We start from the raw sequence: 144179 nt of genomic DNA on the forward strand, positions 1-144179 counted from the left end.
TACTAAATTGGGATCTCTGTTTCCTGCTTTGAAAGCTGCCAGACATATTTAGTTATTCATAAGTAGTTCCATTTTAGTCCTGAATCACATGAAAAGTTCATGCTGTAGCAAAACTCAAATGGAAAATAATAGAGAAGTTGTTCTATTGGAATGCTGAAGTTAAACAAGGAATTAATACTTTAAATCAGTTGATTTTTAATGGTTGTTTTAAAGCTTTTGAGAGACTGCATTTTCAGTTTGACTTATTTCTAATATACAACTGAAAAAGTTGCAACATATACAACTGAAACATGTATTAACTAAACATTATGGCCTGAATGTTTTAGCAGCTTCTGAGGTATCTCAAATTCTAGCTTCTTTAAGAAGTGCTGTGCTTGAATGGAAACCAATTTTATAGGGATTGAAAGGTGAAATGAAAGTTAGCACAGTTATATATTTGATCTGTGGAAGGAAGAATTGGAATATCCAATTCTGGAAAATCAATGGGCCCAGGTATTATAAAATGTGAAGTATCTTTCCTATGATTTTAAAATGAAATTCATCAGAAGATATTATTTTGGGTCTACTGGACTCCTCAAGGGATATTTAAAAATGGATGTACCTTCACTTTCTTAGGCTGGCAATGTAAGACCAAACTTACATGATTTTGTTTTGTTCTGTTATGTATGATTCTGAAACCAGAACAAAGCTATATGTTAATATAATTTGGGGAATAAACGTTATATTTAAGGATCTCAGTGTGATGCCGAATTATATTTCTAAAATATGGAAGTCTTTGTGTGCTAAAAATGAAATGGTGACAGAATGTTGCTGTATGGTCTAGACCAGTGTTTCTCAACCTTGGCAACTTGAAGATGTGTGGATTTCAACTCCCACAGTTTCCCAGCCAGCCATGGAGAATTGAAGTCCACATATCTTAAAGTTGCTAAGGTTGAAAAACATTGCTTTAAGCCTTCCCATGCACACTCTTGGCCACTCCACTCCCAATTCTTCCCAGTTTCACCCTTCTGATGCTCCTCCGCTGTAGATGAGGGACTTCATCTACATCACTACATCACCCTCTCTCCTTCTCTTCTTCATCCTAGAGCCGGGTTTCTCAACCAGGGTTCTGTGGAATCCCCATGCTGTCTGGAGAATTCTGGGAGTTGAAGTCCACACATCTTCAGGCAGCCAAGGTTGAGAAACACTGGTCTAGACTTAATGTTAAAGGTAATTATCATCAAGTTAATGATTCCTTTTAGGCATTTATACTTAATATATTTGTATTAATTGGATTGTTTGGGGGTTTTATATTTAGTTCATTTAATCACTATATTTAGTACTTTTTTCACTGTATAAGCATTATTTAAGGTTTCTTTTGTATTTCACAATTTTACTAAATTTACTTCTGCCTCTCGGATCAAAGAGGTTGAGCTAGCTCTCTGAACAGCAGCCTAAGAGTGTAAAACAATCAGCTCCTCGCAGTCGAATTAAAAGCACTGAGATAGAAACCATCTGATCCCTCCCTTGACACTTCGCTCTTGCAGTATTTAGCTGGTACTGAATATCCCTTTGCCCTTGACAGAAACAAAGAACTGCTCTGCTCCTAACTTGCCCGCCGGCTTTCTCAGTTCAGCGCCGGAATGGAATCTGCTTAATGGAATCTTAGCTCCCCCACCCCATCTCAGCTAACTTTCGGCCAATCGGAGCGGAGCTTTTCCGCGGGGTGGCAGAAGCCCCTGCCCAGCTGCACCGCCCTTACTTTCCAGAAGGCGGGGGCGGCGGCGGGGGGGTTCTAGCAAGAAGCGCTCCCTCATGGTTTCTTGGTTTCCTCCCTTTCCCCCCTTGCCTTTTCAATTACAATGCCTCTCGATTAGCCCACAAGTTTACAGCGGGAGGAGGTTACTACAATCCCTTCTCCCTTCCAGGTAGGGCAGAATGCTGGGCATGTACGTGCCGGACAGGTTCGCCCTGAAGTCATCTAAAATTCAAGACGGGATGGGGCTCTTTACGGCCCGGAGAGTGAAAAAGGTGGGTGATCCTTGTTATTGCCCCATTAAGGTGAGGAACACGCAGGGGAGGTAAGGCGCAAGCGAGGCTGGGGGGTGGACGGCGGGCAAACTTTTGTTTTTGAAATCTTTTTCAAGCGTCCCCCCCACCCCCACCCCGGTTAGTTCCCTGTATTGTGGGAACGCCTGCCACGTATTACAGACTGCCTCCCTGGCTCTGCCTGCAGTTCTAAGTTCAAAGTTTAGTCCCAACCCCTTCGTTTTTTGTCATTACTCATCCCACTTCCGTCTGCTTCTCAGTAATAAGTGCTGGTATTTCGCCCCCTGAAACTGAAACAGAACTGTTTCTTGCCTTTTTCTTTTTCTTACTTTTTAAAAAAGGAATCTTTTTGATGGACAAAAGTTAGGAGGGCCAGGGAGAAGCAACAGCTTAAAAGAATAACTCAATAGTTTTGAACCAATGTCCAGGAAGTTTAGATTTAGCTTGGAGCAGGAATGTTATTTGCATCATGCAAAGAAATTTCAAAGATGGATTGGGGCATTCAGCTGTTGACTCCCATTGCAAAGCGATCTGTTGTTCTATGTATTCTGAACCAATGGAAATTGGAAGCCAAAGCATCCTCTTTATGGAAAATATTCGGAATGATACTTGTGGAACTTGCTTCTTTGTTTCTCTTTCCCTTACTGCCTTGCATTCCTTGACCAAATTACCTTTTGATTCCCAGTTCATCTTTCTGCAAATCAAGATGTTCATACACTTGCATATACTAAGAACAGTACATCCTAGTTTGAGAGGAAACTATGCTGCTGCTGTTGCTGCATCTCCTCTCCTCCTCCTCTTGTATGTAACAGCCTGTACATTTTGTTAATCTAGTTGGACATAGACATCTTATTGGGAATAATACAGGAGTCTATGTACTGGTGGCACCAGTACCTATATTGGTGCTTCTGGCAGTCCAGAAGTATTGGCACTTTAGTTTCCAGAATTCCTAGTTGGCATAACTTTCAGGTGGGAATTTTGGAAGTTGCATTTGGCACATTTGGAAGCCAAGACTTAGAGTCAGTTGGTGGCAGTCAGTCTTGATCCAATATGAGCCAATTGTTTATTACAGACCTATTGGGCTGTTCACAGTATCATTAAAACTATACAGTAATTGTTAACAAATCATTCCCAAATGAGATTTATAATATTGATTGTAAGAGAGGCCTTAGTAATTCTGCTTGTGTAGGCTTCTACCATACTTCAAAGGTGCTATTTGGTCTGATTGGGAAAACAAAATTTTAAAAAGTTCACCAAACCCCAAACAAAGCATTAGATACTCTGCAGTATATCTTTTAATATTAGCTCAGGTGGAAGTTTTGTAGCAAGTGATTTAATTTGATATGGATGCTTAGAGAATGGGGGAGTGGGGTTATTCCCTCTTGCTTTGCACTGCGGTCCTGATATGAATTCACCTTTCCTTCCATAGCTGATAATTGAGCAAAAGAAGAAAGAGATTTTTGTTTTTGCCCATGTTACTTGTATTGTAAATTTAACATATATTTGACTTGAGGAATTAGCAGTACTTTTTCAGAGACGAACAAAAGATGCCAATTTTGTTTTGCCCATATTACTGTTGTTAGGGAGAAAAGTTTGGACCATTTGCAGGAGAAAAGCGAATGCCTCAGGAACTAGATGAAAACACAGACTGCAGGCTGATGTGGGAGGTAAGAATTCCTGCACTGTGTCTAGGAAATTATCTAAAGCATTATTTTGTAAGACTAGAGTGGCAGTTGCTTTGGGTCTTGAAATTATGAACATTGGGATATCTGCTGCTTCATCTTTCTCCTAATATTGTCATGATAGTGTATATTTTTTCAACACCAGCAAGGACAGATAAATATGAGACAGTACATAAACTTGGGTTATTTTAAAGTGCAGTAAGCCGGTTTAACAAACCCTAGTTTATACCATATTTAAACCATGGCTTAGCATGGTTTATTTACCCATTTAATGTATATTGTGCTAAAGTAGATTTTATGATGCAGAAGATGAGGACTTACAGTAGTGGCAGATGTTTAGCTCTCAGATGTCTATGCTGAAGAGGTAGCTAAGCAGCTACAAAGATGCTGGCGTACTCACCAAGACTAACCAGTTGTAAATATAATACAATTTATGTGTTTGTTTATTTAGTATATATTCATTCATTCATTCATAAAAAGAGATGAAAATCCATAAAAATGTAGAGCTATGATAATTAAGCATAATGAGGTGCTTGCTCAAGTAGTTGTTTTAAGATTAAGGCTGTGATTTCCTAAAGTGCCTGAGAGACTCCCAGAAGGTCATGAGCATATAAATTCCACCCACACCAATCCTTGTCTTCTCTGTTCCAGTGTTAATCATAGTGTTAAAGCTTCATCAACACTTTTACAACATATTTTTACCTGAAAATAATGAAAAGAATTAAATGTCATCAACATACTGATGACACATATTTCCAATTTCCTAAATAAATGCAGTCACCAGTTCCATAAAGGATGAAAGGAAAAAAAGTTTGGCACATCACAACATACCAGCCATCGGATAGACCAAATGTCCATAGCATTGTCTTCTTGAACTAGTAGAAGAAGATTCAAAGAAAAACCTTGCAAAGAATGCAACAAACCTATTGGGAAAATTTGCATTAGTTTGTAAAGGAAAGATGAGGTCATGGATTTGCCAGACAACCCTGTGTATTACACATAAAGGAATAAAGAGAAAGTGTTATGTTGGTTGACAAAATTATTTGTTGTCTTGAGTAAATAGACTTGAACCAGCCAGTGGTATCTAAAAAATTGCTTGCATTGACTTAATATAGACAGGATACCTAGCACTCATACATGAAATGTGTTTCAACATATTTCAGCTCACATATTTTACCTATTATCTGATTCCTTTCCAAATTTTACACTGTGATATTATTATGAATCACTATGAACATTTCTTGTATGTTGAAAACAGGCTATTGAAATCTATAATATCTAAGTAGCTGACAAGTCACAGTTGGATCTCTTTGTCACTGGCTGTAATTTACTTATTTAAAAAGTAATAATTGAAAACATTTATATTCTGTACATCCCTATAATTAGGATTATGGGACTGCTGTAATTCTGCAGTTGTAGGAACTTTCTGTTTACATTTGCAGAGACTGCTTGAAAGGATGCAAGAATGCATCTTGAAAACTTCAACTCTCATCTTTAAATACCCCAATGTTTTCTTAATAACATCTCAAAAGCTGGGAAAGGGTAATGCAGTCTTTCAGCAGTCAGAGGACCTAGTGTTCTCCCAGAATCATTAGATCCTTCTTTTAATATCCTTGTAACATGTTCTTGAAATAGAGAAAATCAAGCACAACCTGATAAGGATGATGTTAATTAACCATTTTGATTTTTCAGCCTCATAAGTGTATCACTGCTCATATTTCACTGCTCTTTGTTATCTAAATACTTTCATTTTGCTGAAAACTATGGGGTGTAATGAGAGCTAGAAGCAGAATAATTTTTTGCATGCTATAAATTGCTTATTGTCTGTTAAAGATGTGTAGTGCATTTATCTATGATACCTATTCAACAAATCATACACTTGGATTTTATCAGCCCTTTGATACAATTTCTTAACTTTTCTTTTCCCTGACCTAGTTTTGGGATCTAGCAGAGATTGCTGCATGCCACATTTTATGACTTTTTGAATGTTTGAACCTAAGCAGTTTATGTTTAGAGATGATGATCTGAATGTAAGAGTTGTAATATATTATAAGTCATGTTGTGAGCTCCAGGATTATCGCTAGGAGTATGTAAAGAAGAAATCAGGTGTCCAGGTTTATATAGATAGTCCCTCCAGAACTATGAAGACAACTTATATGTGTTTGCCAAGTTGGCATTTGCTACCTGGACAACAAATATTTGTTATTAATAAATTATTATAAGTACTATTATTATTTAGCCACATTGAGAGCATATTTCTATATTTGATTAGATATGTGCAAATACAGAAATAAAAGTATAGTTTTTTTTGAAATTATACCTTGCCAGGTAAACATTTAGGTAAGTAAACTTGAACTTAAGTTAAAAAAATAAGACCTAGATTTCAAAGTAGATTTGAATAGCAATAACAAACCCCATATCTGGTACTAGGGATATGTTGATCTGCAGCACAGACACTCTAAAGACTGATTATCACACTAGTTCTGTCTTAGTGTGATGAAGGAATAGCATAACCATTGTATAAATGTGATAGTATGTAATGATTTTACCATATTCACTTGAAAAGAGAGACTATTTCTTTATGACGTAAGTATCTGAGAACCATGTCTTACATTAGTTAAGAAGCTGCTGAAAATAAATGACTATCCAAAAGACATACATAATGAAAGCAAGAAGCTGAAACAGGGGCAAGAAGTGCTGCTACATGCTTGATGTGGACCAGGTTAAGCATACTGGACCGGTTTTCTCTTGTTGCCTTCTAGATGTAAAAGATGCTTCCCCTGTCCAGGGAGGTTTCCCATAAGAACTCTGCAAAATTAGGATTTTCAGTTTCTGAAAATTTCCATGGATAGAGAGGCTCTCTGTTGCAGACACTTACTGGTGTCCCTGTGTCTACCCAACTGGGCATCCTGGAGGGGTGCTGGTGGCCAAGGATAGCAGGTGCAGTGTCACTAACCATGTTCCACCCTCTTTATATGCGCATACTAAAGGTTGGGTCTTGGATTGCAAGAGCATGCCTTCCATCTTTCAGATGCTGACGCCTGTCTCCCACGCCTGTGCTGCCTGAGAAGAAAATCTGAAGTTTGTAAGACTTACTGCAGAGAAAGTATATGTAGGGTTCTTTGTACTTGCAGGTCAGCAAAAAGGTCTTGATTGGCCTATTTCCTTTGGCAGACAGAAAGAAAAACAAGCTTAGTATCTCAAGGATTTCTGTTATTTACAGTTAGAAAAGCAATTAAAAGATTTTGTTGATGGGGTATTTGTATGGAATCAGAAATAAAGTTCTTCATTACTTTACAGCATTATATTGCTATACCATGGGATAAGGCTATTATGTTGTAATATTTGGCCAATTGGCAAAATATTTCTTAAAGTTGATACTTGATTCTAAATACATAAGGTTTGATTTATGTCAGCAAGAGCCATTTGGGATTAGACAGCCAACTAACTATTACCACCATGTTTAATAGATTTTATGGAAACCAGCTTTACTATGAGAGCACTTTCTCAGTATTATGATGCATGAATTGTGCCTTAATAACACTCATGGAATAAGATGCCTCCTTAGTATCTGCCACATAATTGTGAACTCCATCTTTTTTAAAACTTGAACTGACCCTTTTGTGAAAGTATTGTGATGCTTTCACATTTGGCATGGCATTTTATAGTTGTAGAATAACTATATAAATATAGAAATATTATAATTTTTTTCCAAGTGCTACCCTAACAATTATTGCCTGTTTTAGAAAGTAGAAGGTACATTCAGGTTTTTTTTTTTTTCCTTGCTGCTTTTCCAGTGACAAAGAGGTTATGGTAATTTATTTATTTATTTTATTTATTATTCAAATTTTGTTACCGCCCATCTCCCCCAAAAGAGGGACTCTGGGCAGTAATGTAAGCTCTGAAGAGCTGATCAAGGATAGTGTTCTTGTAATATCAGTAAAGCTATTCATCAGCATAGAAATGCATATTTATGCAAGACCAAATGTTTTGGTCTTTTGGCAATAGGTTTTCCTTTAATTACCATCTTTTTATATATCTATGTTATTCGAAGTTGGTAAAATGAGTAACCAGCTTGCTGGGGAAAGTGATGACTGGGGAAGGCAATGGCAAACCACCCCGTTATAGTCTGCCAAGAAAACATCGCAAAAGTGGCATCCTCCCAAAGGGTCAGACGTGATTTGGTGCTTGCACAGGGGACCTTTCATCTTTTTTTATGTTATGCCAAGTCAAGAACTTTCATATGTGGGCAGCTGCGGTTAAAACAAAAATCTTGTACAAATTCAAACACCATAAGTTTTCAGACTCTTTTAAATGCTGGTATTCAAATGTCTGAATTTCTAGTACACATGTTGTTTTGTAAGAGACACATTGAATCATGTTTACCATTGGTAAATTATAAGACTTCTGTTTCTCTCCCATTCCAATTGATGTATTTAGCTGATTCAGTTGACCTAATTTGCACTCAAAGCATCCAGTATGTTCAATAGTAATCAGAGGTACAGGTTTTCTAGACAACAGTGAGATTCACCTCTAGTACCTAGAGAAAGAAGCAGCAATCTGGGGTTTTGACCATTCAAATGGAAACTACTTTCTGGCAAAGTTCTTTTGTAATATTCATTTGACATCAATTTGGGAGCCTTTAAGACAAGTGTTTTGTTCTAGAGAAAATTTAAGTTAGTTTCCTATTATTCTGTGATGATAACTAGAGCAGGCTATTTTATGCTGAATTTAAGCATATATATTTAGGATTAATCGAAGAGAATATTTGTAGTTCAGGGTTGAACTGTGGAGTCCTTGGTGCTACTGAAGATGTTGCCTAGTCTGGCAATGAAATGTCTGCAAGAAAACAATAAGGCTCAGAGACCACCAAGGACTCCATATTTAGGATTCTTGGAGTGAAAATTAGTTTCAGGTGCAGCTGCTCTCAGATGTTACAGACATGTGCTATGTTCAGACTCCCACACCCCATGAACCACCTTTCAGATACCAGATCTGAAGTTCTGTGCTGTCTAATGGGGTTTATGTTCTTATGGAAAAAATGACATCCAGATAGATTAATCCAAGATATGACTCTTAGCATTTGATATTGATTATATGTTTGGGAAATAGTGATCACATTAATAAGCATAGTATATAAATAAAGAAGTTGCATCCCTGTTACAATGATAAGTTTGGTCAGTGTTCATGGAAGAGCTCCTTCATGAATGAATGAAACAAGCAGTGAATTTAGCCTTCACTGGGATTTCAGCAGAATAAAAACCTTTTAAAATAATTTATCTTCACATGGAGTGAAGTTTAACTTTGAAATCATGATCCTTAAATCACTTCATTTGCTAAACTTTGTTGAAGTGAATACAGTTTTCTATCCCATCAGTTTCAAGATCAATGCAAGGCTAACGTTTAGCAGTACAAGGCTTCATATGTTATGCTTCAAAATTAAATTACAGTCTAGTCACGGAATATTTTTTCCTTGCTGTTTATATGGTAATGTAGTTTCTTGCAGTTCTTATTTAATAACCATCTACCAAATGGTCTTCAGAATTGCAAGCAATGTGTTTACTGAGTGCAGGAGAGGAGGGCATCTGTTTATCCTCATTGTTGTGCTGACATTTTTCCTGACTGGCTGCAAAGTATTTGACTTCAGTTCACATCCCTGTGTCAAGTAGTACAACAAAATACATTCCACTGTGTAATAGTTTTGGCCAAACTCAAATGCAATTTTATTTTACAGCCATAAGAAAGAGGAGAGTCATCAAGCAAGGTACCAACATGGCAATGAGCCATGTTGGGAAACACGCTCTCAAAAATCTTTGGTTTTTTCCCACCACTACAGTTAATTTTTATGCTACCCAAAACTTGGGGGGGGGGGGAGTTCCATTTTGCAACAAATAACTTCAAAGATCATGTATATTTTGGTTGGTAGATACAACTTCTTCAGAAGAATTTTGAACCTGACCATTAATATCATATATATGCCAGTTCTTAAAAATTTAACAGTTGGCATACTGAAGACAGTCTGAAGGAAAGTAGTCCAAATAGATGGAGCTAGATACCATAACAAATCAAATGGAGGAATGTTTATTTTTTAGATATCTAATTGCAAAGCAGAGATTGAAGTTAAAGAAATGAGGAACAAAGTAACATCAGTCTAACTTAATACTTTTTAGTTATTTTTGTATTATATTATCCTTATTTCTTAATAACACACTGGTGTTTCAGCACTTCCATCATTGAGGGTGACTTTGGTCCAATAGCAACAGCAAAAGAAGATTTGTCTTGTTTCATCCCAAAAAACCCCTCTACAACTAACATATGTGGGGAAAAAAGTACGTTAGTGATAATATTCTGCAAACAACAGTAGCGTTATATTTATTAGGCTGCTTACGTTTGAGAAATATAGAGGAAAATTTATATGTCAAAGAATAAATCAGATTGATTTGCATTTAAAAAAAGGTAGTCATGCAATTTATATATAACAATAACATAAAGAGAAAATGCATACAAGTTCTAGTTTTGTGAGGTTGTAAACAAAAATGGTAATGATTTTGTTTTATATTTTTTGCTTAATAATATATCTGCATAAATAGAATATTAATGGGCTACCAACAAAGCTAAGAAAATGTAAAATCCTAAATGGAGAAATTAACAATCATACCAGCTTCAGAAGTAATGAAACTGAATTAAAAATCATGAAGACATCCTATATTCTACTAAGTTCCATAGTGTTTTAAGCAACCTTGTTTTGTATTGGATTGTGGTCATAGTATTTTCCAAAAGAAGGTTCCAATTTCAATGATTTCATTACTTGTCTGCTTAGTATAATGTTCAATTTTGTGTACTCAGGCAGTCCCTTCAGGCTTTCAAACCTTTCATGTTGAAAAAACAGCATAACCTATGCTTTTGTGGAAATGTCAGCGTTTTTGAAACATGATCGTTTTAATTTCATCCATATTCACTGGCCTTGTTTGTCCACCCAAAGTCAAATATATCTAAAATAAAATGTATGGGGCATTTCCCCCCACAGTCCTATATAGATCCTATAAGTTGCTTTTCTATAGTTATCTCTTTAGTGAATAAATTCTTTGTAAAAAAATTCATAAGGTGTGGAGACTTAGTGCTTGCTAAACTTCCGAAGTTGCTCTTTTTCTCCCCCATAAAAAAAATATCATTTTAGGCTCTTTATTTTAGACATCATCATTGAAATAGCATCCTCAAATCTATAGTGTTTACCATTCCACAATCCCAGACAACTCAGCATTCTAACTGATACTGATGATAGTTGCAGCTGAAAACATTTGAAGTATACCAGGATTCCAGGTTGGGTAGGGCTACCAAATCTGGGGTACAAAAATCTGCATGACCGCTAGATGACAGCAAAGAGTTAGTCTTTCTTGTACCTCTTTGTTGGCATTTAGAGGTCATCTGGATTTTTTGAGCCCTGATCTAGTAGCCTAAAGTTAGAAATCAGCATAGTTAACATATTTACCTATACCTGAGAATTAAATATCTACCCACTATGACAATTACTGATGATTTTGATCCTACCAGATTTTTAAGAGTCTTTCAATTAAAAAAAATCTTACTAATAATATAGAAGTTAGCCTCATGTTTATTTTCAAATGTGCCTTTGGATCTCATCTATGTTGGAGGTCCCAGCAAATTTATCTATCTATCTATCTATCTATCTATCTATCTATCTATCTATCTATCTATCTATCTATCTAATTTATCCCTGCCCATCTCCTCCCATCGAGGGACTCTGGGCGGTTTACAACAATCGATTAAAAACCATGACCATAAATCAGCATGCCTCATTAGCATGTGGATAAGTTCACTCTAGGATGCAAATTCTTTATATGCTTCTGGAGGAAGCTATTTGTTGCCCCTCCCACATTCCTTATTTCACTTCCTCCTTCTTCACCATCTGAAAAGCAGCATGTGGCTGTAGCCCTTTCCATCTCTGGGAGCCATGCTTGGCCCTAGAGTGAGGAGGTTCCTCCTTTCTCCATGCAGCCTTCAGCAGCAATGCAGGCTGAGGGTCAACTAAGTTTAGGGACAGAAGAAGAACAAGAATCATCTTTTCCTGAATGACCAAATGAACCAACTGGACCAAATAAATGAGTAAGATATTCTTTTACTTACTTTTGAACCTACTTTGTCTACATGTGTAATTCTTTATGTTTGGGTGGGCTAAGTGTGTAAGATCAATAACCTATATTTCTCTAACATGCTCATTAATGCTATTTTAGATAATATTCTTTTTCTGTGCACATCTTTCGCTGTGTTAAGCTCTGCTCGATTTAGTGGCCCTAGCTGTCCACTAATGGCTTCAATCTAAACTACAGAGAAAGAAACTAAGTAAGATCATTAGAGCTGCACTGTGATTAAAATTAATTTACAAAAAGGGCTTTGGGAACATGAGAAGCAAATGTGGCATGTGTCCAACTTTAAAGCAGCACATATTTTTCTGGGACCACATGACAACCACAGCCACGGAATTCCTAGAAAAGATTCAGCTGCTTTAAAAAGTTGGAAACTGGTGCTCTGTTTCTGCTCTGCATGTCCCAAAGCATCTTTTCCAAATTATTTCCAAAGTTATACAGAACCCTAGAGAGTATTAGCTAAGGGAGTGGCCAGTTTCCCTGTTGATACTTCATGACTTTAAATGACAATCATGAAAGTCTACTAATTAATGCTGAAAGAGAGTGCTAAAAGATTCTGGGAAAATAAACTCTTATAGTGCAATCCTAAAAATATTTCCTCAGCTGTAATGAGATGTCAATGACATTTACTCCTAAGTACGAAAATGTAGGATTCCACAGCTTTTAAATGCTTCTTTTGATACAGTGTGGAGGATGAACCTGGACGTGGTATTAGGAAAAAACATGCAGAACTTCTAAGTTAGGATCTAACAAGTCAGATATAACAGGTTAAAAGAAATTCTCTACTTACCCCTTAACAACTCATGATGTGATTGTCATATGAACAGCTATGTGAAAATACATTCAATATGTTGATAAACAGCAGTGCTATCCTAAAAGTCTGTCTGATTCTGTACTTGGAATTGGGCAAAGAATGTGTGGTGAATATAATAGTCATCATTGCTTTTGTTGCTGTTAATTTTTAAACCGCCCAGAGTCCCTCCAGTGGGAGGAGATGGGCAGTGACAAATTTGATAAATAAAATAAAATTAAATTAAAAAATAAACAGTTATATCTTTTGCACATGGGTGATATTTTATCTCAGGTATTCTTTTCATTACAGAATTTGCGAAGGTATCATTCTACAAGTAGTCCTTTAATTATCAAATAAAGTTTATGAAATTTTCCCTTCCTATTAGAAATAGTTTTCTTTCTGCACATAGAAGGTGACTTAATGTATTCTGGGACTTCAGCCATATTTTTAACTGTGGCTAAGCAAATCATGGCTTAGTGGGTTATGTCTCTTCAGCTGATGTTTTCCTGAATGTCCCTATCTTACATTGCTATGTTACATTGCACAGCTACTTCTTGTAGGCCAGACTGTTCATGAGTTCACATGATCTATTGAATCTTAAAAAGGTATAAAAACACCCTGTATTTTTCCTAACATTTGCTCATTCCCATTGTAAGAAAATGCCATATATTTCAAAATGTGGCTTTAATGGATTGAGTTCTCTTTGTTCCTGAACAATTTGAATATTCATGATAAAGAGGGATAATATTTCAGAAATTACAGTCAAATGCATCACATTTCATTGCCACAGTTCATATTTGGTTTTTTGCTTTCCCAAGAGAAATGTAGGTAAAAGATATAAAATGAAAATACATAAAATATAATGTATTAATAGTCCATGCCATGTAATATTATTAAATCATGAATTTTCCTCTTTAGAGGCCCTTAAAAGAGGCTCAATTTTTACTTTGTAATATAAAATCATGAAGGTGTAAATTTTCAACCAGCAGCTGGAAAAATGAGGTAGTCACATGCTGTGAAGAACAATAAGATGTTGGTTTTGAAAGGCAAATGAAGGGGAATATGAGGAGCTGTAAGTGCTAATAGGAGCCCAGATGTGTTTACCTTTTTCTCAACTTATATTTGAAGTTGGGCAAACTGCCATTACTGCCAAGTTTCCTCATTTTCCTAAGCACAGAGCACTCCACGGTCATTCTCTGCAGTAAATCTAGCTCTGACAGTTGCTAATCCTTACTTTGGATTTTGGGACAGCCTGTTGTGTGAATTCAGCTTTGCGGTTTGTTAACCATTGTTTATGGCTTAGCATGATATTTGAACTCAGTTATTGTGACCTATGTAATAAATCATATTTTCAAATGATATGTGAATCCAGCCAGAGATTTACTTCTACTATCAAAGAGAACGATAAAATGAGAACTTTACGGTCTTAATTTTTGTAGTGTTATGTTTATATCTTCCTCTGCTTTTCAAAGCTTTAGCTTTGCTCAAATTTTATTGCCTTTTCAGGTTCGTGGAAACAAAGGTGAAGTGCTTTATGTTCTGGATGCTAGCAATCCAAGGCATTCTAACTGGTTGCGTTTTGTACATGAAGCACCATCTCAAGAACAAAAGAATCTGGCTGCTATCCAGGTAAATTTAGAGTCATTTTCGAGATGGGCAGTGGAAAAATATGATAGATAGATAGATAGATAGATAGATAGATAGATAGATAGATAGATAAATAACTGTACGAACGAATAAATAAATAAATAAATTTATTAAGTTCTTATTAGATTTCCAGTTCAGTCTTCCATGGCTACTCATTATTTGGTATAGCTTATCTTCGATAATTGAGCATAGGATGGTGGCCATAATCTGCTGAAGTCTTAGCACAGTGGTAGGCAACTAATGGTGGATGAACTGATTGTGTAGGACCACAGCTTGCATCATTTGTGGTGATTCCTGAATTCTGAGTGAGAATAATAATGCTTGGAATTGAATACCATTTTTAGGACCAGATTTTGAGAAATGGAATCCAATACCATTGTTCAGGCTATAAGTTTTCTGTCCCAGCCATATAGGATTTGATTTATTCTAGCAAATTGTTGTTTATTCGTTTAGTCGCTTCCGACTCTTCGTGACTTCATGGACCAGCCCACGCCAGAGCTTCCTGTCGGTCGTCAACACCCCCAGCTCCCCCAGGGACGAGTCCGTCACCTCTAGAATATCATCCATCCACCTTGCCCTTGGTCGGCCCCTCTTCCTTTTGCCCTCCACTCTCCCTAGCATCAGCATCTTCTCCAGGGTGTCCTGTCTTCTCATTATGTGGCCAAAGTATTTCAGTTTTGCCTTTAGTATCATTCCCTCAAGTGAGCAGTCTGGCTTTATCTCCTGGAGGATGGACTGGTTGGATCTTCTTGCAGTCCAAGGCACTCTCAGAATTTTCCTCCAACACCACAGTTCAAAAGCATCGATCTTCCTTCGCTCAGCCTTCCTTATGGTCCAGCTCTCGCAGCCATATGTTACTACAGGGAACACCATTGCTTTAACTATGCGGGCCTTTGTTGTCAGTGTGATGTCTCTGCTCTTAACTATTTTATCGAGATTTGTCATTGCTCTTCTCCCAAGGATTAAGCGTCTTCTGATTTCCTGACTGCAGTCAGCATCTGCAGTAATCTTTGCACCTAGAAATACAAAGTCTTTCACTGCTTCTACATTTTCTCCCTCTATTTGCCAGTTATCAATCAAGCTGGTTGCCATAATCTTGGTTTTTTTGAGGTTTAGCTGCAAACCAGCTTTTGCACTTTCTTCTTTCACCTTCATCATAAGGCTCCTCAGTTCCTCTTCACTTTCAGCCATCAAAGTGGTATCATCTGCATATCTGAGATTGTTAATGTTTCTTCCAGAGATTTTAACTCCAGCCTTGGATTCCTCAAGCCCAGCTTGTCGCATGATGTGTTCTGCGTACAAGTTGAATAGGTAGGGTGAGAGGATACAGCCCTGCCGTACTCCTTTCCCAATCTTAAACCAGTCCGTTGTTCCGTGGTCTGTTCTTACTGTTGCTACTTGGTCGTTATACAGATTCTTCAGGAGGCAGACAAGATGACTTGGTATCCCCATACCACTAAGAACTTGCCACAATTTGTTATGGTCCACACAGTCAAAGGCTTTAGAATAGTCAATAAAACAGAAATAGATGTTTTTCTGAAACTCCCTGGCTTTTTCCATTATCCAGCGGATATTGGCAATTTGGTCTCTAGTTCCTCTGCCTTTTCTAAACCCAGCTTGTACATCTGGCAATTCTCGCTCCATGAACTGCTGAAGTCTACCTTGCAGGATCTTGAGCATTACCTTACTGGCATGTGAAATGAGTGCCACTGTTCGATAGTTTGAACATTCTTTAGTGTTCCCCTTTTTTGGTATGGGGATATAAGTTGATTTTTTCCAGTCTGATGGCCATTCTTGTGTTTTCCAAATTTGCTGGCATATAGCATGCATTACCTTGACAGCATCATCTTGCAAGATTTTGAACAGTTCAGCTGGGATGCCGTCGTCTCCTGTTGCCTTGTTATTAGCAATGCTTCTTAAGGCCCACTCAACCTCACTCTTCAGGATGTCTGGCTCTAGCTCACCGACCACACCGTCAAAGCTATCCCCGATATTGTTATCCTTCCTATACAGGTTTTCTGTATATTCTTGCCACCTTTTCTTGATCTCTTCTTCTTCTGTTAGGTCCTTGCCATCTTTGTTTTTGATCATACCCATTTTTGCCTGGAATTTACCTCCAATGTTTCTAATTTTCTGGAAGAGGTCTCTTGTCCTTCCTATTCTATTGTCTTCTTCCACTTCCGCGCATTGCTTGTTTAAAAATAATTCCTTATCTCTTCTGGCTAACCTCTGGAATTTTGCATTTAATTGGGCATATCTCCCCCTATCACTGTTGCCTTTTGCTTTCCTTCTTTCTTGGGCTACTTCTAGTGTCTCAGCAGACAGCCATTTTGCCTTCTTGGTTTTCTCTTTCTTTGGGATGTATTTTGTTGCCGCCTCCTGAACAATGCTGCCAACTTCTGTCCAGAGTTCTTCCGGGACCCTATCTACTAAGTCCAGTCCCTTAAATCGATTCTTCACCTCCACTGCATATTCCTTAGGAATATTAGTGAGCTCATATCTAGCTGATCTGTGGGTCTTCCCTAATCTCTTTAGTCTGATCCTAAATTGTGCAAGAAGAAGTTCGTGATCTGAACTACAGTCAGCTCCAGGCCTTGTTTTTACCGACTGTACAGATGTCCGCCACCTTTGGCTGCAAAGGATGTAGTCAATCTGATTTCGGTGTTGTCCATCTGGTGAAGTCCATGTATAAAGCCGTCTCTTAGGTTGTTGGAAGAGAGTGTTTGTTATGCAGAGTGAATTGTCTTGGCAAAATTCTATCAGCCTGTGTCCTGCTTCGTTTTGTTCTCCCAGGCCATACTTACCTGTAATTCGAGGTGTCATTTGACTGCCCACCTTAGCATTCCAGTCTCCTGTGATGAAAATAACATCTCTTTTAGGCGTGTTGTCCAGTAGGTGCTGCAGATCCTCATAGAACTGCTCTACTTCAGCTTCTTCAGCATTTGTGGTTGGGGCGTATATTTGGATCACTGTGATGTTAGATGGCTTGCCCTGAATTCGAATTGAGATCATTCTGTCGTTTTTTGGGTTGTATCCAAGCACTGCTTTAGCCACTTTACTATTAATTATGAAGGCTACTCCATTTCTTCTGTGGTCCTCTTGTCCGCAGTAGTAGATCTGGTGGTCATTTGATGTGAAGTGGCCCATTCCAGTCCATTTCAGTTCACTGACGCCCAGAATGTCTATCTTTAATCTTGACATCTCACCAATAACCACATCCAATTTGCCCTGGCTCATAGATCTTACATTCCAGGTTCCAATGGTGTGTTGATCCTTAGAACATCGGATTCGCCGTTCACCACCAGCACCGTCGGCCGCTAGCCGTCCTTTCGGCTTTGAGCTAGCTGCGTCATCACGTCTGGGGCTAGTTGAGCTCATCCTCTGTTCCTCCCCAGTAGCATTTTGACCATCTTCCGACCTGGGGGTCTCATCTTCCGATGGTATACCGACATATCTCTGGTTGTACTGATCCATTTAGTTTTCACGGCAAGAATACTGAGGTGGGTTGCCATTACCTTCCCCAGGGATCGCATTTAGTCTGACCTCTCTGTCATGACCTTCCCGTCTTGGGTGGCCCTTCACGGTTTAGCTCATGGCATCATTGAGGTGCTCAAGCTCCAGCACCACGACAAGGTAACGATCCTTTGCTGAAGATTCTAGCAAATAGGGATAAATTAAACACAGAAATGTTATATGTTATATGAGGCTCCTGAACAAAGAATCCTTGTAGCTCCTTGGTAGTAGGAAAAAGTTCAGAAGCCATGAGTAGGACAATACTTTTATTATGAGCAAGTACATGTCACAAATGTTCAAATGCAGGACGTGATGTGCTAAACAGATTTTATTTGTGCATGAGGCTCCCCTTCCAAAACCTAATACAGGAGAAGTTCCATGCATCTTTCACTACTGTGGTTTCCTTAAGGTGTCTTTTTGTTACTGTAAATGCTATTCTGTTATTGTAAGTGTAAATAGAGCCACTGAAACAGAGACAGAAGACATCAAAATAAATAATTGGAAAATTATTTTGCAAGCAAAGACCAGTAATGCTGTATTATGGGCAAAGAGAGGTTTTATTCCAAACTGTTTTCGTAATGCTAATAGAGCGTTTGCAACTTTGTTTGACCAGTGAGCAAATTTAACAGCTTGAGAACATGTCATGAGCGCCCAAAGAAGATGGCTGTCATGGGCTGGGATTTATCCATTCACGAAATGGTAGTCACACCAAGTGTGTCCAGCCACAAAACAATACTCTTATCAAAAGATTCCCCCAGCTTACCTTGGTCTTTTTTTATGGCAGTTGAGTAAATTTGGAACAATATTTTTGCTGTACTTTTCTAAGAATAGTCTAAGTAAGAACTTGCTTTGTAATTTTAGCTAAATTATAATTGCTTTTTTAGATTGGAAGTAGAATTGGATGGGGGGATGGGGTGGCAGCAAGGTAAATGGCCACAGAGGCCACATAAGGAATTCTAAAATGTTCAATTTCAAAGATATTTATTTAGAGTTTATATAGGCAAAACTGTGATATGTTCAAATCTCACTCTGTACAGTAATAAAGCTCATTTATTTGGTGACTTTTGGTAAGTTTCTTATTGATATGTGGAAATGTAGAATATAATTAAACATAAACCCAAATAGAAGCAGATTATCCTTTCAAATGTCCTATGACATTATAAAACAGAAATATAAAACTGTATTTCTAAAGTAAACTTTCTGAATATTAAGTTTTATTATTATAATATTTGTTTATTAATACATTTATTTATTATATTACAATCAAAATACTGGAATTCACATTGAAGTTGCAATTCTGCTATCATGTTTGTTCTTTCATTGATTTATGATATATGTATTACCTCCAAGGTAGGAAAATGTTAATCAAAGTGACTGTGATTGTGCCAAATTCAAACAGTACATATAACCATGAAGCTATTTTCCATTGTTTTCAGTTTTCACCAGTATAACAGCAGCAATTCAATCTTTTCTCCTCAAACCACCAATCAGTGAACTTTTAAAATCCACAGTGCTTCTTCATTAGCAGTGTTTTTTTATTTTTTTTATTGAGCTTTCTAACAGATTATATTTTGAATTGTCTATATTCCTTTGTTTCCTTTTGTGTTTTCAAAAACTCTTGTATTCTGACAGCTACTGTATCAGAAAGGGTCCTTAGCTGTTAAAGTCAACCCTCTTTAAACAGAATCATACCAAGCTCTCATATTCAAACACTCTGTTCATTAACCACCAGACATATTGGTGGTCTGGACAAACTCAGCAAACTGGAATAGTGAAATGGCAAAGGTTAATGGGAAAAGAGGTATTTACTGTGATGCAGTAGAGTGGTTTAAAGTCATACTTAACAAATACTTAACAAATGTAACAATGGAAGATTAGTATCTGAGAATCAATCAACACTGCAATAAATCTGGTATAACTGGTCTATCTCTCAGCTTAAAAGACAGGAAGTAATTGGGTTGGAGAAGAGAAAAATCACAAAGGAAGCACAAATGCTTTGTGTTAATGTACTTTTATATATTTACAGATCCATAAGACAAGTTTGAGAAGGTGTCTTTAGCATCAGTTCTTAAATTAACACATTGGTAAAGACCTAACAATTAGGCTGTGTTAAGCATTCAAAAGAGGTGTTTGCAATTCTGAGAAGTGTGAATAAAGCACCCAATTTTGGAATTGTTAGATGCAGTTCTATGTTTTGAAAAGATTGAGTGACTACTTAGGAAATTGTCTGGCTATTTCCATGGTTATTCTTCTGTGAGTGAGTGCAAAGCACTCCTTTTAAATCTACTGTACTACACCCTGGAAAAACATAGGATCTGTTCAGTTTTTGGATCCTTTAAAAGAATGCAGGACTGACTCTAAATTGAGATGAATTTAGGAGAGTAATCTCTCTGCATTTCCTTGTGCTTGTCACCTCAAGGGAGCAAAACAGTAACACCAGTAACAGCAATACTGTTCCAGTAATACAGGTGCCAAGCAGTGGGGTCTGACCTACCATTTTCATTTTTGCAGTGTCCCAAATAAGCATTTTTCTGGGGCACTATGAGAATTTCAGTGACGTTGATGAAATGACTTCTGAATAGTGATGTGTAGGACAATGATTATGTTTGCTGGCCATGCTGCAAGCTTCATATCACCAATAAACAGCAGCTGTGAAAATCTCTATTATGATATATAAACGGTTGCCCAGAGTGGGTAATCTAGAGCAGATACTAGCAGTACTATAGGCTTTGCTGGAGCATTAAGACTAGGTGACACATGTTAATACTGAAAGTGACAGAATGAAGAATCCAGTGGTTCAGGATGCTCTCAGACCCTGCATACTATATTCCACAGGAATCTGGTAGAATCACTGATTTCAAGAAACTATCGTAAAGCCTATTACTAACTGCAGATATATGGCTTGTGTACTAGACAGATAACTGAATTTGATTTGATGATATTGGGAACAGTGTGATTGACATGAAGCAGTAATAGCTAGAATTACTTGTTCAAATTACTTGTTATTCATTCAGGACCAAGAAAACTAATAATTAAGGGGTATGAAGATGTCAAAACTGCTTCTCCCATAGAATTTGTCATAATACACCCAATTCAAGTTGAGCATCAAGCTAATTGCTCTGGACTGAACAATAAAAGGCACACACTACCCCAGGTACTAGTAAACTGAATGAATTCTGTGCCTAGACTGAAAATATTCTGAAACAAGAAAATGTCCCTTTTTACATTAGAATAAAAGTCAGTACTCTTTAACTTGACATTTAATTTTATTGATGCCATTAAAGGATGACAAGTTACGACGTAGTACACACCTTAAAAAAAATTCAGTTAATTTCCTTTTCCTGTTCCATTAGTGATCTAACAACAAGAATGTGTTTGATCCTTGATTACAGTTGCTCACATAAAGTTCATACAATTTTATAGGGTTTTTAATGGCACAGACATCTCAAAGCATTAGAAGAATGAGATCCCAGTTAGTGATTTTAGTGAATCTTTAACAATAAAATGTCTTTGAAGTTGAGCCCAACCCCTGAGCTCAAGACACATGTATGGAAGTGCTTTGCCATGACCTTCTTTTGGCTCCTTAATCTAGCCAGTTTTCAGATTTCCTAGAGTTCTGCCATGCAAGTATTAATCAGGTCCAACCTTGCTTAATCTTCATGATAAAATAAGTATCATTATGTCACCCTATCATAAAGTTTGCCAAAAAATCAAAGTTTGGTAGGAAACTGCACTTATTATTACTGGATCTTCATTAAATTGATATGATTTTTGAGCATTCAGCAGCCTTTAGTTTTGTCTGTTTACTATTTAGCTTAATATAACATTGTTTTCTAAAGTTACATTACTGTGTCAATGTTTATTTAATCCTGTAAAACAATTCTTGGACAAAGGCAGAAACAAAAGTTGTAATAATTTCAATGAAGTTCTAATTGTTTATTGATTTCAAAAAGCTGTTTTCGAAATGGATTTATAATATGCATTTCTAAAATCATTTTTTCTCCAACAGGAAGGAGAAAACATTTTCTACCTAGCTGTTGAGGATATTGAAACAGATACCGAGCTCTTGATTGGTTACCTTGATAGTGACATGGAAGAAGTGGAGGAAGAAGAGGAAGAAGAAGTCATTATTAACCAGGAAGAAGAGGATAGCAACAACAGTAATGGCAGTCATAAGGAATTGCAACAAACAAATGAAAAAGGTACGGATGAATAATTTTAAAAATCCATTTCTATTTAAAAATATCATAACCTTTTCTTAATTTAAACAAAATAAATCTCCCCTCTAAATAGACAGAAATTCTGGTAATTTCTAGGGGACAACAAAATTAAGTAATTGCAATAGTACCCAAGTAATCATTAGTCATAGTCATTCTTGACACAATCTCTGATGCATAATGTTTATCAGGCTGAGGGCCACAATTAATCTTTGACCAGAGTGCAACTGAATCTAAGATGAAATGCAATTAAAATTGAGTTAATCAAATGCTGCTTATTCCCCATATTTAATTATTCTTATTATTAATAATAATACACATCACATTGTATTATTTAATACAATATTAAATAATACTATTTAATGATATTACAGAAAAGGTTATTATAAATATTATACTCCTCTATCCAAAAATAATACTTCTAGAACCTGGAAACCCAAACTATCTGTGTACTCAAAATTGTCATCCATTTGTAATTCTTAATAAAACATAATGGGAAATTATGAAAGACATAGGAAGCGATCATACTAACTGAATTAAATTTAATGACATTTAGATTTGTCCTGTTCTCACATTTTTTTGCACTCTGGCCTCTGGCACTCTACTCAGAGGTGAGGTGTGGCTCTCAGTATGATAAATGTTGGACAGCCTTCTTTTAGAACAGAACCTATTGCAGTGTTTTCACAGAGAAATAAATTCTTTCTGACGTCTTTTCTCTACCATGTAGATTCTTTTACCTGTAAAGAGGACCATGCTTGTCCAAACTGTGAATCCAGTTTTGCAAGCCAGGAAATATTAGCTGAACACCTTCAGACATTGCATCAAAAGCCCAGTGAAGAAAAAGAATTCAAATGCAGGAATTGTGGAAAGAAATTCCCAGTAAAGCAAGCTTTACAGAGGCAGTAAGTCTGTAGCATTTGAAACCATAAAGTCAGTAAGACCATACAGTAGTATTTTTGCAAATGAATAGTTTACAGAGTTCAGCAAATTTAGTTTTTTACATTGTTAGGTGTTTCATGAACACATATAAACATGTAATGTGAATGGGGCAAAATTCAAACAGGGCATCATGAAGGCATGCAACAAGCTTGATGAGCATCAGTTCATTGTAAGCCTATGGCTCCTGTGTTGAAGGCATCTGGGCCAATGTCATATTATCCAGTATTGTGAATGCTGTGATGTTAGATGTGCACAGACATAAATACAGTGAGCAAGATATTTTCATAACATAACAAGCACCAGTATATATTCTTATAAACGATAAGCCTAAAAAAATTGATAGCAACATTTTGTAAGCATTCAAGTTTTAAAACAGCATAAGTAGTTTGGGAATATATTGGAAGCATGGGATTTTTTTTTAAAAAAACCCTTAAGTAAATAACCTAACATAAATGATGTGCATTGATCCCAGAAAATTATGCAAGCCATACAACAGTCACCCTTACTTTTTGCAGAAAAAAAAATCCTTTGATTTTCAGTCTGAGATGATATATTTGTGAAAGATGAGTTGTTCTGTATCATAGGAGTAAAAGTGTTTATTGTTTTAGTATTTTATTTTCAACAGTTTTTAATTGAACTATTTTCATTTAAAGTATTACTACTATATTGTTTTAAAATTGTTATTTGGATTTTCTGTTAATGATGAAAAAACAGTTACATTTTGTATAAGTAAGCAAGTAAATAATTAAATACTGTGCCCATTTTGGAATGTATTTTATATCTCAGTTATTACTGCCAACATGTCTGTATGAGTATAATTTGGAATAGATATTTCCAAGTATGTTTCTTCATATATGTGGAAAACCTGCCAGATCTCAAAAACAGTTGAAGTATGATATGTTTGACCTGAGATTTTTTTTTCTCTTTCCCAACAGTGTTCTTCAGTGCACAGAAAATGTGAATCCAGGAAATTGTTCAAGAAGTTTTCAGTGTTCTGTTTGCAACACATCCTTCAGCTCAGAACTGAGGTTCCCTGTCTTAATTACTGGACTACTCTCACCTTGCTGCTGACTCCTCTTTGCATGTTTGCTTGCTTTCAGATTTTGTAGTTGCTTTGTGAACACTTAATTCTGTGAGATGGAAAATGCTTTTGTTCCAACATGTAAGTTATGCATGAAGTGGGCTGGAAGTCTGCTGCACAGCATGTGCATTCAAATGCCTGGCAAGACTACTTTTTCAGGAGTAGCTTTTCTTGATGCATTATTTTTCTTTTCTTCAATCACCTGACATCAGTTTTGAACAACACAAAGAAGCCTGCCGAGGTGATACTAGGTTCGTATGCAAGGCTGACAGCTGTGGGAAGCGGTTCAAGAGTAAGGATGCCCTGAAAAAGCACAAGGAAAATGTTCACACTGGTAAATAACATATTGGAATTGTCATTACTAAGGAGTGATTTTAGCAGGTTTAGAATTTATTAATACACAGTTAAGGAAGGATTGGGGGCCTTTAACAAATTGCAGGAACTATATTTCTGAACACTTGTTTTTGTAAAGAGCCATGACAGCCGTGATAGGCGATTGTCACCATCACCTTCAAGGGTACCCTTGGGATGGTTGAGCAATTGCTGATCCTGAAGCAGCATGCTCAGGCTCACCAGCACCTGTATCAATGCCTCTTCATCCTTCTACATGTGGTCAGTTGGTCAGCACAGACTATAAAATGTGTGATTTCCCAGGATCAGCTTCTGGGAAGTTAAACCTGTGGCAAGAAGGTTACTGATCAGAATGATGGGCATGTTAATTGGTGACTGAATATACAAAACAGATTACTTTAGTGTTTGTGTTCACATTTTGAAATTGTTTTTAGAGAACCTGACAAAACATATACAATGCCTTTATCAATTAGTCACATGCAAGTTTCACATGGGGATATTTTCCCCAATTCATATGTTTCATCCATGGATGCAATGTCACAGTGTAAGACCTACTTCTTTTCTGTGTGTGTTGTGACACTGCACACATGCCCCAAAGGAGCAAAGCTTGCATTAGTTAGGCCGATAAAAGAAGCAAAAAACCTATGGATGCTACTGCTGAGAGCTTCTGATTATCCATTATAAGTGATTGAGTGACTGCTTCCTGCTGAATAAACAGAAATTGTAAGGAATATAAGGCAGCCTGGCTTCAGGGAACAAGCTCATGGAATGAATAGGCAGGGAGAGTTAATAGGAGTTTGCCTGTGAATATGCACATTTGTTTTCTTGCTAGAAAACAATCTGGAATATATGTAAATGTATAGCAGTCTTTGAACAAAACATCAAGGATAGGAACAAGTGGCAACATTTCAGTTCATGAGAAAGGATAAGTCTAAACAAAGGGCTCCAAAACAAAAAATGGACAGTGAAATGATCCATCCATATGGAAGACACACAAATACAGGAGCAAGCCCAGTGTATGAAAGTAACAGCTAGAAGCAGATAGCATGGATGATATAGGCTCTGAGTACTCAGGGAAGGAAAAGACTGCAGGATGGGAGACAGTGGATCCCTAAAGCATGCGGAAGATAGACAAGTCATGGTGGTTGATGATTTTCTACTATGCAATTGAATTAAATGTATATCAAGTGAACCTATCTGCACATGAACTGTGCTATCTGCAAGAGCAAGGATCAAGAACATGACAGAAGAATGTCCATGATTTATCAAGTCCAATGACAATTGTCCTTTCCTGTGTATAAGACCATGGATGCTCAGATGGTCATGTTATCTGTTCCTACAATCCAAGGAGGAAGACCAGAAGGGAAACAATATTGCAAGTCAGTAACTAGCTATACAAATGATATTGACAGGAGATATTTAGTTTCTGGGACTATAGTCTCTGTAAGCAAACTTCTCAGAGTTTTCTAGAGTCTGGAAAAAAAGGTAGAGGTTTGCAAAATATTACAACCAAGAAAACTAGATTGTCAGTCTTATTAAGCAGTTTTATTGAAAGGGAAAACAAGGCATCTTGGCAACTAGATATATTTATATGAGCACTTTATATATCCTTTAAGTTTGTAGGAATGGGGATTCCCTAATCTTCTTATTAACTGACTGTTGATGTAGTGGGGAGTTGCCTCCTGTTTTCTTGATGAGAAAAATATGCAGATGTTCTGAACGTGTAACATTTTGCAAACCTCTACCCTTTTTTCCAGACTCTAGAAAACTCTGAGAAGTCATGTTTCATCAGAAATATCTATAAATGATATATTTATAGCACAAAATATGTTTATATGTTTATATATATTTATGGCACAAAATATGTAGCCGTGCTAGGTAGAACAGATCAGGGAATCAACACAAGAAGGCTAAAACTACTTTTATTGACATTGGCTATATCATGCAAGTCTGGGACTTCCGGAGAAGAAATGGCAAACTGAAGACAGCTCTGCTAAAACTGGAGCTGACAACTGTAGTGGAATGAAGAGCTGCTGAGTAGACCGGCTCTTCGTAATTCCTCTCTGGACAAGGAGAGGGCTTGAGATCACCCACAGGTCCTCCAGATAGTTGTTCCTCATGAGGAAACCACAAGAGAGCAGTCTCTGGTGGGTTTAGAACTCTGGGAGATGAAGGAAAGCCATCTTGCTCAAACCATGGCGCCTCTAAAAGGACACTGGATTCACATACTTCCTTTTCTAATCATGTTTGTAAATTGCTTGTAAACTGCTTTTCAGCTATTAGGAACCTTTGGATTGTCAAGGTTCCTTCCTTAGTGAAAGAAGTTTTAAATACAAGTTTAGGGATTAAAAAAACATTTTTTTTTAATAAACAGCAAAAGGGTGATTAGAACTTTACTTTTGGGAAGTTACAAATGAACTAAGGGTCAAGATGGATTTGAAGTAAGATTTTGGAGTTAATTATAAGGATTCTTCCCATGGGAAAATGCTTTTGTTTTGAATTCTTTGAAAAAATACATGATAGGATGGGACTTTGAAGGTTGGACACTAAAGAGAATTAGAAGGAACTAAAGATTACAATTAAAGGAGAAGAACACTTAAATTTGACTTACAATTACAGAATGAAGCAAATTTTAACATTGGCATATTGAAGGATATTTTTGAACAATGGACCCAGAAGTTAATTTTAAGACTGTCTGCCTCTATAGACAGACTATGTTTGAAAGATGTTATGGAAGAGGAACCAGTTTTACCTGACAAGATTGAGATTAATTTGAAAGTGGATTTTAAAATGACAGGCTACAAGAATGATATGGAAAAAATGCTACACTGCATGTATAAAAGAAGCCAGCTGATGTCTTAATAATTAAAAGGGATATACAAATAACAAACCAAGAGAGTGACCTGGATAATTTTCCTATATTGGATTTACAAAAGAGGCTTGTTAAAGCTTTGAAAAATTTTGTGAGAAGGGACAAAGAAAAAATGAAAAGAAATCAAGTTCTAGGACATTATTTGAAGGGACTAAAGACCAAGATTGTTAAAAGTAAAAGGAAGTAATTTAAAGTTGGTTTATTTGATAAAGGTTAAAATAGATATGTTATCTCTGGTAACCCTTAATGGACTTTTGCTGATGTCAGGACTAAAATAATGAGGTTATAAGGATTTGTTTATAGATAAGAGATGGGAAATGGGAAGAAGTGATCATTTGTTGTATTTTAAGAGAAGGTAATAAGTTACAAAAATTGTTTATACTTGTGATGAAGCGGGAAGTCATTTATATATTTTCTTTTTCTTTACTGCATTCTTATTTTTTCTTTCTTTTCTATTTTTTTCTGCACCTTCTATTTTTTCTTTTAATTCTTCTATTTTTTTTAGTTTGTATTAGTTTTTTATCATTGTAATTGCAATTTTTAATAAAAATACTATTAAAAAAAAGAATCTTGCAAGTCTTACTGTGCTGCACTTCCTCCTCCTCTTCCTTATACCTCAGTGAACTAAGGAGGTGTTTGAGCTGGTTCCCAATGTTATCTCATCATTCTGGACTTAAAAATGTTTCAGCCCCTTTTGCCTAGGTGACAGTTCCTGCATATTTTCATCAAGGTCACCTTCCTTACTCTCTACATATTGTACCTCACAAGGACTAGTAAAATGTGTTTAGCCAAAGCATGGCAAGGTTGAGTAGAAGGGTTTTAATTTGAACTCTGCTGAATTTGTAAATGAAAACCCTCAAACAGAGACTTGTACCCTATAGAAAGAGGGAGTGCTGCTGAAGTGAAGCCTCTGAAACAACCCAAAGAAGAAAATCAGAAAGAATGCTGCTCATAAAGTTCATGACTTTTGTTTTCTATACATTAATTTTCAGAATATTGTATAGAAATAAGCAAAATGAACATGAAGTCAGAAAGGATTTCATAAGTATTATGGAGACCTGATAGGATGATTCTCATGACTGGATGATAGCAGTTGAGGATTACTGTTTGTTCAGATGGAACAGAAGTAACTAAATGGAGGAAAGAGTTGCACTGTATACGAAGAGTATCAACTCCTGCTCAGAAATCCAAATGAATGAACTTGGCAATGCTATATAATGTATTTGGATTAAATAAGTAGAAGAGTGAATAAAATGAGTACTGTTGTTGGTGCTTCATATTATCCCCCTTAATAGGAGATGTGAATGATACCTTCCAAAATCAAACTGCATATATTGCAAAGAGGCGTGAAGGAGTAGTGATGGAGACTTTAATTACGCCGTCATCTTTAGGTGACATACTCTGCCAAGCTACATCCTAGGGAATTCCTGACTTCTCTTGCCAACAGCTTTCTTCTTAAGAAGGTAGAAGAGTGATTGACATTAATCAATAGCTGATTAAATCTATTAAATTATAGCTGATTAAATCCTTAGTTGAGTAAGAGGAATATCAGGGGAAAAATGGTTATGTAATGCTGGAGTTATTCATTTTAGGGGAAACTAAAACTAAGCACAGTCAAATGTATCACAGACTTCAGAAAATTGGATATAATAAACTCAGCCATGGTTTTATTTATTTATAAATGGATAAGTCTCACTCAAGAAGCTTACAGGTAGACAACATAACAAAGTTAAAAACCCATTAAAAACACCTTCTTAAACCCCTAACATAAAATAACAATAAACATAGAAATGGTGCAATGCATTATATCAAGATAGTTTAATTTTCAGTAATTTCCTGAAAACCAACAGAGAGGGGCTGAGTCTTATCTACAAAGAGGTGGCACCGGCACAGAATAGCAGAAGTGCTACTTTGCCTCCCAGAAGTGGAGAACCACCAGCAGCTGTTCCCCACAATATTTAACTGATTGGGCCAATTCTGTGATATATACCTGTCAGGCCCAGCCCAAGAACAATGAAGAGTCAGTCCATTCAAACTTCAGTTCTTTATTTGCTCACACCATATAGACAGAATCTTGTTAGACTAAAGCTACTCCACCTAACCTAAGGGAAGTAACCTGGGAGAACTCTAGGGTGGGGCTATTCTGAACCTCTCTGTTTTCCCACCATTGCCTCCTGGACTGTGCCTCCTCTTATCTCCTCCACTTCCTTGGAATGTGCTCCCTCCATCCTGAGAGCCAGTGGCACTACCAAAATCTACCACATCACCCTTCCCTGCTTCAGAGACACATTCTATAACATCACCACTCACTAGTGATATCAACTAACAGAGTCATTATCTGAGTCTGGTAATATACAAATGGAATAAAATACTGTAAATTCAATAAATGACATGAGAAGCTGATGGGAAAAGGAGGTCAAGATGGGTGGGGGTTTGCAGAGAAGGAGATATTAAAAGCACAAATTGCAACAATTGTAGTGAGAATTAAAAAATGGAGCCCCACAAAAGAAGATAATGTGGATACATAGCAAAGATCTGAAAATGAAGAGGAACACATAAAGAAAATGGAAAGAAGGCCTTGTCAAAAAGGAGGTGTATGTCCATGTAGCCCAGACCTGAAGAATTGATATCCAAGAAAGTGAAAGTTTAGAATTTGCTGAGGTTAGCAAAGAATGTGGGGAAAGGGGCTTTTTCAGTTAAGCTGAGGATAGCTGAATAGCATAGATCAGTGTTTCTCAACCTTGGCAACTTCAAGCTGTGGACTTCAACTCCCAGAATTCCTCACCCAGCATGAAATTGCCAAAGTTGGGAAACACTGGCATAGATACTCAGTTCCTATTTTATTCAGTCTTCGCTAACAAAAGAAACAACTGTTCCATCAACAAATGTTGAGGGGTACAGTGAAGAGGCAAGATTAAAATTTCAAGCTGATAGAAGGTCCAAATGAATTTAACTATACAAGACTACATATGTTGCCTTATAGGACTAGATAGGTTGTCTGAAGCTGATGGTCTGGCCCAGTGTTTCTCAGCCTCAGCAATTTTAATATGTGTGGAGTTCAGCTCCCAGAATTCCTTAGCCAGCAGAATGGAAGTCTTAAAGTTGATGAGGTTGGGAAACACTGGGCTAGCCAGTCCCTTATCTCTTATGTTTGAGAAATCCTTGAGAACTAGAGGATTTGAGAAATCCCAGATAACTGGAAGAGAGAAAGTATTCTTCCTATCTTCAAAAAGGGATAAAGGGAAGATTGAACAATCTATAAACTACTCATCTGATATTGACACCTAGGAATTTTCTAATGTAAATAATAAAGAGATTGATCTGTAAGCTCACTGAAAATACTGTATTTGCTAATAGCCAGCATGGCTTGGATTATATACTCAAGAGTGCTCATTCATGGTTCTTCATCAAATTGGGGAAAGATAAGTTGGGTACCAAAGTTATGTCTTTTCATTAACATTTTGAATGAAGAGGTGGAGGGAGTGCTTGTCAAATATGCAAATGATACAAATCTGGATAGGATAGGAATAAAATTCAAAATTATATTGATAGGAGAAGTGAATTAAAAATAACAGTATGAAGTTTAACAGAGATAAGTACCAAATTCACTTAGGAAATAAAAAATAAAGTACACAGGTATCAGATGAGGATACTTACTTGAAAAAAAGATCTTGGATGATAGTTGATTACAAACTGATTCTGAGCCAGCAGTGTGATGTTGCTGAAAGAGGGTAAATGCAACTTTAGATTTCATTAAAATTATGCATTAAAAGCATTATTATTGTTATTATTCTTTTCATTATTATATTTTTAGCTCTTCTTTTTTTAAAAAAAAATTAGAAGTCTGGGCTGTAGTAGTTCCATCCATTCTACTTTGGTCAGACCCTACCTCAAATTTTAAAGGTTTTAAGAAGGGTTCAGCAAAATTACATGAGATCCAGAAAAGGGTAATAAAGATTATTGAGAGATTAGAATGTATGAAAAGATCTTAAAGAACTGTATATATTAAGAACTTGAGAAAATTACTAAGACAAGATAAGGAAGCACCTAAAAGGTTGTCACAAAGAAGACAACCTGTTGTCTCTTCTTTCAGAATGCAGGATGTGGAATATGATTCTTTGATTAATTAGTAATAATTTGTTCTCTTGAAGAGTTAGTTAATGCATAGAAGTACTTCATAACATGTGTCAGTATGAAGGAAGCACCCTTCAGTGTAGCATTAAAGAAATGGCATCCATTGAAGAGTCATATGATTGCTCTGGACATTTGCCTAAGTTTCATGTGCATGCTTGTAGATCCACAGACAACACTTCTGCAGGGACCACCAGTGAACCCAAGTGTCTGGTGATGAACACACACATGCAGGCAGCTAGGGATACCCTCTGAAGTGACTGTGTGAGCTTTTCAAAGGACACAGCTACTTTAACCCTTCGAGAAGAGGTACTTTGTTCATTCTAACATACTTTGCAGAGCACCTGTTCTGAATGCTTCGCCTAGCCCTATTCTCTTGGTTTTGGAGAAAGTATCATTTTCACCAGCTTTACCTGTGATGAAAGTTGCTTTATGCCACACAAATTATTTAGGTTATCAAAGAAAGGGCTGAATTAGCACATTTCCAAGCTGTGAACTTGTTTATTCAGTGAAAGTATAACTCTGTCTATAATAATGCTGAACACACTTTCTGAGTCAGATATCTGGAATTAGCTTCAGAATATTGATGTTTATCTTGCCTATTCCTGATTCAGATATTATACTAGTTCTAATGCTATTATATTATACTATTAATGCATCTTACCAGCATGCATTAATACTGAAATCTGTAAGACTAGATCAGGATAACTTTTGAACTCTCAATTAATTCCTTCCTTTATGCAAATATTTTATGATGTTCCTAGAAAACAATAACTAATATATGTAATCTTGTGTAGCATTACTTTAGGGTACATGGAAAAATTTATTGTTATATAGAGATACTATGCTAGGTTACTTTGTTTAGAGAAATGAAACCCTTCTTGGCCAACATATCATAGGCAAAATCTTTGGAGGACACCTACAGAGTCTGTCTTGTAACTTAATATGTTAGAGATGGAGTAAGAGTGTAAAATTCTTGTATCCATCAAATGGCCTGTGAAAAATGGCACAGGCAGTGAAAACATTTGGTTCTGTCCTTTGTACTTCTTTATTAAAGCTGTCGGTGGTATTTTTGTTTCTGTTTTAGGAAACTCTAGGAAAAGGCTGATGTGCTCAGTATGCAATAAGAGATGTTCTTCAGCAACAAATCTCCAAGAGCATCGAAAGGTCAGTCAAGTGAGGGCTGACCCCCAGTAGGTTTCAACTTTGCTAGGGTATAGGCCATAGACTTCAGTCCCTTGAGAGCTGCTCAAACACAAATTATCCAGGTTTTCTTTCCAGCTGACAAACACAGTAGTCTAGTATTTATTTTCATTATCATGTTAAATCAAAGTTAAAGCAAAACACTATTTTGTATTTCTTTCCTATCCTAGAGATAGCAATTTAGCCTTAGGTATATATTACATTTTTACTGTACAGTCATAATGCTCAAAATTATGAATAGATGCTGAATCCATAAGTATGTCATAAGAATAATTTAATAATCACTTAAATCAAATGAAATATTTTTTTCTTTTAACAAAAGTCTTTCTTGTTCTATTTGTTCAACTAAATATTTTTAGCACTGATAGTCAAAACAGCATTTATCATGTACTAAAATATTTACATTTAATTGTCTATGAGCATTATTTGAAAGAAGAAGACTAATTATAGATGTTAGGCAAAAAAAGTATCTGTTTCACCTCTGTCAATGATAGAGAGAGATAAAGTTATGCAGGATAAAATATGTCATCGTGGCTGACATTTCATTAGGTGTTGCTACACCAACCTACTGCTCTTAAGAGTTGGAAGCATGTTTATTTTCAGAACAAAGTGTGACACTGAAGTTTCTAAGTTCAGTAGTACCTCCAAATTCTGAAGCTGATATACTCCCAATCTGTTTTGATTGTTGCAGCTGCATATACCAATACATTTTGGAAGTTGCTTTATATGTAGAGAAATTGCACTTACTGCCTATGTTAAAAAGTTGTTGGGTATCAAAAATGTGTTGGATAACATAATTGTATGAATAAACTTTATTTTGGCAACTGTCTCAAGCTCACTTTATCATTTTGATTATGAGTTTTGTGTGCTATTCTCCCCCCCCCCGTTTTTTTTTTTTTTTTTTGCTTTTATTATAATGGTCAGGCTTTGCAGGTTGTCCTAAGTATCCTAGCAGCTACATAAGCAGTTAGTCTCAAGCAAAGCAGTACTATTTTTCAGTGTTTACTCCAAGGCACTGAATTCTGGTGCTATAAAACTAAGGAGCTTTCATGTGTTAGGTGTTTTGCTTTCTGCACTTTTTCAGTGGGTGATAGAGAACAAGTTAGCCATATGACAAATAAGGTAGATATAATAAAATATACGATTATTGAGTTGTTTTATTCTAATAATGAATTGCAAAGGGAGATGTCTATGTTCTATTCTGTGTGTGTGTGTGTGTGTGTGTGTACAGGTAGTACTTGTTTAGCAACCACAATTGGGACTGGCAACTTGGTCATTAAACAAAGCAGTTGCTAAGTGAAACTGTGACTGTGCTTACAATCTTACTTCAGCTTTCCTTTGCCTTACAGACCTGCAAGGATCATAAATGGGAGGATTGGTTGCAAAGTTACTTTTTCATAACCATCGTAACTGCAAACAGTCACTAAATGAGACAGTAGCTAAACAGGGACTATCTGTATGTATACAAACATACATACAGTGTTTGAATATTTATATTTGTTCAGTCACCTTTCAGGATTATATTGGTATATTCATTTATTCTGTATAATCTTCCTCAAGATTAAAGATTATACCATATAATCTTCTACAAGAACTATAACATTTTATTTTTAAAGAAACAGATTTTTTTATCATGTTAGGTTTAAGGGAGAAAAAAAGAAGGAACACTCTTACAAACACTTATATATCAAATTATATCAAATTACTTCAATAGTTGATGCTTAATTTTGTATATATGCTATTTCCTCTGGACTATCAGAAAAATTGTAGTAATTGTATTATTTAAAACAAATAATACTTTGTTCTTTCTTGATAGTAATAACTACCAGAAAGATTGGTTTAACCCTGCCTGTCCCCCACCATTCTGCTCATGGGAGGGCAGGCCCTGTTTAAATGCTAAGCTTGTGTTTAGCTTATGTTAAGAATTTCATTGTGTTGCTTCTGACAAATGAACAATGAAAGTGCTTTACATTGTATCATAAGACTAGACTATCTAGTCAATACTTTCTCTTCTGACTGGCAATACTTTTTTCATGCTTTCACACATTTTGTGTCAGTCTTGCTCTGAACTTTTGAACTAGATATATCATAGACTGGATCTATGATCTCAGATATACAAAACGATGTTCTAGCTCAGAATTACATGCTTTTCCTATAATGTGTCTGCAAATGGTAATGAAGTACTTTCATAGAATACAGACTCATGATGAGTAATGCATAAATACTAGCAGGATGAAATTTACATTCTTATTTATTTATTTATTTATTTATTTATTTATTTTATTAATCAAATTTATCACCACCCATCTCCCAAAAGGGACTCTGGGTGGATTCTTATACATAAATTTATCGGTGGACTACTTTATTTATGTCATGAACTGTCCAATGAAAGTAATATTTCATAATTTCATCTAAGAAACTTTTTAGGAGTTTCATTTCAGGGCAAGGAATTAGCCCAAGTTCCAAAATAGTTTTTAGAAATTAACTGTAAGAAGCAAAAAAAATTTTTTTCACAGACATTGAAGTATAAAGCCAATTCCTTCATAAACTCCAAGACTAGCCAAGTATTTAGAATTGTCTTTAAAGGTCAGATCACACTGCTTGGATTAGAGAATCTTTTTAGAGGTTTATAGTATTAAGGAAAAATTATAAGCAAGTTTATGGAGTATACATCAGAAACCACCAGGAAGGAGCCAGACTGAGAAACAAAATTTCTATGGTTCATTTACTCATCTCTTGCCCTTTAAAATATTATTTTCTACTGATTTTTTTTTTCAGATTAGCAAGTGGCTTTTTGGCTGAGTTTCACACATGCAGCTATATCAAGCTATGTATGCACCTCAGCAGTTGGCAGCACTTGAGCAGGGTTATGGGAGAGCTCAGGGGTGTAGTAGGAAAAAAATCCCAAAAGGTGTCAGGGATATACCAAAAAACGTCATGGATATGTCCATGAGGACACCAAGACTCAAGCTCACCTCTTGACTTTGTATGGATAAGGAATCCCTTTGTGTTTATCTGATTATTTGGATAGGACAAAATCAGATGGCTTTGGCAAATATAAGTTTATGCCCTGTTGAAGGCAAGGAAAAAAGTATATGGGAAAGAGGGATCTGACATATTTTGTGTCTGATTATTTCAGGCACCTTACTTCATTCTATACAACTTTCAGAACTGAAATTAGGAAGAAAGAAAAGCAGGTATAGTGAAAAAGCACTTAACTAACCTTCTCTTAAAGTAAAACTAGTGTTGCTATTTTATGTGTAAATAGGGTATACATAGGAATGATATAGGCGTATCTGTTTTGATCCTTCCAGATAGATCAGTTATGATACTGGGTAGCAGATCACATTCAGTTTTGAAACAGGAGTTTGGGTGGTGATTCAGTAGGATGTTCAAACAAGGTATAGGAACTCAACTGTTTTCATTATTAGAATGAATGCTGGGCCGATTAGCTAAATCTGAGAGGACAAATGATTTCATTTTTTCATAGGCCCTGCAACACTTGTACCAGTTGACCAGGTTCTCCAGTTAATTTATTGTAAATTGCATTTATTTGTTGCTCACACTGGGATTTTTTTTATAACTTTGAAAAGCAGGTTATTTTTTTTTAATAAAAATAAGGTAACTACATATGTGCAATATGCTAAATTAATACTAAACATTCATATTGCAGGTTCATGAAATAGTTGAGTGTCAAGAATGTGACAAGAAATTTATTTCAGCCAATCAGCTAAAACGCCATATGATAACTCACTCAGGTAAAAGATAAACCTTTTTTTCATTGTCAAATAAAACTCCTTATATTACTTTAAATTGTTTTGGTTCATGCTTACATTAGAGTTTTCAAAAATTGTATGGTATTAAATGCTAATAAACAAATGGTCATTGTGCCCTTACAGCTTTTCCTGACCTAACACATTTCAGATATATTATGCTACAACTCTTGGCCGTACTATTTGATAATTCTATGAAATGTCATCAAATGCATCTGGAATGTGTAGATTGACAAAAGTAGACCTATTAGATAATGAATTCATAGCCTAGACAACTTTTTTCTTTTTTTTTGGATGCAGTTCTTTTGATATGGATAAGATAGCCTTGTATTTCTAAACAGTGCATTTTCACACACTCCTTTGGATAAATATGCTTTGAGTGGGTAGCTGCCTAAATGATTTAGATCAAGTAACAAGTTTCAATGGCTTTATGAGTTTAAGTCTACATGTATAATTCTAATGCTGTACCATTAATTGGCTGTGCATATCCTTCTAGAAAGCTCAGCACTTGTAATATAGCCTATGCTTCACCAGCATACCATCCCACCTACAGCTTGGACACCTTTACCAACATGAACAATTTTCTTAAAATTTTATCAAACTGTTTTTAACAAATTGATTGTTACCCTACTAGTATCATTGCATGCAAGTGAGGCAGAGATGAACCTTTAGCGATAGCTGTTTTTGTGGACTGACACTGACAAGAGAAGAAGACATTCATATCTATTGGTCTCTAGTCATTAGCAAAATGCTTCTGTTATCTTTAAAGCAGGGCATATTCTCCATAGGTAGCAGAAATTCAATTATGTTCTGCTTCCCTCAATTCTTTTAAAACAATTTTCAACTTTGCAAAGCAATTTTATTGTTATCTGCTATCCGCATTTCACAGCACGCTCCAAGTGCATTTGTTTAAACAAGGAAGCAAATTGGATTTCAGAGAGTTTTAGATGTTTATTGAGGTTATGGATTAGAAAGGTATAGTAGTTAGAGTTCAGCTAGCAACTGAAAGCTGAAAACTTAAACATAACAACCGAATTTAATAGAAATGAATATGCTATGTGTATTACTAATTAAGTCTTAAAATGTTTAAACTGTCATGCCCTCTTTCTCATTGTTAGCCTGACAACAAGCTTTGCCTCTTTGAAGTCATTCTCTTTTGATTTAAGCTAATTAATCAGAGTTTAGTTTTTGCTGTGATAGTTGCAAAGAACGTGCCAATTTCTCAAGATGCGCCATGGCTTATATTTGGGGTAGCGACTTAACTGTATAACGTAAAGGGCATAAGATGTCTTTCTAATTGGTTTAATCTTAATTGGGTTGACTTCATTGCAAAAATCTCTGAGGAGATGAATGTTTCTGCCTTTCATCTTCTAGCCCAATATAAACAAGAGCTTAAATGTCCCCCCACTCATTTTCTGCAGAAAAACGCCCCTACACCTGCGAGGTTTGCAATAAGTCCTTCAAACGACTTGATCAAGTGACTGCACACAAAATAATACACAGTGAAGATAAACCCTATAAATGCAAGCTTTGTGGAAAGGGATTTGCCCACAGAAATGTTTACAAGAATCACAAGAAGGTAAAAACAAAAAACCCAAAAACGCTCTGCTGTTGTTGTTTACAGCTCTGCCAAGCTTAGATTTGCAGCTGTTGCTCATTTCAGTGGTGGATCAGTACGCTCTGGCATGCTTAGGAACATGAGTTTCAAATCTTGCAAAATATTAATGTTACGTATGATAGCCTGGAGATCAAGATAATAAGCAGGTTCCTGGTTATTGTTTGGTGTTTCTTTAATTGACCCAAACTATTTCAGTTGGGTTTCTTCCTCTAGGAATATTTTTATTCTTTTTTTTAAAAAGGAACTGGAAAGCTCTAGTGAGGTTGTAGTCATTTTTTATCATTGTGACTACTGGGAGAAACATTACAATTTGTACTGTGTTCCGGTTAAATATAATTCAGCAAGAGAAAGAACTCTGCCCTAAAACTATAGAGGAACTTTACTTTTCAGCCTACACAGAGAGCCCTGGCTGTGTGATTTAAGCTGCAATCTGCCTGCCCTAATTTAGATAATGCCTGTCATTACTTTTGACCCTGGGTCACATTTTCAGTGGCATGGCTACACCCTTGACTGCTGCTGCTGCTTCAGAATGGTAAGACTGTTCAGAGATGCGGGTGGGGGGAGGATGGAGAGAGAGAGATTTCCTGCTTAACATTTAGGATCCTTTGCTCTTTCCCTACCCCCCACCAATGCTTTGATGAAACAGATACACCAAAACTTAGACATACTTTTCACAGTTTGGCTCACGTTATATGCCATCTGGGAATTTGGCACTGAATCTTTGCACCATCGTTTGTGTTTTCAGCCATAAATCATATGAAAGTAATAATAATAACCAAAATACTTCTTGCAGGGTGAAACAATATGACTGTTCTTTCTAGCACAAACAAGATACATGAATCTGTTGAAAGACCAACTAGCTTACGTGCATATCACAGTTATAAAATCCTTTTTTAAAAATGAACTTAAAAGTGGCTTTTTTTGGGAAAGCAACTGAAGTATCCTCTAAGCAGTCACTTTTAATTTTTTTAAAAAAATTACAAGTCTTGTATCCTAAATTGAGGACATAATAAAAATGTTAATTAAAATGAGACAGAATAGGAACAAAATTGAATATAAACATTGCTGTTGAAATGACTTACAGATAATTTTGAGGAATTTGCATTAATTTGTGGAAAGTTGTTCACAATTATATATTTTCAGGTTTGAATTGTCAGCTGTGATAAATCCCCTCTGCTGAGATTTCTGATCACCTGGAGTTGATGTTTGTAACGTTATTAGATCTAACAGATCATAGATGGACAGCTTTCAGTTTATTTCTCAGTGGAGAAGGCAGGTGGGAAGGGAAAGTAGGGAATGGGAGAAATCACGTGTGTCTTCATTGCAACTTGAAGCTGCAGAAAAATGGTGACAGACTGATCTCTTTGAATTGAGGAAATGTTTCAATAATCTTGCCTTTAACTTCTTAAATAATCACATAGAGGAAGTGCTGCTTAGAATTTCTGGAGAAAATGGAAGACCTTTGGATCAGGAAGTAAAATGAATTGTCAACAGGCAACAGGCATGGGTGGTAGCCATATGACTGATACGTAGAATCTGGGTGGCAGAGTAGGGGAAGGAAAGGCTATTTGAGGAAGAGAAAAAATATGTTTAGCATTGAAATCCCACTTGAACAGTGTCCCTTTTTCGGAAAATGAGTAAGGGACTTTGTATGTGCTGTAAATTCAGGGGAGAAGTGGTAGTAGAAATTAGAAAATTCCAGAAAGCATTGCATATCTTTGATCGTTTGGGGGGATGAAGATACCAATAGATAATTGTATTCCCCAGGAATGGATCCATCTGGATATCTTAGGAGCAATACAATAGCTCGAATAATCAAAGACAGGCAGATCAAAGGCCTATTTCTCCAGCTTGTGTTGACAAAGCCAGTCATCGAGTACAGTCCTGTTCTGAAGATTGTCCAAAATACATGACAGATTTGATTTATACATCTCATGAAGACTGATGTAGTATTCAATAAACTATAGAACATGATTGGGTATTTAAACTTTAAAATGTGTCACAGACAGTTGTGTTTCACATGACTGAAATAGGAACTATCTAACTCGGCACAGTTACAGGATTAATGGGGAAACAAGGTCATGATAAGCAGCATCATAAGCCTCTCCTTTCTTAGACAGGTTATCCTATGCAACATATTTGACAGAGAAGACAGGAAAAATGTCCTTCTGAGATGCAAGGAATGGATATGTCAGGCCTCGAAAGCAATGAATTTTGCATGCTGGGTAGTCAAATGTTCATAATCTCAATGAATATGTGGATTATGGGTTTGAAGCCAGTCCACCCCAGTACTATAGGAAAATGCAAAGGGAAAGCCAGAAATAGTTGCAGCAATGCTTTTTGCTTTTATGTAGTAAGAAAGGATTTATGTGTTCAGAAATTGGTACAAATTGCAAGAATCTGCTGCCGATGGTTTTCATTTTGGTCTATGGTTTTCAAGGGTTTGACAGGTTGATTAGGTAAGGTGGACATGCAGTGGATAAGCTATCCATGTAAGCTGCATTATGGTTACTTTAATTTATGCTTTTTGTTTGGTTTATAAAGATTTTATTATATTGTTTTTGTTGATTGTTGTTAGCCACCCAGAGTTCATATGATAAATAAATAAGTTTATGAACTTCTTGGTAGTGGCAGGACCTATTAGAGACTCAGTATGTATTGCAGAGCCAGTCTGAAGATGAAGAATAATGGAAAAGACCAAATGTTGGCACTTAGCATCAAAAGTCTGAGCCTTATTTAGTTTTTGTATGTCTCCTCCCAAAATCTTTGAATGGGGGACTAATTTGTTTCCTGATAAGCTAGCCCTACAGAACTTAGGCCATCTGCTTGAAAAGTGTTCCTGTTTTCCTCAAGCCATTGCTTCAAACAGGGAAGGTTTAGGAGGTAACTGTAAAATAGTCTGCCCTGTACAGTGTAAACAGAAATTATGTATTCATCAGCACTACTTTCTCTAGCCCATAATGGAACCCTACTGGTCCCAAATGCATGGATTCAACATCAGAGGTGTGTGTGGGATGGGGCGAGGGGGAGGAACAAAGTTCTTCCTAGCTTTACTTTTGCAATTCCTCAAGCTATCCATTAATAGCCAAATAAAGGTGGATTAATGCTTACTATGTCCCTGGATTGCCCTATTGAATTATCCTGTATGTATATGTCCTGTATGTATGTATGTATGTATTTAATCACATTTATATAGCCCCCCATCCTACCTAGTGACTCTGGGTGGTATACATAATAAAAAGTACATTTTATTTGGTAGGGCAACTAAATTTGTCTAGTAAGGGTAATTCCACCCTAGTGAACAGTTGAAAGTCTAAAAACTTCTCAACATTTACCTTGTAAACATTGGATTTCATGGTTAAATAGGATTGTCAGAGTCATCCTTTAGCTTGGCTATGAACTTAATGTAATTGTTTATGTTTATGCCACATTGTGGGAAACCAGAGAGACATTTATGTCCAGAAACAACCCCAGGCATAGCTTCTCCTCTGAGGAGAGTGACTAATTCTATTAAAACTAGCATCTCCATCTTGTGTGACTTTGGCTTCAACTTATTATCTTTTGTCTAGCCCGCTAGCAACTGCAGGAATTACACAATTTCCTGAGGATGTTAAGAAGAAATAGATCTGGGTATAAGCAATAGACTAATAGCACCTATCTCCAAATCCCTGTTTATCTCCTCCATATTTTCATACAGATGCTGAAAACTGTTGGATAATATAACCTTGAGGATATAATAGTTCTGTTTTTGAGGAGCAGATATGTCCAAACAATACTACAGTATCTGAAATCTACCTAAGACATAGAAACAGAGTAGTTGTGCTTGCTATTTTCAAATTTGTTAGATAATCCAGAAAGATACAATGATCAGTGTTACTGAAAGTCACTGAGAAGTGAAGAAGAATCAGCAAAGTCACACATCTTCACAATCCCTAACTAAAGTTCATCCATCAAGTCAGCCAAGGCAGTCTCAGCTTGTAGTCTGTATTGAAGCCTGTATTGTAGCCTGTACTGAAGCCAGTTGGAAATGGGTCCTGATAATCTGCCTTCTTCAGTTTTCTCAATCAGGTACAGCCAATTATTAGCCACCTCTGACAGATTCAGGATGTCTTCTTAAGAAGTCTAAACAAAAGACATCATATCTCTGAAAAGCATTTATGCTGTTAACTAAGGCATGCTACCTAGAAGTTACAAGTGATGGAAGTTACAAGTGATGGAATTTAACAAGCCAAGTAGGGCAAGAACCCAAAGTGCAAGTAGTGGAACTTTCTACTCCAGCTTTCTACTTCGGATATCACAGGTTGAAATGGATCTGGTTTAAGTTTCAATTAAAGCAAGGATGGGCAGACTTAACTTTTTTTTTTCCTTTTGTGATGGGTAATGAAGACTGCTGTGGTGATCAAAAATGGACAGACTATAGCATATAGGAATGTTGGGGGGACGGTTCCCAGTTTGGGGGGGGGGTTGTGTGAAATTCCCTTCCCTTCCTTTCCTTTCCTTTCCTGTTCTGCTCTGTTCTGTCCTGTCTTGTGTTGTATTAATCCTAGTTTTGGATTAACACTGCTATTTAGTGTGTCCCCTGCCTCATAACAGTGGGAAACTGCAACACTGATTTGTAGTAATCATGTTGCTGCACTTAGTTAACACACAGAGAGGCCACAAACACAAAAAGAAGCTTGTACTGCATGTGTTCCCGGGGCCTTAGATTGCCTTTTCTTGCAGTGAAAGCTTTGACAAGTGAACTCAGTTTATTTCCTGTGTGAAAAGTCTAGCTGTGAATTACGATGAACACCATGTTAGATAAGAAGGAAAATCCCTTGTTACTAGGTAAGGTTATAGATCATTCTCTGGTTACTTTTCAATACCTCAGCATGATTGTATATATATATATATTTAAAAATTAACTAAAAATTATTTAACTTAAAAATATTTAATGTTGGACTTCATTCAAATAAGGAACTTAGAGGGGACTAGTAGGGGACTGGCAGAGTTGTGTTCAATTTGACTTTCCCAATAGAAGTTCTCTGTCTGAAGCATCAAGGCTGTTTTGGTGATCCTAAACCCAAATCTGAATCCAGACTAAAATGAGTTTAGAAATACTGAATGTGATTGTTCCTTGCTGAGCCCTGAAAGGCTGGTAAGCCCAGAAAACAAGAACCACTTGGATTTCTGGAAAAAATGTTTATTGCTAGTGGGATAATGTAGCAGAATCTTGAAACCTTCCCAAAGTAATTTTCCTGCACAACTTATACCTAAGTTGGTCTGATGTAAAATGCTCTGGACAAGCAGTTGTGGCACAGTATGTACTAGTTTGCTGCATGAAGCAGAAATATGCAGTGAAACAGAAAGAGAAGGGAGTATCAGGAAAGTTAAAAAAAACAGTACATAGAGAGAGAATGGTTGTCCCACTAACTTCTGATTCTAGCACCTGACACTATAGATATGCAGACCCCACCATTATTCCCAAGGGGCTGTAGCCTTCATTTCATTGATCTGAAGCTTATATAACATCTCAGCATTGCGGGGACCAGTAATTAGCCAGGCTGTGTGTTGCTGCTGTGAAAGAACTGTATGTATTTTGGCAAATGCATGGAATGATAATCTTTTTAAAGACATCATTCCATTTTTTTAGTGGCTTCAATATAAAGGCCATTACATTTAAATTGACCCTGGTAATTCTTTCTGTTATTTTTATAATGCTTAGATCAGTAGCTTAGAACTAAAAATGCCAGCAAAAATCTGTTAAATGGCAAAGCAAAGGGAATAACTGGCAACTAAGCAGAATAAACTAAGGCCTTGTTTACCTTATCAGAAAAGAGATGGTTTGTCTGAAGGTTGATGCAGCTAAATTAACAATTTTGTACGCAAAGAAGATACCCAAAGCCATATATTCATTTTTGATGTCTATGTTCTTTTGCACTGGACTCTATATTCTACCAATCTACATCTTAGGTAATGTCTGTGTTATTATTTCAATTATTTCTTGACATGAGAGACAAATCAGAGATTCCTAATTACCTGAATCATTTTCCATACTTAGCATACCTATCATTACGCTAAATAAATAATTTTTTAAAAAAATAAAAAATCAGAACTATTTTAAGGAGTTACAGAAACAAGATAGCTACTTACCTAAGTTAAACCCATGTTTTATTGAAGGGGCGGGGGGATTTTTTCACTCATGCATGTGCTAGATGTACAGCCCTAGAGACTGAACCCTTATATTTATCCACAGAACAGGTACAGCACAATCAGCAGCAGTGCAAGCTTCCCCAGAGCAAAGTATCATCCAAATGTCTCAGCCCTGTTCTGGAGGATACACCAGTTGAGGTGAGAAGGTAGCTCAGTCTCTTTCTATCCAGACATTATTTGGCTTTTCTTAGCAGCAACCCTACTGGTGATGCAAACTTTGTATAAAAGCATTCCGAGCTTCTTTGCAAACTGCTTCCAGAAGAAGTGTAACATTACTGTTGACATAATGTTTGCTTTATGTACTTGAGGGAAAACTGGAAAATACAGCACAATCCACTTTCTGGATCAGAGGTATCCAGACATCACTTTCCAAATATCAGCTGATAAGAATGGGATATTTGCTTTCACTGATCTCCTGATTCAATCCAGGAGGCTGAACTACAAATCCCATGGTTCTTCTCAGGAATTATGAACCTCTCAGTTGTGCCACTGCAGATGGGCTATCAGGATTAGGGCAGATTCGTGACTGTATGCAAATTAAGAATTACATGCTTTCTAAAAAAAATGAACAGAAGACCTGCCCTGTCCTCTTTTTTCATTCTGGAGAACAGGGGACCTTTTAAAAATTAAAGCAGTATCTTCTGGTCTGAGTGCTCTCCAGATGTGTAAATGCAATGCCCAGAATTTTTATCAATGGCCATGCTTGTTGGGAAATAGAGTAGAAAGAAAACAAAGGTACCAGAGTTTTCTGATAGAGATTGTGAATATAGAGGAAAAAACAGAGTAAGAGAAAAACTTGAGATAGAGAGAGACCATCCAGGTGTATTTTGCCTAGAGTTTTTTCAGCCTGGGCAGAGAGTATTATTTGCAGTTGAGGGCAGATAGCAAGGTCTGGTCTGCTTCTAAAGCAGGGTCCCCATCCTTTTTAGATAATGGGCACATCTGACATTATAACAGCATGTTAATTATTGGAGGGAGGATGCTCATTCTCAAAATGATTATCTTGATGGGTGACGCCAGTCACAAAATACTATCTTTTATTTATCTATTATTCAAATTTATATATCTTATCCAAAGGTAAATAAGGATTTTTCCTGCCATATTGCCAGTCCTCTGATAATAAGCCAAATCAAGCCCTGCCTTACTGCTGCATTTTTTCTAGTACTAGTATATGTATTTAATAAACAAAGCACTGGACCGCACCCATCCTTCATTTTTATTCTCTGAAAATTCCTATAAGCCTATGAAGAATCCATGAATGTTCTTGGAAAATATTGACACTGAAGCATAAAAAAAGCAGCATTGGAATTTAAAAGTTGAGTGAGACAGGGGCCTGGTAGATGTGTTCATAGATGTGTTCATAATATTCCATATTATGCTTTTTTCTTAATAGTTTTTTTAATTGAGAAGGAGTTTGTGACTAATAGAGCCATACTCCTTCTATTATTTTTAAAAAATCTTTCTCAGTGTTTTGTGGAATAGCTTTAGCTAGACAGATATATAACACCTGTATACATATATGAATTAAGAGGCAAGCCAAGGATGATTTACCACTTTCATATACTGTACCTTGGTATTAATGTGAAAAGGCATTTCTGCTTTTGTGAGGAATGGTCTGAGCAGGGCTTCTAGGTTCACTCAAATAGAAAGTTTCAGTGTGTATTTTCACTCTGTACCCCGGAAACTAATCTGGATGAATCTTAAATGAGAATAGGAAGACATTTTCTATACAGTCCATGGGCAGATATTAGGGATGAAATGATTTGCCAGAGCTCCAGTGGGGAGCATGGCTGACTGAACAGCTGTGTCTGCGAGCTCCACAGACAGAACTGACAATGCAGTGCCTTTTTTGGGATAGGGCAAGTTTTTACCTGAAGCCCAGAGCTTTTTCATGAATAAAGAAAAAGCTCGGAATCATCCCATCTGCATTTTTAGAGACCGTTTCAGTCTATTCATTGATAAGGCCATTCCAACTTTGGAACACCAAAAGCAGGGTTATACTTTTGCTTAAGTATGAGGAGAACAATTATACACTAGAGTTCTATTCTTTTATTACATTCATACTCCTACATTACATCCTCTGTCACTTGCACTGGCTTCTGGTTCATTTCTTGGTGCAGTTCAAGTGTTGTTCCTTCTATACATAGTTGTAATGGATTGGGACCTCTTATAGCCCTGACTGCTCAAAGCAGTCAGATTTGGAGACTCTAGCAATCATCTCAATACATTTGAAAATATGACTGGGATTGGGATGCAAGACGTGGCATTTTCAGTGTTTATGTTACAACAATCGGTCCATAGAGAAGTTTATTTGGTTCAATCTCTCTTAAGCTTCAGCTGAGCTGGTAAGCATTATTATGTAACCAAGCTTTTAGTATGTGTTATTTTAGTTCCTTACTTCAATTTTGTATGTTTTACTTGCCCTTAGTTTTATTTCATGAAGTGCATTTTTATGATGTTAATGTATTGTGGATTCTTTTAAAAACACAGTTGCCTGAGTTAATGCTCCCTGTCCTGTTCAGACCATGCACCAAACCAGTTCTCAGTAAAACTCTTTATTAAGAACTATTTACAATCAATAAGCCCTTAAAATAAGGAGATTAGAGTAATCAAGCCTAGACAATGTAGCAAGGCAGCACTAAGTATTATCTGGGAAGACTGGATCCAATCGGAACACAAGTACTGGAGATAGCAGATCTCGAACTGGAATAAATCTGGAACAACACGACACAGGATGGCTGGCTCAATGGATCTGGATGCAAGGCTATGATCAACAAACAGAAATACACTGAATCTTGGGCATGGAACTCCAACTCAGGGCAAGGCTGGACTTGGCTGGAATCACTGGACTAGACTGGATCTCAGAAGAAGACGAGTTAGAGCAAGGCTTGGAACTTAGCACTGGCCTGGACTCAGCTGGAAGCCCTGGACTAGGGTGGATTCACTGGGCAGGAAACTTGGAGCCAGGCTTGGAACTCGGAACTAGACTGGATTCGGCTGGAAGCACCATGTGCACCATGAACACAGATCCTGAGCAAGACAAGCAACAACCCCCGAAATTTGCAGGGATTTGCGAAAACGGTTGCACTAAACTGCTGGCGGGCAGCGGCATGAAAAACGCTCAGCTCGGTTCCACTGCTGAGAGCTATGTGAGCTCTCAGAGCTGGAGGCAAGATGCTGGCTGCTGGGCTTGGGCAACACTGGTTCCTCAAATGTAGTGGGCACGAAAATCCTTCCTTCCTCAGAATTCAAGCCTGGCACTGTTTCTTCTTCGATCACAGATGCTGCTTCTGATGTTGGTAGTGAATCTTCTTCTGAAGCTGCAGGCTTCAGGATCGGTTCAAGAGGATCGGTTGTCTCCGGCAGCATGCTGTCTGCGTGGCTGCCTTTTATCCTGATCTTTGGCGCGCTTGGAGTCTCCTGCAGCCAATCGGGCTGCTTTCTCCTTGGCACATTTTTCAGCGCGTTTCTGGCACGTGCTGATTGGCGTATTCAAATCCCCCTCTGGATCTCGCCCAATCAGCATCGTGGATTCTTCCCGCTCTGCTGAGTCGTGCTGGAGTTTCGTTTCTCCAACTCCAGCACAATAAGTTTCTAATTCCTCCTCTGACTCGGAAAGTGAAACTGAATCCTAGCCAGAGGCAGGCGTGGTCCTGACACTCCCCTAAAAAGAGTGTAAAAACAGGAAAGACAGCAAATATAAGATGCAGTTCATACTTATCGGGGTGTGTGTGTGCGCGAATGAACTTATTCACTAATGGGAAGTAGACACCATTTTTGCCCATTTTCTCTTTAGCGAAGGTTTCTGTTAAATCTGCTTGATAGGGTTGAAGAAACCAGTAGAAAAATGGGGGATTCTATTTATTTCTATTATTTCATTATTCGGTGGCATTGGTAGGTGAAAATCCTTTGTGAAATTCCTTCTACTTATGATTCCATAAATTTGATTTTAATGCAGTCAAGCTTTAAGCTTCAGCAATTTGATATTATTAAACTGTGTTTTTTTTAATTTTCTGAACTAGACCCGTGGGGCTTTTTCTTCATTATTTTCCTCATTTTAGTTATATGTAAATAGGGTCTGTCATTAGATATACAGTATATGTGAGAATGAGCCAAATAGGGAAAAGCTTTTGCACCAAAGTTTTGCACTGTATTTAGCTTGGGAAGATAATTATTTAAAGGGTTTCAACAGATAATGCAAATCTGGCTAGAAAATGCAAGGGCAGACTTTATAGGTGCAAGCTGAGGTCACATATTTCCTAAAATATATTTTTTCACATTTGTATTTAATGGCATCTCAGTTTTTTCTTCCCTTAATAGGAGTATTCATTTTTATTTTTATCCTTACCATTGCTTTTCAATATATAAAAATTCAATATATAGGAACTGCACGCTGTCTTGTGATAACATAGCTCCCTTCACTTTTTAACCCTTTAATATTAAAGTAAGTATTTTGTTAAACAAGCGAGTTTCACTGAACTTTTAAAAAAAGTAAAGAGTATTTTGTAGCATGTGTGTTTTGTGACATATACACTTATCACATGCTTTAAAAGTAGCACATGGGAAGCTATTCATCCAAACATTCCAACTTTAGTGCCAAATAACAAGTTTGATTCATGAAAAAGACATTTATCTTAAATTCTTTTACGTTTCAGAAGATAGGTTAAGCAATTAACTAAAAAGTAGTAACAGAATTGCTTCATGTGAATATCTGTAAGATTTAGAAGACCTTTGAGATTTGGCATCTGATGAAACACCAAACAAAACCTATAGTGAAGTCTATATATTTATGGCCTTTTTTGCACGCCTATGTATATAGTATATATCTGCTCAATTTGTTAGCTTTTTCATTACTTAAGCATGTGGAATTAAACTTTTTGTTTTTGTTTGATAAAATAAAACAGTATTTCTTTTGACTGCAGTCATCAAGCTTAGCCATAGTTATGTATGTTTCATTTACAGACACATTCTGAAGAAAGACCATTTCAGTGTGAGGAATGCAAAGCTCTATTCCGAACACCTTTCTCTCTGCAGAGACATCTTCTAATTCATAACAGTAAGTACAAATATAGGTGATAAAGAGGTTCACAGATCATCAAAGTCTTGGTACTTGTGAAAATACTGCTTGGTACTTGTGAAAATTTCATTAGACTGGAGAGTTAAGAAATTGTTAACTCTCTGGTCTAATGAAACATCTGTATCAGATTAGAATTTTATATAAACAGTGTACACACTTTGTACACAAAATTGCACACATGGACATGGTAAACAAAGTATAGATAAATAGTGAAAATTGATTAATATGTAATCTACATTTAGTTTGTAAATTAGTGATTCATTGAATCTGTTTGGATAAATAGAAAAATGATCTTTAATAAATAGAATGTGGACAACAGATATAATTATTTTCAGCAATTTTTGCAATAAGGTGAGTTTCAGAGATTATTAATGACTTTTTTAGTATTCAAAACTATCTAGCCTGAATAGTCAGCTCTTCTAATTGCTACTTAACCTAGAATAATGAGGTTTGTTCCTTTATAATTTCTCTCAGTAAACAGGTTGACATATTGGTGACTTGTAAATAAGTTGTCAGGCCAAAACCTGCCTGTTAACATATCTTTTCTCTTAGGTGAAAGAACATTTAAGTGTGATCACTGTGATGCTACATTCAAAAGGAAGGACACTCTGAATGTTCACATACAAGTTGTTCATGATGGCCATAAGAAATATAAATGTGATCTGTGTGACAAAGCCTTTGTGACACCGTCCGTTCTAAAGAGCCATAAAAAAGTAGGTATAATCCATCATTTATAAAAATGGGACCATGATAATAGGTTTATTTTATGTTGTTTATTTTACATAATTTACATTTGTGTTACAGATTATTAGAAGATATTGCTTTCACTTGTCCTTGCAACCAGTAATTATAAATAAAAAGAATTAGGGGTAACTGTAAAAACTACATTCCAATGAACAAAAAGGTTCATATCTATAACATTTCTGTGGAGTCCTTAGTGCTCTTTGAGCTTGGTTGTATCTCTTTTAAATTCTGCAAACATTTTAACACCCCAGTAAGCATTAATTTAATTTTTATGAGCCAAAATGTTTGTGCAATAAAAAACTCATGATAACCTGGTTTATTTTGCAAGGAAAAGTCAGATTTGTTTAGGGACTTTTTACATGACTGTGTTAAGGTGCAACATTATTAAACTTTTAAAACCTGAATTTGATATCATACTGTACCATGTCATATAGATGAACAATTCAAAATATTGGAAGAATACAGTTTAAAAAAAGAATTAATTATGTTTCCTTGTGCAAGCAAATTAAATATTTATGTTGGTCCTTTATAGACTCACACAGGTGAAAAAGAGAAGATTTGTCCATATTGTGGGCAGAAGTTTGCAAGCAATGGAACTCTGAGAGTACATATTCGAAGTCATACAGGTACAGCATGCTCAAAAATTAGTAACCTTTCCCAAGTGTGAACTGCACCAGTTCCTTAACTTGTATCAGGCCGTACTGCAGGTTTGCACATTTCTTTGTACACGTCTTTCAGACCTGGCATGCACAAACATGAAGTTTTGCCTGTGTTTAAGATAAAATTACTTGATTACCCAGGACCCCTTTTCCCAAATAATTTTTCTTGGGCATGGAAACCAAGCAGGGTCAGATGGGAAACACCATGAATCTCAGGGCAATTGGCCAGACTGGAAACTTAGACAGCATCCCAGAAAAAGGCAGTGGAAGACCACTTCTGTATTGCTGCCAAGAAAACTGCATGGTTGTATACATGAAGTCACTAAATTTTAGCTTACCTTTTGTTTTTGAATTCTTGTATTAGATCTTTGTATCTTAATAGCTTAAATTTTAATATATATTATACTAAATGAACATGTGTGTGTATACATACACATACATATACAAATGTACACATACACATATACAAAATTAGAAGTTTCTGCCTTTGATAGAACTGAAAGTGACTTTGTGAGGGAGTGAAGTTGGGATTGCTGTCTACATTTGGGAAAAGTAGCTGCAGCCAAGCAGAAACGCTTCTAGCCCCATTTTCCTCATACAGTACATTCATTCATTCACTCACAATTTTACTCACAAGCATCCAAGCCAGTGTTCCAGCTGCCTGTAATAATTGAGCCACACCCTGTCATTTTCAAGGATGTGCCAATGTCTAGAGGCAGCCTCACCCCACCCAGGCCCTTGGCTTACAAAAGCAAACACTAAGACTGAGTGTGTAGGTGTGTAGGAGGGAAGGAGATAAGCAAATGGCATGAGACAGGGAAGTGGAGGTGATGTCTGGAGATTGTCAGCTATTACAAGCAGGCAAGAGGACTATCATTCAACTTCCAGGACCACAAGCTAAGGTGAGCAGAGTATCCTGGTGGGAGTCCCACCTGGAGCTTTGCTGGGAGCTCCATAGCAAGTAGAAAAGGAATAACCACGTTGAGGCAGCACCTCAACCCAACTGGTGTAAGAAATTTTGGAAGGAGCCAAAGGTTGTATTGCAGACTTTGAGACTTTTGCTTGAACTAAGTATTAAAGGACAGAGTATTAAAGACATATTTACATGGCAACATCACTTTGCAAGTCCTAGAAGGAGAGCAATAGTCTGTTGTTGGGGAAGCTATGTGCTATAATGAAGCATAGTGTACAGAACTGCTATGCTGTGGTTTGTCCAGTCCTTGGAAAGCAAAGAAATCTCATAGACCTAAAAACCATGTTTCTTCTACTGGACACATGGCAAAAATTATTGTAAATTACAGAAAGGACTTGAATTTTACATCACAGTGAAAGCATATCAGTGGGAAAAAATAGGGAAGGAAAAATAGCAATTGTTGGAGAAATGGCATTTTTTGGCTATTGACTGTTGCTACAGTTCTGTTTTCAGAGAGTTATCTTGCTGACAGAGAAAGCCTTGAATCTCTTTATATTTAATTTCTTTCCAACATTTTGTGGGGTTGGAAAGAAACAAACGGATTTGAGAAGCCACCCTGTATGGAGAGGTGTCTATATATCAGGGGGGGGAAGGGAAAGGAGGATTAGTACTTTTCCATTGCACAGTCCTAGTATTTGAGGATTGGTGTAACTTCTGGAAATTCATGGAGAGAAAGAAAGGGAGGGGATCACTATCAATAGCAACTTGCCACTGCTTAATGGCTGGGTCAACTCAACATTCTCCTTGTCTTTTGGAACCTATAGTCTTCCTGGAGATGGAGCTCAGAACTAGTTTAGAGCCTCAGTATTGGTATATTGCTCCTTTATTTGATCTGGACCAGCTAATTAAATGAAGCTGGCTGGTTATTCCAGGCTGTGAAAGCCATATCCCAGTGACCTGGAAAGACTGTTTCTTCAGGACCAAAGAGGCAACCACATAGGAAGGGATGTTTAGCTCTGGAAAGAGCCAACAATCTATTTGGGCCTGTTACTTCAAGGCAAGTTCAGTGGAGGACCCATAAGCATCTTCCCGATTCATTAATTTGTTAACTGTTAAGGTGACCTGGCCTCAGATGGCTCAAAGAGGTTCCCTGGAGGAAGCAAAGGCTTGGCAGGAAGTGAAAAGCTCACAGCTGGCTGTTCAGCTGCTACAACTTTTTTTGAGTGACTTCATTTACAGATAGAGTGGAGGAATCTCAAAATGACTTTTTCTTCTCAAGCTATTTAGCCCAAAGTCAGAGTTTTTATAGTGTTTGCCTAATGTGGGGTACTGTATTTTGGGTTAGGGCCTGATTAGTCATTCACTCAGAGATTATACAAAGAGATTTGGATTGAGTTACAGATTTGCATGGAATTCCTTGCAAGATTATCTCTCTTCCATTTAGATTTGGATCAATAGGATGCTCACATTTTGCTGTCTCCCCAGAAAGGAAGTTTATTCCAGTCACCAGCATTGGCATTAAACTATAGAAAAATGGAAAGTAGAGAAAGCACAATTCCTCATCAGTGTTTGCCTTTAGTAACCTCGTGTTTCTAATATTGGCCATTTTATGAAGATCTTTCCTCCTGTATAAGCCTATGGTGAAGTAGTATGATTCCAGTGTTAGAGCTGGTCAAATCTGATAAAATTTCTGATAAAATTGGAGGGTTTGTTACATAAACAGCAGCCACAGAATTCAGATAACATTAAAAAAAAGTAAGAGTTCATCTGTTCTTAAAACAATATAGCGTTAGTTCCTTTTCCTACACTGAGATAACTGCCAGCTTTAAAAAAAGTGAAGTGTAAAAACATGACATAATTTTGTGAAAGATTGAGTAGGTTATTACAGTCTTTTAATCTGTAATAAGCTAAAAATACATGATTCTTTTTATTCCTTTAAGAGCTGGTTTGTTGGGATATTGAAACACTGTATATCAAGGGTTGCTGCAAAAAGTTTCTGATGCAACTTGTTTCAATCCAATTTTTTCCAGTTCTTCAAAGATTTGCTTCTGTTTTTAGTTGTTGTTGGTACCATTACCTTCTCACATCACTGACTATACTTGTCTGTGTTGCCTAACAGGAATAACTAAAGCTGATAATCTACAGCTGTCATTGTACAAAGCACAGAAACATTTTCAGAACAAAGTAGATATTCTAAAGCACTTTACACAGACTACATATTCTAGTAATTGGCAAGCTGCTGAGTGTTTTACTGATGTTTGGTTTCCAACTTAAAAGAGGAAGAATTGGCATATGACATGTAAAGGGCTTGTTAACGACTAGCCTTTCTACGACATTCAGTTCTGCATAAATAAATTTGGCTTGTGGGAAAATGGCAGAACATATGCAGTTAATCATTTGGCTTTTTAATATGTTTGAAAAGTCTTAATCAGTTCCATCTCGCATGAACACCTGTTAAGATTAAAGCTGTTTATTTGTTTGGTCCTGTTTGTAATTCTGGATAGAACCAGGGCTGAATACTGATTACTCCAATAAAAAATTGGATTGTATAGCTGAAACAGAATCTCTTTCTTCAGAATGGAAAAAAAAAATCATAACTGTTTAGGATTCATCAGAAGTTAGCAGAATCCTTGTTTACTTGCATGCTGGCAAATAATGCTGGGATTTTTAAAAAAAAGTATAAAGGGTTGAAGGAAAGTAAAGGTTGATATATAACTCACACTGGACAACATGTACTGTACTTTACATGGATAAGTTCTTTATCTTGAAACATTGTTAAGATTGCTGCCTCCTCCAGACAGCAAAAATTATGCTGTCATGATCTGTTGGATTTTGCTTAGTCTCATGAATGTAACTGGGCAGGTCTGACTCTTAAGGTATCACTAATCAAGGCTTTTATTTCTTCTTGTTCCCTTCCCAGTATCTTAGTTTAGCCAAATACATACCCTTGACCTAAAATAAGAAGTCTCCCTTAAATTCCCAAGTGAATTCCAGTCATAAATTTCTGTTAGCTTTCTCAGTTCACTCATTCAATTTCAAGCTACTTTTATTTTATTTTTAAAAAATTTAAACATGGCCCTCAGGTTCAAAACAATTGTCCACTGGCCTTGTTTATCTATGAAGATGTTTTTACCACTTTATAACTTATACTTGTGCATTGATATAGTATGGTAAATTGAGATATTTTGAAATATGCTGGAGCCAATCAGAAGCAAAGGAAAGAATGGAACAGATGTCATTCTGAACTATTAGCTGCCTAGCTGAAGTCTACCTTTCTGTGCATGATTAAGGAGATCCTGGTACAGTGAAGCCAATAGTACCTATGGTTTGAGTTAGTGAAATGTACCCTTTTGTATGATACAGTAACTGAAGAACCGAAAGTGCCAGAATTCCTGTTGGCATGTTCTGACTGCAATTAAAAGAAGATCGTGGCTGAAAGAAGAAGCCTAAAGATATTTTGGCATAGTAGTTTTAAGCAGATTGAGAGAAAATCAATGATGCTGCCAAGATATCCGGAGGAGGCAGGAGTAAATTAGGCAGCCAGTCTTTAAAGGGCATAAAAGTGCTGATGCTTGATTAATGAATGTGGAAACACTATGAAAAGGACATTTGTTGTCACTTTTATAGTTATTATATACAAAGCCATCCCATCATGACTTCTGGGGCGGTATGGCAAACTGAAGACAGCTCTGCAAAAGTGGAGCTGACAACTGTAGCAAAGACCAAGGAACTTGTGAGTAGACTGATTCCTTGGAACCTCTTCAGATAAGAACAGGATGGAAATTGCTTATTAACTACTTCTAAGCTATTTGAGACCTTTGGACCAACAAGTCTGAAAACACCGGGTGAGTCTGCCTTCAATACGGAACGAAAGAAAAGTTTAATCATAAGCTTAAGAATTTTAAGAATATAAAATAAACAGCAAAAAGTTAAAAAAGATGTTGATCTTAGAAAAAGTTATAAATTGTCTAAGGGTCCAGATAAAATTGGAATATTGAAACTTTTACAATAAGATTTTGGAATTAACTATAAAGAACAAACAGCTTCTTGTGGGAAATAGATTCTGTTTTGGTTTTTACAAGACAAAACAAATTATAAGCAATTTCATGATTTCTAACACTGGACACTAGAAGGCACTAAAATTTTTAGGTAAGGATTTACAAACCTGCAAAATGTCACAAAGCGTTCTAACAGTGAAAATGCTGAAGGAGGCTTCTGAAGAATGGAATCAGAAAATAGTAGCCATAATATAAACAATGTCAGTAATGATGTCTGCTTCTATGGATAGACTATGTCCAAAAGATGTTATTGAGGAAATGACAGGTATAGAACAAATTTTAGCTGACCAGATAGAGATGGTGTTGAAAGTGGATTTAGAACTGACAGGCTAAGAGAATGACTTAGAAAAGAATGTTTCACTGGATCTACAAAATAAATTGTGTGAGGCTTTAAAATTTAAGAGAGAAATACAAACGACAAACCAAAAGAGAGACCTGAATAATTTTTTCCTACTGAATTTACAAAAGAGGCTTGTTAAAGCTTTGAAGAACTCTGTGTGATAGGACAAAGAAGAAATGAAGAGAAATCAAATCCTATAAAGGTATTTGGATGAACTAAAGATTAAGACTGTTAGAAGTAAAAGGAAGGAATATAAAGTTGGTTTATTTGATCAAGGTTAAAATCAGATATGTTGTTACCTCTGGCAACCCTTTATGGACTTTTTGCTGACACCAGGACTGAAAAGATGATGTTTTATGGATTTGTTTATAGATAAGAGATGGGATGTGGGATGAAGAGATAAATGTTTATAACCTTAGAGGGGTGAAGAGTCACTAAATTTGTTTATACTTGATGTGATGAAGGTGGGAAGTCACTTTTTTATATATTTCTTTTTTATTTCCCTATTATTTTCCTACATTTCTCTTTCTTCTCTCTATTTTTTTTCTTTTTTCTTGCAATTTTTACTCCTTTGTATTCTCAAAGTTTAGTTTGTATTAGATTTTATTATTATAATCAGAATTCATATATATATATATATATATGTATGTGTGTGTGTATGCCATCCCATCATGTCTGACTATATAGTTATGTAGTCAGAAATGTAATGAACTTCAGCGAAGAAAACTAAAATAAGCAAAAACTTACCAGTTAATCTTTCCCTTACTCAGAACCAACCTTTGTCAATTGTATATGTTCACAATAGTTAAAGACTAATGCTATAATGCTATATTAAAATTCTGAATATAGTATTTTTCTGAATGTAGTTTCATATAGTACGCGTATATTAATATTATAAAACTGTAAAAATCAGTAGATATTAAAATGTTTCATTCTTTTCACACTTCATCCATTCTCTTATTACTGAGTTCAGCTGGTCACAGTATAATTTTATATACTGCATAGTAGATTTTCCTGATCTTATTATGTTAGTAAGAAACCCAAAGGTAATCTTTCCTCCATTTTTTAAGAGCATGAATCTGTTGTCTATAAAAATGCTGTCATTCTATTAAACCAGAAACACTTTAAGACTTCTGCATTCCTAACCTATTCAGCTTGTTCATCATTGTCTATTTTATCTCCCTGTGACAGTTAAATCTTCAAAAGTACCTGTAAAGTCTCAGGAAACTGTCAGCCTCCTGTTGGTTTGCTACTAGTGGATGGGAGAGAGCCATAGTTTCAAAGAATGTCTCACTTGATTACCAGTGACTTCTTTAGATCAAATGAATAACAACACATAATAGGTTGATGATTGGGAGATGCTTTAAAAAGAAGCAGCACTGGGTTCATAAGGGTCAAAGATTTTAATGCTTTGTGTGTGCATTAAAATTATTTCTTTCCTTTAGATATGTTGGCACAAACCAACATAGAAATAAACTTGCTTATGTCCATTTAAGTCAATAGTCTTGAGCACCTATAACACTGTTTTAGATTATACCCCAAAATACAACTTAGGCTCTTAACCTAAACAGAGGATGGGTAATACGAAAATAAATATTGGGTTTCTAAATAAATATACTTTTGATTGGGATGCCAAGTGGTTTTCTTAGCTCCACCAAGTTTTGTTATTCTTCATTCCTCTAAAGTCATTCTGAATAAGTGCTTTGATTTATACTGTAGTAAACAGTGAGCTAAGATTGCCTTACAATTAATTTTATTGTATTGTTTATTGCTGTAGTTCCAGATTTCAGTATTACACTATACTCTTGATGCCTCTTTTTAATGCACCTAAATACCAATACTCCACAAATTCTTGAGCTGTAGTAACTGCACTTCCCAAATCCACTTTCTAAGCCAAAAGTAAATTTAAGACTCAGTATTTAGCTGGAATTGATTTGGATTACTTATATCTGGCTTGAAAAATTGTCTGTATTTGCATATTATTTTTTCCACTGAACATTTTATAATCACTGCTTGCATAATGAAACAAGTACAGATTCCTTATCTGAATGTTATTCCATTTATCTGATTACCTGTTTTATAACAGCATATTTTATGTCTTAGTTTTTATACTCATCACCTATAATCCTTGATATTTCTAGGATGAACAGTGTAGAAAATTAATTAGATAGCTGGGTTAAGCAATATGATAATTAAAACACACACACCGAGTAGTAGACCATAATCATGAATTTTCACTTATCACTACAGCTTTATGCTTTGGTTTTTAACTTAACCATGAAAATAGCTGTTGTCTAAACTGAAGAGAATAAACTTGTACATTTGTTATTTTCCTTCTCTCTCTCTCTTAAAAAAATCTACCATGTGTTATTTAGCAAACTTCTCTATGATTGCCACAAAACTCCATTAGTTCAATTGACTTTTCTAATTTCTTTGAATGTATCTTCATAGTTTACCATGTTGTTTGCCTTTCCTTTAACCATACTGCCTGTTGTGATTGCCACTCACTGTTGTCATCAGTCATACTATCTCTGCTTAGAAAAAACCTCTTATAGCTTCCTTTGTGAACTGCTGCATTGATCACCTGGCAGGAAGCATTGAATGTGCAGTCCAGATGGCCTCTTGTCAGTCTCACCTAGCATGACCTCATGCCCATAAAATTATCTAGATTTCGCAAATATGCTGTAGTTGTGAATTGGAATTATTGGCTTTTTGTAGTGCTAATGTATTGAGGGTTTTCTTTTTGCCTTAATCTGATTTAGGGTCAACTCTGGTCAGGAGATTTGAGGATTCTTATTTTGAAGTTCTTTTCTCTCAGCAATGATATGTTGGGAGTGATTAAATAAAACAGTATCTGGCCAAGCTTAACCAGTCCCATATAGGAAATCTATTTAACTATATCCATTATTTATAATTTATAATTATAATATGACTCTTCTTAGAGCAAATGAAATCACCAAACACATTGAAATCAATAATATTTAAATTTTAAAAGATTAAAAGACTTACAAAGCACTTCACTCCATCTTGGAGTTAATATTGGAAATAAGCTTAAAGTTATATTCAAAATGTTTACCAGGAAGGATAATCTATTAAAATTAATATCTATGTACTTGTGCATTTCTCAAGTGTAAAAAGATATTTAAATTCTCAGTAAAACAGGTTGAAATACAATAGGTAAAGCTGCAGATATGTTTAACAGCCGAGAACTTTAGAAGTTAGTTAAAACTAAAATAACTTGAATCAATATTTTAAAGCATCTCCGTATTATTGTACAATATGCTTGAAATAACTAATATATTACATGTTATAACTTAGAAAAAGCTCTATACTGTACTTCACAAACTATATAAGCACTAACCATAAAGATTGGCCCAAGGGATTTTATTTTATAAGGTGAAGGACTGAATCCCTGCTCCCCAATTCCACATATAAAGTCAACCAGAATGGTAGTTTACTCTTCCTTCACTGGTGATAGCATCCTCAATCACGTCTGAGAAAAAAGTAGTATGGATGTATATATCCTGTATACAGGGTCCACTTCTATATACCACCATCTCATATCTTCTTTGCCAATATTTTTATCTAGGTCAGTCACCTTATTTTACCCATGATAACTCAGACTGTGGTCGCTATTTTAAAATAACTCTGATTGTAATCAACTTCAGCACAATTTGTCAATATTAAAAACAAACTTGGGCTCAAGAAGAATATTTTGGAATTTCCCGGTCTTATCAAGATAATTCATTAAAATGCTTTAAATATGGCTATTTTCTGGGCCCTCGAAACATAGCACACAAACATGACTTGAAATACTCAATGAATATGTAAACAGACATGCACATATATGGCACCCACCACCATTCATATTATGATTAACTTAATTAATCCTAGAATATAACTTCTGTACTGCCCCGATCTCACAACTCTGCAAAGTTTACAAGAATATCAGATAGCAATCTTGAAATGCAAGCCATACATAATTAAAAACAGTAATTAGAAAATGGCCATACTCCTTCCCAACTAAATGTCCAAAGGATCAAATGCCAAAGAAGCACCATTTTGAACATTCCATATAAGATCCAGAGTGCTTACCATTGCTTTATTGCTGGTATAAAGTGATGAAATTTTCTAGTGTTAATTAAACAGACAGGAGTAACTGGATTCTTTTGATATTGCATAGTGCTACAAGAAGTTTGGATACAAATATATAAATTCTTAAATGTTTTGCTCAGACAAAATAACTTTAATTAAAACCACCTTCTCTAATAGTTGAAGCTTTCTGACTGAATTGTATGTGATTGATTCAGATAGATAAAAGTAGAGTTGGGGATGGGAATTGGCATGAAGTGTCCTCCCTTAAATGAACAGAGAAGTAACTTGGGATCCAGACCATATTCTTCAATAGCTAGAAATATTATAAACAGTTTTCACATCACCCTAATCCAGTTCTTTAAAACAAAGTTCTTATCTATCAACAAAGAATGAAGGAGGGTTGGGGAAGGTCTCAGAATTAGGCTGTCAGCACTCCACTATTTCCAAAACTATCTAAACATTTTTCTTGAAATGCAAAAGCCTAACATAAAAATGTCAACTGGATTAATTAAATGTTTGAGTCCCAACAGCTCCTGCAGTGTCCAAAGGATGACAGCATGGTTTAGTGACATTGGGGGTCATGAGAGATAGTGTCACGTTTCAAACAGATGTGGAATTAATAAATCAGCATTTGGAACAGCTTGCAGACCTTGTTAAAAGTACTTGCCCAAACCTTTACATTTAGAGTTAATGAGTTAAGGCAGTGGGAGGAAAGAAAGAAACAATTTGTTTGGCAAGGATATCACAACTTGCCCTGCCTCCACCATCCTGTTTGTCTCTTCAAGTGGCCCTATTCCCAAAGTATCAGAGTATTACTAAGAAATTCTATTTGACAATTGTTTTATGTTTACAGTATATTTATGTTATGATAGGTCAAAGGACTTACAGTTTAATGACAGAGAAGAAGAGGAGGAGAATGGACACACAAGCAGGATGAACTGTTGAAGCATTGTCAAATAACCCAGAAGAATGCCACTGTCAGAAGATTCACAAGATCTTTTTCCCAAGTGTGTAGGTATAGGTGTAGGGCTATGCAGCACTTTGGATTTGGAAAAAATAAGGAGAGGAAGCATGTTCACATTGCATTGGTCAGCAACTCTATAAAACAGCTGTGTCTTCAGAATCGTGCTGCAAGGTTCCCCTGCAGCTGCAGCAGAATTCTGGAAAGAGAGCCTTTGGCTGAAGGAGTTGCCAACAGGTGGTACATACTCCAAAGTAATTCTTTCCCTCAAATCCAAAGTGCTGAATGGACCAACAAGGGAGTTCAGCTCTGAAACTGGTAACGGAGCGCATTTAGGAACTTGATACAAAACCTTTCCTTTGCTAGCCTTAGTGTGGGCCAAAAATAATTGTATTTTTATATTGCTTTGTTTTTCCTTATATGGGCTTATATTATTCTTGATTTGTTTGTAGTCTTCTCAAGCTTCTCAAGTCTTGAAGAAAAACAAAGCAGAATTTCAAGAAAGAAAGGGATTGGGGAAGAGACTCCTTTCAAGCCCTTCTACAAAATCCCTATTTTCTGTAAAGGCTTTTACCCCATCTGCCACTGCTGAGTGAATTAAATGCTTTATAACCAATTAGATCAGGAGAGACAACTTGTTTTTTCCAGTTCAAGAACTGAATGGAGTATGTTTGGGGGTTAAATACCAGCAAGTCAATGGAACCAGAAAAAACTCCAAATTTGTTCTTATTTAAAGTAACTTCCATTTAAATTATATTAATTCAATATACTTAACATAATTTTCCACTCATACATTTGATGATATTCCCCTTTGGTTAGAACTTTCAGAGGAATTATGGAGGCCACGTTAAAGGTTTTCAGGCCCTGGAGCCTCAAACTGTTCACCTCTGTATGATATGAATTGTGGTGTAGCTCCTTTCAAAGAAAGTCTTTTTCCAGTTTTGGTTTTGGTTTCAACCTTTTTTATGGTAGAGACTGTGGCAAACCCAGCTTTATTTGGCCAGAGATGGAATAATTTCTTCTACTATAAGTTTATGTTGGAGATGAATATATAGTTTAACATTTTACTGCTCCCATTTTGTAATTGTTTTCTCTCTAATTAGTTCTTTCCTTTATAGCATAGCATTTTAGGTGGCTGAGGGAAGAAGGGGTATTAAATTCTAGCTTAATTACTTAGAGGACCAGTTGTTTATAATCAGTTGCAGCTTTTATTAACAATAACATTGCATGAACAATATGGGAAGTAAGTTGTTTGTTAGAAATACATCAACAAAGGCCTATGCTTATTTATAGAGTGTTAGTTTACTGTTTATAAGGGTCACTGCAGTATCTCTTCTCTGTCCCTTTTTTACGTCTCCCTTCTCCACTCCTGTCTCCTTTTAGTTTTCTTAACTTTATGCCTCTCTAGTTAACCCTTTACTCAGTTTAGTACAATGCAAAGAATCCATCATTTCATCAGAGAGATGTCCCCAAGTTCTTTATAACTGATCCCTCCCAAATGTCTAATGGTTGCTTCCATATTGTGGTCATCTAGATTTCTATGGCCTGGATATGGTAGGCCTAACTCCATGTATCTGGCAGACTTCAATGAAGAGAATTTCTATATGTTACTCAGTAGGAACAGTAGCAGAATTCAGCTGATTTGGTTTAATTAAGTGAGACATGTGGATACAATTTGTTGAGGTAATTAAATTGAATAGAGGCACCAAGATGATTGCAGTGATGAATAACTGTGGGGTCAGGAGTACACAGTGTATTTTGGGAATACTTAATGACTATCCATAAACATGGCACTTCCTGAGTACATGTACCTCTGAACTGGTGGGATACAGGGAACAGAATGTTGGATACCATTTAGACTCTAGATTATACTAACTTGCATGGTATAGCATAAACCAATGTTTCTTAAACTTTTTTCTCTCAGGACCCCTTCCCACTTTTAAAAATTATGGAAGAGCTTTTGTTTGTATGGGTTATATTTATACATATTTACTGTATTAAAAATTAAAATTGACACATTCTCTGCCACTACCAGTTTTCACAATTGTTTGATGGGATTTTAATATTGCATTATTTTTCAACATAGGCTGGCAAATAATTTTGATTTTGTGGACTCCTGAGAGGGTCTTGGGAGACCCCCAGGGCTCTTAGGAACACACTTCAAGAAACACTGGCATAAACATTTTTGGGTAAAACTGTTGCTACTGACATAGTGGCCAAAATTTCTTCACAGGGTGTTGCTATTCCCATAATTGTAATTTGCTGCTGGACAGATGGACCAAAATACCACTCCTGCCTTTGGATCATTACACTGCAGAGCCAACCAAATCATTACTGATACTTGGGCAGAAGTTGTAATAGTCTCCTGGCATGAAGCACATCTTCACATCAGACCAACTTAATTTATTAAAACCAATTACTGTTTGGATCCTACCATCCAGAGTTTATATACATTATATACATATACTACACATACACACATACATACTGTACATACACAGTTCATCTTTATGGACTGTAGTTCACTCTCTCATCCCAGTCTGTCATTTATGCATCACATTCATCACTCACACCCACAAGCCCCAACTTTAAATAGTTACTTTCATTGCTTAATAATTGTTCACATACTACACACACAAAGAAAAATTAAACTTATAACCTGCCTAATTATTTCTACTAAAAATAATTAAAATAGCAGAGTCTATAAGATGCTTTATCTGTTTTTCCCTTGGTGAATGTGTAAGATGTAGATGGCCAGCTGCATTCTCAAAATGAAAGCAACTAGGAAGAGGTTAGGAGCTAGGGTACAGTGCTGGAGAGAAGACTGACTAATGGTTGAATTAATTATAACTTTTTATTATATTAAGCAGAACAATACATTGAGATTAGCAATTTTAAATTGGTTGAAATCAGCATTATTAAAATGTTACACCCTTTGGGAAGACAGATATTGGGATTGGTTATTCTTTTTGGTTTTTATGAACATTGTCTTCAGATACTGGCTTTCCCAAAATACCTTCATCCACCAAATATGTAGTTTAGCTGTTGGTGTCTGTGTCTCATTTGTCACATCTTCCTAGCCATTCTAATCCCATCTTTGAGACAATGCTGCTAGCATGAAATGGAATATCTTCCTGTTCATTGTTGCATGACTTTTTCATTAGTCATGTTTCTGGCATGATTTTTTCATTAAGCTGATCATTAGCCATGCACTGAAACTTCACCAGGTTGTTTTATTCAAACATGGATGTTTTTTGGTTTAGTTAAGAAGATCTATGTAACCTTCTGTATTTTTTTTCCATGATGGTCTATGTACCATCTGAGAAAACACTGCCTACCAAAAAGTATGTATATGTATAGCATGTATAAAAAAAACAGCTACAAATTGAGCACAATAAAAGACATTTAGACCAGCATAGTTGTTGCTAGAATAGGGGGTAGATTATTCAATATTTGTTAAGACAGCATTGTTGTCTTTTTGATTTTTTTTTTGATTTTGTTATTTTTCCAGAGAGGTAGCTGCACTGGTCTTTTGCAGCAAAAACAGTTCTGTGCAACTTAACACATTTAGTGCTGTTTATGATTTCATGGATAGTTGCCTTAAAGCTTGAGATTCTTCATTCTCTGGTCTCCCACACATACAAAAGCTGTCCTATGATAATCACTTCAATATGGTGCAGTTATGCAGTGCAAGGTGCACGTGTAAATAGTGCCAGTCAGCTGGATCTTTCCCATGCATTTTGTAGTCCACTGGTAACAAGACCTTCTTTGTGTGAACAGTTGCCCACAGAAAGATTGCTCTCTTGGAAAATACACATGCTGTTCTACTTTGATCTTCTTTTTCTTCAGGCAACATTAGACCCAAGTCATGGTTTGAAAACATCATGTAGCAATAATGCTGCAGCTAGGCAGTTTAGTGCTTGATCACTGCCTGTTTGGGAATCATCTGAAAAGTCCTGTGTATGCCATAAGATAAAATGTATTAGCAGAGTAATTTTACCTGTCTTTTCTTCAGGTGAACGCCCTTATCAGTGCCCCTACTGTGACAAAGCTTTCAGCAAGAATGATGGATTAAAAATGCACATTCGTACTCATACAAGAGTAAGTAGGATCTCTTAATGGTTTTGCTATGCTTTGCCAAGTTAGAGAATTGGTGGAAAGAAAAAGAAAATGATGCTTCTATGCAGTTGAGAATGGAAACATCTAAACTGAGGATGAATTCATAAAACTGTTCCACTTTTTTAATGTAAATATAAAACTGTTGAGATCTCGACATGTATATTTTAATTCAGTTTTGTTATTCTGGATGTAGAATAACTAATATTGTACTGTTTTATTTGAATTGTAAATGATATGTACCAATTAGGTGTGTCATTTTGCTTATGTATACATATAATTAGGTACTTCATCAGAACAAGCTATCTATTTTTCCCAATATTTTCCCTGGTTTATCATTTTTATTGGGAGTAGTTATTTCCCAGTGACTGGGAAAATGAAAGGCTTTTTTCCTTTGGGCAAAGAGGAAAAACCAGATAGTTTTTATGAATTTCTTGGAACAGAGGTAGCCCTGACACCTTACTGTTGGATTCTCTAGGTTTTGGGAAATTAATTACCAATCAGGTTTTATGCAAATGTTTCACCCTGTGCCTTTGCAAGGCTTCCTCAGTGCAACAGTGCAGAAGGGAAGGTTGTCTTGCGCTACTTGTAGTCTGCATCAGATCTGAACTGGGGGTGGGGCTTGATTGATGATTGGAGGTTTCCTGTTGAGTGTCAATCAGTAGGTTCTTGGGAGTGCTGTTGCTTCCATTTCATTAGTTTGCCTCATCTGTTTCTGGTGGGTGTTTGGGATAAGCCATCTAACTGGGTGGTAGATTGTATCCAGGTCAATGGATATAAAGAGATCTAATAATATGGGACATAATATATCTCATCAGCTGTGACAAAGCCATTATTGAAAATACTTGCAGCTGTGCTGAGTGTGATTAAAAATATACAAAACAGAAGTCTGTCTGAATTCTCCACATTTAGTCTTGTCATCTTGGGTACATGCTGCAGTTCCTGGCTGATGGTTTAGGTAATCTGTTACCAAATACGAATCTTTCCTTTCATAATAATAGGCCCTGAATTTGGATTATTGCAAACAATAGACAATATTTTTTTTAAAAAGGAACAAATGCTTTTTTAAAAATCAAAGCAGTATAAATTCAATTCATGATAGCAGTATAACTTGTATATAAATTGTTTGAACAGTTGGCATAATCTACCTACTTCAGGTTTGCACCTGATGCCTGTTTAATCTCTTTGCAATTTCCAGCTTTAATGCATTCTGCTTATGCTATATATGTGCTGGCCATGGATGCCAGTCAATGGGAGATTCATTTTTCCTTGAAACAGTCCATGCAAACAATAATGAATAGAAAGCATCTGCTGAATTCAGTCACAACTGAACTTACCTATTATCCAGGTTAAATATAAGAACTGATTAATTGTATAGGCTTTTTTCTGTCATGGTAACAGTCTGCCAAAATCTGATTCCTATGGAAACTATTACTACAACCTTTCAAATGAGAGAAATTTAAATAAAATATCCCATCAAGTAGTATTAGGTCATGAGAGTAATCTCAATATGTAAACCATAAGTGAGTAATAATTTGGCCTGGAATGCTATACAAGTTGCTATATCACATACCCATTCATATGGTCAGACACCCATTCTCAGACAGGTGCACATATGCTCCTGCTCTCTCATATACCATGCAGTGCACCTTACTTTGCTCTTACACACAAGATGCAGTGTTTTCTACTGTGTGTAGAGCCACTAACACTGGGAAGTTTGATGGTGGATAGCACTTCTTAGCACCATCTGCATGGGTCACAATTCTACATAGAATTTGGATATAGACTGAACATTATATGGGGCAGCAGCTTGAAAAAGTAGTTATGACCACATCAACCAGGAGACTTGTTTTTGCACAGTCCAAGTTAAAACACAGGATGCAATTGAGCTTATATATGATTCTACTCCAATACTGAGTCAGGAAGCAGTCCTGTACACTCTGATTTATCACATATACCAGCGATTGCTGAAGTTATGTAGACCATGATTTTTTTTAATGAACAAACTGTCTTGTTTACTGCATGCTTTGCCTGCTAGACAGAAGAAATCAACATGATTAGCACCCTTCCCCCCATACAAGTGATATTAGATTAAATATGTCATCCAGAATGTATCAGTTTAATAGCTAAATAGTAATTCTATTGATATTCTCATGGACGAGGAAGAGGACATCTTACAATATCTTTTGACCGAAATACTTCAGCTGCAATCCAATATGGCTGATAGGTAAAGGTAAAGGTTTCCCTTGACGTAAAGTCCAGTCGTGTCCGACTCTAGGGGGCGGTGCTCATCTCCGTTTCTAAGCCTTAGAGCCGGCGTTGTCATAGACACTTCTGGGTCATGTGGCCAACATGACTCACGGAACGCCGTTACCTTCCCGCCGAAGCGGTACCAATTAATCTACTCATATTTGCATGTTTTCGAACTGCTTGGTGTGCAGGAGCTGGGACTAGCAACGGGAGCTCACCCCGCCGCGCGGTTTCGAACCGCCGACCTTCCGATCGACAGCTCAGCGGTTTAACCCGCAGCGCCACCGCGTCAATATGGCTGAACTGGACTCTAAATTATAGTCATTGCTTTTAGTAATGCTTTAGGTTTAAGTCAGATATATATATTTTGAAGTTAATTTTACAGATTAAAATTCCAGTTGGCTATAATCTTTTTTCCCATCTACTAAAGTAATCCAGTCTTTCCAGCTAAAAATAAAATAGGAAAATTCTCACCAGGAATTTTTCTAGATCTTCTATTGCCACTAAATGATAAGGTTCAGGAAGGATTTCAGAATATTTTGATTATTCTGATAGCTTACTTTTTAACTGACAACTGGAAAAGCAGTGATCTCATAATATAATCTTCATATGGTAAAGAATGTCGTATGTTGTATAGTTACTTCTTTCCACATGATGGTAAATAGGAATAGAATGCTACCTTTACAGCAGATCATATATTAATCAATCTAGCTAAGTATATATATTGACTGGCAGTGGTTTTCCAGGTTTCAAAAAAAAAGACTATCTCAGTCCTAATTGGATATCCTAGGGATTGAACTTGGGACATTTTTCTGGGAAGTATGTTGTACTGTGGCTTATCCTGAAACTGGCATAAAGTGGTGTCAGGTCATAGAATCATATGATGTTGGGCACTAGAGAAATTGTTTCAGTGCTAAAAGCATTCAGATGGAGCTTCATAGCTGAAAGCTCTGATCCCTTCTGGCTCAGCTCTGATTGCAGGAGCTAGACTATTTACTGCAGGACCAAAACTACCTAAGCAGATTGCCTTCTCAAGGCACCTTACCACATAACCTGGCATTTCTCTACCTCTTAACCCAACAGCATCAGTGTTCTGTGAGGATGAGTAGTCAAAAATTCTACATAGAAATCCACAGTCCAGAGAGAAAACCTAGAAATGCAGGAGCAGTAGAGTATGATTCTATCATGCCTCCGATTCTAGAGTTCAGTTCCTCAAAGTCAGATCTGCCTGCTGCTTTATCCAGCTTTCCCTCCTCCTTCAGGAACAGTTCATTTACCACAAGCATGTCAACTTTATTTTCCCCATACAGGACACTTTTGATGTGGGATACTTATAAGTAAACCTATGAAGACTGAAGTTTGTAATGGTATGATTCCTTGAGAAGATTATACAGTACACTATGCAAAATAGAGACTGTAACTTGCTCAGAGTAAGCAAAGAGAAATAATTTTTACCTTCAGGCTTGGCTTTTCTTAAATAAACTATTTCACAGAGAAAAAAAACAAAAGCACTGGAAATAAAAATAACAGCTCTACTTCTATGATTAGTAGCGGATACTCTCAGGAAAATGAACATTCATAGTATGAAAATGTTGTTGCCGGTACGTTCCCTGCTATTGTAAAACTATACAAAATATAAATATAAGCTATAGGAACAGTTTGAGAATAAAACAAATGCCATTTTAAAGGGCAGTAGAGATACTGAAGGAATTAAAATAAATATGAAAAAAATTAAAGTAATACAAGGGAGGGAATGTTTTAATTATTAACAGTCTTCTGGAAAATTAAAGAAAAAGATTTGACAGGCATTGAAGGGATCCTGGGCTTGTAAAGTCCAACTTGTCTATGGAGTATCTATCAAATTAGAGAAGTAATAGCTTGCATCTTCCAAGTAAAACAATAACTGCATTTATTGAATGCAAAGACATAAAAATGGGTTATGGGTAGTTGTGAAAATATGAATATATATTCATATTTACTACAGTAAGCTACTGATAATGCATATTTTGATTGTATATTGTATTTGCAAAAATCTTCCAATTATTATTTTTATTTGCACAGTATTCCTTTACCTAACTATTAATTGCATTGGAAATGATCTTAATGTTAAATAATAAAATAGTTTCTATTTCTCAATAAAGGGAAAACAAACTCGTTCAAGGAAGCATAGTTTAGGTTGCAGATTTGCTAGGTAAGATCACAAGGAACCAAGATGTCAGTTTTGTGAGACAAACCAATATATTCACACATAGTACTGTAACTACCAATAATGGAACAAGGAGTAGTCAATAAAACAGACAACTCGGACTCTAGGCCAGTTACAGATTTTGGTCAGACACTTAAGAACATAATGTGACCTGTTGCTCTACGTATTGAAACACAAGGTAGAAGTTAAGATCTACTAAGATCAATAAACATATTGGTTCTTTTAACCTGTTTTGGATTAGCAATTCCAAGTTTCCTCTTGTGGGCTTACTAGCAGGATAGTGATTCACAATTAGCAATGGAATTATTGTAGTGGAATAATTTATATCTGTCTTCAGTTTGTAACAGTTGTATCCATAGCCTTTTGTTCTTGCAGTTCCATTGTTTGTTTTTAGAATCTCCGTATCTAATTTTTTTATGTAAGAACAGAATGACGGTGTCTGGATGGCATACAGGACTGTAAGCTGCTCTATGATACAGTTAATGATTGAAGTGGCAGATAAGCATAGGAAAATAAATAAATGGATGAAGAAAAAGTGTAGATGCCCTTTAAAAGTGATTGTGTGCAACATAGCAACTTCACACAAAGCATTTAATGTGGAAGCATTTCTGTTTGCTTCCACAGGCTACCAGTGGGGTCACTAGCCACAGACAGCATTAACCCCCTGACAGGTTTAAATATTGTAAACTCAGAAACCAGTGAAATGAAATACTGTTTATTTGATCAATGACCAGCAAAAACCAGTGAAGTACAAGTGCTTTCTTTCCCTTGTCACAGCCCATATGAATGTTCTCTGGAAGTGAAGTCATTTCTTCTCACAGGATTTTATTCAAAGACTTTCTCCTAAAAAAGAATGTATTATGAGTCACTTTTAACACATAGAAACTGGGTAAACCATTATTTAGGGTAAACTGAACAGCATCTTTGAATGACAGCCCAAGAACTTAAATATTTGTGATGATCACCAACTACATAGCTGTGATTTTCTATATAATATTCATATTTATCCCTATTTCCAATATGGAACTTCTTCAGTTTATTTTGAACTTTCCACTGAACATCACATACATATACTGGAATGGATTTCAGAGGGCTTACAAAAAGTGTGTTTTTCATCAACTACAATGCAAAACAAATTAAGGGTGTGTTGTGAATGCCTGTTTTTCATATGGCTGAGACATGTACTTCTGTAAAATTACAGGGGGTTGACTATGGAATATTTTCTCAATTCATAGTCACACACAAATAACTCCTTGACATAAATGCTTGAAAGGCAGGACCCACAAGATCCCTTCTTAAGAGCTGTATTATGTTGGTTACTTAAAATAAAATAAATATTTAAAAGCCACAAAAATGGAGCAATATCTTTCAGGAAGACTGACTATGCAAAGGTGCTCCATTCACAGGACTCTTTGGAGACTACAGGGTGGAATTCTGATGTACCATGTGTTAATAGTTCTTTTTATTGCGTATTTGGTATTAGACATCTGGGGTGATTTTTCTCCAAGATATTTCATTTATTATTTGCATAAGAATATCTGCAATCTGAAAGATTTCCACAATTCCTTTTCACTGTGCATGCACTGATATTTGCCTTTTTAATAAGTATTTTGGGGAAGCTATTGTATTTGTGGTTCTTAGTCTTATGTGGCTTTGAGCAAAGTGTTTCTGTAAAATGTTGTAAATCAAGCTTTAAGATGTCATGTTATTTAGTTGTTTGTAGCAGGGGTTATGAAAAACAGACACAGACCCCTTCCCTCAAAACACTGCTTCTAAAAGGCTGGGAAAGATAATACCTCTATATTAAAGTGGAAGGTGCCAGCCCACAGTTTTCCCACCCACTTTCAGTTCATCTTTCAAGAATTATTTTAACTAACTTTGCTCTGACATCTGTCTCTTGGAGCTGAGATATAAAGATACATGATCCTGTGGAATTCTGCCCTGTTAACAGCTTGTGCTCTGCATTGGCTCACTTCCGCCCCATCTGTTCCTGTATTACAGGAAAAGCCTTACCAGTGTTCTGAGTGCAACAAGGCTTTCAGTCAGAAACGTGGCCTCGACGAACACACGCGGACACACACAGGAGAGAAGCCATTCCAATGCGATGTGGGTTAAGTTTCCTTTTGATCTACTTACGTTTAATCTACAAATGAATCCCAGAGAGATTTCTCTTTAAAATTGGAATCCTAAACATACTGACCTCTGAGTTGTAAATAATTAGGAGTTTTTTCTGCCTAATATTTCACTGCAAATGTATTTTCAAGAAATGTTTGCATATTGTTCCATAAACTCTCACAATTTTGCAATCCTTTTTGATCAGCTAGTTCAGCATTAAGAGGCTAATTTTATTAGCTCAAGGTTTGTTTGTTTTTGTTATGCTATGGACATTCTGGAACATATATTTATTTTATGGCAAATGTCCCTAAAGAATTGTTTGTACCGTAGTAAATGGAGTTTGGATATTTTAGATTATTTGAAACAGACCTCTCTTTGTGTAGAATGTCTGTTGAATAGTTTAAGAGCTGGGTTAATCTGAACAGGATTATTATTGTGCTTGTCCATTCAAAACTAGTTTATTGATTCTTGTTGGCCTTACTCCCAGGTAAGTGTGCACAGGGCTGCACTATAACTTCTTTGAAAGAAATTGAACACTATATCTAAATCTATTCTTATCAGCTATTTTATCAGAGATTCTGAAATACTTTCAAATTTGAATAAAAAGAATTTCAACTCCGTTTCATTCCCAATAAAGTTTCATATTATTATTTATTTATATTTATCTAAATAAATAATACAAGATGTAGAAATCCATATGGCACCTGTTTTGTTGTCTTTAAGCATTTTTAACTGATGTTAGTCTTTTGTAGCAAAAATAACGGTGGAATTTTACAGATACTATGATGTAACTGAACCACTTTATCAGGGTAATTGCCAGACAGACAGACAGACATATTTTGTATGTGTGAGTGAGAAATAGAGAGGATTATGGTGAGAAGAAAGCAAAATACCCCCTCTCCTTCAAAACAGAAAACAGTAGAAATCATTGCATAGAAGCAGAATAGTTACAATGATGATAGAAAAGATTGTGTTAATGGTAATACGTTGATTTAATGTTGAAGACTGATTTCAAGGTGGTGTAAAACATCACTGAGGCACTGAGAATATTTACTGTACAGATGTATATTCTCAATAAATTTTTGATAGACAGATGTATCAAGAAAGTACAGATATTCTCACTACATCAACAGAAAAAGAGATTTATATCCTTTTCAAATAATTAATTCAATTAATCAATTTTAAATCAATTTGTTATTGCTAAATTAGATCTTGACCAATACCTCCAAACTGGTTTGATATTCTTAACGCAAGACTAATATGAAATAATTGATTGGTAAAAAGGATTTTAAGCAATTATTTTCTTCTCTATTTCACATGTGAAAAATTGTTGTTGTTTTTTAAAAAGACATCACTGCTAAACATGGACTATTAACTATTAAATGACTATTAAATCATTCTATTTCAGCTTTAGTTCTTAATCTTTTCCTTTAGTGTTATTTAAAGAACAAAATGAATACAAACCAGTCCCATCTTAATTACAACACCAATATATATGTATGCATGCTTGTAACTTTATAAAAATAAATCAGTTTTCTACATTTTCTTAAAGATGGTATGCATGTGTTAAGGGGAAGGCTTTCCTTCTACATCCTATTCATCCCTTACTTTCTAAAGAAATGAATTACCCTTTCTCAAAAGCACAATTCAGAATAGAAGAGAGTGCTTAGGAATGAAAAGTACATATAGATTTCATACCATTAATTTGGCTCATCACATTGCCTGTTTTTTGTGTTGGGATATACCTGAAAAACTGGGTCTCAATTCTGTCAGAATCTTGCACAGAAGTTAAAGAAAATCACTACAAAGTACTACAGTTCACATGCTTTTGCTAATATTATTCATTATAAATAATGCTCCATGAAATACTCTATCAAAGAAAATGCTTTCAACCTCTTTTCCCACAACATGTTTAAGAGGGTCAAGAAAGGGAGTGTAAGAGATACTTCAGAAAGGATTATTGGGCTCAGTCATGTACTTTGAGAGTATTAGCTTTGAGAATATTAGCTTTAATCCTAAAGAGACTAGTCCCATATAGGGTTAAGCTACATCCAAGGAATGGCTGACTGTGTTTACAAACCTTTATCCAAATAAGAGACATCTGCAGAGTCTACTGCTTTTGTCAAAACAATGAAACAGTGTTTGGTGCAAGGTCTGCTTCTTTTACAGTATATCTGCATGGGACAACACAATACACATACGAAATAGTGGAATTTGGCACAATGGTGCAACACTGGGGTCATTCTCCCCACCAACCTCCCCCACAGATGTTTCTGATCAGATCAGTGCAAATGGCCTCTCAGTAGGGTTTCCTTCAGGTAATGATCAAGAATCAATATATTTCCCAGATCTTATCTTTTAAATATGAATAATAATTCAGAGAGCAACCAATCACTACTCTTTCCTTCCAAACTTCAGTTCTGATTAAAGTTGCCACCTAGCAAGGAAACTGCAATTGCAATATGATCAATTGCACTGCTATTTAATGGCATCAAAACACAAACACATAAAACATAATATGCATTTAGTGTTTTTTTTTAATGAGCTGGATTATAAGCCTTCATTTTCAGGCTGTTTGTAATGTCTACAGTATATTATTTTCCCTTAGTAATTTTTCTAAATGTTAGTGTCCATAATTACATATGTGTATTCCATACATATGTGAGGGATATATATTTGGAGAAATGTTTGGGAAATTGTATCATTGGTTTTTTAAACCTTGTTTTCTTCCAGTTGAGTAGGAAATTACTTCAAATCGTGTCCCTGAAAAAATATTGTAAAAGGCCTTTATTAGAAAGCAGAATTTAAAAAGTAAGAATTATGAATTTATTTCTCAATGTTTTTCTTTCTTTTGAATAATCTAAGGATAGAGGAATGTAATTCTATTAGTTCTTAAATCCAATTATGATCAGTAGGCTGCTCCATCTCTTAGGCCCATGATGTGCTTGACATTTTGTAGAAGTCATAATCATAGTCATAAAATGGAAGGTGGTACATTCCACAAAGTAAATCATGTTTCACACAAACCCGCAGAGAAGAAAACTGCAGTCTAAAAATGTGTGGAAGGGGGGAAGATAGGTTTATTATGCATATACAAGTTACTTTACATGCCATGCCAGACAGATTACCTTATCTTTATTTATTTATATATATATATATACACACACACACACACACACACACACATACACACACACACACACACACACACACACAATAGCAATTGAAGGGGAGCCAAGTATCATCTCAAATTCTGCAGTGAACTATTGTTGTATAGTTCCATGATAAGAGTGAGGAAATACCAGTCAGTGGAGACAGTGGCCAGTTTCAACAGTTCCAGAATATGTTGAATCCACAGGATTTATATAAAAATATTTATATAAAAAGCTTCCTCTAAAAAAAATTTGTCCCCAAATCAAAGATGTACTTCTGTACTAAGTGCTAGAATACTAAGCAATGACCAAAAGTTGACCTCAGAGTCCAGCTTGTTCCTTCATCAAAATGCCATCTTGCAATATTCAAACTAATTTACAGCGAAGGTGCCTGGGAGACTTCTGGTGGAGGCATGGCAAGCTAAAATACATCTCTGTGGAGAGTAGAGACAACTGCAGCAAGGACCAAAAGAACTGGTGAGTAGACTGGTTCTTTGGAACCTGTTTGGACAAGGAAAGAATGGGAGAACACCCACATGTCCTCCACTTGTGAGGAGACCGTAGGACAGTGGTCCCCTGCTGGTCTGAGTGCATTGAGTCAAAGGGATCAATCATCAAGCTCGCAACCATGATGGAGTCTTTTAAAGGACACTAAGTTTGCTAACCTCGCTTCTAATCACTATCAGAAATTGCCTATTTAACTATCTTAAAGCTATTAGAAATCTTCAGAATGACAAGTTTGAAAAGCCACCTGGTGAGTCTATCTTCATTTCTGAACAAAATAAAAATTAAGGCATCAGCCTAGAAACCAGGAGACTGTGAGTTCTAGTCCCGCCATGGGCATAAAGCCAGTTGGGTGACCTTGGGCCAGTCACTTTCTCTCAGCCCTAGGAGGAGGCAATGGAAAACCACTTCTGAAAAACCTTGCCAACAAAACTGCAGGGATTTGTCCAGGCAGTCTCCAAGAGTCAGACATAATTGAATGGATTAAAAAAAATTAAGAACTTTAAAAAATTTGAAATAAATGCCAAAAGATAATACTTTGAACTCAGAAAGTTATAAACAAGAATCTAAACAAATTTGGAATATTGAAACTTTTACTATAAGATTTTGGAATTAACTATATAAAATAAACAGCTTTTTGTGAGAACTAGAATTATTTTGTCTATTGCAAGTCATAACAGAGTTTAGAGACCTTATGATTTAAATCGGACACTAGAGGGACTAAAGATTCCAGGCAAAAAGAAAAAAAACATGCCTTTGGTTTTGATTTGGATTTGGATTTACAAAACACTATAACATTTGAAATATTAAAGGAGATCTTCGAAGAATGAAACAGAAATTAGTAGCCACAATATCAACAATGTCAGTAATGATGTCTGCTTCTATGGATAGACTATGTTTAAAGGATGTTAATGAGGGAATGGCAGATGTGAAACAAATCTTGCTTGATGCAGAAATAATGAAATCAGAAATATTGGATTTTAAAAAGTGTGGATTACAAGATAAAGACGGTATTTAAAGTGGAAATACAAGTGGCAGGCCAAGAGAATGATCTGGATAAGGACTCTTTACTGGATATACAAAAGAAGCTGGTTGAAGTTTTAAAAATTAAAGGGGAAATGCAAATGATAAACCAAGAAATGACTTGAATGATGTCTTTTTATTGGATTTACAAAAGAGGCTTGTTAAAGCCTTGAAGAAACCTATGCAATGGGACAAAGAAGAATTGAAGAGAGATCAAATCCTATGATAATATTTGAATGAACTAAAGATTAAAATTTTCAAAGGTAAATGGAAGGAATATAAAATTGGTTTATCTGATCAAGATTAAAATAAGACATGTTTTTATGAAAGTCTAGCAACCCTTTATGGACTTTTTGCTGACACCAGGATCGAAAAGTTGATGTCTTATGGAATTCCTTATAGATAAAGGATGAGTTATTGGAAGAAGAGATATCCGTTCGTAATCTTATATGAGGTGAATAGCTACAAAGTTGTTTATGGTTGTTGTGATGAAGATCGGAAGTCACTTCTTTATATGTTTTTCTTCTTCATTTCAATCTTTCCTTTTTATTTTCTTTCTTTTTTACTTTTTCTTTCTTTGCACTTTTTACTCTCTAATTTTACTTTCCTTTTTCTTTCTGGACTTAGTTTATATTAGTTTTTATTACTGTAATTAAAATCTTTAATTACACACACACACACATACAATGAAGGTGCCTGGCATAAACTTACTATGTTCAACGGGTTTATTGGGCAACAGTATGTGGAACATTCTTGTCCTCTAATGAACAATGATGATCTGCTGTAGAATGCTGGAATCTGAAATGATTGATCCACATGCATAAACTATATTGCCATTCCAGGTGTCCATTAGAAAATATTTGCCTTTAATAACTCAGTCAAAATTAAACTTCTCCAATGGTTTTGCTGTTTAATAAGATGAGTTTTGAGGTTTTTAGAGGAGAATGTAAGAGCTCAATTTACAATAGTATTAAAGCAAAGCTCCACTACAAGCTTAATATTTGTGGCATTACCACAATTTTCAACAGAGACTCCAGAAGAGATAGTATGAGGTGACTCAGTGAAACTTTTTGGGAAGGGAGGGGCTAAAAAGTAGCAGAAAGCACAGGGATTTTACTATCTAGGCAGACTTTCTGACAATTGTCCATTTTTGTTTTTAAGAATGCTTTATTAAATGGGATGAAAATCCTCTTTAAGACAAGACCCAATATATGACAGTACTCTTAATTCAACAGAGTTGGAGTCTTTCTGTTAATGTAGCTTTAGCTTCAGTGCATTTGCAATTAAACCAGAGCTTATTATGCTTAGCCCTTAGGTTCTTATTTGGAGATTTATTCAGGATCTTGAACCTATTACATGTTAGAAATTAAGAACTGAAGATCACAGTAGCTATAGCAGGCAATATCTACTGTAAGGTATAATGTGTCATTGGGACTGAAGGAAAATGAAATGGATTTCTCCACTTTTGTTCACCTAATTATCAGACCATTTGCAAATAGATATTTGCAAGGCAATATAGCACCTTATGAGCTGAGAAAGATAGAATGAGACTGAAGGTAACAGGAAAATGTCAGTAATGCTAATGCCATGATCATCCTAGTATGTAGGTTCCCCTTCATAATTCCCCTTTTTCGCTTCATTTAATAGAACAAAGAGAAACAGAATAAAAACAAAAAATAGAAAAAAGTGCAACACAATAGTGTGCACACACAAACATGTTTGTATGTGTGAATGCATGTAATACACATACACATATGGTATTGGTCCATGAGGTGAGGTATTCTCAGTATTGTAGTGGGATGGACTACTTATCACAGGCATGCTGTTTTCATTAAGTATATACTGTATACCCTGATTCTCTGTCAAAATATTCAACTCCCTTTTCTGAACCCACTACTTGTACAGATTCTCTCTTGGACCACACAAGGCAACTGCTATTAAATAATAGCCATACTGTAGAATCATAGAGTCCCTAAGGAATCTTGGATATCATGTTGTCTAGCTTCATTGCAAGATGGAACCATAACATAGCTGACAGTTGTGCTTCTGCTTAAATGCCTTCAGTGAAGGAAAACTAATAGCCTTTCCTACGTCTCAGAGAGCAATTACTCTGAGGAAAGATCTCATGATAGTTAACCAAAATCTGCATATTTACAAGTCCCATCTTTAGTTCTGGTAATGTCCTTTGGAGCAGCAGAGAACAATTCTGCTCTCTTGATAGCATGGCAGTCTTTCTGATACTTAAATGGCCAAGTCTTCTCTTATCTCAGCTAACTACTGTTCCTCATAAGGTTTGGTTCTGAGACATTTCATTATTCTAGCATATTTTCTCTGGATCTCAAAGTACCTTTCTGTTGTAGCCATTTGGAAATAGGTGAAAAAATAATGTGGAACTAGGTCTAGGATTATCAGCCCACGTGTTAGGTTTTATTGGAAAATTCCTCTCATTATGCCCACCCTCACAAGTTGGTCTGAGGAGTATCAAGAGAAAGCAGAATAAATGTTGCATTTCAATATCCATGGTTGGAATAGAAATGCCAGTATATCCAGTACATTGGAACAGTGTCCAATGTAATATATGGTTGCTTCATAAACGAACTGCATTAAGGTCAAAAGATTACAAATGTTTGAGTTTTCAAAGATACTGTCAGACTATCTTTCCCCAATATCTTAACAAATCAAAACTATTTTCAACTTTAATTTTTGGAATGCCACAAAAAAGTTATTAAATGTTGCATGGCTATTTTTGTCTGTTTGAGGCAATCCATCTTGTAATTTTCTTTCATGCCTTCAGTTACTATTTTACAGACCCTTTGTGCAGCTTTTTTGTTTTGTTATAACCTTGGCAATGCACATTTTTTTATTTATTTGCAAGCTTTTGAAATGTTAGTCATAGCATATTAAGAAAAATTTATCGCTCAGTAAGGAATAGGTATTAAGTGTGCATCTGCAAGCAGTTTATTCTTCACGTTTTGCAAAGATAATGTGCCATTGTTAAACTGTCATCGCTGTGTGATTGAGAGTCATTAAAGACCACTTACTGGTAGCAGAATTTGACGTAGCCCATCTGCTGGAGATGACACTCTTAAAAATTATTTCCAATAAGATAAATGAGTCATCTGTGATGTTCATACATACACATTTATGCAAATATGGTTATAATATTTACTGAATTCAGTATATTTATTTGTAGGATTTACATAAAATCAGTTTCATGATTTTAATAAAACGGAAATTTTAGAGTTGTCATTTAGGTGTTCAATCAGTATGGTCTAATGTTTCACGTGGTACATTTGACTGTGTTTAGAATATCAACAGTGGGAAGATGATACATTCTTAACATTTCACAGATGGATATACGCCCACTTCCTGAACCTATACAAAGCTGAAGGCAGTATATGTTGGTCTGTATTTGTTTATACAATAGCCCATACATCATTGAATTAAAGAATACAATAATACAATAATTGTTCTTGATGTTTGGTTAAAGATATCACATCTGTATCTATATATTTCAGATATAGGTCAGCAAATTACATTTTGTGACTTGCTAGTTGCCCATTGCAAAATGCCTTAATATTCATACACATATATTTATATGCATGTATGCTAGAAACAAATGTCACTCTTTTACACCTTTAGGGTACTATTTTCTAGAATCCATATCTTGGCATCCAGTGTTACGTACCAGTTTCATTTTTTTAAAACAAGTTCTTAATTTTAGGCTCAGTGAATGTGTTAATAGTACTTCTACCTCCCTCCTCCTATATTATGTGAAAGTACTTTGGGATTAATCTTTTTATCTCAGGAGAGAGTGTGATAAAGCATGGAGTTCCTTTTTTTGAGTGGTGAGTTGTTCATTTTATTTTATGTGTATTTGAGAATGGACTGTCTTGTATAATGTAATTAATTAAATCAAATTTATTTTTAAAAGTTGCACTTTGCATCAGTTTAGTTAACAATTCTTATATGATTAGGGGAAAGACAATGATCTAAAATTTCTCCATTTCAAAAATGACATAGAAGATTGTCCTTTGCTTGATTCAAGATTATGCATAACGTTCAGTGCTAAGAGACCTATATATATATTTTTTTTAAAAAAAGGTCTTCAGGCAATTCAATGATTTTGCTTTGATTTTTGTCTTTTTCTTTGCACTTTAGGTTTGTGACTTGTCATTCAGCCTCAAGAAAATGCTGATCCGGCACAAGCTGACTCACAATCCCAATCGGCCCATGGCTGAATGCCAGCTATGCCACAAAAAGTTCACAAGAAATGACTACCTCAAAGTGCACATGGAAAACGTCCATGGAGAAACTGACAGCTAATTTTGGCTTAAGACAGTGCCTAGTGTTTCCTTTGGAAGCTTCTGACTCCAGACTTCAATATGATTCCAAGACACATATATTTAAAAGAACCTGAAGTGTGTCCATGTAGACACTTTTCTTGGATTTTCAGTTCAAAGTAATAAGGTCAGTGAGATGAGAATGAAAATAACTCATGTCATGGTGAATCAAAACATTATTTTTAATTGGGAAGATTATCACTGAAATCTGTTATAATTCTGTCACAGTTAATATTTTTTTCTCTATTTCCATAGTAAAACTTTAATTATAACTTCAGTCCAAAGCACACTTGGGCTCAAAGTAAAGTCAGTTACTATCAATATGTAGCATGTAGCTACGTATCTCAATAGAATCTATTTTTTAGTTATGCATCTGGGGAAGGGAGCATATAGTTTTGATTCTTGCTGTTGAGTAAAGAAAAGCTTATTTCCCATGACCTCATCCATCCCATATTCATTCTTTAGAGAAAGCAGGGCACAGGGCTTTCAGCATGACATGGTTTTTGAAGGATGATAGACAACTGAGATTAGGACAGATCTGGTCAAAGGCCTAACCAGTTTGTTAGCACTGCTCTGTTTGGTCACCCTGATTTCCTTGAAGGGGGAAGTTGTGGTGGACAAAAGTAAGAGCTGTGTTTTGTAGATGCCCCAGCTGAAGCATCTGCAAGCAGCTGTCTTTATGGCCACTTAGTATCCATCCCAAAGATTAAAATGATAAGATGGTAATGATCAACAAGACTGAGATGTAGTATCTCCAGGATAGGCTGCTTCAGAGAGCTCCTGTTTATTTGCTCATGCCGTGCTCAAAGGAACCAGGGCACAGATTCAGTTCTTTGTTCTGATGCTGGAATAAATTCACTGGAAAACCCTAGGCTAGTTTTTCTCAATTTGGCACTCTCAGATTTGTCATATTAAGATTGGGAATTCTGTTGGCTGTGAATTCTGAGAATTATAGTTTACTATATCAAAAAATTCAGATTAAGGATGATTCTTCTAAACATTTTCCCATTCCTGTTGAGCAAGGCTTTTTAAATGGCCTGGATTTACTTACTGTCATGAGTAAGGATGGCGAGCAGGGGGCTCCCATCCAGGCTGTAAAGCGCATGCGTAGCACTGAGGAATTAGGTAGCCATTCCAAGAGACACAGATCGGGCCCGCCTTAAACTTTGGGGTTTATATGTCTGGGTTTTTCCCACGCTTCTTCAGTTTGTTAGGATTTTCCTGTTATGTAGCAGCAATAAAACACTAGAGACCTGTTCTTTGTCTCAGTGTGGTTCCTGGCTGTTAGGACACTTACTCTGCAGGCATTTCAGAAGTATAAAACTGGAGCTGTGAGGCACTTCAAATTTGATTTCAAAAAGGTACTTTGGGGCTTGGGGCACAAATGTAGTATCTGTATGAAACTCCTGAGAGCCACATATATATCTCAGGAAAAGGGCAGCTCAATGATCCTGGGAAGGATGCAGCTGCTTTAAATAGTTGAAGACAACTGCTACATTTGGACCACCGAACACTGTTAAGCAACTTTTTGGAACTGCATCTGAAGCACTGCACAGCTCTGATAGAGGCTATATTGTATTCTATGCTTGCTTCTGACAGGCTGGATTCACACTGCAAGAAATTCTTAAGCTTAGTAAGTTATAATCGTGACTAGGGTGTGTTGTTTTTAATTAACCCTGTCAATTGGCTTCCATTCCATTAGCTAGCATGATTTTTCAAGCAAAGCTTGTTAGTACTTAAAGACAGTTAATTGAACTCAGAATTGATATCAAAATTAGGATATATTTCACGCAGAGCTCTCTTATAATAACATTTCTAGGGAGACTTGCAGTCTTCACTGTTTGAATGTTATTGGAATTATGCCATTGGTTGCCACTGTACAAGGCAAAACAAAAGCAGACCTAAGAGTGATCTGTGTTGAAATACAGCATTAGCACTAATGTAATATTTGTAAATGCCAAGGCAAAAGAAAATTAAATCTCAGAATGTTATCCAACATTAGATTAAAGAAAGGAATTATAATTAAATTGCTAGGAATGTTTTTTTTAACCCCAAGGAAATCGGTGCAGTTTTGAATAAGGCTTGTGAAATGAATCTGTCATTCCTGTAAAAAACGTACTATAATGAAGACCAAAACTGGATTAAGAATAATTTGTTAACCTCATTACTGTTTCAGCAAGTAGTTGCTCTTAATTATTAAAGGAAATTCCTTGAATTCTCATGTGTGCATAAGAATTTAGAGCTTGTGTTAAAAGCCAATTCATGGCTAAAAAAAAGAAGATACTAATCTATATTCTCTAAAAGAAACAAATCTGGAAAATTTTGGAAAAATAAGTTATAAAGTAATATTCTTTCAGTAATATACAACATAAGCTATATGCTTTCTTCCATACCTGTATTTGGCATCTTAACAGTACTTCTGCTTGGCTACAGCAAATCTTAGATCTTATTCCATACAGATACAAACCCACCTCCCCCCATATAAACATCTACATTTAATTGGATACAAGATAAACTTTTGTCCTTTGCTTGTTCTTAAACACTTAGTGCTCCCTGATTCTGAATAATTATTTCAGAATGATGCTGACACTCCAAGCTGTCTCCTGCAATACAGATATGAAATTATTTCTTAAAGGCTTCCATCAAAACCTAATCTGCAGCACCACAGAGCAGTGAAATATGGGCATATCATCTCCTAATCTCTGTAAATTTTTCCTTTTCCAGATTTGGACCTTAGGGAAAAGTGAACAATTCTCTGTTTAATCTCCATAATTATATTACCATTGGGTGCACTAGAATTAAGTCTTGTTTTGCTGCTGCTGCTGTTTTAATTGGTATTTGTTTTACATAAATGGGCATTGATGTCTCTTCTAGCCTATTTTGGGAAAATATTTGAGCCAGAAAATTACTGGAATGTTTGGGGGTGGGGGAAAGAGAGGAAAATGGGGCTATTTTAAGATGAATAATTTACATACAGCTGGTTTTTAAAATAACTTTATATAATGCATATATTTTAAATTTCTCAGATATTCCAGGATATAGAGTTATAAGAATACCTTAATTATGAGGAGAACTCAAGATAATAATGTGTAAGATGTTGCATTGGTGAGGAAGGGACAAACACTGCCTTTACTACTTTTCTTGCTCTGTTTTTCCATCTTTTCTTATACCAATTGTGTACCCTAAATGTTATTGGCTGATATGTTCATTGAAGGGCATCTGTTCAGAACCTTCCTACTAAAATCTGCAATTAAAAAGTGTGTTTTACATATGCATATAGATACAAATGTATGAACAACAGTGTTGGTTCATGCGTAGTGGACTCACTACAGTCTCCTAGTTCCTGAGTCTATCATGGTCTTGATAAAATGATATAATTATTTAAAGAGAATTTCTCAGTCAAGCCCCCTGGCTCTAGAACTTATACCTTTAATACTGTTATCCATAATAACTTCTTACTGAAGTCTACTATTTATTCTTCTTCTCTGTGTATGATGGAGGAGCTTATCAATACAATTGCTGTAATTATTCATCCAATTATATGGAATGTTTGAGCTCTTTCTATAAGTGAAGTACACCAATATAAAATGGACCAGGGATACATTAAAAGCAACTGCTTATACATAGAAGCAATTTGAGATTTCTTGCTTTTTCAACCCAACCCTTTGAGATATTCAGAAATGAACTTTCAGCTGTAGTTCTTTTGACCAGGACACATGGGATTACTACATTAAAAGGCTGATAGGAACTGACTTCACTGAATAACATCATTTGAATTTAGCAGTTATCACCTGAGTCTGTCACTATGTCAACAATAGGCCAATCACTTGGCTCTGTGGCTTTAAAATAAACAAAGCCAATTGGACTGTTCAAATATAAGGCAAAGGAAAGCAAGGAATTATAGTATGTAATTGTATTTTGGGGGGAAAAAATCCCTGTGAAGAAAACTCTGTGAATTCATGTTTACTGAGTGAACATAAGGAAATACTTTAAAACAACCCAATTAAAGGATAGCGATCATTTTTCCCAGGAATCTCACAGAACAGTATTAGATGATAAAGTCATACCATTACCAGAGACAATATGGTATCTTGTTCAGAGAATAAAAAAGAAAGCATAAACCAAAACCTCATGTTTTTAAGCCCTGCCCCATTTACATTTACTTTCTTCTTCCAAACTATTAATTTTCTCGATCATGTTTATACTGTTCAAAACTTTTAAAAACTCTGGGCTGAATTGTTCTTTCCATGGATCATGGCTCTGATCCTCAATGAGCTACTTGGAATACTCTCAAGGGATTAACCCATTTTGAAGTGAACAGTGAAGTGCCCATGGCATCCTGAATGCAAATTAAACATGATTCACAGTACCCAGGAGTTTTCTGTTCTCACTTTTGCATCTGATAGCATACATGATCTCAGATGAAGTTAAGGGTTTGACTCAGTGTCAAACTACCTGAAAAGGCTGCTTGTCTCTTAAGCAGCCTTTCTGGGCAAAGTGTTAAGGCAACCTTGTGCAGATGCAAAATCTTGTTTATAAATGTTACCATGCTCTCTGGTTTGGAAATAGCTGCATCAGCCATCTTTAAGAATCAGTCATCTATTGAAGATCTATCTATTTCCAATAAATAGAATTGTGTTCACTGAATGTGACAGCCCTGAATATGTGTAGGGACCTGTTTTGTGGTTAATTTAATCATTATGATGGGTGCTTTATTTTTGACTGCAATGTATTTTAATGTTTGTATTAATGTAATTGTTTTTATTTTTTTTAAAAAAATCATTCGCTGCTCAGAGTCATTTGGTGAGATAGGCAGCCATACAAATTAAACAAACAAACAAACAAACAAATAAAATTAACAATTCTATAGCACAAGACACATTTGGAGGATATTCCTTAAAGGTGGGGGGGGGGTTTCCTCCAGACCTGATCCTGTAAATTGTAAAGAACACCAAAGATTTGGTGGTGTTTTAATGCAGCTTAAAAATGAACTTTACTCTTTAAAAAAAAAAAGGAAAACATTGATTTGCCATAGATTTATGATCTTGAAAATACTCAAAGCTCAATTAACAAACTTGGGTGAATATATTTTGGTCGAACTAAACTAGTCCCATCAGATACTGTCTTGCCTATTATCATCTGAACTGTTATGAACTACATATCCCATTAATCATTCTCTTGTGTTTTTTAAATAATGCTGGATACTGATAATATTGCACCCAGTCAAGCTTAGTCTGAGAAGCCACGAAAACTATGGCATAATCAGCATTTCAACCTATCTTGCACCAGAAATACTAAGGATTACTGTTAATAAGACTAAGTTATTATGTTTCAGAATTCACATGCAGATAAAAGCAAAACTGGAATGAGTATGTCTTGTAAGTCATGCAGTATTGAGTGATAGTTGACATATAAAGTGTCACTTTCCCTGTGTCTTGTTAGTTCTGCTTGTTTGACATCTATCTTTCAGGCAATTAAGGTGATGTAGTAACCCTTGGTTACTACTTAGGTTACAAAGAGAGAAATTACAGCCTTTGTATGACCTGCATTCTATCATCACCATCCATTGACAAAAGAAATTGGGCAAAAAACCCAGCAATCCCAACTGACAGAAACAGGCCAGATGCTCCATGTTCCCCATGAGTTCTCTCTCAAGTAGATGAGAATGCATTCTTACACATCCTAATCTGAGTCTGGCAGGGGATCAACTAGTTGGCAGCAAGGCTGGAGAAAATAATAGCAAAATATGAAGGTTTATGGTAAAGACCCTGGTGGGCTTTTACAAAGCTGTGAAAAATTGGTTCTTCCAGCAGTCTCTGAAGTGGGTACAGTGATTTACTCCCTGATAGTTTATTCTTGTTTTTCCCAATTTTTTGCATTGGTTATCCTCCTCAATGGGTGGCTATATCTGCTTTGTATTTTATTACTTCTGTGGTATATGTTTTAATCCTACTTTACCTAGAGTTTCTCCAGTAATTAAGGCAGCATGAAAATAGACAGACAGACAGACAGCTAGCTAGCTACTGAATGTTTGAGAAAATGGCTAACCTAAACGGACAACCAAGTGAACTACTTTAGTCATATGTGCTTTTGAAAAGATTTATTGTGTGTTAAATAGTGGGACAGCACCAGAGGTAACGTCTTAAAGACAGAAGTCAGGGAGAAGTCTAGATATCTTGGAACTGAAATAAAGATGAATACTGATTTTTGTTTATTTGCTTACTTGTTTATTTGCTTCATGGAACAGGTCATATACAGTTTTTCTGGCATAGAACTTATTTCCCCAAATTTGGTTTCCTCTTGAACTTTTTGAACTATAACTCCTGTAATTCCTAGTCAGCTCAGTGAGAATAATTGGATTTAGAGAACTACATTCCTGGAAGCCCCTATTTGGGATAGGCAAGCATAAATGAAGCAACCTATAAATTGCCATGGCTTTAGTTAACAGCAGCATCTGAAACAGAAGGATTTAAAACAGCAACAGCAGCAAGATACAGATGTAGTTTAGAGATGTGTTGAGCAAAGCAGTCAAAGGAACAATTGGCTAAAGCCCCGTCCCCTGGCTGCAGAAGACATACCCAGGAGAGCAAGTGTACACATTAGATTTCCAAATAGTTTGTTAAAACAAAAGTATTCTCTTAAGAGGGAAATAAATATTGACAAATAGCCTTACATTCCGTGCAACAGATCTCCAGTTCGACAGCACTTGAGATTTTTTTTTTTTAAGTGTATAGTAGGGTCAAGTATTTTGGATGCCATTGCTATATCAGTTATATGCCTGTGTTTAAATCTGGACAGTGGATAATTGAAATAAGTCTACAGAAGACACCAATTTTGATCAGCAACCATTTCCAGAACCTCAGCTTTATTGTTTTTTTAAAAGGATATAATCAGTATGATCATTATTTGGTCCATCTTACTAAAAAATAAAAAGCATGTTCTTGCCATTCAGTGTTTACCCAGTGAATAAACACAGGTAGCTATAACTGACATATACAATTTTTGAAGAAAAACTTTTTAAAATATGTCTCTGGTGCAAATTGATTACTGGTATATATTTTTTTTAAAAATCAAAACATTCCAGGCTTTGGGCTTTTTTGTTTTTTGTTTTAATTTTTTTCTGAATTTCTCCAAAATAATTTTTGGAAGCACATTATTTATACATACATGTTTGAGCCATGGTCAATGCATTAGAAATCAGTAACTAAGCTATAATAAATTGAATCAATGCTAAGAATCTATTCAAACTAGAAAATCCCATAAAGTTAAAATATAGACTATACATAGAAAAACCCAAATGTTGGATAAGGTACAAATCGATGTATTAAGTTAAAGTTAGAATTGATTTCTATATCATATTTATTTTTAAGGTACAAAGTTATTCTGAGTATCAAAGTATACTCTTACAATTTGTTTAACCATTCATCTAAGGAAGAAATGAAACAACCTTTCCAGTAAGAAGCATATAATATTCTTGTGGCAGTTACTTTATACAAAGGAAATTTGATATACTTTGATATACTGAAGTAATATATGAATTAGTAAAATCTAATAAAAATATTGTGGATTGAAATTATAAGTCAATTTTTAAAATGACAATCACAAAGAGTAATCCCATAGTTATCTAGTTCCCTGGTGTTTTGGTGGGGATGGAATAAGTGGATAAAGGAGTGGAGGTGCCTACCTGAAACACCAGAGAAAGCCTGAAGAACAACCATCAATGGTTGTCACTGCAGTCACTGCAGTTGATGTTGAACAAAAATGTCATGGGGGGCTCAGAGTCTGAGTCTAAGGATGAGGAACGGCAGCTGGGCCCTGGAGCAGCCTCGGAGTGCAAGCAGGCAGCAACAGGGGCACTGGACGAGGGGCTGGCCAGCAAGCAGCAGGATCAGGTGCCGCTGCTCAGTGAGGGCGAGGGCACGGAGCTGCTACCCCTTCCCAGCCCAAGAACAAGGAGAGCGGAGAAGAGAGAGGAACAGCGGAGATTGGCAAGGCTATGCAGGGAAAGAAGGCCTGCCCTTCTAATTAAGCCCCACCTGGGTCTGCTCCTATAAAAAGGGAGCTGCAAGCCCAGACCGGTTGTTGGGAACAACTGTCTGCTTACCTAGACTTCATGTGCCTTGACTCTTGACTGGAAACCTTGTGTCTTGACTCTGGACTGGCTGACAAATCTTTTACAATATCGGAATCCTTGGAATTCTCTTGACTACTTGTGCTTTGGACTCGGAACCCCCTTAAGGCAAAGTCTCTGAATTCTGGGGGCTTGTATCTTGTAATTGGTGTGTGTGTGCATTTTGCGCTCACACTTCCTTGCCACCTGTTCATTTACCTCACAAGTTCCTCAGTAAAGTTTGCAGTTGCTTCCCTGGTGTACTGCGTGTGATTTGGGCTGGGACAGGACAAAAACCAATAGTCTGACTCAATATATGGCAATTTCCATGGTGTTCTTTTCTTCACATATCATATGAAAGGTAACAATAAGACAAACACCCACCCTTTTCAGAAATATTCCATTCTTCCAGATGCCATAGAAAGTTGAAGTCAAGCTTCAGATAGCCTTAAGGTAAAGTTGAGGATCAGGAAGAAGTTGCAGACAACCTTGAACACTTTTGAGTGTTCAAGATACAGTTACCTCTTCTAAGCAGGAAGGGTTCCAATCAAAGGCTTGGATGAGTAGGGAACTGGAGGCCAAAGCTGAACAGAGTGATTCCAGAGTGATATGAGGAGGGGAGAATATTTAGAGCAAGAAGTAAAATGGTGGAAGGTGGTAGTGTTGTAGTTCAGTATGGCTTACCAAGGGATCTGTCTTCGGTTTATACCCACAAAAACAAAGTCATGCCTATAAAAGTAATGCAACTGCTAACTCTTTATAATAGGAATTTAATGGTAAAGTTCACAGATTTTAAATGACTCGGCCATAGTGAAAGATCCACATGATTTCAGAAATAAAGCATTTCTTATCAAAGTGTTGCTTATTATATTAGATTTGTCGTGAAAATATCAGGTTTTTGCTAAGAAACATAGGAAAACAAAGTTTTTGCTAAGAAACATAGAATAAGACGGAAATTGCCTATTATTTCTCCACTTCAGTTGCTGCCAGGGGCAGAGAATAGTTCACCATATCAGAGTGAAACAAGAATACAGGTTCAAGACAAACTACTCCATGATGACTTGAAGTGTGTGAAGCTAGCTGAAAGGTTAATACAATTCATACTTGAATGAGTACCTCATCTGGATTGCAGGATGAAAAGAAGGGAACATTCACATTTTCATTTTCTTCACATTCTCCAGTGATATATTTAGCAATAAGATCCAGAAATGCATGAAAAAGCATCCTTTTCATTAACATCAAGGCCAAGACCTGCAGTGTTTTTTCACCTTTTTCATTGTTTTGAATTAGACATTTATTCTAGCCAGACAAGATAAGGGCAACAGTCAGGACTTCAAGGCTGTCATTCATATTGTCATCAGAATGTCAGTGCTTCAAAAGCTTTTTTGCTAAATAATTGGAAAAGGGTAAACACAGCCCCTACAGCTGGGGATGCCTTCCTGAAAAATTCAAAACAGGCCCAGGCAGCTCCTGTGCTTGCTCCAAGCGGCCTACGATAACAGACTTTCTTTGCTGCCAAAAGCTGAACAGTTCTAGCTAGCTAGTTCCACTGGCCTTGGCTACTCTTTCTCTACCCAGAATCCCTCCCTCATATCAATTTGAGAAGAAACAGAACCACAAAAATACACATTTTTTTCCTAAAGCCAAATAAAAATGGATTGCAGATGGTTCTTTGGATTTGTGTATTCTCTTTCTGATTTGTTGTAGGTGAATCCACAGCTGCTCTTGATTTTGGAACTAAATTGATAAGCACAGCTTAAGTGCCATTAAAGACAGCAGAAAGTAAATAACTACACAGTCTTACTTTTTTAAAACTTATTTTTAAAGGAGAGTGCCTTTGCTCCCCAAGAGTTAATATCTGATACTGAATCTTCCAGTAAATTCACTGGTGAAGGGAGTTGTTTCATTCCATTTTGTATTCATGTACTAAGTTCTATACAGTCTCAGGCAACTAAATCTTTATTTTCAAAGGTGGAAAATAAAAACTAAAATAAAAATATTGACTCTCCATTCAAAACCTCTTTGCTGAAACCAATGCAAACTATTTCTTTTGTTCTGATTTGCTGTTTTCTGTATGTGCTTCTGTTATTGTGCCTTTGAGTCATTGTTGACTCCTGGTGACTGCCTGGACTAGTCCCTGCAGTTTTCTTGGCAAATTTCAGAAGTTATTTGCCATTGCATGCTTCCTAGGACTGAGAGAAAGTGGCTGGCCTGAGGTCACCCAGTTGGCTTTGTGCCTAATGTGGGACTAGAACTTACCTAGTTTCCTGGTTTCTGGCCCAGTGCCTTTAACCACTACACCTTATTTTATCAAAAATATATTCTTGCTTTTCCCAACTATTTAGGCCAATAGTTTAGGGGTTTCATCCACAACATTAAAAAGAAATGCACTGGAAAGTAATCACCTTTACATCTTGCAATAAAATATTATAATTTAATCTCTTTTTCTATATCAACGTTATCATGCTTTTCAACTTTATTCTTTTTAGACTTGTTCATAGCACCCATCAGTGAGGTGTGCTTTTTCTTTAATTTGTGCTCTTCTAAACAAATTCCGGGTTCTATTGTTGGAAGACATTGCCAAATCTGTAAGACTACCAAAAACCTAACCTAACCCAATCAAAATGAGGATAGAAGTGGGGAAATCTGCAAATCACTATATCTCCATAGGTTTTTTGCCTTAGACCTAATGGTGCATGTTGAACTTAGTACAAAGTTTATTCATCCTGTTATATCCAGCCAGCCATACAGCATAATTCATTTATACCAGTCAATGAATGTAATTGCTGGAAGACTGAAGTAACTTCCACTAAGTTCAGTCAAAGGACTTATTTCCATTGAAATGTGGTTACAATCACAAAAAAGGTAAAAACATAAAAGATGGATGTGCATAGAGATTGAGATGGGAAAGGGATAAGAGAAAGGAACTATATGATACACAACTTGTAGAACTGAACATGAGTGAAGTGAAAATGAAGGTAACCAGGATAGACAGTATGGGTGCAGAGAGTGAAGAGACTATACATTATAAGGCACAGTTAATTTTAAAAAACATGCTTTAAAAAGGAGAGCAAAAAGAATGGCAGCTTAATAAAGAAAGTAATTCAGAGAAATCTTTGAACGTTTCAGAAAAAAGAAGGCACATAGTGTCTAGCTGAGCTCTACTTCACAGCACGGAATTAACATGTAATAAAAATACTCCTCTGTTAAAATACAATACTTTATTGGCCAAGTGTGATCAGAAATACAAGGAATTTGACTTCGGTGGAAGAGCTCTCAACATATCTTCACAACATCAAAAATAAACAATAAAATTATCAATAATAAAGCAATCAAGAAAGAAAAAAAATGAAGGAAATAACACTACAGCTATAAACCAACACAGTCATATTTAAAAGGAGAATTTATGGACAGCATACTGCATCTGTTGTCCAACATATGTTCACATTTAACAGAACATTGCTGGTCACATCTTAGCAGCCATGTCTTACCATACATTGTCAGTCATAAAATGTTAACAGAGAGTACAACACCTTGACTCAAAGTCATCAGAATTAACTGAGTTAATGAATTCTGCAGTGTGTTAACTTCCTTTTCTAACAAGGCCAAGCAATATAGCCACTAAGACCAGGAGCAAATAAATCTAAGTAACCTGGGAGACAAGCAAACACATAATGGCTTGGTAGATACAGAAAGTTTATATACAGTCAACCATTTCGTCTTAAATTAGATGGGAATGTTTTTCAAGTAACACATTTCTCAACTACCATATCTTAGTAAATTCAATTTATATCAAACTATTGTATAAAAGATAAAAACACAAGACTTTCTCAATAGTTCTTCAGACTCATTTCACACCCTATGCACCCTAGTTCATGGAGGTGGAAATTTATGATCCCTATGCGTGAAGACAGTATGGCAGATTTCAGTACATGCACCATTGATGCCAAAGTCTTCCATAATTGCAGCATGCTTCACATGTGGTGTGTTTCTCTCTGTATTTACACTAAATCATTCCTTCAGCAGCTTTTTATGCCTTCATTTTCATCTCACTGAGGTAATCCAAAGCATTTTGGTATTCTTTGAACAGGAGTTTCTTGTGAAATATTAATATAACCTTCTTGTCAAGATACCTCAAGTGGAACAGTTTGTTCTGTAGCACCAATAAAAGCAGATGGGAGAAGACTATGCATGATGTAAGATGTATAGAAATGTGGATCTTGGCAATTTATCATGTGAAACAGCTGACAAACAAATGACAGTAATTGATGGATCTCTTGAGGTGCAATCTGGAACTGTTGAATCCAGGAGAGATACATTCATCGTTGAGTTATTAGTGAATATCTGCCTTGTTCAATTGATTCCTAACTATGCTATATTAAGTAATGACAGCAACAGGCATGAATCTGAATTAATTATATGTATTTGGCTATTACCTGCTTTATTATTACCCAAATTGTTTAACTGGATATTGGGGACTACTTAACTACGTATTTAGGTAGTAAACAAATGACAGGACCCATTTTATAGGCAATATAAATTGCCTCTAGATATAAGAACAGTGCTTGGAGACTTTCCAGAGTCAGTTGTGGGTAACATGATGCTGAGCTGATGGATCATTGATCTGATTCAGCACGGGGGTCATGTTATCTGCCTCAGAGGATTCTCATGGAAGAGGGATCTGTTTCTGCCCTTTAATAAAGCATACCGACAGTACAGTTCCAAAAATGTCTACTTTGAGCTTAATATGCTTATTCCTGAATATCTGAATATATGAATATAGGCTTGCAGTTTCATCAAGGCAGACATCTTTTCATTGGTTATCACACCAAGCAAATTCAGACAATATTTCTATATAGAAACACAAATAGTCTTGTTATAGAGATCATTATAAAACGTTATGATTTATTTGTAATAGCATTATTAAAGGGATAGAGGGAAAGAAAAAAAAAACAGTGTCACAAACTTGAATGTGTTGTGTAACAAACTCTTTTCTTAGCTCTTTTCTATAGCAATAACTATATTTTAATGTGTCTTCCCAAAGATCCAAATATTAGGAGACCTACATTACATGTTAGTATAAAGTGGGGCAGTGAACTTCTCATGGTTCAAGACCCACTTGAGTTTTTGAGGTGTGTTGAGGACTATGGTCTGAAATGAGTGAGACCAGGACCAAAGGCAGTTGACTGTGGGAAGTCTGGAATTTTTTAGGGGCAAGATGGTTGGCTTAAGCCTTGATGACGAAAATCATTTCACCTCTTAAAATCCCTCCAAACTCCCCAAATGAAAAATAGTATTTTTGGTCCTGTATAATCTGCAGATCATAAAACAACTGGTTAAGGATTAGAAAAGGATGCATAAAGTATAAAAGTAACACACTCAAAAAGCACACATAAACTGTTCATTGTTGTCATGTTACAATGTGGAATATGGACTGGATAGTAGCATTGTATATGCAGAATGCCTCTTCTGCACTCCTCAGGTTATTCTGCAATTCCCTGCACAAATCAAGGAGGCTGCAAATATTTGGGGACTAGACCTAAAATGCACTGCCATCTTCTTAGCTAAATAATTTAATGGAATAGGTTATGGATTAAATAAAGATGTAGCAACCTGTAATGAATCAGTATAAATCAAGAGACGAGAATCTGGGCATTAATATTAAGCACACACATAAGATGAATTTTCAATAAGCCAATAGAAATGATATCTTTTATGAGAAGTACTGATGGAAAAATAATCCTATAATCAATGATAAGATCATGACATTTATTTATACAATTTTATGTAAAATATGAAAACTGAAAATTTGCAAGATTATTAGTAACTGACTACCTTGTAATCTCTTGTCATGAACAGAATGTTACTGTATAATGACTATGAAATCATATGCAAATATAACCTACAAGAAGATAAAAGATCAATAAAGTTAGCAGAAGAGCAAAGCCAGAGGCTGGAGAAAATTATTTCAAATATTGTTTTTATTTGAGTAACCCAGGTTTATCATAATTTTTCTAGCGTGTGACATGAAATACCATATAGCCTCCTGGAGTGATTCTATGTGTACCTGATTAGCGTAAAACAAATATGAAAATTTCAGAGCTGGTTCACATGACAGTTTCAGCATGTAATAAAATTACACAAAGCAACGTCCGTTGTTGTTTGTAGTAATGATGAAGCCTTCAGGCACTTGATTTCAGCTGTGAAGAAACCACAAGTCAAGATGTCAAAAGCTTATTAAAAAGGGTTGCGTGAGAATATGGTAATTTTATCCAGACTTACAATGAAGCACAAATTAATGTCAAGACTTTCAGATCTGGTGCAGAAATTCATGGTATTTTTATTAATGTGGGTCTATCCAGAGATGTGGAATTGTACAATGGATTGCTTAATAGACTTCCATATTTTGGGCAGTACATATTTTCCCCATTATTGAACAACACAAATATATTCGTGTTACTAGTATATTTTAACCTACATTTGTGAATCAAGATAGCAAGATGATTGACATTACGTTCTGCATTATCCACTATGCAAAGTGAAATTAACTCAACAATAATATCATTCTCAATGGTTAAAACAGCAGTGTAAAACTATCAGGAATTAAAACCACCTCCCTTAATTTTTTTTCTTACTTGGAAGTGACACAAGAAAAGCCCTGGTGTGCAGACTCTCTGCATGACAATCTATTCTGCAAATATTAATAGCCAGCCATAAAATTGTATTCCTAAGGTGCAGAGTGTTTATTCATTTTATAAAATATACTTTCCACCTATTCAGTTAAGAGTGATGGTTTGGACTCATATTTACTACCAACAGAAAGCACATCAAGAAGAAACCAATATTACCTTAATTCCAGTATCAGGATTCTGCAATCAAGTAACACTATTGAATGTTAATAATTCCATGTGCCTAGAGATTCCAGCTTCAAATATCTAATGATTTAAATAATGCTTTTCACCTTCCTTATTCACTTATTTGATTGTTATTAAGTGAATAAAGTTTTACAGTTAAGTGAAACAGAGTGAACATCAAGTGTAAAAAAAAGACAGATATAAAACTAGTACTGCTAATATGTATCTGAAGCATTTTATGACTATATTTGTTGATGATGGTGATGTAATACCTTTATTTTAAACTCTGCAGAGCAAAAGATTGCTTTACACATTACTCCTTTTTTTTAGTCATAAAATAGAAACTACCAAAGTTATTAGGACACCCTGGAGAAGATGCTGATGCTAGGGAGAGTGGAAGGCAAAAGGAAGAGGGGTCGACCAAGGGCAAGATGGATGGATGATATTCTAGAGGTGACGGACTCGTCCCTGGGGGAGCTGGGGGTGTTGACGACCGACAGGAAGCTCTGGCGTGGGCTGGTCCATGAAGTCACGAAGAGTCGGAAGCGACTAAACGAATAAACAACAACCAAAGTTATTGGAGTATAATCCAGCCAAGGTACTACAATTTATTCCAGTGGGAGAAAGCATTGCTTCCTTTATTTTCTCATGGAAAGCGCAGAATTTAGATTTGTTTAACTTTGTCTGGATTATGCTTTCTGCATTTTAAATATATATATAAATACTTATTTGTTTGGGAGTTAGCTTGGAAGTCTGGATTCTTTTTGAATCTACACACTAATGACTTCCTTCTGGGTGAGGAAGCCACATATTTGTAAAATTTGCACCTGTATAAATATCCTATATCCCTGTGTACAGAACTTTTCAACAACCAAAGCTGAGCAGATTCAGGATGTGTAGGAATATTTAGGGCTGTACTTGTGACAAGGGACATGTATACTAAGAACTCCTTTGAATTCAGGATTTGGAAGTAGCATTGTTGGATTAGAACTTGTGATTTAAAAGCAACAAAACTTAGGTCAGTCTGATCTGGTTTTAAGACTGAATTCAATAAAAGATTCAAGCATTTGCAATAATGGATTTCATCATAATGCTGCCTTCTCTTCCTTATTTTCTTCCTCTTCTTTGCAGAATGGGATGAAAATAGCAGGAACAATAGATCTTTAAAGTGCATTAACTCTGCATTAATTTGGTTGGATAGCTTCATTGGTACTATTGCAATAAATTTTGAAAGATTATCCTTGCTTCTCTTGCTTCTCCACTTGACCAACACCACAAGGACAGAGACGTTGCTCAACAGGGAGCTTACAAAATCTCCCTTCAAGATATGCAGAGGGCATGGTCTGCAGGCGAAGAGGTGTTAAAGCCCCTCTCAGTGAAGTCTTGAATTCAGTCTTCACCATATTTCTGTAAAAAACTACTCTCTCTTTGCTCTGCAACATTTATTTAAAATAAAGGTAAATTATATTGACTCTCCTGTAGAGTTTTGTTGGATTTCTGGAAAAGGCATCAAATCGGATGCCTTCAAATTGCTTTGGAGAGATTCAGAGATGATTTGGTGATGTTAAGGACTTTACAGAGGGCTCAAAGATGGTTACAGTTTTCCTTCCACATTAGCTGTGGGGAGTATTGTTTAGCGTGATAGGTTTTCTGTTATTGACATGACTATCCAGCCAACGACTTTATCACTCTGCACCTGTCTATCAGAGCACTTGGAATGTTGTTTTGCTAGTTGCCTTCTATTCGAATTTCTTTAGGCAGGTTCATTTAGAAAGGGTGACATAGACTAACGAAAGGAATCTATCTGATTATTCATTGTGTGCGTGGGTCTGAGATTGTGTGCTTGCAGTTAAGACTGTTATGTTTGTTTTATGGGCTACTTATTTATACCATAGTGTATTCTCAATTGTTGTGACATATATTTCTTAGATCTTAAAGGAAAAAAAGCACAAGCAACACATGATTTATCATCTTCAGAAAAGTATGACTTTGCATGCCAAGAAGTATGAACCACGCCAAGAAGCCAGCAACCCAGAAAAGCAAGAGATAGGGGTGTGTGTGTGTTATGATATCTTGTTATTGACTTAGAGGGAATACCTGGATTAATTTAGATGGGGGTGGGGGAAGTAGATGTACTGTATTTTCAAAGTTTTAAAAGTGTTTTCCTATCATTTGACATTAAAGATGGATATGCCTACAAGCGGACCATGCCACAGCAAGGGAAAAAGAAGATTGGCTGATCCTTCCTAATACTGGATGACAGTAAGCTCCAGTTCCTAATAGTTTTCTGAGCTGTGCCCTATGAACCATTTTGTAGATTATTTATTTATTTATCAAAATTTGTCACCGCCCATCTCCTCCTACCAGAGGGACTCTGGGCAGTTTACAATAATAACCAATAAAGCAATAAAATTACAATAAAATTACAATATCTAAAAATACAATATCTAAAAATACAGTTACAAGTAAACAATAATTATAGATAAAAATAGAATCCAAATGCCAGATAATAACTCAGCCCTTGTATGCGATGAGCACTGTAGGGCACTAGCCATCCCCAACCATAACGACTCCCTTCCCCATCCCAAGCCAGGTGGCAGAGCCAGGTCTTCAGGTTCCTCCAGAAGGCCAGGAGTGATGGGCCAGGTTCCTCCAGAAGGCCAGGAGTGTGTATACACACACACACACACACACACATATACACACATACACAGTATATACACACATACACATAAATGGTAAAATATTTCTTTATTTCTACAAGTGTGAGCTACAGGGTGGAGAAACTGTTGAATGTACACTAGTGCATATGTATAGAGTAGAGGTGTTCATACAACTACATCATGTAGAATCCTTCTCTCACTATATCTCTATAGCTGGCTGGGTGACCTTGGGCCAGTCCCTCTCTCTCACCCCAAGAGCCAATCAGGCGTGGTATGAGAGTTCTAGTCCCGCCTTAGGCATGAAAGCCGGCTGGGTGACCTTGGGCCAGTCCCTCTCTCTCACCCCAAGAGCCAATCAGGCGTGGTATGAGAGTTCTAGTCCCGCCTTAGGCATGAAAGCCGGCTGGGTGACCTTGGGCCAGTCCCTCTCTCTCATCCCAAGAGCCAATCAGGTGTGGTATGAGAGTTCTAGTCCCACCTTAGGCGTGAAAGCCAGCTGGGTGACCTTGGGCCAGTCACTCTCTCAGCCCAACTCACCTCACAGGGTTGCTGTTGTGGGGAAAATGGAAGGAGGAAGAGATATTAGGTATGTTCCCCACCTTGAGTCATTTATGAAAATAATAAAGGCGGAACAAAAAATTAAATAAATAAATAAATAAATAAATATGCCTATTTTTTTTTTTCTTATGAGTTCAAATATGGAGCCTGCAATTCTTACAGCCTACAGAATAAGAGGTAATTTGGGGGTGGGGGTAAAAAAACTCCATTCCTAAGTTCTTTTCAGAATCCACTTCCAATAAAGTCTTATGGCAAAGTTATAGCTGGTTAACCTATCAATGGTCATCTTCTATAATGTTTTAGATAACAGGAGCAAAATTAATTTCTGCAAGCATTCAGCAACTTATATATTCTCTGAAATATGGTGCAGTCATAGAAAAATAAACAATAAATCTTAAATGTTAAAAACAACTGGTTTCAGATGTTTGATCGAACACATATATATTAAAAAGGGAGTTGGGGAGAAAACCATGAAGGCACTTTTTCTTTTGTCTAGTCAATTGAATTCTTTTTTTCTCCTTTTCAAAATCTTTCAGCATTGGGTTTGGAAAGCAGATGTCTGTGAAAACTGAATAATAGATGTATGTCTGGATTTTCTGAGCAGAAATGACACCACAGAAAAATTGTAGTTAAGGTACAAAAGATACTGTTTCTTCTATAATGTTTAACTAACTCAGTGAAAACTGATACAAATAAAATAGTGCCTGAAATAAATAGTCCTTGAAATAATTTTTGGTTTATACTGGTCTGGAAAGCTGTTTGAAACTATACCAGCCTGTAAACATGCTATCTAACGATGCATATACATAAATCTCATTTCAGTCCATTTTCAAATTTAGAGAGATTTGTACATATTTTGAAGGTTGGGATAACCCCCCCCCCAAAAAAATCCCATTTCTGGATTTAATCTGAGGGAGCTGGAATGAAAGCCCTTTTCAAAGACCTGATCCATGCTCTTCCTATTTCAAGCACGGCATGTTCATCACATATGACCTTCCTTCCTGATGATCTGGCACAATGCCTGAGCACACTTCAATGATCCAGTGAACAGCTTGATTCTGCCATGTGGGAGACAATAAAAGAGCATGCGGCATCAATTATCCTTCCCCTACTTCCAGCAAAATTGAAGCACCAAACATTATATATAAGGTCTGGATTTCCATTAACTAGAAACAGTTGGTATAAATAACATTTATGCAAACTCTATGACCAGCCTTAGGTAATATACGTTCTTCCTTTTTGTTTAATAGTGTGATGGCTGACTTTTATAGGTTCAAGTGTTCCCCACCTGAAAAAAAAAATCTGGCAAGGGGATTATGGATAGCATAATAAAGTGAAAGAATAGAAAAATGGATACAAATGTTCAGCAAAAATGAGGCCACTATCTTTGTTAAGTATAACAACCTGCAGAGCCAAAAAGATTCAGGTTCCCATATATACAAAATTATAGAGCTCCATGTAGTTGGGAGCTGTTTTTTAGGTCCATAACTATCATAGAGAGAAGGAATCCTGTTCTATATCCACAGCTTTATTTTTGTCGTATGGTATGAGGTATGAGCCCAAATACGTGTATCTATCACACATACACCCCCCTATAAAGAAGTTCTTCATTACTATGTTTATAAACCTCTCTGTCTTCCTCGCTAATTTGAGAACTTCATAAGGTCTACATGAAATTAACATGTAATTGCCACCGAATATATTTAGGAGTGAATTCTTGTAAATTACATGATTAGGATTTAACAGAAGCAAAAGAAAGTAGTGTTATTTGGATTTGTTAGAATGAATTGTACAGTATATAAACCCTAGGTTTAAATTATCTCTTTTATATTAATAATCTAACATATGCTGTATATGTATGAGAAAGCTGTAGGCATAGTTGTAATTCTTTTCTTAAAAGGTCTCCAATGTAGGAGCATTCAGCTCAACAATACAATTGAGATGCTTCACTTGTTTTGCTTCTGCTGGGAGTTGTATGCATTTCCAGACATACTAATTTGCAAGCTTCCCATGTTAATCCAATTTTCTTCCATTTTTTATTCTTCACACATTTATGGATACCCCCCCACACTGCAATGGAGAGATGACAGATTAAATATCTGCATGAGGTATTTTGACTGGTGGCACTAGGGCCTGTGTTTGAAGCAAGAAGTCATAATAAGCTGTACGTGGAGAGAGAAAGATTGCCTACACTTGCCTCTGCTCAGAACATAGATTGAAAAGGTCATCCTTTCTCTTCCATTCTCTTATTTGTATTTACAAACTGTACTATCCAAAATCTATGATGAAAATAACGATAATTAAAAGCTAAGAATACACAAGTGATAATAAATACACATATTATTAATCAACAGAAAACAAATACACAATTAAGAATGGTCTTAGATCATTTTAAATCTCCAGATTTCTTCAACAGTCTACTGCAACTGTTCTGTTCTCAAGAGCCCTACTTGCCATTTGCTTATGCCTGGAGATGCTAGAGTATATCAGGTTGAGGAACATAGTTTTGATCCTGAAGAACCAAAAGTTCCGGAACAAGGGAATGGAGTCTGCTCTCAAGTGAACTGGTTGGCCACTATTAAGGTCTCAGCAAGTTGGAATAAAGATAGAGATCATTTTTCTTTTTCCATTTTTTAAGACTTGTTGGAAAGAAAAACTGTTCACTCAGCCCTGGATTTCACGGGCAATTTTACTACAGCATTGTTACAACATGAATAAAAATAAACTAAAATCAGGCTTCTTAGAAGTGTTCTGAGCATTCACCTCGCAAATTTTCCAGCATTTGATATAATCTCTAAATATTAATCATGCATTTTAATATATTTTAATAGGTCAGTGGTGTTGTCATTATCTTAGAGATTGTGTATTTCCATAATGTGGTATGAACATCCCTTCTTATTGATTCAAGTGATTTAAAAGATTGAGTTCAAGTGATTTTAGAATAATGAATATCTTCTTCATCTGGAACAATATATATTTCAAGTGTTCTTAATTAAAATCATAAAGAGCAGAATAAACCAGGTTATACACACATGCATGCACTCATACATACATGGCACCTCCTTGGCACACTGTAAAAAAACAGCTATATTTTCAATAATATGAAATACAATTGATTTACAAACATTTTGGTACCATTTACAGATTCATAGCTATCCTTATTTCTGGGACGTGTTCCTTACATCAGTCCTGACTTTCATATGAAATAGAATTCCCATGCCAGAATTTCTTTTGATTCACTCTCATGTTGTTAATACTCCTCCAAAATCTTCAGAATGTTAATTAAACTTTATACATCATTTCTAAGAACAGCAAAGTTAGTGGGGAAAGCCATAGTGGGACTACATTTGCCGAGAAAGAATCTGCAAGGTGATCACATTAATAAAAGGCAAGGTGAGAAACATAAAATATTCTGCTGGCTTATACTTTATATTCTGTTTTATTGTTGGACCATGAGTGTCACCAGGTAGAGACCTATGGGGCAATAATAGTGCAGCAATCAATTGTTTAAAGAAAGTCTGCCTGAAGAAACCACAGCAAGTATTTCAATCTGTTTTTATGGTTAGTGGATATGCATACATATATTTGGGCAATTCAAGTAATTTATAAGAAATGCTCACATAATATATGAAGAAGTAACAAAAGAAGCATGAGTTTGGCAATCACTATAGTAGCAGCCCTTCCTTTATTCCTTTCCCCTCCCTTCCTCTCCCTCCTTCCCTCCCTCCTTCCTTCCTTCCTTCCTTTTATCATCTCCCACGTAAAATTAAGTTTATAGTGAATTTTTAAGAGCCTGGCTCAGGCTGGTGGTGTTGTGTAGTACTGAGAGGCTACATGAATGGAAAGATTTAGATTCAAAATATAAATTCACCAGTTTTATTTTAGTTTAACTTATCCTGTAAGGTTGTTGTGAAAATGACATTCCAAAGTGGCACAGGATTGAGATTCTCAGTTATATCTCTAGAGTTGTGAGATGAGTGGGACGGAAAGTTCAGCCAGTCCCACTGATTTTGGTGATGGTTTTGGTGTTCACCTTCAATCTTCATTCCTACTTTGTCATGCCAGCTAACTTGTCCCTTGTTAGTGACAGAGATAATTCCTACTAGCTTTTTCCAGACACTCAAGTTCTCCTTGATTCCACTGTTCTTCAGCTCCCTGCATATTGTCCCTTTTTCCTACTGAGATGTTTTGCCTCTAAATACTTTGCCTATTTCATCCACCTCCCTTTCTACTGTGGTTGTTTTCTTGTATCTCTTAACCTTCCCATTAGTACCCTAACATTTGCATTAGCCTTCTTTAGTCTCCTGCCTTCTCTAAACACCTCTTAGCACTGGGTTATAGATGCACCAGTAGAGACCTCAGGCCATATGCAAGTCCTAAGAAGCTTAGAGCCCAGGGGTATAAATTGTCATTTTTAATATGACAAGAGGAAATAATTAAAATTATGACCAGAGAATAATCATATTACGTATCTTTTCTTTTAATTAATTTTGTATATAAATACAATGAAATAGAAATTCCTATTGCCTACCCATTACACCTTGGATTGCTGTCCCCAACATACAATTACGAAGTGGCCAGGGATGACCCTCAACCAAGAACAGTTATACAGTATATACCTTATCTGGAACATGAGATTTATTTGAATAAATCTTTAATTTTCCTGATATGCTTTGGATTTTATTGCAAATTCTCCGTGAGTAGTCAGAAGTTTGTGAACACAATTGGACCACTGAAAATTGGCTGGGTGAAAGAACTTATAAACAGCCAATTTTTACTCTATTTAGGGTCTTGATTTTCACTCCCAAAAATGCAGCAGTAGTTTGATAGTCAGAATATCCTTAGGCAGGTCACTATCTGATATGGAAGGATGCCTTTCTCCTGAAATAATACATTTCAGTAACCATAATTATGCTATTTTACCTAGAACCAATTCTTTTTAAAGGTCATAGAATGATTGTGACATTTTTAAACTCCATAAACATCTAACAGTAAACAATTGTAGCTGATTGAATGGCTAATGAGATTCATTGTAATGAATAATAAACTGAAGACCTTATTCTTTCTAGTAGTGAGAGGAATGGGAATTCAATCTGTAAAATATAGTCAAGGTTCAGAAAGTACAAATTCAGAGAAGAAAGGTCCTTAGGCTAGAACATGAGACTGCTTAATGCAAGGGTACACATATAAATGAGAGTATGCTTATTATTTTTTTGTCCCAAAGTGGTATGTGCTTGCTTCTATGGCTGCCATCTATGCTTAAATAGAATAATAGTGAATATTCATTTAAATAAGTGAAACATGGAGATTATGTATCACTGATTTGGTCAACTGGCCTCCTGTCTACATTCCATAAGATACGACAGAAATATTTAGCTTTAGTTACTGAAATGGAGTTTGCTTATCCTATTAGCATTTTAAAATGTAATTTCCATAAATAAGGTATACTCAGGTTGTAGAACCAGATCTTATATACTAAATTTTACAAATGCAAATTATCCCTGGCAAGGATAAATTACCAATTTTGAGACAGTATTTGTGAGAGGTTTCACTTTTCTCAAATTTTCCTATTTTTAAAGCTGTTACATTATCATCTAACACACATTCAGCATTAGTGTCTTTTTTAAAAAAATCTTTTTATTTTAAGCAATAACAATACATTTTGATTGACATTTTACCAGTTTAGCATCAAAATTTTCTACTCACATTACATAATTTAATTTCATAATTTAATTTCCACTTTTCTATAAGTTTACAGACTTATTATTATTTATAAAACAAAAATAGACCCTCCAGATCCTGTTATAAATATGTAATAAGTTTCCTGCAATTTTACCACTTATTCTCTCCATCAAATATATGTAATAGTCCTGATTTAATTATTTCTTTAATTATTACAGTTCATCAAATTTCTTTTCCAAAAGTTCTGTTAACTTTTCACATGTCCGTCAAAGATAGAAGAATATTCCTTTTTGTTTACAACCCTTCCAACATTTTTCTGGATAAATATGTAATATTTGTACAATTCTTATGGGGACTAAATGCTATTGATGTAAACTCTTCAAATACAATTTCCATTTTCCCAGATCAGTTTCCCAAGTTTTCAAGTATATGGAAGTGTTTCCTATATATTTTTCCAGTTATAACAGATACATGATGCTTATTAATTTATTCAAATATAATTGTTAAGCCCTCTCTTACCAGTGTTATGGAGTTCTCCTGCTACAGGTTTAGTTCTTACCTGAATTGTCTGATCAAGTACTTGAGCAAGTCAGAGCCTGTAAGTTGTTTATCATGATAACTTATCTTCACTGCCTCACTCTGGATATCTTCATTCATCTCTTCCTCCTCATTACTAGAAAAGTGCTAATGTTCACATATTTGTAGTTCTTTCAGATAAACTATAATTTCCTTGTTTTTAGGCAAGGCCCTTTTTCCCCCTCCACATAATCTTCTCTTTGATCTTCAAAAACAGGACTTCAGTTAAGTTAGAAGGCTGAAATTTGCCAAATAGGCTAGGCCAGTAGGAGACTGATGGCCCATATTTTTTGGTGGCTGGCCACATCCTCCATTCTCCAAAATGAATAACAACTACTTTTTTTTATAAAAGAGTGGGGCTAATGTAACAGCAGAAATTCAGGTTATTGTGATGGAGAAAATGGGAGGACAGAGCACTATGTACTGTATGCTACCTTAAGCTCCTGAAGGAAATGTGGGATATAAATTTATCAGAAAAAAAATGCATAGATACATAAGTAAATAAATAAAATACTTTCCATACAGTACTGGTAGAATCTGGAGCCAGTACTGGTAGAATCTGGAGCCAATTCAGAAAGGAAAATACCTAGTCATTAAAGTAATTATTACTAATAACAGGATAATATACACCATGACATTCAAATTCATAACAGGCAAACACTGAAATCTACTGGTGCCAACACAGCTTTGTAAATTGGTTCCACATAAAACAATAGAATGCATTCTTAAGATCCCTGTGCTGGGGATGCATTACACATGGCACTGTTATGCACGCGCATGTATGTGTGCATTGAAATATATTATGGCATTCGTGTGTGTGTGTGTTTTTGTGTATTTTCTGGCCAACAAAAATTCTACCCATCTAGGAAAGATTTGAGATGTAAACAGAACTATGTAAAATGTCATATCTATGAAGACTAGGAATTGGGGTATAGTGGTAGAGGTTGCTTTTCCACTCATGGTCCTGCTTGTGTGCTTCCCACAGGCATCTGATTGGCCACTCTGAGGACAGAAAGTTGAACTGGATAAGCTCCTCTCACCTGACCTGTGTTCTGCTCCTGTGAGGCCTAGTCCAGGAATGACAAAGAATCAGTTCAGCCAAACTTCAGTTCGTTATTTGTCAATGCCGTATAGAAAGAATCTTGCCATACTAAAACCACTCTACCCAACCTAAGGGAAAATAACCTGGGAAATCTCTAGAGCAGGGCCATTCTGAACCTCTTAGTTTTCCCACAATCACCCCCTGGACTATATTTCCTCTTATCTTTCCCCCCTTCTTGGAATGTGCTCCCTCCTTCCTGAGAATTGGCAGAACTGCTGAAATCCACCATAGCTCCAAAAAGATTCTTCCTACAGTCTCTGTTCAAAATTACCCTGGAAACATACTGTGAGTCAGCACAATTGAGTTTAATAGCAATATCTACATTGCTTTCAAAGGTAGTTTCATTTATTAACATATTGCAAGAGTCCCAGAAGTTCTTAATCTTTGGAACCTGTGAACCCATTTTGACTTTGCATTATGTACCATATGTTGTAAGCACTTTTGCCAAAAGGGTATTGGGGGATGGGAAAAGAAGACTTATCGATTCATAAAGTGGCCAGCATGGGGATATAATGATATGGAAAGATGTATGGCAAAATTTTAAGATTTGCAAATGCAAATAAAAATTCATTTCTGTTTGTTGTTAAAAGAAGAAAAAATGGTTTCATATGGCATACTTCTGCCCACTGGTTTATATGAAATAAAACTGGATTTGCAGGAAATATATAAAAATAAGCTGAATCCTATGATACTGAGGTAATCAAATGGTACGTGTGACAAAACAAGAAGAGAGAGGGTCAAGAATGAATAAGTATTTTAGCTCTCATATTTTCCACAATGTCCTGGATATCTTGCATAAAGGTTTGATAAAAGTCAAAAGATATTTGTTCGAAGTCTTGGTGAAGGTCAGAAAGGATCTGTTTGAAATCCTCCATGTCTCATGCAGATTATGGCACCCCCTAGGAACTTAATAAGCAAAAGTCGAAGATATGGGGAAGTTTGAAAGTTGTTTACACAAAATGAGAGTATAGAAGACTGTTTTCAAGGGAAAGTTGAAAAAAAAGCTTCAGAAAGCTGAAGATTCAGATCAGCCAATTCCAACTTTTGTTTTGCAACTGATTCTATTCTGTTAACAGATCTGGGAAATGTTCAGTGCAAGTTATACCTGCTGGCAATTTCTGAGCATCCTTCCACAACTACAGATCTGTATGTATTGGAAAATGATCAAACATTAGGTTGCAATTACAGTTAGCCTAGCTTTATATATATGATGCTTTCTTCTACAGTAAAAACATGGTGGTACAGCTGCATTTCTGCATGGGAGGAGGTGACCAATCTTAAGCTGAATAAATCATGAATGCAGTTAACAAAGGAAAAAAGTGATAAAAAGCAAGCTTATGTTAGTCAGTAAAGACAACAACTTTGAAATATTGATGTGAAAAGCAAATCTATGATTTTTAAAGATTGTAAAGGATATGAAAGATTCCAAGAAATAGGAAAACAGAAAAGATATCACATGTTTCAAACTATAACATGCAACTTCTAATAAAACTTGTTTCATGAAACATATAGTAAAACTTATGGAAGATATTTGTGGCAGCTATTACTATCATAACCACTTTCATTACCAATGAATCCATAAATGGCACCAGAGACTGGAAAGAATATGACAGAGGGGAAAAAAGTTGAGCCACTCAAACAAAAAGCTTGAAATAAAAGATTTGAGAAACAAATCTTTCATTACACCTTAAAAATGTAAGATCTTGCACCTGCTTAAATTTCCTTATAACTACTATTTTAAAATGGTCAAATGCAGACCAGATGCCCAGGTTAGACCTCCTGCTTCAAGAACAGTATCAACCACACAAAATTGTCAGCAAATTTTCACAAGCACATTTTTCACCTGCTCATTTGGTATCCATCTGCAGATAGTGAGCCCTGTAGTGCAAAATCCGCTTATTTTATGCTAGTCTCAATGCTCAAGAACATTGCTGTCCAGACTATTAGAAAGTATTCCTGAGTGTCCAAAAATATTCAATAGCACTTTTGTGTTCGTAAAGTTGGCTGCATTAAGTTTATAACAATATAAATGCAATTCTTGCAGAAATAGAGGCATTTGAAAAAATGTAAGAAAGTTCTTCTAATAATTTTCACATCTGGCCTCTATCCTATATGTTTTACATTAACACTCAAAATGTATATATTTGCTAATGCACCATACTGTACATCTAATGCACACAGATTGCAAAACATGCGGGTTAACTAGTTTCGTGCCAATCCGTCGATAAAACTGACAAAGGACCTGCTTCTAAGAGAAATTGCTCTTGTTAGATAGCAGCTCACAGGCTACATTGTCCAGCTCATGACAATGCAACATAGGAATCCACTGGGTTTATAAAAGTTACAGTATATTACCATATCTATTAATAGACAAACTGTATAATTTTATATGGTGCTAGAACTTAGGTATGAAACTTCTCTCTGTCATGACAGTGCATATGTGTGGTGTGCTCACAAGGATAAGGTGAGGGAAATCTCTTTCACACTATTTAACAAATGTTTTTCATTAGCAAGAGTGTCTATGAAATGGGGGTGTACTGTATCACATTTCTATCAACAAAGAATGCTTAACCTTATGGAATAACACAGAGATTCTGTCTCTTAGAATGACTTCTGAATCTGGTTCAGCTGTTTAGCTCCTTTGCTAAAACAGGTCCTGAAAAACTTAGCATGTGATATCTGAACATCTCAGCTAGAATTACATCTTACATTTTGCAGTTAGAGTAGCTTATGCTTTTTCCTTTAATGATAGTTTCCAGGGATAACGCCATACTAGTCTGCTTTCACCAAAAATATTTATAAGACATAGAATTTATTTTGTTGACAACAATCTTCATTATGCCCATTCAAGATAAATTACCTTTATATATATGGAGTCCTTGGTGCTCTCTAAGCCTTGTTGTTTTCTTGCAGATGTTTCTTGCAGTTGTATTCTTGCAGACATTTCATTGAATGACTTTTCATTCAGTCGAACTGAAGATGTTGCCTACTCTGGCAATGAAATGTCTGCAAGAAAACAACAAGGCTCAGAGAGCACCAAGGACTCCATAGTTCAACCCTGAGCTACAAATATTCACTAAAAGTGATTACACACACACACACACACAGATACACAGCATCACTTTAGTGTCACAGTTTGTTCCTACAGTAAGAATTTTAAAAAGGTGTGGCTGGCAATGCTGATCATAAAAAAAAGTTACCTATTTTCTTGCAAGTTGCATACTATTGGATGCAAAATAGTAAGAAGTAAATATCCTGTATAAGACAAGCAGAACAGATCCATCTTACTATGCTATATAACAGTTACACTGCCAGTAATTTGTTATTATACTACTTGTAGGAATCTGGCATTGCAGGTGGCATGGATAGCCTTGTCCAATCTCACAATTCACAGCTTGACCTGATAAACTTATATGGCACCAGATGTTGTAAGGCTAACCTAACAGTTGTAGCAGAAAACTTAGAACGCCACAGCATTACTTCAAATGGTGATGTTGCAACATGGAATGTACATGCACCATGGAGTTTTTGAGCTTTTCCAAAATCCCTTGGGACATACCTATAAATCTGAAGGGCTTCAACAACTTTTCACGTAGCCGAAAAAAGCTATTGAAGGAAATCAAAAACAAATAATAAGAAAACTGCATGGTACATTTAGAATTATATGTATTTATAGAGATCCTTGAATGCTGTCCTTTGTTGGTTTCTGAAATAAAAATTTATGATATGAGCAAGAGCAAAGATTTATGTGGCAAATCATGATTTTAGGAATTAAATAGTCTATTTTTATTGCTCAAATGCTAAATAAATATATATGAGAGTAAATAACATGTTATAGAGAAGGATAATATATTTTAGTAAACTGGAACATTAACATACCCAAGGAAGACAGCCATAATATAGTGAAGAATATCAGCCACTGCTGGGTCTTAGCATGTAGGATCCAAATGCTGACGCTGAGCCACTGGATTTCAATGATTGTATGACTATCCAGCATATTTATCTGATTGATTAAACAAACAAACAAACACTCCCAGATAAGCACTGTAGAACAAAATAGAGGAAAGTCATCCTTCATTCTGAAATGTTTTTTTCTTAACATAATGTGGTCAGTATACTCTATTCATTTCATTTACTCTATTTCCTTTTTTTAATAGTAATTTTAAGTTACTATTAAACATTAAAAAGATAAAAGCTAATACAAAAGAAAAAGGAAAAATAAAAAATAGAAAGTGCAGACAAACTAAATGCAAACTAAAAAAAGAAAAAAACAGAAAGAAAAAACAGAAAGTGCAGAAATGAAAAAATAGAAAGAAAAATAGAAAAAAAAGAAAGAAAAAGAAAGGAAATATATAAAAAATGGCTTACCCTTCATCACAACAATTATAAACAATTTTAGTAACTTATCACCTTCTCTTAAAATACAAGAAATGATCTCTTCTTCCCATATCATGCCATATTGTTACTTTTAACAATCTTGAGTCTTTAGTTCCTTCAAATAATGTCCTAGAACTTGATTTCTTTTCATTTTTCTTTGTCCTTTCTCATAAAATTCTTCAAGTCTGTTTTGTAAATCCAATATAGGGAAATTATCCAGGTCATTCTCTTGGTTTGTTATTTGTATATCCATTCTAATTATATCAGCCAGTTTCTTTTGTATGTCCAATGTAGCATTTTTTCCCATATAATTCTTTAAATCCACTTTCAGATCAGTCTCAATATTTTCAGATTAAAGTTGTTCCTCTTTCATAATATTTTTGAAACACAGTCTATATATAGATGCAGACACTCTTAAAATTAACTTCTGGGTCCATTGTTCAAACACTATTCTTCAATATGTTGAATGTTAAAACATTTTGCTCCATTCTGTGTTAGTAAATTTAAGTGTTAAATTCAAATTTAAGTGTTCTTCTCCTTTAATTATAATCTTTAGTTCCTTCTAGTTCCCTCTAGTGTCCAACCTTCAAAGTCTCATTCTATCATCCTTTTTTTAAAAAAGAGAATTCAAAACAAAAACATTTTCCCACAAGAAGGATCCTTATAATTAATTCCAAAATCTTAGGACTTAATCTGGACCCTTAGTCTGTTTGTAACCTTCTAAAATCAAAATTTTAATCACTTTTTTGCTGTTTATTTCAGAAAAAAATTAAGTTAAACTTCTATTTAAATTTGTATTTAAAACTTCTTTCACTAAGGAACCTCACCCGGTGCAGTAAAACCTGTTCATGAAAAGGTTCCTAATATCTTATGATTAGAAAAGGAAGTATGCAAACCTTGTGTCCTTTTTGAAGATGCCAACCCAATTTGAGCAAAAAGATGTCTATTCTGTCATCTCCCAGTGAGACAAAATCTGACAAAGACTGCTGTCATGCAGTCTCCTTGAGACATACAACTGTCTGGAGCACTTGTGAGTGATCTCAGGTCCTCTCCTTGCCCAGAAAGGAATTACGAACAGCCGGTCTATTGTCGGCTTTCCATTCCACTGCGGTCGTTGGCTCCGCTTTTAGTGGAGCTGCCTTCAGTTTGCCATTTCTTCCCTGGAAGCTCATTTATCCCATTTCCTTTGGAAACTTTGGAAAAGTATGATACTATCACTAACAAACCTTTCTTTTATAGAAGGGTCAACCTGTAAATTTTTCAGTGAGCAGCATGCTGTTGGAACCCTTCTCCAACTAAGCTGCTTAGAGAAGGTAATGCTATATATTCTGGAAGAAATAACAGGTGAATATGTGGCATAAAATTTCATCCTCAGGCCTATAAAAACACTGGCAAAAAAAAGTGGTTTAGCTGAGGGAAATCTCCTGCCTAAAATCAACACCACAGAAATGGAAATTATATCTGAGAATGGAGCCAAAATTCCATACTTGTGTTCTAACATAGAGCATTGTGACCTATACTAATAGGGACAGTACAGACCTGCCAGAATGGTAATAAATAATTCATATGTGGTATAAACCCATACAATACTAGTTAGAAAAAGCAACTTCTTCATAAAGAAAAGTAATTTCAAAAGTTAGTGAATAATAGCTTCTTAAATGAGATGAAGATGCATCTCTTTGTCATTACCTTTTAACGATAGGAAGGGCAATCTTTAAAACATTTCTGTTAAGTGATGGCCATTCATTTTATTGAAATATTAAATTAATTGAGCCGAATAGCAGAAATGGATTGTGAACTTTGTTTGGCAGATCAAAAAGCATTCAAGGTCTGATTCCAAATTCATTTTCTGAAAACCTCTATTGAATCAGGTGTGACTGGCATGGGGTAGGATTCTATGTGTGTGTGTGTGATACATTATGGTAAGTGTGCATAAACAGGTGTTGTGTACACATGGGTAAGTGGCATAATGAATGAATGCAAGTTATGCATGATAATATACATCTGAATCAGTGAATAAATGGAGATATATGTGAGAATGAAGTGTGGATGTAATATCTGCATATGTTTAAGAATGGCAATCATGCCCACCTTTGAACTGATCCTGTATTGTTCTTATAGTAATCCTTTCCATCTCCAGCACAAGGTCTGTTGAAGATTTTCTAGAATGGAATGACATCCTTGGAACAAAACAATATTCTGTATTGTTCTAGAGATCACCAGACTTGTATGCCTGGGTATCTTGGTTCCTTGTATTCTTAGAGGTACCAGTAAAAAAAAAAAAAAACTTGGTTCATGGACTCTATTTTGTTTTTCCTAATAGAGAGAGCCCAGCAGGGAAAGGTGATAAGAGTTAGGATTGTATCTAGGATTATGTTAAGATTTACTTCTGGTCAATCTGCCCAAAGAACAAATAAAAACTAAGGCTATTATGTAACTAAAATTTAGCCCCAGAAATTAGCTTAAGCAATGAAGGTCAGCAGTGGAACATGTTATTAACATAGGAAGTACTTCAAATATGTGCAGTTAACTACCAGGCTCAGTGCTCCTAAGATTAGTGTGTGCTTTCCAGCAATGTTTTACTTCAGGTGTTAAGTATGTCATTATATATTGTTCAAATTAATGGGTCAATTTATCCCTAGAATCTCCTGATAAATTCAGTGTTGACTAGTCAGATTACAAATGAGAATCGAAATTAATTTTTCAGATAGGTGAAAGGTAAGTTCTACTTGGTAATAAGGGGTCTAATGGAAGTAATGATTTTCTATAACTAAAAAAAAGTAGACTTTCTTCTCTGAATAGGAAGGAAGAAATACATCAGCTACATTACTTGAACATTGGCAACTTACTGAAAGCTCTGCTTAGTATTGGATCTATAGAAACTTAGTGGTATGGCTCTTTTTATCCTCATTTAAGACATAATCAATAAATTATTTCTTGTCAAAAGGACCATATGTAAATCAAAGCAAAGAAGGTAACTAAGCTGTCCTTTTCAGGGTCCAGCCTTCTGTGGAAAACATGTTGTATAAAATGCTTTAATCTGCTTTATGCCAGATAAAGTCTGCAGTTTGGGATTGTACGCTAGTGACCTGAGAGAGGCTTCTGTTCTGAAGCTTATCTTGAGTAGCCTTTTAGAGAACTAGCCTCCTGCAGCTTTTATTGACAGAAGCTGTCAAAGCAATACAACTCCATATCATCTTTATGGACCTTTTACTCACAGGAATTCATCTTTGTAACTTTTCCTTTTCTGGGAATAATTACAAAGCAATAGATCAGAGAAGGAAACATATGATACTCTACTTCTGCACTGAAGCATGAATACACTGGGGTAAGGATTCAGTGGTGGAAGATTAACCATTCAAGAATGAAATTGTCTGAAGTTATCTTTGATCAAGACATTCAAGGCATTTCTGCATCAGATATTAAATTAGGACTATTTTAAACACTGCACATGATCCACTTAAATTGAAAAGAATTTCTGTCTATAGGGAGCAAAGCAAACTGGAAAATTCTGGAAACATTTTTACGTAGGTGAAAGGAATGGAAAATCTGGTGAGAGAATTGATTTTGAAATAGGGAATCTTCTGGGGCATTTATGAGATTAATTAAATTAATTAAGGGAAATAAAGTAGGGAATTTGATTACCTTGGCTTTATTGTCTATTTATTATCTGAAGTAAGATATTTGTTTCCATTTTATTCAGCACTGTCTCCAGTAAAGCACTTCTAAGAATATTACAGTGACAGCATGAAGGCCAAAACCCATTCTCCTGTTGTTATAGTATTGAAAGCTATAATCCAACTTACTGTATTATGGAAGTTCAGTATAACCATATACATTAATGTGATGTGCATTAACCAAAGGAAAGGTAAATTTTGCAAGATGTTTAGAGGCTGGAATACCCCAAGACTTTTGGAGGCACCAACTATTGCATCTGATTAAGTTCTGGCTTTATGAAGGGAAATGTGATATAAAGAGGTAATTTCTTTTCTCAATGATTATTTCTAAACCGATTGCAGATCTTACAACTGAGGAATGGACATAATTATTTGCAGTGCCAAGCTGTTATAAAGTTTCAGCTGGTTCTCTTCAATATATAAAATATTTTATTTTCACATGTGCTTTGTATGTGTGCATGTGAATGAAAATTAGCAATCTGGCAAGGAGCTTTCTGAAACATGTGTACATCTGCAAAGAATTTTAAAAGAAACAGATGATAAAACCAACTCAGTATATTTTGATATATGTTATCTTGAATTTATGATCAGTTAAATCATATTCTTATATAAATTGTGTTTTGATTCCATTTAACTTAAGATATACTGTCATGAAAACAGAACAGATCTCTGAGTCTGTCTGGCTAATAAGCTGTCAATGCAAGTATGATGAAAGAAGATGAAACAAAAACTCTTTTGAATTGGTGATGCTCTACAAACTTCTCTCTTTAATTATCTCCATTGTGGATTGGAATGGAATACTGAGAAACAACTCCAGAATGTCCTCCTTTTCACTTTTACATCTTTCCATGAATTGTTGAGCAAACTCTGAAGAAGGGAACCTTCTCTACTTATGGAAAATTCTTAGGGTAGCTTGAACCGTGACTATACTGACTGCTAAATGACAAAAGAGGTATCTATAACCTCTGTGCTCCATAAGTTTGCTATGAAACTTATTAAGGAATAAATAAGTTGAGAAATGGCATGCAAGAGAGATAAGGTTTGGTAACATATGTAACTCTGCCTTTTGAGATATTTTCTAACATCAATATTAAAATAGTTGCATTGACTACCAGTTTGTTATCAAGACAGGTTGATTAACCTATAAGGCTTTCCCACTGCTGTAACTATTAGGGACACTCTTTGTCATCCGTCAGCCTATGGATACAGTCTTGGTGTAAACCAGAGAAAAAGCCTTCTGTGTGGGGTTTCATCCAAGAAAGTAAGCATGCATCGTTACTGTTGCAGTTTAGGTACATGCTGAAAATGTACTTGTATTGATATTTTATAATTATGATCATATGGATGTATAGTGGCATTACAGCCATTTATTAGAACGCAGTTAAGTAACTAATAGTATTTTTTCATTTAGTATTTTAAAATATTGTTATGTTGCAGCTTGCTGTTGTTCTTGGCCTGAATAAGTTTACATAAAAGACAGCATATAAATATTTCAAACAGCAAGTAAATATCAGAATACTTGAAGAAGGCTACGCTTTTGGTAGAATGTTTCGGTACAACCTCAAATATGTACAATTCAAAAATGTCACAAACTTCATGATTTTTATGCATATTCTATTATTCATGCCTGCTTCATGGTTACTTTAACTTTTGATATTAGACAGTGAGGCATGCAGCACAAAAGAGGAAGCATTGTTGTTCCTGGCACACATGCACTAGAACATAAGGAATTCTCACTAAACTTCAATCAAAACCACTACTTGGAAATAACCGTTCGTATTTGCAGGTATATGCATATGTATCTGGTACTGTATGTCAACTCAAACTGAAATGTCCAAAATGGCCCTATGAAAATACATTAAGGCTGAACACAGAAGAAGAAACAGATTGTTTGATTTTCTCGTTTCCATGGTATTGATGATTCAGCCCTATAATGTACTAGCCAGAAGGAAATCCAACCCTATATTTTTTTTCTGTAGTGCAGTTCTCTTGAGTTTATTGGATATCAGATTTTCTTTCATATCACAATATTCATTATAGCTGTTGCCAGTCCTGATTCCTTAACAAATAGATTTTGTGGTAAATTTGACTGTCACAAAAATCTGTTGATAGGAAGTCATAATGGTAATGTTGCTTTTGCCATTTCCTTTAGCCTCACAGAATGTTCTGTACCTTTCCAGCTTATTCTTATGTTTTTGGGGAAAAGGTAAGTACAATTTCAAACAAAGCTCAGAGCTGAGGTTAGGCATCATTTATATCTTATAAGAAGCCTATTTTGAGGCCCAGAAGCATTAACGTAGATACTGATGTTAGAGACTGGCAGTTTGCTTTGTAACTTCCTGGGCAGGATTGCTGTTAGGTACCCAGGGACATATCTGTGATGCCTAGCTCAAAAAGTTAGTATTTTATAATGTTATGATTATACATTCAGTGAGCTTTCAGAAAGACAGTTCTCACTATAAATGCAAGAGCAGAAATTTTTGAAGTTTTTTTGCAGTCTTACAATGTACGTTGTTGATTGGCTCATTTTCTTTGGATCTGCTTGCAATGTGGTCTTTTACAGTTCTCATGGGATATTGAAAAGAAATAATACAGCCTCTGACTTTACCAAATGTGACACTTATTTAGTATTTGATACCTGATGCAATGTTGACATTACTGCCAATCAAATAGTAATGTAACACAATGCAATGCAAATGGCACTGTATATAATATCTTTACATAACAAATACTTGGTATTTATTTCAGCTAAATTTATTGGATTTGAGAAATTAGAAAGCTTTAGTTTGTTTATGTGAGTGGAGCACCATTTGTCTACAGCTATTTAACAGTTGCTTTACATTAGTTGATTAATATGGATTGCTTCAGTTGCACAAACTGTAAGGTATAAGTATTTCAATTCATTTTTTAAATTGAAATCTAATTCCACTGATTATATGAACATAAAAATGAAAAAAAATCTAGGTATTTTGTACCTAGTTTTGTCCTATACCTTTGCTCTTTTCTGGATAATTAAGTCCAGCATTGAGGTAACATATGCAGAGCAATTCTATACATGTCTACTCTCTGAAGAAGACTTCAGTGATGCTTATACACTGTTAATTATATATGGATGTTAAATATATAAGTCTTAATATTTGAACATAGCATTAAGGGAAGCTAACTTATGTCAGATCACATTTTGTCATTTATCCTAGTAGAGTACTGACAGAAATTTCTTCCTATAACCTGCCTCCAGATTCTTTAACTGGATTAAAATCAGGACTTTGCATTCAAGAATATCCTCAGTCACTGAGTTCTTTGTAGAATTTAATTTGCAGAACTTTTTCAGCTCCAGAACAATTGCATCTCACCTCCATTTTGAATAATAATTCTGAGGTAACGAAGTCATCACTGTTGAATTTTTGATGTGTCTTCAGCTATCCCAGAACACACTATCACTTTCTGGAGAATGTTTAATAATACAGTTTGAGTCAGAATACAGATTTCAAAACAAATGTACATGTAGAACGAAGGAGAAGGGCTTCATATTTCCCTCCCTATCCAGTATATTTTACTTCTAGACCATGCAAATTTGATGGCATTTTCCACAGAGGCATGATTTTTCACTGTTAACAGGAAGCAAAGTAAACTTGTCTGCTTAAAATAGGCTTTAAAAAATCTGGAGAAATTTTTTAATTGTCTTCCAAAACTCATTTTAAAAACTGACTCCAAATCCTTCCTCGTACCTTGACTAATATAATCTGATAATATAAACTGTCTACTGTTTTCTTTACCTATCCAAAAAATTAAAATAATAATGATATCTCTCTTCCAAAATTGACTCACCCTAATATATTTTATTGCTTTAACTATTTTATATCTTTAATGTATGTCATTAAAACAATCACAATAGTCTTGTATGGAGACCTGAAAAAAGATGTGGCTGCTTTAAAGTGGTGGTGAACCTCTATATCTGCATATTTTCAAACATCTCTGAATAATTTTGAAAGATGAACAAACCTACTTTATATCTTTCCAGAAAACCCATTGATTGTACAGGTTAAAAATATCATCAATAAAGGATAGGATAGGATAGGATAGGATAGGATAGGATAGGATAGGATAGGATAGGATAGGATAGGATAGGATAGGATAGGATAGGATAGGATAGGAATATTAGAAATTTCCTTGTTCATGCACAACTATTTTTACTGAAAAAAAGTATATTTATGTATTTTGTTGAATGAGATTTGCCAGGTCTGTGCTAAAGATATGTAAGTATATGTACAATATATTCTGCAGCATAGCAACCAACTGTTGCTGGCCTCTTAAGTTTAAAGGCCAGAACACTGGAATATTTTATTCACTCAACTGGATTTTCTCTATCTGCATCCACTGTGAGGAAACAATCTTCTTCTTTTGAAACTTGTTAAGTATATGATTGTGCCATTTAGGTCATAAACAGGCACGTGAAACTGAAATGGTAATGATGGGAAGAACCGCTTCTTGGCACACAACCTTAGTTTTATCAACTAAGAAGCAGTCCATAGAGCTCTGTACTACAAATAAACAGAAGATTTGGGTCCCTTCTGACTGACTGGGTGGTTCTTTTTGAAGAAAGAGTTGTGATTTTTGGCACACACTGGTAGCACATGGGTAATATTAGTGGAAAGTATACACCAGTCCAGTTTGAGTCTCAGCTGTCAGGAATACAGATTTCATTACCAATATAAGTGCTTACTTCTTTATGTAGTCCTAGTTCCAATTTAGTTTCAACTGAAGGAAATTCTTTGACTTCACTGCCACTTAACGGATAAACGCATCGACTGGGTAATCTTTTTTCATGGAGAACACATTCTGTTATCCTCAGTGTCTACTATTATTGAAACAGTCAGGTATTTTAGGATGCATTCAGATGATAATGCTGATAGTGGAATAGGTTTAAAATTGCATCCTTAATGGTCATGTAAATACTCTCATTTTAACTTTACCAGAAAGATTTTTTTTTTCAATATCATTCATTGCAAGGATAAGTATGAGTTAATAATACAACACACTGACATTTATTTTCTTGACAGCTTAAGGCTAGATCTAGGTTTTCTTTCTGTTTCTCCAGCCCTCTTTTAATGCTGAACACTTCCTACCATTTAGCAGAAGAAAATATCAAACCAGCCCTATTCCATGTATTTGATGGCCTGTAGCAATGAACAAACTGAAACACACACTGCAAGTACACACCAACAGTAGAATCTTATCCTAACATTAATAATGGGGTACCATTTATACTTCATTTGAAGGCTAGTTCAGTAGACACTGGGTAGGCAATGCAATATACTGGTCACTCACCAACATCCCTCAGTACTTGCCCTTTGAGATAGTTACCTCACTCTGCCTAATGTTGAAGTCAGTCTTACATCCCACCAGTATTCTACCTACTAATTTATTTCCATTAATGACCAATAGATCCTTCTATGAAGCTACAAATAGAAATGAAAGAAATAGCTTTCCACATTTTAGCCTTAGAGTTATTGATTATACAAGTGTAAGTGTAGAACTCACAAGCAATTACTGACAGTCCTGGAGCAATGATGTCCATCAGATCATGAAGAGTCAAAAGAAGGTAAACTACAGAACTAGTTTTCAGAAGCAGAATGTTTCAAACATGATAGTATCATATTGATTTTGTGCCTAATAATCCTACAGTATATTACTAAATCATATCAATCCCATGTACCGAATGTGTAAAAAAGTATTTTCTTCTGTCTGCTAGAATCTATTGCCAATCAATTCTGTGAGCCTAAATTTAAACACATTATCTTAGCCATACTTTATCTTTCCAAGTTTAGAATATTCTGGGTTTGGCCAATGGAACTGAAGGGTGGATTTCTACAAAAAACATAATAAAACAGGCAGTTTTATTCTTCTCCCCAATAATCTCTTAGAATTTATCTTTTTCTGACTTGTTTTACACTTTCATTCTCTGTGCAACAATGGGACCTCTAGATTCATGGTTAATATGGTATTGTTCCTTGTACTGATCTTCATCTTTTCTCATCAGATGAACTGTAGCCATTTCTGCTTCAATCATTTTTCTTTAAGGGCCACTAGAATCTGTTCCTTCCTTCAAAAATATTCCAGGTTGCTCTCAAGCAAGAAGGTAAATATGCCACAACCACTACAAGTTACAATTCCAAACTTCTGTCTGTTCATCTTCAGGTTTGTTTCTTAAGGCACCATCATTAGAAAGCTTATATTTCCTTTTGTTCCACTCTTGACTTAAAGGACAGTTTTGTTAAGATTCTTTCTTAATCCCCCCTCCCCCTATCCCTCCTGTTTGCTTCTCCAATCCACTTCATTTCCTGAAACCTTATCACATGATATTTTTCCTCTAGTCACACACACTTCCACAGCACTGCTGTGTACCACTTAGAAATTGGGTCAATATTTGATTGTTCTCATACTTATCTGTTTTAGGTGGCTTAATCAACTGATTTCTAACTCTGCTCGGGTTTATTGGAAACGGTAATGGATAAAGACTCCAGTGGCAAATTGCTGGTACAGTAGTTCGTTTTCACACACTACAGGGAATTTTCAGTGCAACCAAGGCATGGCCCCAGGCATTCCTCAAATGTATTATCATCCTAGCAGCCTCTCATGTTTTTCTTCCTGCTGTTTGTAAACCACTAGACTAATGCAAATTTATGCATAGAGAAAAGATGGATGAGATACGGGTAATTATATATTTTATTTTTGCATGAATTTATGTAAGAAGCTTTTTATTACTCTTTGTAATAGTTCAGGTGCTGGAATCATTTTCTTTGCACTCTGTTGTTGATCAGCTGGAAGAAAGTGGGTTGGCTGATTTATGGTTTTCAGGTAAAATCTAATAAATGGCAGGATCATATCTATTAGAATTAGTGGAATGTTTTTATGCTCCTACCACAGATAGGATGGTGGAAGACAATGAGAAATTCTATAGCAAAATGTTGCAAACTCTGGCTTCAGTGAATAAAATCTTTTCTTTCTCCAGTCTCATTTACATATAATTACTTTTAAATTATTTATTTATCTGTTTTTCTCCCTTTCTCCTCCCTGAAAGTGATAAATTAGTAGTTTTTCGCTTGTATGCAAAATGATTTGATTAATATAATTGTTACTCATAATATATTAATCCAGTAGTCTTGTAATTATGTATTGAACTCCTCCTCTATTGTTTTGATCATGCTCTTCATTCTATTCCTTCATAATGATGCAAAAGCTAATCATATTATTTCACCAAACTGTTTAATGGAGTGACACTAATTGAATATATAATTCTTTGGAAAAACTAAACTTTAATAACAGAATAGGAGAATCTTTTAATATTAATGACTATTGATATTAATCATTAATTAAAGAAACTAATCCTAGAAACTTACACTTAAAATGATGTAAGAATTATAATGATTATTTAGTCAGTCAACTGGTGCTATGTATGTGCAATGCAGAACCAGTTAGGTCTAGTGGTTAAGGCACTGGGCTAGAAACCAGGAGACTGTGAGTTCGTCCCACCTTGGGCATGAAGCCAGTTAGGTGGCCTAGGGCCAGTCACTTTCTCTCAGTCCTAAGAAGGAGGCAAGGGCAAACCACTTCTTGAAAACCTTGCCAAGAAAACTAAATTCAGCCTGCCGAAGGGTTACCCTTCCCCTCTGTGCACAGAAGGGAAATCCTTGTTGGGGCTGCAGGAATGAAGCAGAGATCTTCAGGATCTGAGCATCGTTCCTTCAGCCTGACAAAGGGTTTTCCCTCCCCTCCTGAACAGAGGGGAGGTTCCCTTCGGCATGCAGCTCCTTCTCTCCATCTGCTTAATGACCACAACTGGGAGAGCTGGGATTGCAGTCTTTGAGTAAAGTAGTCACATTGACATCTCGCTTAACAACAAATTTGCTCAATGACCGAGATTCCAGTCCCAATTGTGGTCGTTATTTGAGGACTACCTGAAGATTATATATCACACAACAAAGCAAACTCAAAGGCATTTAGAGTACATTTCAACATTTATAAACATCTTGATGCAAATCTGGGTCAGGGTACAATGGGAGGGAATTTAAAAATAAGTAGTTTCTAATATTGTTTCTAATTCTTTTTTTTTTCTTTCTCTTTTTCTTTCTTTCTTTTTGTTTTCTTCTTACATGTTTACATACATTCATCCTTGAAATAATGATAAATAATAATGATATTAATATCATGTTCAGAGTATTATACAGATTTCTAGTTATTTTTTTTAATAGTTCCATGCAATTTATTAATTAATGAAATAATGAACTTCCAATTCCATGACAAATGGAACTGTTTTGTCTATTGACTGATATTTCATTTTTTTTATCCGCTACATTTCCATTTCCTTCTTTCTTTTTGTAGTTATTTGTTCTGTTTTTTTAAAAATGTGTTAATCAAGAAAGAAGAAAAAGGGAAAAAAGAGAAGATAATCCAGATACAAATGTTCTTTCACATGAACTGTGATAAGCAGTCATTAGTGTTAGTGGGCTTAATGAGTCTTATGAAGTATAGATGCATACTATAGATCTATAATCCTACATAAGTCTATTCAGAAGTAAACTATACTATTCAGTAGTGCTATTCCCAAGGAAGTGGGTATAGTTCTTCACCCTTAAGTTATTCTGAGTTTGTGATTTCTGAGATAGAAGAAATAAGAGAAGTTCCTGGAGGTCTGATCTGCTTCTTTTATAACCCTGTGCAGGTGATATATTCCTATCTAGGATCCAACCTATCAGAAGTGGTGAGCTGCTCATACTTTCTTCAAATCATTTCGGCAACGTCACTGAAGAGGCAGTTGTCCATAGGTAGAGCATAATTATCTGCACTGGAACTTTTTCACATACAAATGAAGACTTCAGCATGAGCTGGAATTTGATAGAGCAGGATTCCAGTTCAAATAAAATCCTTCGCGTTATGCAAAAACTGCCCTCTGCCAACAGGTTTTGTGAACCTATGATGGGCAGTCTCACCGTCTTCACAAAGCGACTTGAGAAAAGGAGCAGACTCTCACTGCTCCTTGCATGTTGAATTACCCCACACTTATAGCTATCTGTAAGTATTTACAGTTCATTTATTTATTTCTTTATTTTCATTGTATTTATTTTTGGTCCCGCCTTTATTATTTTTATAAATAACTCAAGGTGGCGAACATACCAAATACTCCTCCCTCCTCCTGTTTTCCCCACAACAGCAACCCTGTGAGGTGAGTACCTATAAGCATATTCCCCTCAAGGTAAAACCATTCCACAGCAGCTGTTCAGCACTGGTCGCTTACTTTATGAGAACAATGCACTCCGTCAGTGCAAGAATATCAGCTCAACTGACACCACAAGAAGTCACGATAACCTTGAACATCCTCCCAACACTTTTAGCCTGGCACATTAATGATGTCGATTCATTATCTCCCAAGGAGGTCTGACAAATGAGCAGAAAAAATAACCATTTTGTAATTGGAATTTAACTCCTTATGGCTAGTAATTGTCTTCAGACTGCCATGCTATCAGAAAAGGACAGCTACAATTAACACTGGTGGGAAAAATGATTGAGCCTGCTTATAGCCCCAAACTGCAACTCAGAAATGAATGATCACATTGTTGATGCCTTGATGTTCCTTTAAAAGCATTAATTTAAAAACCCAGTTGCTGCTTCCACTTTCCAAAAGGGTAGTATTGTCTCCCTGTTTCTTTGGTTATAAGGAAACACAAGATGCCAAGAAGTCTGTTGGGAAATAAAGGCTGTGCATGGCAACTCACCCTCCTTCCCTTTGTAAAGTGTGGGATTAGCTAGTCACTCCTTATAGTTGGGATAGAAATGTTCTGAACTGCCCTGATTGGCATTGGACCCAGGTTTTTCACCTACTTTATTCAACAATGATGTTGGAAGGTTATTTTCTGATGTAAACTTCTGGGAGTATTTTTTTAAGTCAAGTGGTATATAAATACAACAAACAAATAACATTTTGGCTATTTTGTCTGGGCACAATATGCAAGCATCTCATTTCAGAGGGCCTTGAGGCATGAAAATGTGTGTGGATAGGTCCCCTGAGCCCATCACTGACCAACAGTGATGGGTTGGAATAGTCAAAAACCTCCCTGCTTGCCTTTATGGTGGGCAAGCAATAAAAGATCAGATTAGATGGTTGCCCTTGGTTTTACTGCTGGGATGGAATTGTTCTGTAAGCATGAACATTTCCACAGTGCAAAAGTTCATGCTCTACACATGGACCTTTCTCATATCTGATGTCTGAGCATGACTCCTGGAGGAGGAAGGCTTCTTATCTTTGTTGTGAGTTGTAATGACTGAATGGGACTAATACATTTTTTAGAAGTATGGAGACAGCACTCCACAGGTTAGTCTTTGCCAAACTTACTTAAGGTTTTGTAATGTAATATTTAGCAAGTGGCGCATAAATCATGAAAAAAGAGGTTCCTCTGAATTGTAATAGTCATAAGGAGAGATTTTAGCTATAAATACTCAGCATTATATGCATTTGTTCATTGGCCAAAATTATAAAATAGATGTTTATTGTATTAAAAATATGCCACACAATGATGTTTTTCTTTATCTATTAAATTTCATCACCGCCCATCTCCCCCAAAAGAGGGACTATTTTGTATGTTTGTAAAGCTACCAACATTCTACATATGTGATCTAAAGTGAGGAATACAAAGAGTCTTCCATAATAGGTCGGCTGTTGTATGGTTTCCACCACGCTATAGTACTTTGCAGATCATATCACAATTTGTTGGGTTGTACAGAAATTTTTGTGTCTTAATATCCAAGGCTGTACAGCAGAACTTATAGGTTAGTTTTGTCCCCAGTGAATTATAATTTGATTTATATATTCTTTTCAAATACATGCGTACTAAAGAAATATTTTCAATAATAACATGATTTAATAAACATTTAAATTTATTCTTTTCTACTTGTTAAGTACAATCATACTTTTTACTTGTTAAGTAAAAACAGTTTTCTCTCTTCTTTTGGCAAAAAGTCCACACTCAAAAAAAGGTAGGAAGACCTCTGGAGATGCTGTTAAGAGATGCGGTTGCTATATGATATTATTAAAATACTGGAAAGAGATGTATAGATCAAATACTGGGTTGTAAGGTTTTTAAGATGCCTATGACCCCAATCCATACATTCCTCCCTAAATATATAAATGAGGAATTATATTTTATTGCTGATAGACAGTAAAATACATATGTCCCTTGATATGTATTTTATAGTTCTTCTTCCCCCTATTCTATATCATGTCCAAATGACTGTAAAGATAGATGATTGTAATTGATTGACTTTTCTTGGATAACCACTGTTTATATTCAATAATGTTCTTTCACTTTTCTATCATTGGCACAAGTGATCACAATGCACATTTTTTTTCCATTGCAATACATACATTGTTATGCTGCAAGAAAAGCTTGCACTTGTGCTACCAAAGAAAAAATTTTGCCTGTGGCAACTTCATAGGTTCTCCAGCTCTAAGGAAGGAGGCAGGTAAGTGGTGGATATACCACTTCATATAACCACTGAGAATTCATCACCACTAATGTCCTAGAATCCTTTTCTAGTGTTCCAAGCATAACTGAAATACATGTTCATGGTGTATACACACAGAGAGAAGATTAGGAAAACAATTTCCTTTTTATCTGAGTGAGATGGTATGAGGTAATTTTCTGCATAGCCACTTACTTGACAATGAGTCCCTTGAATGCAGACTTCTGAATAGTCAGGTATATATGACTGAAGATTTTAGAGTTCAATATAAAAGCTTCAGCTAAGTAAAAAATTTTAACTCTGGCTGGCTCTCCCTTCTACAATAATGGTCTACTTTTGGGGTTATATTAACACAGTTACCAGCATTTTGACCGGCCAGTTTGCATCAGCTTGCAATGAAGAAAAAAACAACAACTGGAAATAAAGCCACAACTGGGAATTGCCATATTTCATGTACTTTTTCTAAAAAAACAATTTAAGAAAATGTAAATGTTCCTATAGAAACAGTGGGTTGCCTAAGTGGTTCTGTTATCATGGTATTCTCTCTCAACACATTATTTGTTTCCAAGATACTATCTTTCTCAAAGCCAGTTTCCTTCTTTAAATTTGTCTTGTTTTCTTTATATTGACTTAATTTGGGACTTGTCTTGAACAAGAACAGAGCATTGTTCTTAATATGATTAAATATCTGATCATTAACAAATTTAGACCTTAATTTGGGTTTATTATTGCAAAAAAAATGCATTGGATTAATTTTGAAACATGACTGATTGTAATCCTCATACTCAGTGATTTAATGGGACAGTTTCTAGTAGTTAGTATTAGCGTTTACCATGCAGGGACAACTGACCTTTCCCTTCAAGTATATCAGAGAAATAAATGCACAGGCTCATTGCCTGTTTTATGTCCCTTATGGTTTGTAAATCAAATTATCATATTTTTGTCCTATTACAGAAGTTTTTCTCAAGCTTGGCAACTTTTAGACAGGTGGACTTCAGGTGGACTTCAACTCCCAGAATTCTCCTGCCAGCCTTGCTTTTTAGCCTTGCTTTTTATTATGCTGGCTGAGAAATTCTGGGAGTTGAAGTCCACCTGTCTTAAAGTTGCCAAGCTTGAGAAACACTGTATTACAGTCTCTCTTAGGTTTTAATGGCTTCTGCCAACATTCCATACCTTTTGCAAAGCATTGAGGCCAAATGTCTGGAAATATGGATATTTTTCTTGGATATCATATACAGAAATAGAATTATTTTTCACCAAAGGTAAGGATAGGAAAAAAAAGATAGAACAGAAATGCTTAAAACAATCAGATGGTTTTTGTTGTTAAAAATGTCAAAAGCATATGTAGAAAATGAAGCCAGGAGACACTTTTTTTGTGGTACTGCTCCATCCATAATCTCCTCTTAGAAGGGAAGCTTGTCTCATTTATCCTTATTGTTGTTTTTGTTATATGCGGTAGTAATAGTAAATTGGTTATTTATGTTATTACTGTGGATGCTTTAAATTTGTTGATTATTATTATGGATGTTTTATCAATTGAAAACTGCTAGGAGTCTCTAGTGCCGTCATCAATATACAAATGGAATGAATGAATGTTTCATTTAATTTACCCCTACATTTAATTTTTTAAGTTGGTACAATTACTCTCCAGTCACAAATTTAATAATGAACCATTTTTTTCCTTTTATGATATTAAAAATTATAATGTGAAAGCAAAATCTGGAGGTCTTTGGGGCCAGACCCAATGATTTCAAGGGCCACCTCTGGCTTATGGCAATGTTGCTGAGTGCATTTCTCTCCTGGAACATTCAGACATGCCTGATGCAGTTGATTAAAACTCCTGTGAGATACAAAATAATGGACTAGTTTGGCATTATTTGGCATAGAAAAGGCAAAAGCATTTAACTTGGCATGGTTTTCCATAAATGTCTGCACATTAAAAAGTATATCTAAGTTACCTTTTCTGGACATAAAAACATTTATAATATCATTTATTTCAATGCTTATTATTCCTAAAACTGAGCCTTATTATAGCACTGTCTAAAATAACTTAGGCTAAAAATGATATTTTAAACTTTTTTGGACTGGGTTGCATATCTATCAGATGATCCTAATAAACCTAGACTGATCAAACCTTGGCTACTCATATGTCAACTAGATTTATGAGCTTGCCTACAGCTGAAAATTGATTTATATTATGAGAAAATGAGTAATTTGAGCCGACTTTTTTTTTTAAAGGAGTGTGTTCTCTGGGGAGACATGCTAAGCTGGAGCCTTTCTAAAATTTAGGTCAAAGGAAGAGTATGAAATAGAAGAATAATAGATTGTTTTCTCTAACTTCAGGTCCTTCATTTCATTTTTTTCAGTTGCTGCACAACTTTTTATTTTTATCCCTTCAGGGATAAAATGTTGAGGGAATGACACTTGATTACATATTTTTTGTTGGCATCATATGCATTCATACAGTTCTTATTTATGTGGATGAAAATCCTTTTTTGAAGATGACCTAAAGCAATAGCCTGAGGCGACAGATTATAAGATTATTTTTGCTACAATCCATAGTACCAAGGAACAAGTAAATTGTAGATCAGCCTTAACCAACCTGGTGCTCTTCAATAAAGTGGAGTGGAATTCTGTGAATTACAATCTCAACACTGAGACAAGACTGAGGAAACCTGGTCTACAAATGCATTTTATACTGTGAAATTTAAGAAAATGCTTTCAGTTTCTAATTGTGGCATAAGATGCTTGCAGTTCAAATTATTATACTGTATTGTATACCCTACTGTAATACAATTAAGGACTTAATGGTAATATTGTTCTATGTATCTATACCTTCAGTGCAGTGGGCTCTGAACAAAAGGAATGATATTGTGCTTAGTCAGTGCGCCAGAAGCATTTTTAAAGTATGGATAGAAATATATTCACAGCCTTTAACACATTTTTTAAAGATGTCACTGACAAAGCAGAAGACAAAGTGAGAGAGGAGAGTGGAAGTGAAATTAGTGCTGCTGAAACCACATGACAGAAATGAAAGAGAGGAGATATGTGAGGCAGAATTTGAGAAGATGATAAGGTGTGATGCAGAAGGTGGAGAACAAAAAAGACAACTGGTTGATGGGCAACAGGCTTAAGATTAACTGAGGGAAGCTGGATTGTCATAGCTTCTAGAGACTGAAGCAAAATGAGGGACATTTTGAGGGGCAGGAGTGATAGGCAGGAGTGATAGGTATGCTGTGCAATTACATGCATTGGTGGACCAACTTGAGCAGATGATACTGGATACTTACTTGTCATAACTGCTATGGATGGGTAAATGTGGAATGGTTCCCATTGGAAGGACTCCTGGCAGTTGGGACAGAGTGATGGTGTCAGCCTTACAAGGTAGACCATGCAGGAAACACAACTAGATGAGCTAATTCCACCTTATTGTAAAGCGACATTAAAATAATCTTGCAAGTCTGAAAGTACATTCCTCTCCCTGTCTCATTTACAGCCCAAGAAACTGGGGAGGGACTCTTCTGAGCCTCATGCCCCTGAATGCCACATTCCTGCTGCAAGTTCAGCTGCCTTTTATCTGACCATTCCTTGGTTGCATCTCTTTGCCCTGTCTCCCTAGGTTATTCTCACATACCATTACAAATGGTCAGTAGATGGCCACTACTAAATCCATGGTGTGGGAGCATGTAGGCACTAGATTTATGGAGATGGGCTGATAACAATTGCTGCTAGAATTTTTCTGGCAAGAGGAGAAGCAGAATGAAAAAAAACAAACTAATTGGTGTTTGGAAGAATACCAGAAATTGAACACCTGGAATTAGCGTGTGAGGATGGTTGGGGATAGTATAAATGGGTGGTTGGTTGCAAATTGATCCCATCTGCTGCAGTCCTGGTCACAGGCTGTCCCATCTGGCTCATCAAAGTGACTAGGGAAGTGACTGGAAGCCAGATCTGAGTTATGATGAATGCTTCTTTGGGAAAAAGGATGTCAGGAAGCTATCATTTGACCCAGTTGCTTTGGATAACTACCAGCCTATCTCTAGCATTCCCTTTTTAGGCCAAATGGATTAGCAAAATTGTTTTTAGTTGGCAAACAGGCATGGGTATGGAACTGAAACATTTAGAGATAAGCTGTTGTGGGACTTGGGTAGGGGGAATATGAATCTCTTGATCCTGCTGGATCTCTCAATGGCTTTTGATATAATTGATCGTGGTAGTTTTAAGTGTTGGAAGTGGATAGCACTGTTCTCCTCCTTCCTGAGTGAGCAGTTCCAGTCAATAGGAGGAATGAGAAATTGAGTGGGATGCTGCAGGGGTCAGCCTTGCTCCCCTTACTATTTAATACCTATATGAAGCTGCTGGGGGAGGTAATGTGCTGACATGAGGTGAGGCCTCATCAGGATGCTAATGATATCTAATTATATTTTTCCATCCCATGCTTATCAGGAGCTGCAGCTGAAGTTCTGTCTTGGTGTCTGGAGGTTGTTAGTGGGGAGAAAGAGGTCTAAGCTTAATCCCAGCAGAAAGAAGTGAATATTGATTCAAAAGTCTTCTGGCTCTATAATGAATGAATCCATCTTTGGCTCTGCACAGAGTTGTGTTCTTCACCTAAAAAGCAGGTTTGCAATATAGTGGTCCTCCCAGACCCCTTCCTGGAAAAGCAGATGGAAGCCATGGCCAGGAGAACCTTTGCACAGCTCTGCATGTATGCCAGTTGTGACATTACCTTGAACTTCATGCTTTATTGATGAACACGTCCTTGTCATCTCATGTGTAGATTACTATAACTCATCATACATGGGGGTTCCCTTGAAGACTTTTCAGAAGCTGCAGCTGATTCAAAATGCAATGTCCTGCATGATTATGGGCTCTGTATGGTTTGACTATGCGAAATCATTATTGAAGGAGCTGTATTCAGTGCCAGTAAATTTCCAGGTGCACTTCAAAGTGCTAGTTATTACCTTTAAAGCCCTACATAAACCTGGTTATCCCTAAGACTCAGGGCTCCTTGTGTATCTGCCAATTCACTGAGATCTTGAGGTGTTTCGATTCTCTCTCTCTCTCTCTCTCTCTCTCTCTTTTAATAAGAATTTTATTAGATTTAAAGCAAAGATAAAAACTACAAAAAAAAAACTACAAAAAGAAAAAAAACTAATTTTAAAGATTAGGTGACTTCTGACTTTTAAGAACAAGAATATACAGCAATTTCCATAATCAGTACCTTACTCTATATCAGACCAAAATCACAATATTTCTGTAAATCATTCCATTAGCACATTATAAAAATCACTAAATACAATTGTTCCTTCTCCTTATATTAAAAGAAAAAGAAATATATAAACCTCCTAATCAACTCCCCCCACCCCCATGCTTCAATTCTCATTTCCTAAAGAATGTCATCCAAACATCACCATGAGATTACCCCTCTTGGACGCGGTCCCTAATACTACTTTTATTGAGATTGGCTATAATAAGAGAAACGTGCAAGTTTCATCCACTTTTGCCCAGGCAATCGCTCTTGCATGTCTCTGTAAATGTAATCTTCCCTACTCCATATACATAGGCTGTTTGTTAATTTTGTTCTCTCTCTCTCTCTCTCCCTCTCTCTCTTTCTGTGTATAGCACTTAAATAACAGACTCAAGTATCCACTAAGAAGTTCTCCTGTAAAATGTGAAATGAAAGAAATTACATCTTCATTTGTTCCTGTTACTTGCTTTCACGTTGGGTAGCATGGTACAGCAATTATAAAAGATAATTATAGAACTGCATACATTCCCTTGAAAAAGTGGTAGAAATGAGATAAAATTTAAATTCTCTAACTATTGCGGCCTATGCCATTAGTCAGTACCAAATTCAATAATCACAAGAATTCCTAGATCTCTTCCCTAGCAGCACGTTATATACCTAGCAAGAATAATTAATCTCTTTGAAATGACCCTTCTGTCATCTTCTTTTCTCTGTTTGAAAAAGGCTGAAATATTTTCACTGTTTAGCTTCATTTATCAAATGTCACCATTCCTAGACCAGTCCCAAAATAGTTGCAGCTGTAAGTAATATTTTGATGAGACCCAATATCATATGGTGTTTAATGTGGGTGAAGAACAATGCCATCTCTATGACACTGTAAAATATCCTTCAGGTAAATAAATCTGCAGATTTTAACCCAAGAACAAGAACAACTGGCAAAAGGCAGTTTCTTAAGGTTGGACTAAGAAGATTTCCTTTGGTTATTAAAACATGCTTGTGTCAATGACATTCATTGCCTGGGGAAAAGGGGGAGATATTTGCTGGTTGATGTGATGGCATGTGACATCATCCTCACTTTTCCTGGATGTCTATGGTATGTGTTTGTATGTGTACACACACCCCACCTTAACAAATCTATCTGTGTGTATGTGTTACTGAGATTTTGCCCTACAAATTTTATATTTCATACAGTATTAGGAAATCTGAATTAATTGAAACAACCATTTTATAACAAAATGATTAAACTTCACCAGGAAAGGTGATTTGTGCAGAGAACTCTTTGGATCTGATTGCAGCATTGGGTGGACCTACAAGCCCCCTTAGTTCGGTAGATTAGAAGCAAATTCACATGAAGGCATGGGAGCTGAAAAGCTGTTTCATCTTTCTTTTAAATTGTTATATATATTTAAATTAATGCTTTTCTTCTTATTGTCTGGAAGGGTAGGCATATAAACATGTACAATATGTACTTATTTCCTTATACTTAAAAATGATATTCAACAGTCAAATAAAATACCTAATATAATCATTGATGGATTAATTAGATAATGTCCAGCTAGCACTGCTCAACAAAAGAACAATTTCCATCAAGAGAATGTAGAGAGATGATAGGCTTTACTTCTCCTTTCTGGCTCCCATTACTTCTTCAGTCTAGAGTAGTTTTAGGCTGGCATAAAATGTTAAAAGGTAAAACTGGCCATCTATTTAAAGGCATCTTATTAAAACAAATCTGCACTTTATAGAAGAGCTCTACTGAGAGCAAAATAGATGCAACATCATGTGGAGGAGTGTAAACAAACCTTTAAGCACATCGAAGTATTAAGTTACATTAGGGACCGAAGTATTAATTGCTCTATACCTCCTTTGCCTTTTTTTACAGGGTTTTGCTCTAACTCACTCTTAAGATTTGTCACAATATATTTTCCTAATATAGCTGTCCTTGTTATTCTGGAAAGAAACAAACGATAGTATAATACCATGTCAGCATGTGGGATGCAGATAAAACAGAATACCTTTCATGGCTCAGTGAAAACAAACAACTCAAAGACTTCAGCCACACGGAGTTGATTATAGGATCAGGGGCTAAGTGTGAGTCAACCCCTTTAAGAAATAACCTAAAAACAGTCTATCAAGGCAAAAATAAACTTCTTCAGAAGACCAAAAGAAGGAAATAATTCCTGCTTATTTACCCCACTACTGTTTTATAACCCAACTGCCTACAAACTGTTACATGTTTATTCTTCTAAAGAAGCCTTTGTGCTCAGCAATGTTTCATCTTATTTATTTTTAGGCTTTGAATATTCTCCATTTTGTGAAAATGCAAAGCAGTGTTAGTGTTTGGTAGCCAGATAAAAGATCAGTTCACATAAAGGTGGTCCACATATGTGCAGCACCAAAGAAACAACTTGACTCCTGCTTTATTTGGAACAATAAAGCAGATCCAATATTGTAACCAGATTGGCAGGTGTGTTAGGAATACATTAAAAGGATAAGCAGTTGCCAGTATAAACAAATTTCAACCTTCTCCCTATTCAAATCATGGATATTGCTGCTCCAAAAAGAATATTACACATACAAGTGCAGAGAGAGAGAGGGAGAATTGTTTGTTTTGAATGGTAAATGAGAAGTGGTGAATACTCAGGTTTCTCTTCATCTCATATAAATCTTTTGCCCTTTTAGAAGTGGTCTTCGTTTCATAGAGATTATATTGTAATAGATTTATTCATCTTTCCTCTTTCTGTGTTGCTATTTTCTTAATTAAAATATTTCCAAGTTCTCCAAAAACATGAGCAACTTGGAATTCTGGGAGGTGCATTCCTGGAACTTATCAGCAGAACACAATGTGGGGGAAAGATAATTTATTTTCACAGGACTACATGATTAGGTCAGCTTGCATCAGTGGGACAGTGACATCATGTTCAAAGAGGGAATCCCTTAATTAATGCTTCTATACGTGATAGGTTTTCACTTGTTCTAGAAAATGAAAGCTGCTTCCCATGGTGGGTTCTCTTGGCTGCTTTATTCTGGACCATTTGAATACTTCAGATTGGGTAATCTTTATCTATTAATTGTGAGGATAATTGTTCTGTCTAGGGAGAGAGGTAAAGAAAAGCTAGATGAGCTACAGACTCCTGCAACTATCTGCCTATGCTTGATAGTCATCTTCTTAAACAATTTCCATTGTCACTGTCTGTAGGTTGAGTCATGGCAACTGGATTTCTTTCTTTTTGGTAGAAATGTTTCGCTGCTGGTCCAAGCAGCTTCTTCAGTCTGGGCCCAGACTGAAGAAGCTGCTTGGACCAGCAGCGAAACGTTTCTACCAAAAAGAAAGAAATCCAGTTGTCATGACTCAACCTACAGACAATTCCACCTGGATGACTGAGAATCTTCATCGACATACTTCCATTGTCACTGCATATTTGCCATATTACCTGTGGCTGATGGGGACTTGTAGAAGAGACTTAGCTTATAAAAAGCTGGTCTAATTTATTATAGTTATTTATAGGAAACTTGCACATGATTATGTTCCATTAGAAAGGCTGATTTAGAAGTCTTTATTCTAAAATTACTTATCATAAAATGTAAGTTTATGCTACCAGTCTACAACAGATTTGTAGCAATCTGTAGGGAGTCTCAAAAACAGAGGGGGTCACTGTAGTGATTGAAGCCCCACCCATTTGTATATGAGTGTGACATTGGCACACATACCAAAGGGGTGGAACCTTGTGCTGCCACAACCACCATCTTTCCTTTTTTGAACCCTGCCAATGGTCATCAGTGATAATCTGCTCTTCTACACTTACTTGTTATACCAGTTCAGCAGAGTGAAGCATTAATCATAAGAGTACCTGAAGCATTTAATTTTAATCTCATATGTAAAAGAATGCTATACAATGAAAAAAAATTCCAGTTGGCATACAAAGACACTTGGATTTCTCAGGCAATCAAAGTTGTGGTATTATTTAATTATTAAAGCAATCAATAAGACCTTGCTAACTGTAGCTTGCAGAATCATCTTAATTCCTTGAAGTTCTCAAATAGGAGTCAGAGTATGTGATATTTTCTCACAAAATATTTTCTAGGAGTAATTTATATAGCAAATACTAATAAATCTTTCTTTGGCGGTGAACTCCAGCTTGAGGTTAATGAATGTTGTTATTAAGTATAAAGGATCTTAGTAAATGGTTTGTACCCTCCCAGATACATTGAAACTGCAGCTTTTAGAATTCTCAGACATCATGATAATATTGTCATTAAAATGATACAGACTTATTCTCACTTACATCAATATTAAGTTGATAATGTGATTCAGTCTTTCCCAATTTGTGTTCCACTGTGCATGTCTGTCCTCTGTCATTTTTTTTTTTTTGCAAATATGATAAAAATAAATTATTTGTGTACTAATTATATTACTATTGAGTATAAGAATATACTCAATATTTCAAAATTAATTTGCTGCCAAGGTAATATAGACACAGTTAACTCCTTTTCAATGAGTTTTTGTTCCTTGATTCTAGTTAAAACATTTAATTTAAACAAATATATTATGAAATTATTTATGGAGCATGATCAATGAAGCATTATTTGAAAAGTCCATTTCCCTTGACAAGACATCAGAATAAAAAGTATAGTGTGATCTTTGTCTAGAATTTTTAATGATTTTTTTCAAGATTATTAGGGGGAATTAACGATTGGAAAAACCCTGAGAGTTCTCCCATTGTTATACATATGATATATTCATGTATTTTAAAAAATGATTCACTATTTTTATATTTAACTGACCTGGTTAAGAAAAACAAATTGCTGTCATGTTGCTATTTGCTTATATTTAGCATTATGTGATATTGTAAGATTGAACGTAATTACTGAAAAGATTGGTATTGTGAAGACAACTTACATATTTTGGAAAAGAAACTAATTACATTAATCTGTGTATTAATGTAAAATGTCTCCAGTTTCTTGAAGGCTTAGAAACTGATGATCAGAATCAGATAAATAATATAGTGTATTGGATTTAACAACATAATCAACATGGCCACACCCAGTTGTGAAGTAAATAATTATGTATCTTGGACTTTATGGTATTACGTTTTTTCTTGTTAGAGAGGCTTGCGTATTTCTACAGTGGTGAAATACAACTTGCACTTCTTTCCATGCTTTACAACCATTACCCTAATAAAGTGCCTACACTCTGGGCAGGTTTTGCTTTGTATTTAAAATTCATTTAAAACAACAGGAACTAGAATTTAGTTTTAGTACTGTGATGCTAAACAGTTTTACCTGGAAATAAGCACCATATTTTCATGTTAATGCTGGACCTCTATGCTACTGGGCCACCACCTGCCACTCTCTGGATAATCCTGCCCTTAACCAGCTGCACATAGAGTTCATTACTTTTATTGCCAATATAAAGAGAAAAAGAGAGATGTGGGTGGGGAAACCCACATTTTATATTGTATAGCATACATTAGTTTGACATATTTTGTTGTTCTTTTTTATTTTATATCTTTATTTTTAGTAACAAAACAATATTTAATGTTAAAAAAGGATTTTTTTAAAAAATTAAAAGAACAAACTAAAAAAAAGGAAAAGAAAAAAATAATTATATTTTTTATTTTAAAAATTTCAGAAAGTAAAATATTTTATAAAATACAAAATATGAAATAGTTTGCTTTCTGAGTGTTTGGATGTGTTTTAAGATGCTAGTCAATCACTCAGCATAAAGAGTTGTAGCTTTAGAATATGAAGATAGGAAAAGATTAGCCACTTCACTTCAATATATGTTCCCACTGGAAGTCTTAAATGGTAAAATATCAAATTTACCATTTTACTGCCAACATGCACAGAGAAAGAGACATTTTCCCCATAAAGATCTTCCCAAAACTATCTATAAAGCAATGAATAATTTATAAATGTGTTTATAATATTGTTTATATCTATTTATTAAATTTATAAATGTATCTACTTATAAATAGATAATTTATAATAACCATTAATTGGAACAAATTAATTTCTTTCAAACTGAAGCAAATAGATATATAATTGAAACAAATACCACAAATGAAGGAGTCTTCTTAGATGCTAGAACTCGTTGTACCATACTGAATTATAACTTTGTAGGACTGTAGAATGGAAGCTCTCTTAGTCAAATCATCAGTCTATCTAGCCCAGTGTTATCAAAGCTAGTATTTCCCCCCCCCCAGCTTTTATTGAAGATAACATGTCTGGAATTTCTGCATACATGGAATGCTGTACCAATGCCCCCTCCATGCATTATTAAGAAGAACATCGCTAAAGCTAAAATCTTAAAAATGCAGCAGTTTTCTCAATCTTTTGTAACAAAGTAGTTCTAAAGCTTTATCACAACTTTAAGGTAGGTTATAATTAATTGCCCCTGCCCTGAGAATCTTGAAAAGTTTTGTTCTCTGAAGAACACTAACAATCTGTCCAGATGTCTGGGAAATGATGGAATGAAATAGAGAATGCAGAATGTTCTTTGGTTCTCCTATGGTCAGGCTTTGCAAGGAAGCAAACTGAAGTGTGTGAACATTCTGAGATAACCTTTTAAAAGCAAATAAGTTGCTTGTTCAGTTTTGCTTAAGAGTCTGTCTCTGATTGGTTGTTTTAATTGTCTTTGGTCAAGAAAATCCCTCACACTAGGAGTGCTTTCACCTGGTATTTCGAATCAAAGAACTCTCGGCACTTCATTAAGCCATCTTTCCTGCTGTACCTATGAAAAAATGTAGACCTTGCCTTGGGGGGGAAAAATGTTAAGAGGGGATTTCCAAAAGGGATTTCTTAGTTCTGGGAAAGAGGAAAATGTGAGAAATAAACTCAAAATAACTTGATTTTTTTTAGGATAAGATGAAACTCTAACAAGTTTTCAAGATTCTGTTATTCTATCCTATAGTGACAAAAAGCATTTCTGGAATCCCTGCGGTGCACATCACAAACTACCCCTCCTAATTTCACCACCCCCCCGCAAAAAAAAATCTGCTAGAAACAAAAGAGAAAGATACCTCAATGCTTCCATACATTAAAAATGTGTCAGAACACACTAGTAGGCGACTCCAACCACATGGCATCACAGTGGCCCACCAGAAATGGCAAATAACTTGTTCAAACCTAAAGACTGTACACCCCATCAAGATAGAACCAGCATCACATACATAGTTTACTGCTTGGATTGCAAACAATGGTACATAGGACAAACAGGATGCCAACTACAGTATATCAAAGAATGAAAGAATACAAAATTGCAATAAAGAACCAAGATTGCAAACACCCAACAGTTTAAACTAATGACACATTTCACTTGGAGAATACTGAAATTATAGACCTTGTAAACAGCTGAAAGCCAGAGAATTGCTAGAAGCCTGATATTCAAACAAATGGGCCATTAACAGATCCACTGAGCTGGATACCATCTACCACCAGACAGGTGCCTGATCCAAAACACCCACAACAAACAGATGAGGCAGATCAATCAAAATGGAGACAACAGCACTCCCAAGACCAATTGATTGACCCATCACAGGAAACCTCCAGTCACCAACCCCTCTGAGTTCAAACCCTACGCAGATTATCAATATACCAATGTAGCCCCTATTCTGAACCTTTGCACTGAGGAAGCCTGTCAGAGACATTTCAGGGGTGAAATATCTGCAGAACATCTGATTAATACCTCAGTGTTACTTTCGATGCCCAGAGAACAAAACTGTAAAGTATGTAAAACAAACCTGGGCTACCTCTACTCCAGTAAAGTCATAGAACCAACAAAGGTTCTCTACATTTTCATCTGTGCTGCTACTTGTGAAACTATCCCATTCTACAGTATGTAGAGTAAGAGCCAGCTGCAGTTAGTTCAATGTGAGATCTGTGGTGGGAGAGAAAGGAGGAATACATGATTGAAGCATCTACAGTATATGAATATTTGGACTATAATTCAAACCTAATGATCAACCCTAATAAAAATACTTCAGTGAAGACTAATGCTATTGTAATACACAATACCTAAAGAGAGACATACACATATACATAGATTCAGAGAAAGGGATAATGTTGTGCTGGTATATGCAACACTTGCTTTTTGCTTTAGTCAGAAACATTAAGATGAAAATGTCAGAATGCAAATGACAGTAATTTTTCAAGGTCAATTTAGAGAGACTTTGCTAATAAGGGTAGAGTCCTGGCTGTCAGGCCTCACACGGTATACTGTTTTTAGATCCATCATTAATTGCTGTAATCTTGTAGGATATTTTGGACAAAAGCCCAACAACAGCTATAGTCAAGAGCTTCCAGCTAAAACAACAGCCTCCACATCTTTATCCTCCTATCCATCAGAGCTTGGTGGAGTCTAGGTCTAATTTATCATTACCCTTGTTTAGGAAAAAAATAGTAAGATTTGATAAATAGTTTAATTAGCTGCCTGAAAAAGAAAAGAAAAAAAGCTGGCAACTTGGGGCTGAGAAAACAATGTCTATGAGATTTATTAGGCAAAAGTATTGTTTCTCCAACAAGCATCAAGAGAATGCTCAACTGTAACAGAGAAGTGAAAGTGATGATAAATAGGAAGAGTCTAAAGAGGCTAACTGTGAAGAATACATAAATATCCTAGAACATGGGTTAGTGATTCAAAAGCAGACTTTCTCCCATACTAACAATAACGCAGCGAGTCTAAAGATCATATGTTACAGCAAGTGCATATTTAAAATAATATGTTTAGATTGTTCAAAGTGCTTATTTTGTTTTGTAATAAAGCAGCATTCAATCCTCTCCCCGTGCATGTAAGGGCCGTAATATGGTAAACTGAAGCAGAGCGGAAACTCAAAGGGAAGATCAAAAAGGTAAGCTCCCTCCAGAAAGCTCAGCTGTTGTTTAAAACCACCATAATAGAGTCTCAGGAACCATGTATTCCTAAAATTAAGAAAATAGTCCCAAAGTCTAAGAGGCCTATATGGTTGACTAGTACTGTACAGGGTCAAGAAAATATCATTTATAAAATGAGAGACCTGCCCTAATGAAGAAAAAAAAAGGAGCATAAACTCTGGCAAAATAAATGCAAAGAGACAATGAGGAAGGCAAAAAGAAGATATTGCCAAAACTGTGAAGACAGATAATAAAAGATCTTTCAAACACATTAGAGGCAGGAAGCCTATCAGGGAGCCCATTGGTCCCTTGGAAGAAGGAGTCCAGAGTGTGTTAAGAGGAGAAAAGGAAATTACAGAGAAGCTGAATGAATTCTATGCTTCTATCTTCACAGAAGAAAATTTGGGGGAGTTCCCTGAGCCACCTAGAGGTGGACAACTAGGGGACTTCCTTATACAGTTAGTTGGCCACTGTATGGAGAGACAGACTGCTGGAGTAGATGGACCAGGCTCTAATTCAGCAGGGCATCCCTTATGTTCTTAGGGAGTTAACGCCAAACCCACCTTTGGGTTTCACAAATGCACTCCAAATATACTATTGGCATGTAAAATTTAATAACATGTAATAATTTCAGGTCACATCACTATTTCTATAGCAGTTTTTGGTAGGAAAACAGTTAAGGAACAGGATTAGTTTTCTGGACTACTGGGCCAATCCATACTGGTTGATACTGAGGTTGTCTTTGGCTAAGAAAGGAGCATGGGCAGTTCTAAACATCCCATTTTAAATGTTTTTCATAGAGATAGCTATGGTTTTGCAGCAAAACCAGAGTCTTGTCTGATATGATGGCTGGGCTTCATTTTAATACATGGTAACAAAGTTAGCTTGGCATTTTGGTGCACATTTGAATGTCAGCTGACTATTCAACCAAACATTGCATGGACATTATCCTGAAGTGTCACTTACTGTACTGCCGAAGATGCTGGGATCCAGGCTCAAAAAACAGATGGGCTTCACTCAATGGGCTTCTTTTTAATTAGGATCTCTTTTAAGTTTACAGTTTAAAGACTGTAAACTTAAACTGTAAATTATAAATGTAGAAATTGTTGTAGACATTTAGGTATAATAAGACCAATAAATATGTCCTCATTTTTATTTTTTTCCTCTGTATGTCTTTTGAAGTGATGTTGGTTATTCTTGATGTCAGGTTTCTCAATGAAGGCTTTCAGATGTTTCAGCCTCTCTGTGTGATTTTGATTTTCTTTTTAAGAGAGAATCATTTACTGACACTCCCCCAAACCCTTTCCCCAAATTGTCATATACCCTATATCTCTTATGGCATTTTCAATTGACAAAAGTGAACCTTAAGGTACAATGGGTGTAAAGGGAAAAGTATATTTCAGAAACAAAATTTTAGCTTCCAACCACAACTAAGATTAGTGTACAAAGGACAAATAGATGTTAAGAATAGTTCAAAACTTGGCATATATTAAATGCTAATATTAGATGACTTAGGGGACAGAACATACAACTTTCTGTTCTTAAGAATTGGTATACTATTTCATGTAATAACTTAAACAATTACATATGGATTCTTGGCAATGAAAGGCTTTTCGGGGGTGCCCATTTGGAGGGAGTAAAAAAAGTAAAAATGGCAGACACGACCGTCTGATTGATGCACAATAAAAAGGGGCATCATATGGTTGGGTTCACATCACATGGTTTGATTGATCACATGGTTGGGGCTGCCATCTTGGCTTTTTTGACCATCTCCACCAACACTCCTGAGGCCTTTGTACTTTAAATTGCAAATATCTGAGAGGAAAAAAAGTGAAATAATACCATACAAATCCTTTCTCTTCCTACTTCCCAAATCAACAATAATTGTGTCTGTTTATTCTTATTAAAATAATTACTCTTGTGAATAAAATATAAGAAATATTAAATTGACTCCTAAATTTTTGGTTGCTACTGAAATTGGATATTATTATTATTATTATTATTATTATTATTATTATTATTATTATTATTAATTTGAATTTATTTTCCGCCCAACTCCAATGGACTCTATCTGGGCAGCAAAAATCCAGAGGGCAGTGAGATGTCAGCAGAGATCAGAAACATACAGAAACAATAACTATTTGCTGCCATCTAGTAACAATTCATATTTTTGCAGCCCAGATATGGTAAATAGGCCTACTTGAAATAATATCGTATAATGACACTTAAATATTAATAACACTGTATACTACAATAAATTGTCTTAAATGCTAGTCAGTGTTTTATTTGTTAATGGAATTTACTTGTAATAATGAATACAGGTAACTTCCATTAATTAATACAAGAATTCGTTCAGCCTTTTTTAAACATGATCGTCATATAACCTCCCTGATAGTTGTTGAGGAATAGTGATATATTCACTTATGCACAAGATTTACAGATTTAAGTTAGTTCAAAGTCATATTAACTTTAAAACAGAATTCTATGTGTGAAATTACATTGATTTCCATATTCAGTGATCAGCTATTCAATTTCTGTTATTTTGTTCAAACATTTTAAGTTCTAAATAGGACAAAAGGCAGGCAAATTATTAACATAGCCTTTTCCAAATTTGGCTGTTAAGGAATTAAAAAAATTAAAGTCTACTGTACCTGGTGGGCATCTGGCTGGAAATTTGGTTAAGGTAGGATGGATAACAAACAATAAACATTTATTCCAATGGCTTAACTATTCAGAGATTCAAATTAAACCCAACAATTGTACGATGAAACATACAGTGTTTTATAAAAATGGAGCAAGGCACTCAGAGAACCATTTTCTGTATTATATTTGGCTATTATTAAGCAGATGGATCATTTACAGTTTGGCTGATTTACTAAGTATCGTGTTGTTTTGCACTGAACCACTTTTGTTATTTTGGTAATTCTGTTATACTTGTTAAATATTTTGATCAGATGTTTTGGACGGTTATTACCCACAGTAAATGAATCACATCTGCTGGTAATGAAATATAAAAATAATCATAAAGTAGAATGGAAGCTTCATATTGTACAATAAACAAACTGTGTGAGAAAATCATGCCTTTACACTAGGATATGTTGCTTTAATTCCCATACAAACCATTCAAGCGTTCTTAGGGTTCTCTCACTCCATCAAAATCAGCCTCAAATTGACCTTAATACTCCAGTAAACTAGTGGTAAAATAGAGATCAGATAAGGCAAGAAGAGGTAACAACTCCTGATTTTAACATCTATACATTTCAATTGAGTGCTGTAATTAAGAACATAAAATCAGTTCTGCTGGATTATGCCAATATCACACAGTGAGCAACCAGATGTATTCAGGCACACAAATAGGACAGAAGGATAATAATTCTCTTCCACTGTTGCTTTCCAACAGTTGATATTTAAGGTTATAGCCCATGATTCAGGAAGTGCAGCTATCAAATTTAGTAGCCATACTCTCCATGAATTTGCTCAATCTCCCTTTTAAAAGCATATAAATTGTCTAATAGCATTGAATTCCATACTTTAACTAAATACTGTGTATTTCTTTGCACCTTGTATATAAAATATCTGACCCTTTTCCTTATAGGTAGCTTGGAAGTTCAGTTCCCCCTACATTTGAAAGGTCTTGAGGCTCTGCAAGATTATTTTGTCTGACTGTGATATGTAAAATAGTGCTGGTTAACTGTAATTGCCTTATCCATGAAAATTCATGTTTCAACCATTTTATACTTAAATCATTATGTTTGGCTGTTATGCCTTTTTCATTTATTAACCCTGGAAATAATTTATACTAATCTCTGGCACCAGTTTTCTGCAACTTCAAAAGAATTTTTTTTTCCTTCCTAGCATTTTTCCCACAGATGCAGGGTCTGGTGTTTTGTTTTGTTTTTTTCCTGATCAACTGAATATTGATCTGTTGGTTGCAACAGGAATTAACTGACTGGCTTGTTGCCTGAGCCTGTTGTCATGGCTGAGAGAGAGTGACTGGCCCAAAGTCAACCAAGTGGCTTTCATGCCTAAGGTGGGACTAGAACTCACCATCTCCTAGTTTCTAACCTGGAACCTTAACCACTAGACCTGCTTCAAAATATCAATTTGTTCTTGATACTGATCTTGCAAAAGTGAAAATGTAAAACTTCCCTTTTTTATTGTGGTTATTCAGCCAACCAAATTCTTT

General features: G+C 35.8%; 1 protein-coding gene across 1 annotated transcript; it reads left to right on the plus strand.

Moving 5' to 3' along the window:
* The first annotated feature begins 1813 nt into the window (after window positions 1–1813).
* PRDM5 (PR/SET domain 5) lies at window positions 1814–81807 on the plus strand. The gene is made up of 16 exons (XM_063310195.1): window positions 1814–2010; window positions 3612–3695; window positions 14175–14297; window positions 21838–22030; window positions 22773–22947; window positions 23920–24012; window positions 24278–24399; window positions 32507–32586; window positions 36296–36380; window positions 37817–37974; window positions 49168–49261; window positions 49835–49995; window positions 50559–50652; window positions 65068–65153; window positions 71626–71730; window positions 80580–81807. Exons 1-16 carry the CDS (start codon window positions 1918–1920, stop codon window positions 80742–80744), a joined length of 1911 nt encoding a protein of 636 aa, XP_063166265.1. The 5' UTR covers window positions 1814–1917; the 3' UTR covers window positions 80745–81807.
* The last annotated feature ends 62372 nt before the right edge of the window (window positions 81808–144179 follow it).

This window comes from Candoia aspera, chromosome 8 (genome assembly GCF_035149785.1).
Source record: "Candoia aspera isolate rCanAsp1 chromosome 8, rCanAsp1.hap2, whole genome shotgun sequence".
In the NCBI taxonomy this organism is placed as follows: domain Eukaryota; kingdom Metazoa; phylum Chordata; class Lepidosauria; order Squamata; family Boidae; genus Candoia; species Candoia aspera.

Bases quoted from the DNA above. Each gene is read 5' to 3' on its own strand.
- PRDM5 (XM_063310195.1), top strand. From the start codon at position 1,918: ATGCTGGGCATGTACGTGCCGGACAGGTTCGCCCTGAAGTCATCTAAA. The intron at 22,031-22,772 runs GTACGGATGAAT...TCTACCATGTAG, and splicing joins GCAACAAACAAATGAAAAAG to ATTCTTTTACCTGTAAAGAG. The intron at 50,653-65,067 runs GTACAGCATGCT...TCTTTTCTTCAG, and splicing joins ACATATTCGAAGTCATACAG to GTGAACGCCCTTATCAGTGC.